The sequence below is a fragment of the Dipodomys merriami genome, unplaced genomic scaffold (assembly GCF_024711535.1).
Source record: "Dipodomys merriami isolate MVZ:Mamm:240054 unplaced genomic scaffold, mDipMer1.0.p SCAF_31, whole genome shotgun sequence".
Taxonomy (NCBI): Eukaryota; Metazoa; Chordata; class Mammalia; order Rodentia; family Heteromyidae; genus Dipodomys; species Dipodomys merriami.
Genome location: NW_027204604.1, coordinates 11,266,984 through 11,376,990, shown reverse-complemented (window position 1 = coordinate 11,376,990; position 110,007 = coordinate 11,266,984). Strand labels below are relative to the sequence as shown.

The window sequence follows — 110,007 nt, the reverse complement described above, 5'->3', positions numbered from 1 at the left end:
TGAAATTGCTCAGGGACAGCACCCAGGCCATGTTCAAGCCCCAGGACTGCCAAAAAAATTTTAAAAACAAAGAAAACCTTGCTATTTGCAACTTCATCATTAACCTGGAGTAAAATAAATCAAATGACAAAAGACAAATACTATATGTCTTATGTGGAATTCACAGAAGCAGAGAGCAGAATTGTTATTGCCAACCTGGCAGGTGATAAGGGAAATGAGAAATGATATTCAAAGAGTACATATCAGCCTTTGGCTATGAATGTTGGGGATTTAATTATTGTAAGACTATAGGTAACAGTATTGCATTGTATTTTATTTATTTTACTTATATATTTATTTTGCTAGTCCTGTGGCTTGAACTCAGGGCTTCTTTTGCTCAATGCTAACACTCTACCACTTGAGCCACAGCACCACCTCCAGTTTTTTCTGTTTATATGATACTGAGGAATTGTACCCAGGGCTTTATGTATGCTAGGTAAGTACTATACCATCTAAGCCACATTCCTAGCCATTGCATTGTATTTTATTTATTTATTTATTTTCGTGGGTTGTGGGGCTTGAACTCTGGGCTTGGGAGCTGTCTTTGCGCTCTTCAGCTCAAGGTGAGCGCTCCATTGCTTGAGCCACAGCGCCACTTCCAGTTTTCTAGTGGTTTTTATCGGAGATAAGAGTCTCACATATTTTCCTTGCCCAGGCTGGTTTTGAACTGCAATCCTGAGATCTCAGCCTTCTGAGTAGCTAGGATTACAGGTGTGAGCCACTGGCACCCGACTTTGCATTGTATTTTATAAGAGTGGCTCACGCCTGTCACTCTAGCTACTCGGGAGGCTGAGATCTGAAGATCATGGTTCAAAGCCAGCCCCAATTTTGTTTTCTTTTTTTCTTTCTTTCTTTTATTTTCATTTTTTTTCTAATTTTGGGGCTTGAATTCAGGGCCTGCGCACTGTTCCTGAGCTTCTTTTGCTCAAGGCTAGCACTTTGCCACTAGAGCCACAGTACTACTTCCAGCTTTTTCTGTTTGTGGTACTGAGGAATTGAACTCAGGGCTTCATGCATGCTAAGCAAGCACTCTACCACTCTACCACTCTGCCACTGAGCCATGTTCCCAAGTTCCTTATAAGACTCTTACTCAAAGTAACCATTCAAAAACCAGTAGTAGGGTTATGGCTCAAAGTGGTAGAGCACCAGCCCTGAGCAAAAGAGCTCAGGGACAGTGCCCAGGTCCTGAGTTCAAGCCCTATGACCCCCCCCCCCACACACACACAAAAGAGTGTAGCTCTTAGGTGTGATACGCACCTGCTCACACATACCTGTCTGTGTTAAAAGAATTAGTAAAATAAGCTTAAGAATTAGCAGCTCAAATGTACAATCTGGGAGGTTAGCCTGCTCTCTAGTGGCCAGATTGAGTTCAACAGTCTATGTCAAAGGACAAGTTTCAGAAAGCAATTCAGGAACAGCAAAAATACATTGTTTATTGAGAACCTCTTATTTCCACAGCAGAGAGGTTGGCACACAGTCAGGGCAGAAAGCAGTGAATCTGAATAGGGAGGGCTGGTATATTTAGAAGATATTACATAACGTAACCTGGCTGGAGTGCAGGGAGGTAGAGAAAAGGCTGAATTGTTAGTTTAGATCAGGCTAAAGAAAATTATTTCATCTCATGGGGAGATCTTAGAAGCTATGTGTCCATCTGTGTGTGTGTGTGTGTGTGTGTGTGTGTGTGTGTGTGTGTGTGTTAGTCCTGGGGTTGAACTAAGAGCTGGATGCTGTCCATTAGCTTTTTTGCTCAAGGCTGGCACTCTTACCATGAACCACAGCTCCACTTCTGGTTTTTTAGTGATTAATCAGAGATAATAATCTTATAAACTTTTCTGCCTGGGAGGGCTGGCTTTCTAATCTTGATCTTCAGATCCTAGCCTCTATTGAGTGGCTAAGATTACAGATTGAGCCACTGGTGCCTGGCAGTTTCCCTCTTTTTGTATGTGGAAACCCAAGCCTATTCAGCACCATTGGGTTTGGTGGTCATTGTTCTAAAATATCCGGACAATTGTAGGAAGAGAAAAATTCCTCCCATTGAGGCTGAGTTATTTTGTTGTTCATTGTGTTCAGTCGTTATCAGAAACAAAAACCGAATTCCCTTATCAGTCTTTGAAATGTCCTTCATTCTGTGTTGTTACACGCCCTGTGAGTCAGGGTTGATGAACTGGTTTTAGAAAAAGTAGATTGATCTGCAGACTTTCCTTAATACTCCATGTTCCACTCCTTGTGGGAATAAGAGGAATTACAATGGAAAGGAATTCTTTGGTGAGCTTGTGTTAAAAAAAAATGGTAACTTACTTGTGTTTTCCTGACAGGAGGAGACAAAAACCAAAATTTAAAGTCGAAATTCCTACAGTGTAAATTCAGACCCGCCTTTCCACACACTCCTATTTGCCTACCATGTGAGTCCCTCCGTTCAGAAATCAAATGCCTTTCCTTCTTCCTCTGGTGAAGGGAAGTGTTCTTTTCCTTAAAGAGGTGCTGTTGGTGGAAATAATGCTCTCCTGGGAAGGGATTGAAGAGAAAAAGTGTAACAAAAAAAGATGGTTGCAGCCCTGCCTTTGAAGTCTCAGTGTTCTTTCTGCCCATTTTTGTGTAATTTACTGTTAGTAATTTCACTTCAGAGAATTTAGTAGATATTGGTAATTTCTGCAACAAGAAAAGTCAGGCCATTTCAGAAAATGTATGCAGGAAGTAAGTGGAATTTTTAAAAGTTAAAGAAATATGGCTTTATTTGTTAAGAGGGTAGTTTAAATCTGGCCTAAAAACAGGATTTAGCAAAAACAACCAGTCATTATTTATATCAAGTAAACAAAAGCGAGACTTCGGAATAGAGAGCCCGGATAGCTCAGTCGGTAGAGCATCAGACTTTTAATCTGAGGGTCCAGGGTTCAAGTCCCTGTTCGGGCGTGTCTCCTTTTTTTTTTTTTTTTTTTCCAAATTCTGTCTATCCCCCACCTGGGATTCAGGATTAGAGTGGTTTCGGGGATTACGTCTAAAAACAGACTTCGGTTCACGAGTAATTGACTTCTGAGGACGCTGCGCGTTCTTTTAAAGGGGAAGAAAAGGTTATTATTAAACAACGACGTCTTCCCTGGCGAGCACCGAGGTTCCGTACGCATGGTGCGCCTAACAAGGAGGAAATTAAGAAATTGCTTCTTCGGATTGCTGATTGAGTTTTCGCAGACAAAAACCTTGGGGGCGAAGCGGGGGGGGGGTTGAGGGAGGAGGGGGAGATCGGAAGTGCCCGCATTCTCCCCGCACTCTCATCCCCTTCCCCCTACATAAAGCTCTTACGAGGGAATAGCACGTGTTTACATTAAGAAGAAACGCAGACGTTAGTATTTAACTAGAAATGTGTAAAAATGTTGGTTGTTGGAAGACAAAAAGAGGACGCCCGAACAGGGACTTGAACCCTGGACCCTCAGATTAAAAGTCTGATGCTCTACCGACTGAGCTATCCGGGCTCTTGTAGGAAACCCACTGCTCTAAACACCTTTATGTAGGAGGAAGCCTTGCGCACTTGGCTCCGCCCCACGCGGAGGATTCGTGCGCGGAACCAGCGCCTTTCCCTAGTTCACGCTAAACTACGAAATAACGTTACACGCACTTGCCTCGTCCTCGGCTAGGCGTCTTTGATTTGTAATCTAAACGGGTCTAGGCTTTGCAGCAATGACTGGGCCCCATTTTACCGTTGATCGCCTTGGATATCCACCTTGTAAATCCTACCAACAGGAAAAAATAAAAATGTCTAAGAGAAAGTACTAATATTCCGTTCCGCAGCCATTGGGCAGCTAGAGGGTCGTGTAGGTCATCCGAAGGCATTCAAGTCATTTTCTGCGGCCTAAACCCTGGGCTGGCAGTGGGGGCAGAGACCCTGAGAAGCCCAGGAGGCCTGGACCAGCCTCGAGATCGATCTGATGGATCCACCGTCTGGACATCCGAGGCCCTTGCCTTCTGCAGCTGTCAGGAGTGTGCACACAGGCCTCTGCCCAAGAGGTGGATGGAGAGTTACCCACCACAGGGCTTACGATTTCCCTAACAATTTAATCGGAAAGGACACGGTGCTATATAAATGAAGGCTAGGACAGCCTTCATATCAACTTGTTAGGCTGCCATTAATATCATTACAGAATAAGAAAATCTTCAACATATTAATATTCAAAGAATGATATTAATATTCTTTCTTTTCTTTTTTTCAAGGAAAACCAATCAGTGGCTCAAGTAGTAAAGCACTAGTCTTGAGCAAGAAAGCTCAGAAAGCCCAGGCTGTATGTTCGAGCCCCAGGATTGGCACACACACATACTCAAAAACAAACAAGGAAACAAAAAACATGTGGGAAACATTGAAAGGATAAATAGTCTAACAAAGCTTGGGTCCTGACAGCAGGTGCCCTAGATGAATCCTGTTTACCCATATGTAATCACCCAGGCATGTGATAATCAGAACCGTGTCTCATACATAATAAGTGTATGTGAGTCCTGAGAATACATTTCGGCAAAGACTTAACATAATTGATTGGCATGGAGAGAGATAAAGAGAATTGTGAAAGCTGACAAAATTAGCTTAATCTCAGGCAAGAGGAAGAATTTTACCCACTACTAAATATTTGACCCATTCCAATTTCCCACTCAAAAGAGCATACATTACATTTGTTCCATTCAAAACAACAGTAAGGGTTACCACAAGTAAGCGTTCTGTACAAGAATTGTTCCCAGAAAAATTCTATCCAGGGATAATGTAAAATTATTTCTAAAACTGGCTGTGTGTAGGTGGGATGCTGAGAAATAAAGAATGTTATTTGATGGCCTTTTCTTTGTTCAGAACCCTTTGATTCTTTCCTGCTATGTATTGAATAACACTTGGAAATTTTTTATTGCAGCGTTTAAAATAAGCTTTGAATACATACACACTCAGAATCCTCCAAAATCTTACCCTACTCTTGTTTGACTAGCATTCCACATAGCTAGCACCATCCAATAGAAATAGAACTCAAGCCATGTATATAATTAGATATTTTCTAGTAATCACATTTCAGAAGGGAAAAAGAAACAGTTGAAATTAATTTTTTTATTCAACCTAGTATATCCAAGTATCTTTTAACCAGCAACCAATATAAAATGTTATGAGATATTTTACATTCTTTTCAACTTATAAAGCCTTTGAAATATGATGCGTATTTTATATTCAAAGCACATGTCAGTTTGGACAAACCACATTTCAAGCCACATAGCATAGCTACTACACTCGTGTGGTTCAACATTCTATCTCAGACCTACATTAGTTTGCACACAGCAACCAATGCTTCAATGTGAAATCTTTGTTCTGACTCATCATCATTCTTTTCCCCCATACCATTCCTTCAATCCCCTTTTCCTATTCAGCCTCTTTTTTTTTTTTCTTTCCATCCGTGGGTCTTGAACTCTGGGACGGGGTGCTGTCCCTGAGCTCTTTAGCTCAAGGTGAGCACTCAAACCACTTGAGCCACAGCACCACTTCCAGTTTTTTTTGTGGTTAATTGGAGATAAGAGTCTTACTGACTTTCCTGTCTGGGCTGGCTTTGAACTTCAATCCTCATATCTCAGCCTCCTGAGTGGCTAGGACTACAGGTGTGAGCCACTGGCGCCCGGCTCCTATTCATTTTTTTTTTAAGGCTTTACTCCAATTATACTTCTTTTATGAAGACTTCAATGATTATGTTAAATAGGAAATCAAGTTTAATTCAAGAGCTATAGACCAAAGTCCAGCACTGGTGCTGTTCAAAGGCAGCAAGAGCAGAAAAGTTCCAATGAGATTCTTATCTCCAATTAGCCACCCAAAAACTGGAAATGGTGTTGTGGCTCAAAATGGTAGAGTGCTAGCCTTGAGTGAAAAAGTATAGGGACATTCAGTGCTTAGGCCCTGAGTTCAAGCCCCAAGACTGCCTCTCCTCTCCCCAAAATAGATTCAGTGATAGGACCATAACATTGTTGGAACTGAAAAAACTGATTGCTGTGTTACAACATGAACAAAAGTCAATTATAAACATTTAAATGGCCTAAATGTGAAAAGCAAATCTTTGGAGCTTTTAGAGGACATGAGAGCATCCTTATGACCCAAAGACAGAAAAGAATCTTTTAGTAAAATATATTAAAAGCAGCGGGCTGGTGGCTCATGCCTGTGATCCCAAGCTACTCAAGAGGCTGTGATATGAGGACTGTTGTTCAAAGCCAGCCTGGTCAGGAAAGTATGTGAGACTCTTATCTCTAGTGAACCACCAAAATGCCAGAATTGGAGCTGTGGCTTGGTAAAGCACCAGCTTTGAGAGAAATAGCTAAGGGCTTGGGCGCTATTCCTGAGCCTTCTTGCTCAAGGCTGGTGCACCACCATTTCCAGCTTTCCGTAGTTAATTCTGGATGAGTGTCTCACAGGACTTCCCAGGTTGGCTTTGAACAATGATCCTCAGATCTCAGCCTCCTGAGTTAGCTAGTACCTGGCTGTTCATCCATTTTAAAATGCACAAATGAAGGGGATATTATCTTGACCTTCCAGTGGAAGCTAAGAGAAGCTCATCAATTGTTGCACTTACAATATTCCCTTCACTTAGACAGTCTGACTTTTCTACTAGCCAGATTCCAGGTCTTATTTTGGAAGCCTCTAGCTTGGTGCTTGGCATACAGTTGTTCAGCAAACACTTGTAAACCCTAAACAAACTGAATTACACGGGATCATCAAAATGTAAGACTCCAGGAGACAGAGAAAGGTACATAAGATAACCAGATACTATTAAAAAGGTACAAATTCCTGCTTGATTATTAAGTAAATAGTTGATAATGGTTTACCTAAAGCCCTCTGCCCATTGTTTTTGAGGAACGGTTGTAGATGGTAAAGTAGCTGTGAGCAACACAAAAGGAAAAGATTTTTGTATGTGGTGGTACTAGGGATTGAACTCAGGGTCTTACACACTTGTCTAGCTTTTTCCCTCAAGGGAACTTGAAACACAGCTCCATTTCTGGGCTGTAAATTGGCGATTAAGAGTCTCCAGATTTGTCTGTGCAGGCTGGCTTCTGAGATCTCAGCCTCTTGAGTAGCTAAGATTATTACAAGATGTGTGAGCCACTAGCACCTGGTCAGGACTGATTTCTGTGGCTCTTTTACAGAACTCTGAATCTATAGTGAGAGATTCTGCTAGAAGCAGAACAAGATGCAGTGTGCAAGTGAAGGTAGATATTGCCCCATTTTCTTTACTATGGCTATGAATCTATGTCTGGGAAGCACATTTTTAAACAGAACAGTGACTGTCTGGAAGATAGTAACCAGGGTGGAAAGTGGACTCTTTTCTCACACACACTTAAAACACTTAAGGGGTTTTGGCCTGCAGAGAAAGAGAGGGTTGGGGAGGGACAAGAGATGTTTGTCTTCAAATGACAGTATTGTAAATAATGATGCTCTGTTCTCCCAAGTCCAGACCTAAACCAGTCTATAAGGCAAAGGCAAAATGTTTCAGCTCAGGTAGTCCTCAAATTTAGAATTATCCTGCAATCAATGAAACGAAGTATTGGGGGGTGGGGGGCAGTCCCGTTCCGTACAGCATGGGGAAGACAGGCGGGCAGAGAGGGTCGCCCAAGGAGCACTTAGAGATAAATGTATCAGGAGATGAGATCTGGCTGGGAGATGCAGGTGACATCTGACTCTGCTGTTTGCAACTTTTTCGCTTTTTTACCACGTATCTCGTAATTGTTTGCGAGCTCAGAGGTCTTCTCTCCAGAGAGCGAGGCCCTGGGGGCCCCGCGCCCCCTCTCCAGCCAGCCCTGGGGAGAAGGAAGCATAAGGAAGCAGAGGCAGCTGCCAAGAAGCAATGCTTTGGAGGAGAACCAAAGGCGGTGTGTGGCCATGCTTGGTCCCTCCTGCGGCTTTCTGGCCGCCTATGACGCCTCCGTGGACATCACAAGGCCCCAAGAGTCCCCCTAGACTTCCCGCTCCCGTCTCCCCAGTCCGGCCCACTTCTCTCTCTCCCACCACGAAGGTCCACTCTATGGTAGGCCTCTGAGCCCTTCTAGCTCTCCAGTCCTCCAGCTTCGCTCTCTCGATGGTTTCCGGAAGTCTCACCGGAAGCCCTTGGCGTAAGAGCGTGCGGGGGTGTGAGGAGACCGGAAATTGCGTCCTCATTGCTCGCCGTTTCAAAATGCTGCTGAGGCCTTAGGCCCTGCGACTGACACCCTTTCCCTCCACCCTCCGGGGCTCGGAGGGGGCGCGACCCATGGAGAGGCCGTAAGGTGTGGCTGTGGGGTTGGTCCGCGGGGTGCCCGGAGGCCGGGGGGCGCGGGCGGGGGCGGAGGAGCAGGCCGCGGAGCCGCCGACCGGGAGGCCGGGCGGGCCCGGGAGCGGGCGGCGGGCGGGCGGGGCTTGCGGCGTGGGCGGCGGCGTCCGCGGGGCGGGAGGAGGCCGGTGGGGGAAGGGAGCTGGCTGGCGGCGCGGGAGGCACTGATGGAGTGGGGTTGCGGGAGGCTGGCAGTGGGCTGGCGCCCACCCCGGGGAGCGGGTCGGGGCGGGGTGGTGGAGGAGGGAATACCGGTGCACTCTGCCGGGGAGAGGAAGACCTTGTCGGGACTTAACGTCGAATCACGTTTCGAGCTGCTTGTAGGTTTCGTTTGGGGTTATATTCAGACCTCCCGAAAGTGAGTCTCCTGAGTTTGCCTTCCTTTTTTTTTTTTTTTTTCTTCTGTGCTGCTCCCCAAGATCTGGGCTCTGTGTCAGCCTTTTGCCGAAGGCTGGTGCTCTACCCCTTGAGCCACAGCTCCAATTGGTCTTTTTGGTGGTCAGCTGGAGAGGAGTCTTACAGACTTTACTGCCCCGACTGGGTTCGAACCGCGATCCTCACATCTCAGCCTCTTGAGTAGCTAGGAATACAGGTGTGAGCCACCCAGCACCCACCATGTATTTTAATCACACTTACCAGTGATTCTTAACACCCTAAAGTTTGAAAGCTACTGTATTAAGACGACACCGAGAGCGGATACTGCTACTCTTTTAACATGTTCAGGAAAAGATCTTTCTTAGTGAGGCAGTGCCCGGAAACTTATGGATGTGGGTCTGTGGAACAAGTATCTGTCAAATTTGGAATCTTTTGTTCCTGTTAATTTTAAGTCTGACTTCGAGTTTAGTCCCTGCCCTCCTCACCTATTACTGATAGGAAAAGGTGTGGCTTGAACTCTGGGCCTGGGTGCTATTCCTGAGCTTCTCAGCTCAAGCCTAGCACTCTACCATTTGAGATACAGCCCCACTTCCAGCTTTTTCTGTTTATGTGGTACTGAGGACTTGAACCCAAGGCTTCATGCATGCTAGGCAAGCACTCTACCACTAAGCCACATTCCCAGCCCTTGAAAATAAATTTTGTATTACCGGTTACATAACAATTTTTTTTTTCAAGAGAATGGAAGTGCCTCTTTATAGTAATCAGGGAAGAACTCAATATTGTGGTGGTTGGATTTCAGTTCTCAGAAGGAAGGTGTGCCCAGTATCTATAATACAGGCAGAAGAAAGGGTTGGTGAAGCAGCTTGAAATTCAGGTCACTGGCTGAAGATGTATTAGGGCACCACTGGTCATCTTAACATTTTTGGCTTTTTCTTTTCTTTTGGTTTTGCCAGTCCTAGGGCTTGAACTGAGAGCCTGGGCACTGTCCCTCAGCTCTTCAGCTCAAGGCTAGCACTCTACCACTTGAGCCACAGCACCACTTCCAGCTTTTTCTGTTTATGAGGTACTGAGGAATCAAACCCAGGATGTCATGTATGCTAGGCAAACACTGTGACAAGGCACATTCTCAGCCCACTCCCATTTTCTACCTTTCACAGTATAAGCCATGTATATTATGTTTTCCCCCTTTCCTATCTCCTGCTACAATAATTGACAGTATGAGCTGTTAACCAGAACATGCCCCAGTGTCTGCACACAGAAAACTTACATGAACAGATGAGTAACAATGAAAAATATAGACCAGCTTGGCAAAGGTGTTTTTTTTTTTTTTTCTCTTTTCAAAGTATAAAATTTTCCACTAGACGCAGGTAAGGTAATCCACTGGATATACAACACAAGAAGGGCAGCCTTTTAAATGAGTTGGTTTACTTTCAAGATGATACAGAATGCAAGAGTAGAACAAAGAGCAGACTCTGGCAGGAACCTAGGCTGGGTTTACTTGAAATTTACAGCTGAGGTAGCAATGGCTGACACAATGGCTGACAAACTAGAGACTGAGCCACTGTAGGATTTTTTTTTTTTAAAGGTTGTTCTTAATGTTCAGAGTCCTAGACAAAACTTCATTCTACCTATAGGTGGCAGAAATGTTACGACAGGAAATCCAGATGTTGAATGGGAATGGAATCAAGGGTCACCATCATATCAGGGACAAGGAACAGCTTACTTTTTGCCAGATTTCTTAATTCCACCTGTGGTGAGGGGCCCCTTCCCCGCGGCTTTCGCTTTCAGCTCCTCGAGTTTCTTCTGCTCCTCTTTCTGTTTCTGCTTGAAGGCCTTGTCTTCCTCATCCATCTCCTTGGCCTGCTTCTTGGGCTGCTTCAGGGGCTTCTTCTTGCACCTTCGCGGCCGGACATGATGCCAGCCACGCCTTCGCCCAGACCCTGACCCGAAGCCCAACAATTTTTATTTTATTAGTGTGACCTGTTTTATACAGGGTGTTTTCTAGCTGGGCGCCAGTGGCTCAGTCCTGTAATCCTACCTATTGAGGTTGAGATCTTTGATTGTGCTTCAAAGCCAGCCCAGACAGAAAAAGTCCATGAGACTCTTATTTTTGGTGGATCGTGGGGCTTGAACTCTGGGCTTGGGCACTATCCTGCACTCTTTAGCTCAAGGCGAGCGCTCTGCCACTTGAGCCACAGCACCACTTCCGGTTTTCTAGTGGTTTATTGGAAATAAGAGTCTCAGGGCCTTTCCTGCCTGGGCTGGCTTTGAACTGCAATCCTCAGATCTCAGCCTCCTGAGTAGCTAGGATTATAGGCCTGAGCCCCCGATGCCCGGTTCCATGAGACTCTTAGCACCAATTAAGCACCAAAAATCTGGAAGTGGAGCTGTTGCCCAAGTGGTAGCGTGCTAACCTTGAGCAAAACAAGCTCAGAGACAGGGCCCAATTGAGTTCAAGCCCCAGGACTGGCACACACACACACAAAAAAAAGATTTCTGGCTTCTGTAGCCAGAGTGCTGAACTCTATGATTTGAGAGTAGGTTATCTTTTCCAGTTCCCTCTTCTGAAAACAAGTTTGGATCTTTGTAAAGCACATTGAGTACTGTATGCAGTGTAATTTAAAAAATGCCTTGGGCTAGGAAGGTGGCTCAGTGGTAGAGTGCTTGCCTTGCATGCATGAGGCCCTGGGTTCCATTCCTCAGCACCACATAAATAGAAAAAGCTGGAAGTAGTGCTGTGGCTCAAGTGATAGAGCTCTAGCCTTGAGCTGAAGAGCTCAGGGACAGCACCCAGGCCCAGAGTTCAAGCCCCACAACTGACAAAGAAAAAAAAAGTGCCTGACACAGAGATGCTTAGTTATAAAAGCATTGGCTATTCTTGTATGCAACAGAAACAGGCTCCACAGTATAAAAGTTGACTGTATAATGCACTATTTTGTTTTCTATTCCATTTATTTGGGAAGGAGTATAGGCCAGTTGGGGCACAAAGTGCATCTTGAAAACAATCCTAAAAAATGGTGAAAGGGAAGTAGTAGAGGAGCCAGGCAGGTTCAAGAAACTATATTCATCGTTGGGCTTGGGAATGTTTGGTAGAGTGGAGACTTGGAGAACAGCAAGATGAAATGGACAGCAAGCTGGAGATGAATCACAAAAGCTTATACACCCATACCTAGTAAGTGTCCAGAAATGGGGGTGTCTACTGGAGTCTCTACATTTTTTGGACACATTGGCTGTGGTACAAGGTAAATTGTTAGACGATATTAACAGGGAAAAAAAACTCCTCAATTATGTACATATGCACAGATGTCTCCCAAAATAGAACTCCTAAGATCTTATGATTGAGCCTCCTGTAGGAAAAGACATTGGGGATTAGGGCTTCATGGGGTTGTGACACAAGTTATGGGACTGTGAGGGGAGCAGTTTCATGGTGAATAAAGGTTTTGTTAAGCATATAAAATCTCAGGAAATAAAAATTGTCTCATGAGGCCTTTTTCTGGTAACAATACTTTTGCAGATTTCTTTCTTGTCAGTCCTGGGGCTTGAACTCAGGGCCTGGGTGCTGTCCCTAAGCTTCTTTTGCTCAAGGCTAGCACTGTACCACTTGAGCCACAGTGCCACTTCTGGCCTTTTCTGTTTATGTGATACTGAGGAATCAAACCTGCGGCTTCAGGCAGGCTAGGCAAGCACTCTACCACTGAGCCACATTCTCAGCCCCCTTGCAGATTTATTTTCTGATGATTTGTTTGTTTAAAGATAGCTACAGCTTGGGTACTGGTGGCTCACACCTGTAATCCTAGCTACTCAAGAGGCTGAGATCTGAGCATCACAGTTCAAAGCCAGCGAGGACAAGAAAGTCTTCGAGACTCTTATCTCCAATAATCCACTAGAAAACCAGAAGTGGTGCTGTGGCTCAAGTGGTAAGAGTGCTAGCCTTAAGCTGAAGAGCTGAGGGACAGCACCCAGGCCCAGTCTAAGCCCCATGACCTACCAAAAAAAGCCTACAGTTTCTCAGGATAACCAGTTCAAAAAATTTCCAGAGAAATCCAGAGTGTTCCCACTTTCCCACCTACTCCAGAGGCTAAGGCAGGACAGTTGCTGAAGTTCAGGAGTTCAAGGCTAACCTGGGCCATTCAGATCATAAATACAAATAAATGAAAATATTAAAAAAATTGTCAGACATATTTTAGATTGGCAATTCTTTCTCCTAATAGACATTTTAGTATATTTAGAGGCCATGTGTCCTGAGCTCAGTCATAACTAGCCGGCTGTCCAGGCATGTAGCATGGTCCTATATTTTTCAAGTGTGGTGAAAAGCCAGGGTACTTGGACTGGCTTAGATGTTCCTCATTCTGTTATATTGTGGAATAAGGTGGGTCAGGTTATCTGCCTGCTCCCTATATTCTACAGCCTCACCCCACCAACTTTTTTTTTTTTTTTTTTGGTCGGTCGCGGGGCTTGAACTCTGGGCCTGGGCGCTGTCCCTGAGCTCTTCAGCTCAAGGCGAGCGCTCTACCGCTTGAGCTACAGTGCCACTTCTAGTTTTCTAGTTGTTTATTGGAGATAAGAGTCTCACGGACTTTCCAGCCCGGTCTGGCTTTGAACCCCGATCCTCAGATCTCAGCCCCCTGAGTAGCTGGGATTGCAGGTGTGAGCCACCGGTGCCAGGCATCCCACCAACTTTTTACGTTATTTTCCCTTTATTGAACACTGTTGAGATGACAGAAGATGATTGAGGATGAGTCAGCTTTGTATAGAACTTACAGTGCCCCAAATGAAGGGGCAGTGTGTACTGAAGACCTGAAGGGGCCGGACGCTGGTGGCTCACACCTGTAATCCTAGCTACTCAGGATGCTGAGATCTGAGGATCACAGTTCAAAGCCTGCCCAGGCAGGAAAGTCTGTGAGACTCTTATCTCCAGTAAACCACCAGAAAACTGGAAGTGGCGCTGTGGCTTAGGTCGCCTTGAGCTGAAGAGCTGAGGGACAGTGCCCAGGCCCAGAGTTCAAGCCCCACGACTGAATGCCCCCCCCCCAAAAAAAAACAAAAATCAACAAGACCTGAAGGGGAAGCAAATACAATTTAAGAAACTAAAAGATCAGTATGCTAAGGTACCATGAACAAGGAGGGGAAAGCACAATTTAAAGCATAGGTACCTCAGTGAAAATCCTTAAGATGGATGAAGCAAAATTGCTAAAACTGTCACTAGAGACAAACGGCATATTCTTGGTCTTGCTGAAGAATTCAGAGGTGAGACATTACAGAAGTTGTAGCAGAGCAAAATTTTATTAGAGCAGAACTAAATGTGAAAGCAGAAATCAGAGGAAACAGCAGCTTGACAAAGCAGTCAAGCTTCCTTTTGGGTCTGACACTTGTATGGGTGGTGGATATAATGAGTAAAATAACGTTAGGCTTAGGCACTAGGAATATATGTCTTGTATATAAAATGCTAGTGGGCTGGGAAGGTGGCTCAGTGGTATCTCCAGTAAACCACCAGAAAACTGGAAGTGGCGCTGTGGCTCAGGTCGCCTTGAGCTGAAGAGCTGTAGGACAGTGTCCAGGCCCAGAGTTCAGGCTCCTTGACCAGACCCCCCCCCCAAAATAAAATAAAATAAAATGCTAGCAATAGGGTTGGGAAGTTGGCTTAGTGGTAGAGTGCTTGCCTCACATGCATGAGGCCCTGGGTTCAATTCCTCAGCACCACATAAGCAGAAAAAGGTCGGAAGTGGTGCCGTGGCTCAAGTGGTAGGGTGCTAACCTTGAGCTGAAGAGCTGAGGGACAGGCCCAGAGTTCAGGCCCCACGACTGACAAAAAAAAATGCTAATAATACTGGGCATATATTGGTGAACTATCAGTTCATCCAGTTTGAGCTTCTACATAATGATTAAGATGAATAGTGTACTGGTTGGTAATACGGATGGTGGGAATGAGTTGGAAAAACTTTTGGTTGGAAGTGGCTGTGGAAGATGTCATACATATTGACCCTTGACCAAAGAATGATAGAGTGGAAGCTAGAAAACCTAAAGGAAAGGAACAGATACATCATTTTGTATGCTAATTAGTTGAGCTTTAGTGCTGACTGCCAGGGTATGGGACTCAAAATACCGGTGCAGAATTAGTGTTTGTACTTTTAACTCCACCCTGTAGAGTCTGAGGAGAGGGAAGAAGGGCTGAAAGTTAAATGGATCCCCAGTGGCCAGAGATGCCTATGTGTAGTACCAATCATGTGTATGCAATGAAGCCTCTGGCAAAGCCCAGTGGGAAGCTGAGGTTCCTGGAGAGTAGTTCATTGAGTAATGGTATGGAATCTTTGTACCTCCTCCTATCTCCATTGGTATCCTTTATAATATGCTTTATAATAAGCTGATAGGCCCCTATACATGGGTTTCCCAGTTTCTGAACCACTTTACCAAGTTAATTGCTTATAGGGGGGGGGGTTGGAATTCATACTTAATAGAAATTCACTCAGAAGCATGGGTAACACCAGGGGCGCTCTCAAGTGGGAGACAATCTTGGGAGACAGAGCTCTAAACCTATTGGATCTGATGTTATTTCCAGGTAGAATATCAGCAGACACGTAGAATTGTTTGCTGGTGGGGATAAATCACCACATTTCTTTTTCTTTTCTCTCTCTCTTTTTTTTTTTTTTTGGTCGGTCATGGGACTTGAACACTGGGCGTGGGCACTGTTCCTCAGCTCTTCAGCTCAAGGCTAGAGTTCTACCACTTGAGCTATGGTGCCACTTCCAGTTTTCTGAGTGGTTTATTGGCGATAAGAGTCTCACGGACTTTCCTGCCTAGGCTGGCTTTGAACAGTGATCCTCAGCCTCCTGTGTACTAGAATTACAGGTGTGAGCCACAGGTGCCCGGCTAAATCACCATATTTTTTGTTACCAAAGTTCATAGAAGGTTTCTATGTTGAGAGTACAGTATGTAAGCATTGTGCCCACCCTTGGTCCTCAGCTCCACCCAGGCCTGTTGGCCCCTCCCTTTCTCCACCCAGACACACCTGCACTCCCATTTATTTCACTTCCTACACCAGAGACCCTGCTGCTGCCTTGATAGTGGAGGCCACCATGTGCTCTCTCTCCAGGGCAAATGTGGCTCCTCTAATAAACCTTGTAATAATCTTTCTCCTGTGCCTGCCTGCCTCATCATGGTCCCCTGGCATGGATGTGGCGGATCCTTTCATGGATCCTTTCACAGTATGAAACAGGGTAGATAAAGAGATTGGGAAATTAAAGTGAGTGAATATTGAAAGGGTCAGGAAGTAATTGAAAACAAACACAAAACCCAGATAGAGCCGTTAGCTCTCTTTCAACACATAATTTTAGTTAAGTTGTATGAGTAGGAGACTTAAAGTTAGTATCTGAGTCTGCTTTGTTCTCTGAGACAAATTGTAAAATTTCCCCTAGTGGACAGACACATTCTAGTGTTTTAGGTGGGCCTAGATCATTTATGTTTTAGAATAATCAACAGCACTTACCCAACTTACAGTAAAAATGGGCAGTGTTTCAACAAATATAAACATTTCACTTTGTCACTTCAATTGAGCACATGAACTTTTTAACTTGATCTTAGGGCACCATTTCCCCCTTCCCCCCCTTTTTTTTGGTACCAGTACTAGGGTTTGAACTCAGGGCCTGGGTGTTGTGCCTGAGCTTTTTCACTCAAGGCTAGTGCTCTACCATTTGAGCCACAGCTCTACTTCTAGCTTTTTGCTAGTTCATTGGAGTTGAGTCTTAATGGACTTTCCTACCCTGGATGGCTTTGAACCATGATCCTCAGATCTCAGCCTCCTGAGTAGCTAGATTTACAGGTGTAAGCTACCAGCACCTGGCTTCCATTTTCTTTTTGACAGGCATGTCCTCTCAAAATTAAGGGTAGGGAAACAGCAAATTCTAACGATTTTAGCGCAAGTGATCATAATGTGGGAGTGATTGAGCGCTCCACATCAGCTGAGATATGTGATATGACCTGGGAATTAAAAATACTTGTTTTTTTCCTTGGTATTTTCTGACTGCACTTGGGTCAAAGATCTAATGAATCTGTGAGTAGAGTGGGCTTAAGTTTGTTTTCTGAGGAGACATTCAATGAAAAAGTAGGTGAAGACGGTAGAGTAGTAATGTAGTAAGAAGTGGTAGATTTTGGTTACACTCCAAAGAGTTTAGCTTTGGCTAAACACATTTATTGATGGTTTTTCTTGGCTCTTTTCACTCGTTTATGTGGCTTGTTGAGGTCATACCTTTCACTAATTGTCATATATTTATTAGAAAAAGCCTGAAGGCAAACTCAAACAAACTTACTTAAAAATACAGAGTGAAGAAATTTAAACCTTATGTGCTTCAATTTGTGTTCCTCCCCCTCTTCCCTATCAATGTCTATACTGCAGGTATATAGTTGCCAAGTTCTTTTTAGGTTTGGCACACTTAAAAGCTGTTTTAACTGCGACTGAAAATGTTGAGTCACTTTTCTGTGGTCTCTTGTCTAGACTTGTTACAACATGTTGTTGCCTAGGTTTTCCCTGAAGGTCTTGGGAATCTTAGTAATTTCCAGCTCTTCAACTGTCTTCTTAGAGGGTGCTGTTGAGCACCACCTACAAGAAGAGATAATGTACCACCTGGTATCCAGTAAGGAAAGTTTGTAAATTTGACTTTCAGCTGGACCGATTTACTCATTAACATCAGCATGGAGGGTGGAACAAGCCCCAACTTGTTTTCTTTCATTCTTCACCTGAGGGAAGCATAGATGGTTTGTAGTTTTAAGTGCTTAAGGAATATATACCTAAATTAAAAACAAAATTGTTTTGAAACATTTTCTTGCTGGATCCGTCTAGAAGGCAACCAAAGAAAGGTATGGGAAACCTCAGCATGGGTAGATTGCATTTGTATAAAGTTCTCTGTGAATTATACATATCTTTAATACTTCGTGACATGCTGACTGCTTTTTAAAATGCTAAAGACAATTTTTTTTGCTGGTACTGGGTCTGGAACTTAGTGCCTGGATGCTGTTCCTTAGCTTTTTCCACTCAAGGTCGGCACTCTATTGCTTGAGCCACATGTTTATTTTTGGCTTTGCTGGTTAATTGAAAATAGAGTCTCATGGACTTTCTGGCCCTGGCTGGCTTTGAACTGCTATCCTCAGATTTCATCCTCCTAAGTAGCTAGGATTACAAGTGTGAGCCACAAAGGCCTGGATTAAAGCAGAATTTTTAAAGTTTAGAATAGATTATATGTATGTAAAGGTATATATATTTCTTTTAGTTACCAGCAGATTTCAATATTCACTGCCAAAATGACATCACATTCCACCTCTGCCCAGTGTTCAACATCCAACAGTGCCTGCAGGATCTCTCCTGAACAAATAAATCAGGTAAGTAATTTTTGGTGTTTCTGTTTTTTTTTCCACATTTTTAAGAAATTAAATTAGGTTATATAATTGTTATTTCACAGAGTAGAAATGCTTGTATTTTAAAGTGTTACGGATGTGGGTAAACAGCATTTTTCACCAATTTTAATTTACTATTGAGTAAATATCTGAAAGCCACAGATAACTTGGAATACATTTTGAAAGAATGGTGTGTTCTTAGTTTAGGGGTGGCTATTAGAGAATTTGGAATCAGGTTATGTGTGTTTTCTTTCACTTTATTGTAATTAGTTTTTCTTTTCTTTTCTTTTTTTTTTTTTTTTTTTTGTCAGTTGCCGGGCGCTGTCCCTCAGCTCTTCAGCTCAAGGATAGCGCTCACCACTTGAGCCACAGCTCCACTACTGGCTTTTTCTGCTTATGTGGTGGTGAGGAATCAAACCTAGGGCCTCATGCATGCAAGGCAAGCACTCTACCACTGAGCCACCTTCCCAGCCCCTAATTAGTTTTTCTTAAAAAAAATCAATTTAAATTATTAAGTATATTCTAACAAAGAAATCCAAACTTTAGGTATTTATAGTAAAATCTCTTGACCATTTTCAGTCTTCCTTCGATAAAATCTTTCTCTGAAGCCAAGCCCTGTTGGCTCAGGCCTATAATAACTATTCTGGAGCCTGAGATCTGAGGATCGTGATATGAAGCCAGCTCGGGCAAGAGTCATTGAGACTATTATCTCCAACTGACCTCAGAAAACTGGAAGTAATGCTGTGGCTCTAAGTAGTAGAGCAGTAGCTTTGAGTGACAAAAGCTCAGGGATGGTGCCCAGACTTTGAGTTCAAGCCCCATGACTGACAAAAAAAAAGGTCTTTCCCTGAGATTTGGTGTGTCCTGTCATACCTTTTTCTTTAAAATTTTATCAAATAGCATACTTTGTTAATGTCCTGTACCCTAATATATGAAGAAGGTAGGATTTGGATTTGGTGAGGAAAAAATGTGGCATATACTAGTGTTTTTGTGAAAATTGGCTATGAATTCAATCCTGGTACCAGTGCTCGCTTGCACTCTCTCCTCCTCTCTCCACTCTCTCTTTCTCCCACTCTCTCCCTTCTTCCCCTTTTATCCTTCTCCCCTCAGTCCCCACAAAAGACATTATAGAATTAGGAGGTTATATAGCATGAAATAAGCCATGTGTGATTAACGGAACTTCAGCTCATCTATGTGAATACTGTCTGAGAGGTGAAGGGTCATAGGCTGTGGTACTTTTGCTTTCCTCAGCTATAACAGATGAGAGAGAATTTGAAAGGTCTCCAAAACTGAAAGGCAATATGTATGCAGATAATTTTTACTTTAGGAATAGTTGAGTCTGATTTTTTAAGTCTGTTAGAAATTTCCTGATGTATTTATGTTGCTGGAATTTCAGAATGCTTCCCTTAGAAGATATGTGGGTCCATCCTGATAAGCATCAGATACAATCACACAAGATTGTATCTTAAAAAAAAAATGTATCTGAGACCCACCAGCCTGCTTTGTTTTTTGTGTATGGCTGGCTGATTGCATTCTGTAAGTTTTCTTTTTAGATACTAAAACCTTCCCAGTTAGAATCTTTTTTTATTTTTTATTTTGGTGACAGTCCTGGGACTTAAACTCAGGGCCTGGGCACTGTTCCTATGTTCCTGAACTTCCTTTGTTCAAGGCTAGCTCTCTACCACTTGACCCACAGTGCCACTACCAGCTGCCTTTTTTTTTTTTTTGCCAGTCCTGGGGTTTGAACTAAGGGCCTGGGCCCCTGCCTGAGCTTCTTTTGCTCAGGCTAGCACTCTACCACTTGAGCCACAGTGTCACTTCTGGCCTTACATCTTTTTGGTATTTTATTGGAGATGAAGTCTCACAGACTTTCCTGGCTGGCTTTGAACCTTGATCTTCAGATCTCACTCCTGAGTGTAGCTAAGATTACAGATGTGAGCTACTACTCAGAAGAATTTTCATTGCTCAGATATATAGGATTGTGGGCTGGGAAGGTGGCTCAGTGGTAGAGCGTTTGCCTTACATGCATGAGGCCCTGGGTTCAATTCCTCAGCACCACATAAGCAAAAAGAAAAAAAAGCCGGAAGTGGCTCTGTGGCTCAAGTGGTAGAGTGCTAGCCTTGAGCTGAAGAGCTGAGGGACAGTGCCTAGACCCAGAGTTCAGGCCCCACGACCGGACCCCAAAAAAAAAGAGAAGATATATAGGATTGTTGCTCTAGAACTTTCTTTTTTTTCTGGCATTTTTTTTTTTTTAATTGTGAAAATACTGTACAGAGGGGTTACAATTACACGGGCAAGATCATGAGTACATTTCTTATCAAGCATTGTAGCCTCCTCCTTTGTTTCCCCTTCCCATCCCTTTCCATTTTTCCCACCCAATTAGAACTTTCTTATCTACTGATAATTACAGTTGTGTTTGTTAGGTTTTTAAAAAGAGTTAGCTGAGTAAGAACTGCACCACACAGGTGGTATTCAGGTAAGGGGTAGGTTTATTCATCATTCAGGCTGGCACCAGGCCATCTTGGTCCTCAACGTGGTGGGGAAAGGCCTGGGAAAGAGAGAGCTGGGAAAGAGAGAGAGATGGGGAAAAGAGCTAAGAGAGAGCTAGAAAAGAGAGAAAATAGCTAGAAAAGAGAAGAGCTAGAGAAGAGCTAGAAAAGAGCAGAGAGAGGGCGTCTTGGCCTGGGCTAGGCCTTATCTAGGGTATGGGTGGAGAAAGGTGTGGCCACATCAAATTCAGATGTGACCTCAGCGGATGCAGATGTGACTTCATCCAGGTGTCCCAGTTGCCTAGGTAACACAGGTATAGGTGGAGACTTTGCTGCGAGGAGGGTGGAGTCTGCTAGCCATCCAGGAGTGGACCTTACAGTGTTTAGGTTTATACTCAGGATGTTTTCAGAGGTGTGAAGTATGTACTTGTTGCTGAATAGTAATAGCTGCCTTCTTGTTCATTGTTCCTACTAGCTTATTGTTGAAGCTGTCAGTTCTTTGCCTTATTCAACTCTCCCAGAAGCTATCTGGGAATGGTATTTTGTATATACTTTGATACGTAGTTTGCTTTTGTCTGCTTTTTGTTTAATCCTCAATAGAAAGTAAAAGATGTCTGTGTGTGTATTTGTGTTTGTGTGCCAGTCTTAAAGCTTGAACTCAGGACCAAGATTTTTCCTGGTTAATTAGAGATAAGAATCTCATGGACTATGCTGCCTGGGCTGACTTTGCACTGTGATCCTCAGATCTCATACTTTTTTTTGTCCACCATGGGACTTGAACTCTAGGCCTGTGCACTATCCCTGAGCTCTTCAGCTCAAGGCAAACACTCTACCACGTGAGCCAGAGCACCACTTCCAGTTTTCTGGTGGTTAATTGGAGATAAGAGTCTCAGACTTTTCTTGCCCTGGCTGGCTTTGAACTGTGATTCTCAGATCTCAGCCTCCTGAGTAGCTAGGATTACAGGCGTGAGCCACCAGTGCCAGGCTCAGATCTCATACTTCTAGCTAGCTAGGTTAATAGGCATGAGACACTGGCACCTGGCTAGATTTTTAAAAAATCTGTATGTATGTATTTATTTGTTTATTTAATACTGGATGCTGGTCTTGGGGCTTTAACTCAGTGTTGTTGTTTTTTTTTAACTGATTGAAGACTCTAGGGGATTTATCTGCCCTCAGTGGCCATGAACTCCTCCTGAGTAGTTAGGACTACAGGTGTGAGCCATCTGCACTCAGCTACAAATCTTACTTGAAAGATAAATAGCAGATTTATTTTATGTTTGCATCAGGTACGACCAAAACCTCCACTTTTGAAGATATTGCAAGCAGCAGGCGCACAAGGTGAAATGTTCACTGTAAAAGAGGTAAGCCATCAAAGGAAAATTTCTCAGTTTTAAGAGCATTTGAGATAAGCTAGCAAACATTAAGCTCTGAAATCAGTTCTGAGAAAGGAGTTCCTACTTCTGAGGGATTGGAGGAACAGCTTTTTAAAGACTGTCACTTTAAGCTAATTTCTTTCTTTTAAGGTTCCTTTGGAAGTATGTAAGATTAACCTGAATTCTTTGATCTGAGAGTTCAAATGTAAAATGTACAGATTAAGAAATGACATCAGCTTTTACAAGTTATGCTGCTAGGCAGGAATTTGATGCAGTTTTTCATTATAAATGTGTCAGATAATTTTACCAGCACTACGAGTTAATATAAACACTTTTGCATTTAGATAACTTAATTTAGCATCCAAGTTTCTTTCTTTCTTTTTTTTTTTTTATAAAGGCAAATTGAATTTCTTTTTTTTTTTTTTTTTTTGTCGGTCATGGGGCTTGAACTCTGGGCCTGGGCGCTGTCCCTCAGCTCTTCAGCTCAAGGCGAGCGCTCTACCACTTGAGCTACAGCGCCACTTCCGGTTTTCTGGTGGTTTATTGGAGATAGGAGTCTCATGGTCTCTCCTGCCCGGGCTGGCTTTGAACCGCGATCCTCAGATCTCAGCCTCCTGAGTAGCTAGGATTACAGGCGTGAGCCACCAGCGCCCGGCCAAATTGAATTTCTTAAGTGGAAAAGACTTAGTATGAAAAAGTTGATCTACTGGAATTGTTTGTATTAGTAGAATAGATACCTAATGCTTTCTAAATAGGGTAAATAAGATTTTCAAGGGTGTGTGTGAATGTGAGTGTGTGTGTGTTGGTGTGTTGGTTTTGGGGCTTGAACTCAAGGCCTGGGTGCTGTCCTTCAGGTTTTTTCTCAAGGGATAGTGCTGTACCACTGGAGCCACAGTTCTACTTCTGGCTTTCTGGTGGTTAATTGGCGAGAAGAGTCTCTTGTCCTTTCCTGCCTGGGCTGGTTGTGAACCATGATCCTGATTTCAGCCTCCTGAGTTGCTAGGACTACAAGTGTGAGCTGCCAGCACCTGACCAGATGCTATTTTTTTTTTTTTTTTTTTTTTTTTTCTGGTCCTGGGGCCTGAACTCTGGGCCTGGGCACTATCCCTCAGCTCTTCAGCTCAAGGCTAACGCTCTACCACTTGAGCCACAGTGCCACTTCTGGCTTTTTTCTTTTTGCTTATGTGGTGCTGAGGAATTGAACCCAGGGCCTCAGGCATGCAAGGCAAGCACTCTCTACCACTGAGCCACCTTCCCAGCCCAAAAATTGTCTTCTTTTTTTTTTTTTTGGTCAGTTGTGGGGCTTGAACTCTGGGCTTGGGCGCTGTCCCTCAGCTTTTCAGCTCAAGGTGAGCACTCTACTGCTTGAGCTACAGCGCCACTTCTGGTTTTCTAGTGGTTTATTGGATATAAGAGTCTCACGGACTTTCTTGCCAGGCCTGGCTTTGAACTGTGGTCCTCAGATTTCAGCCTCCTAAGTAGCTAGATTACCTGTGTGAGCCACCGGTGTCCAGCTGCTAATTTTTATTTGTAATCTGTAATTTTTAGTGTGTGCAGAGGCAGTATGATGTAATAGAACTAGTAGTATACACAATTAGTGTTCTAGAGGGTCCTATTTTATATTTTTGTAGTTTATTAATTTATTTCCTGGAAGTTTAATGGGCTTTTCTACTTTTCTACTAGGTGATTTTCTTTTAAGTTGAGTTGATCAGCTGTGAGAGCTGAGCTAATCCCATGAATTCTGGACATGTAGGAGGGCTGACTAGAAACATCATTGCTGGGGCTGGGAAGGTGGCTCAGTGGTAGAGCGCTTGCCTTGCATTCATGAGACCCTGGGTTCAATTCCTCAGCACCACATAAGCAAAAAGAAAAAAAGCCGGAAGTGGCGCTGTGGCTCAAGTGGTAGAGCTCTAGCCTTAAGCTGAAGAGCTGAAGGACAGCGCCCAGGCCCAGAGTTCAGGCCCCACAACCGGACCCCCCCCCAAAAAAAAAAAAAAAAAAAAAAGAAAAGTCATTGCTCCAGTATAATGGGAAATAGTGTTAGAAAATTCTGGATTGATGTTTAAGAATTTCTAAAAGGTTAGGCTTTAAAGATAAGTACAGCTGCATTAGTCTGTGGTCTCTAACAAGAACTTAGTTATTAAATTAAATTTTTTTTTTTTTTTTTTTGTCGGTCATGGGGCTTGAACTCTGGGCCTGGGTGCTGTCCCTCAGCTCTTCAGCTCAAGGCGAGCGCTCTACCACTTGAGCTACAGCACCACTTCCGGTTTTCTAGTGGTTTATTGGAGATAGCAGTCTCACGGTCTTTCCTGCCCGGGCTGGCTTTGAACTGCGATTCTCAGATCTCAGCCTCCTGAGTAGCTAGGATTACAGGCGTGAGCCACCGGTGCCCGGCTTAAATTAAAATTTTTTTAACAATAGATTATCATTGGCACCAGGCTTATGCCTGTATAATCTAGCAGCTTTGGAGGATGAGATCAAGAGGATTGTAGCTTGCGGCTAATCTGGGCAAAAAGTGTAGAGACTAATCTCAGCCAATAAAGAGCTGAGGATGGTGGTTGTAAGGTCGGCTCCTGGATGGCGAACAGACTCCACCCTCCTCCCAGCAAAGTCTCCACCCAGTACCTGCGTTATCTAGGCAACTGGCACACCTGTAAGAGGTCACATCTGCATCTGCTGAGGTCACATCTGTATTTGATGTGGCCACACCTTTCTCTGCTTATACCCTAGATAAGGCCTAGACCAGGCCCAGATGCTCTTTTTTTTCTAGCTCTCTTCTCTTTCCCAGCTCTCTCTTTTCCAGCTCTCTCTCTTTCCCAGGCCTTTCCCAGTTGCATGGAGGGCCAACATGGCCTGGTGCCAGCCAGAACAATGAATACTGCTACCCCTTACCTGAATACCACGTGCATGGTGCTGTTCTTACTTCACAACCTCTTTTTAAAAAAACCTAACAGTGGTATGTGCCTGTCATCTTAGCTACATGGGAATCATAAATAGGAGAATCATGGTCCATGGGATCATTGACATGATCTCATGTTAATGAGGTCCTTTTTGAAAAATGATGAAACCAAGAGGACTGGAAGCGCGTGGTTCAAGTGGTTTGAGCCCCTGCCTAAGAAATGCAGAGCCCTGAGTTCAAACCTCAGTATTGTGTCCCCTATCTTGCAAATAGATAATTGTACATTTGCCAGAAAAAAGTAAATGAACATAAATCAAAATCACTGGGTATGTGCCCTTGGATTTGGGAAACATTTTCATGGCCAGCAGTCAAGTGTGTTCTACCTAGTACAGAAGCAGTGGTAATAAAGAACATACACTTTCATTTTGACTGGTAAGAAAAACTCATTACCTTGTCTCCTTATCAGATAAGTATGATTTGTTAATAAAAGTGTGTATCTTGTAAATGACCAGAAAGATAATGGATGAATTAGTAGTTTGAAGTTACTGTCCTTTTGTAGGACCCTTGGATGCTGTCAGTGTACACGCCTGGACAGTTTCCTTATCTTTTCTCTGGAAACTGCTTTACTAATAATTATTTTGGGAGCATTTGGACAGATTGTTTCATGTTGTTTTATTCCCATGCAGGTAATGCACTATCTAGGCCAGTATATAATGGTGAAGCAGCTTTATGATCAACAAGAGCAGCATATGGTATATTGTGGTGGTGATCTTTTGGGAGAACTACTAGGACGTGAAAGTTTTTCTGTGAAAGATCCAAGGTAAAAAGAGTGAAGGAGTGTGTGTGTGTGTGTGTGTGTGTGTGTGTGTGTGTGTGTGTGTGTGTGTGTGTGTGTGTGTGTGTGTGTGTGTGTGTGTGTGTGTGTGTGTCAGTGTGTGTGTGTGTGTGTGTGTGTGTGTGTGTGTGTGTGTGTGTGTGTGTATGTGTCAGTTGTAGGGCTTGAACTCCGGGCCTGGGCACTGTCCCTTAGCTCTTCAGCTCAAGACAATCACTCTACCACTTGAGCTAAAGCGCCTCTTCCGGCTTTCTAGTGGTTTATTGGAGATAGGAGTCTCACAGTCTTTCCTGCCCTGGCTGGCTTTGAACTGCAATCCTCAGACCTCAGCCTCCTGAGTAGCTAGGATTACAGGCGTGAGCCACCAGCGCCCAGCTTGAGTACTTTTTCTTAATCGTAGATCTCCATACATTATTAGTGGTTATTTCTTCTTTCAGTCAACAAGTATTTTAAGGGCCTGCATATATTATATAGCCAGTAGTACATCAGTGAGCAATACTAGAAGTCTGACTGGATGGAGCTTAGAGAGTAGTGAGGTGCTCTTCCACACTCAGTCAAATAATCATACCCATGCTTGGTAGAATTACACCACAATTAAGTGATATAAAAAAGAGGAGCATGAATCAAGAGCATGTAAGATTTCAAGTGCTAATGGTTCCTCAGGAAGTGAAATTTGAGCTGAGTTGAAGAGCACTGTTGGTTAGATAGGATTGGTTGAAGGATAGCTTCATTTTGAAGATGATGTGTAAAGGCCTGGGTAGGAGCTTAATGTAGCTAGGTCTGGACCTTAAGTAATAGAGAGGGGAAAAATGAGCTGATGAGAAAGATGTAGAATTGCTGGGTGGTTTGAGGCTGATGATGAGTCTAGTAAATATTGTAGTAGAGTTAATCTGCCCAGTATCTCCAGTTTTGTGAGACTATAGTCATTTTTTTGTCCCGTTCAGCTAGTTAGTAATTGACTCACAACTGCTTCTTTGTGTGTTCATATGTATGTGTGTGTTTGTGTGTGTGTGTGTGTATGCATACATGCCAGTACTGGGGCATGAACTCTGGGCCTGGACACTTTCCTTGAGCTTGTGCTCTCAAGGCTAGAGCTCTACCACTTGAGCCACAGCTCCAATTCCTGACTCTTTTAACTGGAGATAGATCTTACTGCCTGGGCTGGCTTCAAACTTCGATCCTCAGATCTCAGCCTCCTGAGTAGCTAGGATTACCAGCATGAACCATCAGTGTCTGACTATAACTCTTTTCTTTTTTTTTTTCTTTCTTTTTTTTGGGTCCGGTTGTGGGGCCTGAATTCTGGGCCTGGGCGCTGTCCCTCAGCTCTTCAGCTCAAGGCTAGCGCTCTACCACGTGAGCCACAGCGCCACTTCTGGCTTTTTTTCTTTTTGCTTATGTGGTGCTGAGGAATCGAACCCAGGGCCTCATGCATGCAAGGCAAGCACTCTACCACTGAACCACCTTCCCAGCCCCAGCCCCTTCATAACTCTTCTGGTTTTTTTTTGTATCTTATTATTCATAAGACTCTCCTCTCTACTCTCTCCCAATATAAATGTAAAATTTGACTGTTACAAGGAAGGAAAAACTTCCAAAGGAAATCTGTCCCCTGAATTATTGTTAGTGAAATAAAATGTAAATTGATCAGTTTTATCAGTTTTTTTGTCGGTCATGGGGCCTGAACTCTGGGTCTGGGCACTGTCTGTTAGTCTTCAGCTAAGGCTAGTGCTCTACCACTTCACCCACAGTGCCACAGCACCACTTCTGGCTTTTTTTTGCTTATGTGGTGCTGAGGAATCGAACCCAGGGCCTCATGCATGCAAAGCAAGCACGGTACCACTGAGCCACCTTCCCAGCCCTTCATCAGTTTTTTTTTTTTTTTTAATTGTGAAAATACCATATAGAGGGGTTACAATTACATGGGCAAGATAATGAGTACATTTCTTATCAAACATTGTTGCCTCCTCCTTTGTTTCCCCGCCCTCATCCCTTCCAACTCCCCCCCCCCCCCCCCCCCAATCATCAGTCTTTTAATTGGGACAAAGTAGCAAAAAGACCTGAACTTTTTTGTTTTTTTGGTCAGTCATAGGGCTTGCACTCTGGGCCTGGGCACTGTCCCTCAGCTCTTTAGCTCAAGGCAAGCACTCCACCACTTGAGCCATAGCTCCACTTCTGGTTTTCTGAGTGGTTTATTGGAGATAAGAGTCTCATGGACTTCCCTGCCTGGGCTGGCTTTGAACTGAGATCCTCAGATCTCAGCCTCCTGAGTATCTAGGATTATAGGTGTCTGCCACCAGCACCCAGCTAAGCATTTTTAATATTTAAATAATTTAAACAAATTCTGGGAAAAGATTCTGCCAATACTTAATAGAGAAAGTTGAGAGATAACATCAGAAATACATTTATTATTCAATGGAAAATCAAAGTATCACTACTGTCTTTTTTTTTGCAGGTCCTGGGGCTTGAACAAAGGGTCTGGGTGCTGTCCCTGTCCCTGAACCTCTTTGTGCTCAAGATTAGCACTCTACCACTTGAGCCACAGTGCCACTTCTGGCTTTTTTTTTTTTTTTTTGAGTAGTTTATTGGAGTCTCATGGGGACTTTTCTGCCTGGGCTGGCTTTGAACTGTGATCCTCAGACTCTCAGCCACCCAAGTAGCTAGGATTACAGGGGTGACCCACCAATGTCTGGCTTCACTGATGTCTTTAGAATGGTATTTGGGGTTGTTAATTTTCTTTTTTTAATTCCTTTAACAGCCCTCTCTATGATATGCTAAGAAAGAATCTTGTCATGTTACCTACCGCTACCACAGGTATGTCACATATTTCTTTGGTTGGTTATTACAGCTTTGAGTTTAAGGGGCAAATGATGGGAAAGCAAGGATGATTGAAATGAAAATGGAATGCTATCTTCTTTATGACTAGGAGGGATATAATCTGTCATACCAAATGTTACTATGTTAAATCTTTCACTGTGAAAGCATACTGAGAATAGAGGTGCCTACCTCCCAAGACTTAGTAATTATAAACACTTGACCATATTTGCTTTATATTACTAAAAAAAATCTCACAAATCAGAAATCTTTTCCTTCAAACAGAACTACACACCATTATTGCGTTCAGTAATAACAAAATTAATAAATATTCCATAATTCTATTTAATAAGTCTCCCCTCAGTTACCTCAATAATACCTTTTATTTTTGGATTGTTCAAGTCAGGAGCCAAAGTTTACACATCATACTTGGCTGATAATATGTGTTTTCAGTCTACAAAACTTAACTATCTTTTTTGTGTGTGTTTTGATTTGGTTTTAATTAACACTTTTATTCAATAATAAAACTTTGTCTTTAAAAAATGACATATAATAGGTATACATATTTGTGGAATACTACCTATTTCATCACATTTATTGAATGTATGTGCAATAATTGAATTAGGCATATCTGTCACCATCAAGTATCATTTTTTTGTGTGTCAGAATTATTAAAAATCGTCACTTGTAGCTATTTGAATATTCAGTAAGTTAACTATAGTAACCCAGTTGTCATGTGGAAACTCCCTTTTTTTTCATTGTCCCTTATTGTTTGAGAAATGATGAGTCATTTATCTGGTAGAATTTCACACATTTATTGTATCCTTGTGATTGTTTAACTTGTTTCTTTGTCCTCCCTAGTTTTGGTAAACTAATAATGCTTGAATAGATTCAAGTTTACATTTCTTTGCCAAGAGATCTTCATAGATGGTTCTTAGTACTTCCATTTCATCACATCAGTCATGTAAGATCTGTTTGTCCTCCTTTCTTTCAGTCATGTTAAAATTCTGTGGGCTCCAGTAGTGTCAGTCTGATCCATGTATTATAAAAGTTCCCTAGGACCTGTTTCCATAATGATGTACATGTATATACATATATGATGCATATATGTGTATACACATACACATACGTTTTATGATACAGAAATTTGAAGTGAGGGCCTCACAATTGGTAGGCAGGTACTCTACTGATGAGCCACATCTCCAACCTTCACCTAATGATTTTAATAATCTGTTCTCTAAATGTTAATTTGTCTATCCTTTTGATTCCAGACCTTTTAAATACTACCCTTTAAATTTAGTTTACTAACTGCAGGAAACTGCTGCTTTGGAGTCTTAATAGTTTCAAAATTGGTAGTGTGGTAGAGATAGGTGAATAAAGTAGTTTCAACTAGAATCTAACCCATTTCTCACTCATGTCCAAGTAGTGAAATTTTACCTCTACAGTCCTACATGAAGCCCTTTTGTCAGCTTCATGAGTTTAGGTAACATGGCCCTTGGAAGAAAGTCTAAGTTATGGAATCTCTTTAGATTGATTATGTTTACTGAATAAATATGTTGAAAATAATTCTTTCACACTAAAGATCTCATATCAGAAAAACAAATTTAGCTTATACTGAAGCATGATTTTGGAACTTACATTGCTTTCTTTTGACTGTATTTTAGTTTCCATTGAGGTTTGGACTCAGGGTCTTGAGCTTTTCCTTGGCTTTTTCCCTCATGGCTGGTGGTTCTGCTGCTTGAGCCATACCTCTACGTACGCATATGTACTAGTTAATTGGAGATGACTTTTGAAGATTTTCTGCCCAGGCTAGCTTCAAATGTGATTCTCAGAGCTCAGCCTCCTGTAGCTAGGATTGTAGGTGGGATTCACTGGTGCCTAGTTTACACTAAGAGAGTGTGTGTGTGCGCGTGCGTGCGTGCGTGCGTGCGTGCGTGCGTGCGTGCGTGCGTGCGTGTGTGTGTGTGTGTGTGTGTGTGTGTGTGTGTGTGTGTGTGTATGTGTATGTGTATGCTAATATGCTAATCCCGGGCTTGAACTCAGGACCTGAGCGCTGTACTTACGTTTTTGTGCTCAAGGCTGGCATTCTACCATTTGAACCACAGTTCTACTTCCAGATTATATGGGTAATTAATTGGAGATAAGAGTCTCATGGGCTTTTCTGCCTGGGCTGGTTTTGAACTGCAGTCCTCCGACCACAGGCTCCCGAGACCACAGGCTCCCAAGTAGCTAGCATTACAGGTGTGAGCCATTGACACCTTGCTACATTGATTTTTTTTTTTTTTTTGTCGGTTGTGGGGCTTGAATTCTGGACCTGGGCGCTGTCCCTCAGCTCTTCAGCTCAAGGCCAGCGTTCTACCACTTGAGCCACAGCACCACTTCTAGTTTTCTGGTGGTTTATTGGAGATGAGAGTCTCATGGAGTTTCCTGCCCAGGCTGGCTTTGAACCAAGATCTTCAGATCTCAGCCTCCTGAGTAGCTAGGATGACAGGGGTAAGCCACCAGTGCCCAGCTTGCATTGACTTTTGAGGTCTTTTTTTCATTAAGACATTTGTAGCCATGGATTTCTATTTGAAAGAGAAAGCCTTGTAAGTGATGCCTAAGTTTTATTGGAATTTAGTCATTTATGAAATAATATGCATTCTTGGGATAGTCATGCTTAAGATACATGGATAGTTTCATAATTTTTTTTTTTTTTTTGTCGGTCATGGGCTTGAACTCTGGGCCTGAGCGCTGTCCATCAGCTCTTCAGCTCAAGGCGAGCGCTCTACCACTTGAGCTACAGCGCCACTTCCGGTTTTCTGGTGGTTTATTGGAGATAGGAGTTTCACGGTCTCTCCTGCCCGGGCTGGCTTTGAACTGCGATCCTCAGATCTCAGCCTCCTGAGTAGCTAGGATTACAGGCGTGAGCCACCAGCGCCCGGCTCAGTTTCATAATTTTTATATTGCTGATCTACTTTTCTAGACGAATTTGTTTTCTGACTGGTTTGTTCTCTGAATATCTGGAGTGGATGTAATTCTCATTTTTCCCTTGTTTTCTTTCTTGTATTTTCTCTGTACAATTTAACATGTCATATATTGTATAGAACTTTTCTCTTTTTTCTTTTTTGGTAGTGATGCCAGGTATCCAACCCAGGGCCTTGTACATGGGAGGTAAGGGAGGCAAGTAATTTACCACTGAGCTACATTATATAGTTCTGTAAAAATAGTTCAGTTCATCTTTTTTTTTTTTTTTTGTCGGTCATGGGGCTTGAACTTTGGGCTTGGGCTCTGTCCCTGTGCTCTTCAGCTCAAGGCGAGTGCTCTACTGCTTGAGCCACAGCATCACTTCTGGTTTTCTAGTGGTTTATTTGAGATAAGAGTCTCACTGACTTTCCTGCCCGGGCTGGCTTTGAACCCCTATCCTCATATCTTAGCCTCCTGAGTAGCTAGGATTATAGGTGTGAGCCACTGGCGCCTGGCTTAGTTCAGTTCATCTTTACAACTACCCTGTAAGGTATTTAGGCTGGAGATAAAAAACAGGATTTTTAAATGGAATGAGTGATTTGCCCAATATGAGAGCCACTGGTAAGTGGTAGAACAGAGATTTCCAACTGAACAATCCTTGGTCTGCCCATTATGCCATACATTGATGTCTCCTTAATCTTTGCTTATAATCGAATTTTCCCTTCCCAATTTGTTTGGACATACTTCTTCCCTGTGCATATCTTCATTTAATTTTTCATTTTGAAAAATTTCAGACTTGAGTTGTAAAAGGCTAGAATGGTGATATGTACATGTAAATCTCACTATTTTTGAGGCCAAGGCAGATGGATGATGGGTTCAAGGCCCATCAGGGCTACATAGCAAGATTTTATCTACAAAAACAAACCAATAACATAAAATAAAAAATATTACATAGAATTTCCATGTATTGATTACCTAGATTCTCCAAATGGCAGCATCTGAATGCCATAGTTCAGTGGGTATTTCAAAATGTTTTCAGAACCAGGAAATTTTGATTGGTTATCAGCTCTAAGTTAACTTTGTATTGGTTCTTGTGGTTAGCCATCTTTGTTGATTCTCATAAATTGGATTACATGTATTTTATTTGAAAGGAAAATTGAGAAAAGTTTTTTTTATTTTAATTTTTTTCCCCATCACACCCATTAATGTAGTATGAGTTGCCAGTTATTTTGGTAAATTGTTAACATAAATATTATACCCTTTGTCTTTTGTTGTTGTTGTTGTTGGTTGTGGAGCTTGAACTCTGGACCTGGGTGCTGTCCTTCATCTAAAGGCTAGTATTCTATCAGTTGAGCCACAGTGCCACTTCCAGTTTTCTGGTGGTTAACTGGAGCTAAGAGTCTCGTGGTCTTTCCTGCTGGGGCTGGCTTTGTTTGTTTGTTTTTTTTGGGTCCAGTTGTGGGGCCTGAACTCTGGGCTTGGGCGCTGTCCCTCAGCTCTTCAGCTCAAGGCTAGCGCTCTACCACTTGAGCCACAGTGCCACTTCCGGCTTTTGGGCTGGCTTTGAACCTGATCCTCAGATCTCAGCCTCTTGAGTATCCAGGATTACAGGTGTGAGGTACTGGTGCCTGCCTATACCCTTAGTCTTATAGTCTCAAGACCTTGGATTCTGCCTAAGCTCCTCTCTGTCTCAAAGTCATCCCTTTTCTCTGTCCTTCTAAGCCTATGTTCCAATACTGTTGTGTTGGAAATCTAGCAACAGTTTTAGAGAATGACCTGGCTTTGGTGTTTTCTGATCCTCACAGTGGAGCTAACCTTTGTGGCTCTTCTGCTCTGTATTGTCTACCATATGGGCTTATAAGACTACTTAGGTACAATTTTTTATGTCAAGTAACCTTTTAGGAAATATAAAATTAAGCCTACTGCAATGCTGCTGAGAAACTAACCTTTATAGAAGACCTGGAGAGTTTTGAATAGCTAGTTAATGTGTTTAAATGTCCAACATGTATCTAAGTAGAACATAGAAAAGTGCTTTTTGGGGCTGGGAAGGTGGCTCAAGTGGTAGAGCACTTGCCTTGCATGCATGAGGCCCTGGGTTTGATTCCTCAGCACCACATAAGCAAAAAGAAAAAAGCCAGAAGTGGTGCTGTGGCTCAAGTGGTAGAGCACTAGCCTTGAGCTGAAGAGCTGAGGGACAGCGCCCAGGCCGAGTTCAGGCCCCACGACTGGATTCCCCCCCCCCCAAAAAAAAAAGTGCTTTTCATGTAACTTTACACCTTTGCAAATAGGTTAGACCTTTATTTTGATGACTGAAAAAAAAATGTCATTATTTAAAGGGAAAGTGAGGCAGCAAGGTTTTGGTAATATGTGACAATAATAGAATTGCTTTACTAAGGAACTGATAACATTGATCTAACATTGTATGTTAGTCAAATGATGAAGATTATTGTGATCAGAAAATTCTCTCTGAACTTATTAATATTCTTACTTGGCCATAACAATACTTTAAAAAATAATATTCCTTATTAAAATTTTGAAAAAGTTTGCTTTGAGCTAAACAACTGAATTATCAGAGTTTTAAAAATTTTTTTATTTTTTTGCATTTTTTTGTGTGTATGTGTGTGCTGATACTGATCTTTGACTGAGGGCCAAGGTGTTCTACCTTAGCTTTTTTACTCAACAGTGGTGCTCTATCACTTGAGCTACATCATCACTTTTGACTTTTTATCTGGCTAATTGGAAATAAGAGTCTCACAGACTTTTCTGTCCAGGCTGGCTTTGAGCCTTAGCCCTCATATCTCAACCCTAAGCTACTCAGATCCTGGATTATAGGCATGAGCCACTGGTGTCTAGAATGGTCAGACCAGTGTAGAATCTGTATTCTTTTTCTGATAATCCATTTTGGATGAAGATGATATTTCCTGTAAATGTCATCTCTGGAACTGGTAATAGCTGATGGACCTGATCCAAAACAGATTTATTCAAGTGTGTTTTGCTTCCATTTAGCTTCATATAAAGAATGGTTCAAGTTCTTAAATTCTTTACAGCCTAGTTCTTTTCTGAAGCTGGGTTTTTATCTTTTGTTCTGCTGAAAAATTTCCAAGTACTTGAATATATTTGTCTCTTCAGCTAATACAGTATCTAAGTACTTCTGTAAGCTAGGTTATATTTATTTTTTTGGCCTTGAGATAAACTTTTATCTGGTTCTTCTTCCTTCTTAAAAAATATATTAAGTGGGAGAAATGAGGCTTTGTGAAAAAAATTCCAATCTACATTCAGGTGGTGGGACACTTAGAATGCAAGTTTACTTAGGAGCTATTTCTAATTATGAAACATACGGGAAAAATTCCAAGTTTTTATATCTTAAATCGGAACACTTAAGAATACAAATTAAATTTAAAAGGCCAAATATTTTTGTTGTTTGTAAGTGAACAAATCTGGTCCTGCTTGGAATCACTTTTCTTTTCTTTTTTTTTTTTGTTGGTTGTGGGGCTTGAATTCTGGGCCTGGGCACTGTTCTTCAGCTCAAAGCTAGTGCTCTACCACTTGAGCCACAGCACCACTTCTGGTTTTCTGGTAGTTTGTTGGAGATAAGAGTCTCACTGACTTGCTTTGAAACGTGATCCTCAGATCTCAGTCTCCTTAGTAGCTAGGATTACAGGTGTGAGGCATCAACACCTAGCATTTGGAGTTACTTTTTGCATAAAAACTTGAAAGCTTGCTATGAAGAACATTTTTTTTTGTCATTTTTCACTTTCTTCCAGATTATAATTTGGAATTATTTTGAACGTAGCCTGTCTTGGTCGTCTTCTTCTTCTTTTTTTTTTTTTAAATCAGTTTTGGTTTTTACCTTCTTGCACTTGAGAGCCTTTTCTAGCCAACATATAGAAGTATATCTGTAGGTCTGTAGGGACCAAACCGGCGTCAGGGTTGTTTGCTGTGGTCCTGTTTGTGTGGAAAGAATGGTTATTACCAGGGAAGGTTTTCCTTTTGTTTTACTTGCTATCCAGATGCTGCTCAGACTCTGGCTCTCGCACAGGATCACAGTATGGATATTCCAAGTCAAGACCAACTGAAGGTAAAATCACCACACGGTGACTTCTTTTGTTGTACAGAGTGGCCCCTTCTCTGTACCTGTGGATCTTGGACTCCCAAGGCCTTTCCCTGAATGTAATAAGAATTTAATGAGAAAGGTTCTTGGGAGTTCACAGACCAGGGACAGAGTGAACCTTCTCTGTTCTGCCCATAACAGAGTTCCAGTCTCTGAATCTTTCTTTGGGATGTAGCACTTCTGATCTTTAGTTCTTCCAGTGCACTTTCTTTGGTTTGTGTTTGCCTGCGTGGATGTGTGTATATTTCAGATTGTGTATTTACATAAATGTTTAGGAAAACTACTTTATTAGATTTTACCAGACTGTTGTAGTTAAGTTTATGTCAGGCCATTTTATAAAGTCCCCTCAAGAACTTGGGGAAATAATCTTGGTATGTGGTGAGAATTTCACATGTTTTCTTGATTATGCTATTTTGTAGTAGGCAAGTGGTTTTATATAGATAATCTGTTTTAAAAAGAAGATTTTGGCCTTTGTGCAGTTTATTTTCCCCATGTGTGGGATTCTCTTAGTGTTCTGTTCATAGAGATTGAGAAGATGTGTTGACTTTACTTGATGACTGGTTGTGAACTCCAGAGTTCTCTCTCAAGTGCATAACCCATTGTGTTGCACACTCACTGGTGAGCCAGAATGGAACTGCTACATCCCCTGGTCTCAGTCATTTCTACTGAACTGATAGACATCTCTCTCCCTTCTTTCAGCAAAGTGTGGAGGTAAAGCCCAGTTCCAGGAAAAGAACTGAAGAAGGTGATATTTCCACACTACCTATCTCACAGCATAAACGCAGAAATTCTAGAGGAGGTAATTTTGGATTAAGGCTATGCAGACTTTTCTTTTTATAGTTTTCTTTAGTTTTCCCCCCTCCCTCTCTCCCCCTCTTCCCTTCTCCCATTCTCTCCCTCTCTCCACCCTGAATAGCTAGGATTAGAGAAATGAGCATTCAGTGCCTGGCTGGTTAGAATGTTTTGTCTTGACCTTTTGAAGTAAAGACTAATTTTATAGATGTATGTATTTATTTATTTGTTTATTTGATTGTGGGGCTTGAACTCTGGGCCTGGGTGCTGTCCCTGAGCTCTTCAGCTCAAGGCTAGTGTTCTACCACTTGAGCCACAGTGCCACTTCTGGTTTTCTGATGATTTATTGGAGATAAGAGTCTCACAGACTTTCCTGCCTAGGCTGAACCAAGATCCTCAAATCTCAGCCTCCTGAGTAGCTAGGATTACAGGCATGAGCCATCAGTGCCTGGCTAATTTTATAGGTTTTGAAGTTTGTAAACATGGTAAAATACACATACTTACTTTCTAGTAGTTAAGTCTAGTAGTCACCAGATCTTTGCCAGCTAGTTAGGTGTGGTTAGGTTGTTGGAAGTTGTTCTAAAGGTTTTTTTTTTTCTTTTTTTCTTTTTTTTTTCTGGGTCCAGTCATGGGCCTGGGTGCTGTCCCTCAGCTCTTCAGCTCAAGGCTAGCACTCTACCACTTGAGCCACAGTGCCACTTCCGGCTTTTTTCTTTTTGCTTATGTGGTGCTGAGGATTCGAACCCAGGGACTCATGCATGCAAGGCATACCACTTAGTCACCTTCCCAGCCCTGTTCTAAAGGTTTAAATTAAATTTGAATCAGTTATGCTGCATTGTTTTCTACAAATTACATTTAAACATAAAATTAATTTTGGACTATTTATTTTTCTTTGAACTTTTTAGTCTGTATAATATTAAAATTATAGTTTTAAAATTTAGATGCAAGTCTTTATTTTCTATTCAATATGATGCTTAAAAGTATACGAACAAGCTGGGCACTGATGGCTCACACTTGTAATCCTAGCTACTCAGGAGGCTGAGATCTGAGGATCATGGTTGGAAGTCAACCTGGGCAGGAAAGTCTGAGATTCTTGTCAATTAACCACCAAAAAGTTGGAATTGGAGCTATGGCTCAAGTGATAGAGTGTTAGCTTTGAGTACACAAGCTCAGGGACAGTACTCAGGCCCTGTGTTCAAGCCCCAGAACTGGCAAAAAAAAAAAGCGCCAAAAACAAACAAAAAAAACCCCAATTCCCCCAAAAAAATCCAAAGTGTAAGAACAGTTATATAAAAAAATGTTTGGGGCTGGGAAGGTAGCTCAGTGGTTAGAGCGCTTGCCTTACATAGATGAGGCCTTGGGTTCGATTCCTCAGCACCACATAAGCAAAAAGAAAAAACTGGAAGTGGTGCTGTGGCTCAAGTGGTAGAGCGCTAGCCTTGAGCTGAAGATCTGAGGGACAGTGCCCAGGCCCAGAGTTCAGGCCCCAGGACTGGATCAAAAAAAAAAAAAAAAAAAGAATCTTTGTACTGTTTGTATGGAAATTTGGTAGTAAACAGTTTTAGAATGTTCAGTAAAATCTATAGGTAGAAAATACAGAATATTTATTTGTGGAAAGAATATATTATAGAATTTAAATGTAGATGCAGATAACTTTAATACAGTGCCATCTCAGAATCATTTTAGCAATGAATAAGTACAAAGATAGTTGATATACTTATAGTGATGGGATTGACATAAAGTAGCCAAGTTAATCTTATGTTCTGGCAGGGACCTTTTTATTACAGAAATTCTTTTAACAACTTTGAGTACATTTCAGCATCTGTGATGGTTACTGGGAGGCCTAGTGTACTAGAGAGATAGAAGGCAGTAAGAAAGCAGGAAAAGGCTACAACAAAAAGTACTGAAGAGCTGGGCTCCAGTAGCTCATGCCTGTAATCCTAGCTACTCAGGAGGCTGAGATCCTAGGATCACAGTTCAAAGCCAGCCCGGGCAGGAAAGTCCATGAAACTCTTTTTTTATTTTTTTATTTTTATTTTTTCCAGTAGTGGGCCTGAACTCTCGGCCTAGGCACTGTCCCTCAGCTCTTCAGCTCAAGGCTAGCACTCTACCACTTGAGTCACAGTGCCACTTCTGGCTTTTTTTCTTTTTGCTTATGTGGTGCTGGGGAATCGAACCCAGGGCTTCAGGCATGCAAGGCAAGTGCTCTACCACTGAGCCACCTTCCCAGCCCTATGTTAGTGTTCTGAGTGTGGTTTAGACATGAATACAAGGTATTCAAATATGTGTGTCCTTTAATGTTGGCGATGTTGCCACCTAACCCCAAAAGAGTTCATTGGTCTAGAAGGAGCACATGTATATATTTGACAATCTAAAGTTCAGTTTATAATAGTTATAATACCTATGAAAACATGAATTACTGAGAAATATCCCAACAAGCTTTACTGAACAACCTTATTGCCAATTATGGTCAATATTGTAATTAATTTTTTGTTATTAATTTTTGCTGGTCCTGGGGCTTGAATTAATGGCCTAAGCTATGTCCCTGAGCCTCTGTGCTCAAGGCTAGTGCTCTACCATTTGAGCCACAGTGCCACTTCTGGCTTTTTCTGTTTATGTGGTAGTGAGGAATCGAACCCAGGGCTTCATGCATGCTAGGCCAATACTCTACCAGGCACATTCCCAACCATGCCTGCTTTGATCACTAAGGTTAGGCAACGCTGCTGTTACCATTTGCAGTCCATTGGATCAAGTACTTACTCATATTAGAGCAAGTCATTATGATAGTGGTAGGAACATATAAAATGCCAGTAAATGATGACTTAGAAATCCTTTCACAGCATTGCCATTCTTGAGAGGTTTTTATAGTTTAGAGCATACACTCCTACTATTGCTAATGGAGCCTAAACGGGAGATTCTGAGTTCTGATGCTTAAGACAAATCTTTTTGAGTTCTGGTTCTTACTTACTGAAAGTATGAATTTCTTTTACCTGTCATATAATGTGATTATAAATATTCTGATGAGAGTATGAGTTCTTTTTTAAAAGCTATTTTTATTGTTACTATAAAGGTGTTGAACAGAGTGGTTAGAGTTACATAAGTCGGGTAAAGAGTAAGTATTGGGTCTTAAATGTTAAGTATATATTATTATTTTCCTTTGGCTTCTGTAGATGAAGACTTGATAGGAAATTTAACTCAAGATGAAACATCTAGGCTGGAACTTGATTTTGAGGAGTGGGATGTAGCTGGCCTGCCTTGGTGGTTTTTAGGAAATTTGAGAAACAACTATACACCTAGAAGTAATGGATCAACTGATTTACAGACAAACCAGGTAAACTTCACATTTGAATGGGAACTGTGTCCTCCATTCCTTCTGCCTTTCTCCCTCACCCCTCTGCATTGGGGTTTGAACTCAGGGCCTCATGCTTGCTTGACTTGCTTGCTCAGGTGGCATTCTTACTACTTGAGCTATATCTCTGGTCAAGCTTTTTGCTGGCTATTTTGGAGATGGAGTCTAGCAGGATTGTCTGCATGGGATGGCCTTGAACCACCTATCCTTTAGATCTTAGCCTACTAAGTAGGATTATAGACTTGAGTCACTTGTGCCTTTTTTTTTTTTTTTTTGTCAGTTGTGGGGCTTGAACTCTGGACCTGGGCACTGTCCCTCAGCTCTTCAGCTCATGGCAAGTGCTCTACCACTTGAGCCACAGTGCCACTTCCAGTTTTCTTGTGGTTTATTGGAGATAAGAGTCTCATGGACTTTCCTTCCCTGGGCAGGCTTTGAACTGTGATCCTCAGATCTCACTTCAGCCATACCCCTTTAATATAAAGTCTTGATTTAATAAAAAAAAATAAAACTTGGCTTTACTAAACATTCTGTCCCTAGCTTTCCCATAAATTAGCCAGTTATTTCAACCAAACATCACGGTGATCCTGCTAGCTTGCTTTGACATAAACCACATCGAGTTATAAAAGAAATGAGCTTTTTATTCTTGGCTTTCCTGAGCTACTTAGTGTGAATGATTCAAAAGCAAAAGCAAAAATGTTTGGAAACTGTCAAGGTTTGGGGTACTATTAGTATTTCTAATTTTAATTTTTTACCATCAGTAATTTTTAAATGGATTTTTTTTTTTTTTTGGGTCAGTTGTACGGCTTGAACATGGCCTGGGCACTGTCCCTCGGCTCTACCACTTGAGCCACAGCACCACTTCTGGTTTTCTAGTGGTTTATTGGAGATAAGAGTCTCTTGGCCTTTCCTGCCCTGGCTGGCTTTGAATCATGATCCTCAGATCTCAGCCTCCTGAGTAGCTAGGATTATAGGCATCAGCCAGCTTAAATATTTTATCACTGCATGTTTACAGTTAATTTTTCAATGACTTTAAAATATGAGTGGAATAAAATTTAGAGTCCTTTAGACATAGTTTGCCTCTCCTCCTATCATTCTTTGTTGTTTACTGCATGCATTCTAGACACCACACTTGTGACCAAAATTCTTTCCTATCTCAGGCAACTTAAATTTATTCTTTACTTTCTGAGAAAGAACAAATATCCTTTTCCAAGTCCTCTTATTTCCTTTTCTTGATTTCAGACTTGTCTGAAATGTAATTTCTTTTGGGTCCAGTCATGGGGCCTGAACTCTGGGCCTGGGCGCTGTCCCTCAGCTCTTCAGCTCAAGGCTAGCGCTCTACCACTTGAGCCACAGCACCACGTCCAGCTTTTTTTCTTTTTGCTTATGTGGTACTGAGGAATCGAACCCAGGGCATCATGCATGCAAGGCAAGCGCTCTACCACTGAGCCACCTTTCCAGCCCCTGAAATGTAATTTCTTTAGAGAGGTTATTCCTAGCTACCAAGGATGTCATACTCTATAGTTCCAGTGGGGTCCATTCACATTTGTAGCTGGATTTTTACAAGAAATGGCCCCGCAAAACCTCCTAATTCACATAGCCTCCTCCTAAACCTCTCTACTCCTTTATCTTAATTTGTATTCTTCATTTCACTTGTCATTTTGTAAAATCATCATTATATAATTGAGTTTTTTTGTTGTTGTCGGTCATGGGGCCTGAACTCTGGGCCTGGACGCTGGCCCTCAGCTCTTCAGCTCAAGGCTAACGCTCTACCACTGAGCTGCCTTCCCAGCCCTAAAAGTTAGTTTTTATTAGGATGTATTAGTTGTGCATAGGTGGAAGAGGGGTTGTTAAAACATATACATACATACTGTGAACTCCAAACTCATTCCTCTTCACACCTTCTTAAAACAGTTTTGCTGGGCACTGGTGGCTCACACCTGTAATCCTAGATAGTCAGGAAGCTGAGATCTGAGGATTGCAGTTCAAAGCCAGTCCAGGCAGAAAAATCCATGGGACTTTTAATTAACTAGCAAAAAGCCAGAAGTGGAGGTGTGGCTTAATTGTAGAGCACCAGCCTGAGTTCATGCCATGAGTAGTTGCATGCACGGGCACAGATGCTCACAGGCACACACATACGCACTCAACCCCCTGCCCCCTCAACATTTTCAATAGGTTTCATTGTTCTATTTTCATATACATTGGCTACATTTATTCTCCTTTTACTTTCTGTGTTGACTTCCTTCTAGTACCTCCAACATAGCTCATTTTGTTTTCGTGTGTGTGTGTGTGTGTGTGTGTGTGTGTGTGTGTGTGTGTGTGTGTGTGTGTGTGTGTATCTTCAGCTCTCAACCTCGTGAGTAGCTAGGATTACAGGCATGAGCCACCAGCACCAAGCCTGAGGTTCTTTTTTAATGTATATTAATTGTACAAAAGGGTTTCATCATGAGAATTCACATATGCATATATTTTAATTTAGATTAACTCATCTATTGCTGTCTTTCTCAGTCTCCCCACCTCCTTATTACTCATTAGCTTTCAGTGAGAGTTATCTTATGCCATCTTCCTAGACAGATATCATGGTTTGTCCTCCATCATTTTCTTTCCCTTTTAATGATTGTATTTTGTATATGTATTTATTGTCTATTTACCCATAGATGAATGAAAAAAATAAGTTTCCACACACTTAAATTTGTTCAACGGTTCACATGTGGTTGAGTGTGGTTGTGTAAACTTGTAACTTTTTTTTGTTTTTTGTTTTGTTTTGTTTTGTTTTTTTGAGTCTGGTCATGGGGCCTGAACTCTGGGCCTGGGCACTGTTCCTCAGCTCTTCAGCTCAAGGCTAGCGCTCTATCACTTGAGCCACAGTGCCACTTCCGGCTTTTTTCTTTTTGCTTATGTGGTGCTGAGGAATTGAACCCACGGCCTCATGCATGCAAGGCAAGCTCTCTACCACTGAGCCACCTTCCCAGCCCTAAATTTGTAATCTTAATATGTGGAAGGTTAAGGAAGATTATGAGTTCATGGTCCACCTGGGCGCCATAGCAAAACACTTCAGGAAGTGGCAGGGAAAAAGTTTCCATTACTGTCTATTTCTTCAGAAAGCAGTCATCGATGATTAAAAGAAAGAATAATGTAATATTTTCTAGATTCTTGTGGAGAGGAATATTGAGGAATATTTCTAGTTAAGCCACTGTGAGTTCTTTCAAACTCATCAGCATGTGTCTTGGAAGTTATACCTCATTTTCTGTTAAAATAGGAAATTGTCAAGTACTCTTAAATCCAGCCATTGGTTTAACCATAGTACTTGCCAAGTAGAATGAATGCTTACATATCTGTTGAGGAAAGATGAGATGTTCTTTGGAGATAAGAGTGTCAGCAATTTAAGTTTTGAGTTCATTTGTGTTTGCTGAATAGTAGTGAGGAGCCACCGACTATTCATGTTCATTTTTCTCTGTTAGGATATAGGTACTGCCATTGTTTCAGACACTACAGATGATTTGTGGTTTCTAAATGAGTCAGTATCAGAACAATTAGGTGTTGAAATAAAAGTTGGAGCTGCTGATTCTGAACCAGAAGTAGGGAAAGTGAATGACAAAAAGGTACGTTCTAGAAAAACTTTGTTGATTGTATTTATGTATTTATGGTGTAATATGCTTAGGTTTCTGTATCTCTTTGAACAATAAGTTGCTCACATAATTTTCTTCTTTTGCTTTTTTTTTGGTGCTGGTCCTGGGACTTGAACTCAAGGCTGGCACTTGTACCACTTGAGACACAACTCCACTTCTGACTTTTTGGTGGTTAATTGGAGATAAGGCCAGGTACAGGTGGCTTATGCCTATAATCCTAGGTACTCAGGAGGTTGAGATCTAAGGGTCATAGTTCAAAGTCAGCTCAGGCAGGAAAGTCTATGAGACTTTTCTCTCTTTTATTGTATCTATTTGGACTCAAAATAAACTATTCAGAAAAACCTGGAAGTGGTGCTATGGCTCACTTTGGTAGAGTGCTAGCCTTGAGCAAAAGGAGCTCAGGGACCAGAGTTCAAGCCCCTGGACTGGCCAAAAAAATAAAAATAAAAAGAGTGGCTAGAAAGGTGGCTTAGTGATAGAGTGCTTGCCTCACATGCATGAGGCCCTGGATTTGATTCCTCAGCACTACAGCCGAAAATGCTGGAAGTAGCACTGTGGCTCTAGTGCTGAGGGACAGTGCCCAGGCCAAGAGTTCAGGCCCCATGACTGACCAAAACAAAAGAGAGAAAGAGAAAGAGTCTCACAGACTTTCCTGCCCAGGCTGGCTTTGAACCTTAATGGTTAGCCCCTGAGCAACTAGTATTATAAGCGTGAATCACCAGGGTCTGGCTACCTTTTAGGTTTTTTATTGTTGTTGTTTGTTTTGTGCTAGTCCTGGGTCTTGAACTCAGGGCCTGGGCAGTGTCCTTGAGATTTTGTGCTTAAGGCTAGCTTGCTACCACTGAGCCACAGCGTCACTCCTGGATTTTTGGTGTTTTATTGGAGATAAGAGTCTCATAGGCTTTCTTTCCTGGGCTGGCTGTGAGCTGTGATCCTCAGATTTTAGCCTCCTGAGTAGCTAGGATTATATAGGTGTGAGTTTTAAATTGAAGCTGATTTGTCTTTTTTGCTTTCAGGTAATAGTCACATCTAAAACAGGTACACCTTACTAATGAGATGTCTTTACCTTCACAGGTGATTGAAGTGGTAAAAAATGATGATTTTGAGGACTCTAAGTCCTTAAATAGTGATACTGATGTAGAAGTTACCTCTGAGGTATGACTGTCCAGTTAAAGTTCTTTTGAATTGATCACATGTTTAGATGATGTAGTCCTAGTAGCTTCTTTGTGTTGAAGAATGCCATTTTCCCCATTTCTAACCACTTTTCATAGTTGCAAAAAGGTTGTTGGATTATTCAGATCTTGTTAGAGGTTTTTATTGGAATTTTGGAGGAAAGGGGATAATTTGATCCATTCTTTCCTTACTTGGGGAAGGATGATCCAAAATGCCTCTGTGTCCCTGCCATCAAACTTTTTGGACATAACACAGTAGAGACACAGAGTTACTCAAAGTGGTCTTATGTTTCCCCACTAAGTACCTGTATCCCAAGGATCGATAGAGCTGGAGTCTATCTAAAATTCTTGTGTCAATTAAAAAATAATTTCTTCAATATTTTCTTAAAAAGAGCCAAGTAAAGGTTAGTTTCCACACAGATTAATATTCATGGAGACTATTAAAGATTTGTCGATAAGCTCTTAGGCAATAAGTGTTACCAATTGATAGTTGAAAGTCTAGATCAAAATTTATAGTTTGCTTTTCTCCTCTTATGCTATTTCCTTCCATCTTTCTTCTTTTTTTTCCCCTCTCTCTCTCTTTCTCTCTTTTCTTTTTCTTTTTGGTTGGTCATGGTGCTTTTGAACTTTGGGCCTGGTCACTATCCTTGAGATCTTCAGCTCAAGGCTAGTGCTCTAGCACTTTGAGCCACAGTGCCACTTCCAGTTTTCTGGTGGTTAATTGACAATAAGAGTCTCACAGACTTTCCTGCCTAGGATCTCGGCGTCCTGAGTAGATAAGATTACAGGTGTGAGACAGCTGTGCCTGGCTCCTTCCACTTTTCTTTCTTGTTTTCTTTTTTTTTTTTGGCTTGAACACTGGGCCTGGGCGCTGTCCCTCAGCTCTTCAGCTCAAGGCTAGTGCCCTACCACTTGAGCCACAGCACCACTTCCAGCTTTTTCCTGCTTATGTGGTACTAAGGAATTGAACCCAGGGCCTCATGCATGCAAGGCAAACGCTCTACCACTGAGCCAACTTCCTAGCCCTGTTCCTGAACTCTTGAACTGAACACAAGTACTTTATCACTTGAACCACAGCACCACTTCCTGTTTTGTGTTGGTTAATTGAAGTGCGATCCTCAGATCTCAGCCTCCTGAGTAAGATTATAGGGGTGAACCACTGGCACCCGGCTCCACTTTTTCTTTTATTGCTTCCTTCAGTTAGGTAACTGGGAGAAAAGTGGTAGGGAATTGGGTAGGAAGGAGTTCTATGTTTTGCTGCTTGGGGGGGAGAGGCATTTTTAGGTTCTCTGGTGTTAATTCCTCCCACTCTGTATTGCTGTTGACCATTGTGATAATTTATTGCAAATTACTTACCTGCCTATTCATAGCTAAGTAATAAAATGGAACATAATAGGTCCAGTAAGTGTTCTTAACCATAATGCAAATAGCTGAGATACATGTTCCCATCTTAATCAGACTTCTATGGCTATTTGGGTAAAGAATAGCTATTATGCCAATAGATTGTATTTCATCGAATCAGGATGTTATGGAGGTTAGTAAGCCGTGTTATTTTATGTTTTGTTAAAAAAATGCCAGTTAAATAGTTGTATACTGTCATACCTCAAACTTTCTTTTGTGGCTCATTGGAAAGCATTTTAGTTAAACAAATAACCATATCCCAGCCTCTCAGTATAGGCAGTTGAGTTGTGACTTCTAAACTTGAAGTGCTTGGCCTTCATTGAGAAAGAAATCAAGTCTGCATGTGTCAGATCATTGATCCAAAGGCAGGCAATTAGCCACATTAAGCATGCATGACATGTTCTAAGTAGCTACCTTAAAATCAAGCACAGCATTTGAAATTCATTGAATATAGAGAAGTAGGAGGGAATTATTTGGCATTCAAAGGCAAAGACATTGGATTTTTAGAGGGTGTGATTTTGCTATACAGTTAGCTACATATGGTCCCAGAAGTAGTGAGAGAACATGAGTAAAACTAAATTTTTAAACCTCATGTTAGTTTTAGCTTCCTCTTCATTAAGTTTTTAAGATTTTATTAATTTTTAGGGGAGAAAGAATACTACCTATTTTTTATTTGTTTAGTCTTTGCTGGGCAAAGGAATAAATTATGCTTAGAAAACAAGTGTAAAACTTCCACATAGTTGTAGGATTTGTTCACATCCTGGCTGAACCACTGGTGTGTAATATCTAGGCCATCACTAGTTTGGTGAAATGATAGCCTGCTGTCTCTTTTTCAGCTTACCGTGAAGTGAATATTAATTGGCTGTACTTACCTCTTTGTAGGATGAGTGGCAGTGTACTGAGTGTAAGAAATTCAACTCTCCAAGCAAGAGGTACTGTTTTCGTTGCTGGGCCTTGAGGAAGGATTGGTATTCTGATTGTTCTAAGTTAACTCATTCTTTCTCCACGTCTGATATCACTGCCATACCTGAAAAGAAGGAAAATGAAGGAATTGATGTCCCTGATTGCCGAAGAACCATTTCAGCTCCAGTTGTTAGACCTAAAGAGGGATATGTAAAAGAAGAAAATTCCAAACTTTTTAATCCCTGTAACTCAGTGGAATTCTTGGATTTGGCTCACAGTTCTGAAAGCCAAGAGACTATTTCAAGCCTGGGAAAACTATCAGATAACCTTTCTGAGCACAGAACAGATATGGAAAGTATGGAGGATTGCCAGAATATTTTGAAGCCTTGTAGCTTATGTGAGAAAAGACCGCGAGATGGGAACATTATCCATGGGAAGACAAGCCATCTTACCACTTGTTTTCCATGTGCTAGAAGACTAAAGAAGACTGGAGCTTCATGCCCTATTTGCAACAAAGAGATTCAATTGGTTATTAAGGTTTTTATAGCATAGTTGAATCAGTTGTAGAGAAATATTGGGAGGATTAGGTCATTCATCAAAACATCAGTATTCTTGTGAGGCAGAGGCAGGAAGATTACAGGTTTTAAGTCATCTTGGTCTACATAGTGAGACTGTCTCCAAAGAAAAGTAAAGCAATCAGTATTGCGCATCTACTCCATGTGGCCTACTGTACGTGTTCATTTGCTCATGTGAACATCTGTTTTGAGTCATTTTTTGCCTCTAATCTTATATGAAATGTGAGAATATTTTAGAACTAGATATCAATCTGGGGACTATATGAACATGGTAAAATATGTAAGGCATTTCATTGTCCCTCCAAAGATGACAATTTGGGAGGAAACTTATCAGTACAAACCAAAATGCATTCATTTATTCACTTACCAGATTGTTTGAAGACTTAGCTCTTTAATTGTTCTCTACCCTACTTTACATTCTTCTGTTGTCAGAATCCAAGGTAGTTATTTAAAAAATGCTAAGGGGCTGGAAAGTTGGCTCAGTGGTAGAGCACTTGCCTTGCATGCCTGAGGCCCTGGGTTCGATTCCTCAGCACCACATAGGCAAAAAAAAAAGCCGGAAGTGGCGCTGTGGCTCAAGTGGTAGAGCGCTAGCCTTGAGCTGAAGAGCTGAGGGACAGCGCCCAGGCCCAGAGTTCAGGCCCCATGACCGGACCCAAAAAAATAAAATAAAATAAAAAGTGCTAGGCTAACACTGAGAAAACCCTCCTGATTAAATTATGAGTGCTTTTCTAATCACTGTTGAAATGAGACCACCTGGTTCAGAGAAAGTGGAACACAGGTTTGTTTGTTTATTTTAAGTGTTATTTCTTGGTGTGTTTTGTTATGCTAGAGATCAAACCCAGGGCCTCCAACCTGTGCTGTGCCACTGTGTCACTCTTAGTGTTTCAGCCTTGTGTTGCTTAGATGGGCCTCTAACTCTTGATGTTCCTGCTTCAGCCTCCCAAGTAGCTGGGATTACAGGTGTGGGTCACCATCTCCTACTGAAGAAAAAGCTTTGAAATACAAGGATTTCTTCTTCACATGCCTAAGTACAATAGTTTACAAACATTTTTGCTAACTTACTCCTTAAATATTTTTGAGACAATTGTCTGTAATCTTTTGCACATTTAAAAACTGTAGATAGGCTTAACATGTGGTGTGGAGTGTTTCCTTGGAGGATTAAGCACTGCAAACTTTATAGAACATTCCTGTCACCCCAGTGTTCACCTTACTCCTTTTGAGCCACCTTTCAACCATAACGTGGTTCTCACCATAGATTAGCTTTCCATATGCACATTTTAAATTTGACATTAATTTTTTTTTCTGGCAGGGTGGGGGGTTTGAGTTCATGGCTAGGGTACCAGCTTAAGGCTAGTGCTCTACCACTTGAGCCACAGCTCCACTTATGTTTTTTTGGTGGTTAATTGGAGATAAAAGTCTCACAGACTTTCCTGCTTGGGCTGGCTTTGAACCATGGTCTTCAGAACTGAGCCTTCTGAGTAGCTAGGATATAGGCCTTTGATACCTGGCCTTTCACATCTAAGTTTTTAAAAGTTTAAGTACTTACAAAGGATAAACCAATATATTTTGTTTGTTTAAAATATTTTTTATTAAAGCCTTGGAGCTATAGATTTAGATGATTTTTAGAAAAAATCCTGTTGTATAAGCTGGCAAAGCCTTTTCTGATTTACAAACAGATCAGCCAAATCAGACTACACTTAAGTCAGAAAATATACTCATTTTAGTTCAGTTTAATACATGAGAAGAAATAACAGAAATACACCTCTGGCACAGCTTGTTCAGTGATCAGCTTTAAAAAGAGAAGGTACAGAATTCTGAACCAAGCTCTCCTTGCCTTGCCTTCTTGGTCCTCGTGGTCTTTTGGGAGTTCTCCAGGTTTTTTGGTCTCTCTCTGTCTCTGGAGTTGTTCACATCGCAAGGCAGTGGTCTACACAGTAAGATTTGGATAGGGACTAAGGTTACTATGAAAAGGGAAGTAAAGAGAAATCTTCTTTAGTTATCTTTGGCTATATCAGTTTTAGGACAAATACAGAAACTGTAGGCTTTCAAATGGAGTTCTTTATAGCTATCCCAGTCTGCTAAACTCACAGGAACATCTTGTCATAGACCCAGGGATACACGGAGGAAAATCTTCATGTGTTGTCAGGGATGTGAGTGTATAATTTTGAAGACCCGGGCTTTTCCTAGGGCTTTTGAACTTAGCAGTGTAGTCATAAGAATCACCTAGGTGGGGCTGGGAAGGTGGCTCAGTGGTAGAGCGCTTGCCTTGCATGCTCAAGGCCCTGGGTTCGATTCCTCAGCACCACATAAGCAAAAAGAAAAAGCCGGAAGTGGCACTGTGGCTCAAGTGGTAGAGCGCTAGCCTTGAGCTGAAGAGCTGAGGGACAGCGCCCAGGCCCAGAGTTCAGGCCCCACGACCGGACCCAAAAAAAAAAAAAAAAAAAAGAAAAAAAAGAATCACCTAGGTTTCTGGTTCAAAGTGCTCCAATCCCCTGAATACATGTTCCTGAAAGTTCTGATGCAAGTGTTGTATAGAGTATGCATTTGGAAGCCCTGTTCTAAAGGAAAGATTTTTTTTCTTCCTGTTTTTGTAGGTACTAAAATAGCAAAATCTTTTCATTACCGCAGTTAGTTTCCAGAAACAAAGTTTTCTTAAAATTACTGAGTTTCAAAAACTATAATGCACTCACATATTTAGTCCCTTTGCATAAGAAGTGAAATGAGAGGTGATGGAAGAGTTGGAACTAGGAGCAGTCTGCTGGCTAGTAAATGTTCAAGAAGTACTTGTTAACCTTCTCATACTTTGTTAGTACTTTAAAGGTGGTCCATGTGGAATTTGGGATGGCTGAAATCTTATAATATGTGATTTATAGCCAAAATGAGACTTTAGAGAAATACTTTGAACACTTTATCCCATGAGAAGGTCTTGTGTTTCCAGTCTTGGCCAATCAGATATTACCTCTTGCTCTCTGAGAACAAGCAAAAGTTCACAGAGGAACCTGAACCATTTTCTCCATTGTTGCTGCTTTCTGGAGAATGAAACATCCCTAAGGATGAGTTATTTTTTCCTAGGAAGCAAAACTAGCCTCTGGAGGAGAATGTCTGCTAGACTATGGTGAGTGCTGTGAAACTTTCTAAAGTTAATTTCCTCCCAGTTTCTCCACCATCAGTACTCTTTATAATACTTTAATAGCTTTCTTTTTTCTTTTGCTAGTCAAGTGTTCTTGTAAATTATAGACTGGATTGGAAATCTGCAGTTGTATCTTATTGATTGATCCCTTAAAGTCTTTTTTTAAAAAAACTTAATAATTGAATATTTTATTTACATTTTGTATATATGAAATGCTAATTTTGGTTCATCCTTAGCCCTATGGGCTACTCAGCCTTCCTCCTTTTCTGGCTTGTTCAGCTGCATTTTCACTGCGCTCCTTTAGCACTAAGTACTTTTTGTAGAAGACTAGAAGGTATGCTTTTGGTTTTTATTTTGTAGTGTTAGGTATATGTGTTTGAGTTGAATCCATTTTTACCTGATTTATTTCAAACCTTCTTCTGTTTTTTCATTTTGTTCTTTTTTTAATTGCCTCCAGATTGTTTTTTTCTCTCTGTCCCTAAAGCAAGGCACAGTTTGTGAAGTCTTCAGAGCTTAGTAGTATAAGATAATCACCATTCATTGGTTTATTTATTTTTATTTTTCATTTTTTGTTGGTTGTAGGGCTTGAATTGTGGGCCTGGGCACTCATTGGTTTGTTTTAATTGCAGAAACATGAGCTCTGATTTTCTGGAGGCAGTGTCAGTTTGTCCTACTTTTCAGCATGCTATCTGAGTTCAGTGTTTTCTGCAACATTATGCCATAGACTAATGAAATCTTACCACATTAGCATTGTGTTTCTTAGTTGTCCTTTAGATGAATACTTTTACAAATGATTTCTTGGACAAAAGTTCAGAGCAGAGGGGCTAGGAAGGTGGCTCAGTGGTACAGTGCTTGCCTTTCATGCCTGAGGCCCTGGGTTCGATTCCTCAGCACCACATAAGCAAAAAGAAAAAAGCGAGAAGTGGCGCTGTGACTCAAGTGGTAGAGCGCTAGTCTTGAGCTGAAGAGCTGAGGGACAGCGCCCAGGCCCAGAGTTCAGGCCCCACGACCAGACCCAAAACAAAACAAAACAAAACAAAAAAAGTTCAGAGCAGAGATGATTAATTCTTAAGGAGAAAAAACTCTAGATCACAACAAAAAATATTTCCTATCTCATTATTAACTCATTTCCTTTCCAGTGTACTCAACAGTAATTAACATGCCTTTGTATTTAGTACTTACATCAAACTATAAATTTAGACTAAACCTTTAAACTGGTATGGTCATATTCACAGTCCATCTAGGGATAGCATAGGTTTCCAGTTGTAGGCTGGAACAGTGAATAGGGTTCTAGCTAGACCAGCTTCTAAACTGCCAGTCTTCACTGCCAAGCTTAATAGAAGGTGAGTTTTAGATACAATTTATGTATGTCTAGATGTATGTTACACTGTGTGGCATGCTACTTGGCTTGAAAGAATTTATAGTTTTAAAGGTCAGCATCATTTGTAATTGTTTATGTCAATTCAGTGCAATGTTGGTTGGTTTGAAAAACATTAATAAGAATTAGGTGTTCTTGAGCTCTACTGTCCTATTGTAATTAATGTTACCTTCTTGGTTTACTTTTAAAAGGAAACTTGTTAACCGGCAATGTAATCTCTTCCCCCTTCCTCCAGTTATGTGAAAGTACATGGCTTTAGATACTGTGAACCTCTTCAATTTAGCTCATTATATGTTTAAGTTATTCAGATCTATATCCTAGAGAAGAATTCAATTTGATGGTTCCTCTCTTTCATGGGTGTGTGTGTTTGTGCACACACTGTCAAGACTGATGCTCCCTTTGCTAAAGATGGCTGTAGCTTCCTAACTTACTGTGTTTAGAACCTGCACTTCAAAGATAAAGAAACTGCAAGCTCTCCCCTGTGCCAAAAGTAAAATGTATGGTGTTTACAGATGTCTGTAAATTTTGCACACTGACATAGGGAGAGGTGAGGTTACTTTGCTGGAATTTCTCAGATTTGTGACTAGGTGAGCTGCAGTTTAGCATAGGAGGGGATGAGGCCCTATGGCTAAGCTAGAAATGTATCTCATATGTAGTTCAAGTGGCTCCCTAGACTTAGTTGGGGGAGTTTTTCTTGGTTGTTTTGAGGTATTCTCTCTGTTGACAGAGTGTTCCTTAATTGTCTGCCAGTGCTATCTGCTGCTTCTGTAGAAGCCACCAACCTTTTTTCTCCTGTGGGAGGATGTCCCGTAAGCCTGAGCTCTTTCTATGTAATGAACGTGCAATCGCAAGTAATACCACTATTGGCGAGCGTGTTAAATGATAGTAAACTCTCATGAACCTCCAGTGGTACCCATTTGAATGACTGCAGTGTTACAGAGGTACATCTGCAGAAGGAAGTGGCAGGTGCTTCTTGGTAGTATGTCTGAAGTCCATGATGCCGCTTCCCTTGCAGGTTGGTTCCCTTCATGGAGGGTTCTTGTGTGCTCTGGGAGCACAGCACCACTAATAGAATTCCTCATTTCTTAGGGTGGAGAGGTCAAAGATAAAAGGACCAAGGGCTTATCAGAGCATTCTCTTTCTCAGTGTGGTTGCTGTAATTTTATAAATGCTTTATTGAAAATTGACAGCTGTCATGACAGTTCAGAGCATTTAATTTCTTTTTCTTTTTTTTTTTTTTTTGGGTCTGGTCGTGGGGCCTGAACTCTGGGCCTGGGTGCTGTCCCTCAGCTCTTCAGCTCAAGGCTAGTGCTCTACCACTTGAGCCACAGCGCCACTTCCGGCTTTTTTCTTTTTGCTTATGTGGTGCTGAGAAATTGAACCCAGGGCCTCTGGCATGCAAGGCAAGCGCTCTACCACTGAGCCACCTTCCCAGCCCAGAGCATTTAATTTCTTACCTAAAGTTTTTTTTTTTTTTGTTGGTCATGAGACTTGGAACTCTGGGCCTGGGCACTGTCCCTCAGCTCTTCAGCCCAAGGCTAGTGCTCTACCACTTGAGCTACAGCCCCACTTCCGATTTTCTAGTAGTTATTGGAGATAAGAGTCTCAAGGACATTCTTGCCTGGGCTGGCTTTGAACTGCGATCCTCAGATTTCAGCCTCCTGAGTAGCTAGGATTACAGGCATGAGCCATCGAAGACCGGCAAGTTTGTTTGTTTGTTTGTTTGTTTGTTTATTTAATACAAGAAGTACTTGGATGTCAACAGATATTTACACTTTCTTCACTGTTTCTTTACTGTTTCTTCTTAAACCTCTTAGTTCAAAGTTACTATTTCTGATATGGCTTTTATACCAGAGGCCTTCTGTGTCACCCTAGGGATGGTTATAACTACAGTGCTTTTAGGTAGGACCCTTTTCCAGGGCTTCCTGAGGAATATTTGTTTCAGAGTGAGGCGGGGGTTCCAGCAGTAAGGAAGGAAGCTATAATGTCAGAGCTGCTATTCAGTGTAATTAAGGGCTTTGTGTGATGGACAGGGTGAGGAGCTTTCCTTTTGTCTAAGCACTAAGAAATTGAAGTCAGCCTTCCTCTTTATACAGAAAGGGTATTTGTTTTCTCTGTAGTTTTTGACTTGTTTTGACTTTGTTTTTTAGTAAGAATCAAGATGTCTTTTCTGATCTTTTTCATTCCCTGCCCCTTTTTTTAAACCAATAGAAAGTGAAATGTTCTTTAGTCTCCCAAGCACTTGGCACAGAAGGTGCAATCAATCAGTGTCTAAACAGACTGTTTTGTCTATGCTACGCATGCACTAATTAGTGCCTTTTGGATAGGGAGATTATCCCATTTGCTTGAGTTCCAAGCCTTGAAGTTTTTAAGGCTCAGTTTTCTCATCTGTAAAATGAGCATATACACTCACCCTCATAGTTTTCTACCTCATGGTTTGTTGTGGGATTAAGAATGGGGGAACAACTTTAAAACTTATGGTTGTCTTGAGGAAGATAAAAAGAAGCTATTATGATCTTGGTAGATCAAGCTCTGGGGTGTATGTCCATAATCCCTCATGTCCTGGAAGCTGAGCATACATTGATTCATTCTTCTTATACCTACGTACAGCATCTGTGTTGCTTACTGTAAGCCCTCTACTATATATCTAGCTCCAGTCCTTTCCTTGTCCTGAGGCACTTGATTAGAAGAGTTCTGTCACCAAGTATTCTGAGAGAAGTGTGTGTAGATTTGGATGGCAGACTCTGCCTTGCTGTGATCTTTGTGTGTATACTCTTAGAGAAGTGTCGTTGAAATACATTGCCAGTAATCAGAAAACATGCAACTTTCCAAATATTTCTAATCAAGTAGTCATGGGCAATGGGAGTAGCAAATGAGGCCTCATACACTGGGACGAAAGGCAATTTATAATAATTGAGTAGAGGCCAGCTTACTAAATGAGGACAGAGGGAGACATTTTCTCAAATTCTTGCCTAGTTTTATCATAAGTTCCGCTGAGTTCATAGCTCTGTATCCTTTTGCTGTTTGCACTATGTAATGCTTTTGATGCCTTTTGATTTTACTGTTTTTGTGCATTAAATATTTTTCATTTTTATTGTGTGTTGTCATTATTGGGGAAATACATAATTTTGTATACAGCGAAATCTCATTTTCTGTATTTTTTTACCTTATTTGGGAAATTTATTGCACTTGAAATGAACAGCAGCTTTCTGTCAAATTACTACTTTATTTTATTTTCATGTTCCTTGTCCTCACCTTTTGCTGAGTATTTTTTTTTTTTTTGCCAGACTTGGGGCTTGAACCCTTGGCCTGGGCACTGTCCTTGAGCTTCTTTTGTTCAGGCCTAGCACTGTATCACTTGAACCACAGCTCCACTTCCAGCTTTTTCTGTGTATGTGGTACTGAGGAATCAAGCCCATGGCTTCATGCATGCTAGGCAAGTACTCTACCACTAAGCCACATTCCCAGCCCATTGTTGAGTTTTTCTTTCTTTCTTTTCCTTCCTTCCTTCCTTCCTTCCTTCCTCCCTCCCTCCCTCCCTCTCTCCCTCCCTCTCTCTCTCTCTCTCTCTCTCTCTCTTTCTTTCTTTCTTTCTTTCTTTCTTTCTTTCTTTCTTTCTTTCTTTCTTTCATTTTCTTTCTTGCGCCACTTCCGGTTTTCTGGTGGTTAATTGGAGATAGGAGTCTCAGGCATTTTCCTGCCCAGGCTGGCTTTGAACTGTGATCCTCAGATCTCAGCCCCCTGAGTAGCTAGGATTACAGGCAAGAATCACTGATACCTGGCTTTGCTGAGTACTTTTGTAAAATTGAGTTTACTGGGTGTTTAAATTAGGGTTAGTATGCACTATTGAGGGTCTCTGGGAGTGTAGCTCTTGGAAAGCTAACAAGTCTGATGAAACCTAACTAACTCCTGTACATCACCTCCATAGCAATAAAAATATTTTAAAAAATGAGACCTCTTCAACATAACATTTTACATTAAATTTTAGGCCCTTCCTTGAAGTTAGTGGTCTGTGGCCCTCAGGTTCTGCTCTTGGAGTGATATCAAAGAATAGTCTACAGAGAGCTTGCTAGTACATATGCCCTTTTTTGGCGGGGGGGTTATGGGGGCTTGAGCTCTGGGCTTGGGTGATGTCCCTCAGCTCTTCAGCTCATGGTGAGCGCTCTACTACTTAGCTATAGCACCACTTCGGATTTTCTAGAAATTATTGGAGATAAGAGTCTCACAGAGTTTCCTGCCTGGGCTGGCTTCGAACCTTGATCCTCAGATCTCAGCCTCCTAAGTAGCTAGAATTACAGGCGTGAGCCACCAATGTCTGGCTTACGTATGCCTTTAAAAAGGCAATACATACCTTCTTTTCCTAAAAAGTTTGGGCTAAGCCAGGCACCAGTAATTCATATCTGGAATCCTAGCTACTCGGGAGGCTGTCTGTCTAAGGATGATGATTTGAAGCCAACTTGGGCAGGAAAGTGCCAACTTGGGCAGGAAAGTGCGTGAGACTCATCCCCAATTAACCAGCAAGGAGCCAGAAATGGAGTAGTAGAGTGATAGAGTGCCAGCCTTAAGCACCAAAGCTCAGGGACAGTGCCTAGGCTCTGAGTTTAAGTCCCAGTATCAGAACAAAAGGAGGGGGGCTGGGAAGGTGGCTCAGTGGTAGAGCGCTTGCTTTGCATGCCCGAGGACCTGGGTTTGATTCCTCAGCACCACATAAGCAAAAAGAAAAAAGCCGGAAGTGGCGTTGTGGCTCAAATGGTAGAGTGCTAGCCTTGAGCAAAAATATCTCAGTGCTGGGGCTGGGAAGGTGGCTCAGTGGTAGAGCACTTGCCTTGAATGCTCGAGGCCCTGGGTTCGATTCCTCAGCACCACATAAGAAAAAAGCCGGAAGTGGCACTGTGGCTCAAGTGGTAGAGCGTTAGCCTTGAGCTGAAGAGCTGAGGGACAGCCCCCAGGCCCAGAGTTCAGGCCCCACTACTGGACCCCCCCCCCCAAAAAAAAAATGCTGACTTAAAAATCTCAATGCTCAGGCCCTGAGTTCAAGCTTCATAGCTGGCAAACAAAACGGCAAAACCCCAAAACAACAACAAAACCAAAATTGTGTAAAAAGGTTATAGGTTTGAGAATATGGGGATAATCTTGCTAATAATTTTTTCTGGGCAGGAAAGTCTATGAGACTGTCAGTTTTGGGGCTTGAACTCGGGGCCTGGGTGCTGTTCTTGAGCTCTTTTGTTTAAGGCTCGTGCTCTACCAGTTTGAGTCAGTTTTCTGCTGGTTAATTGGAGATAAGAGTCTCATGAGGACTTTTCTGCTTGGGCTGGCTTCAAACTGCAATCCTTAGATCTCAACCTCCTGAGTAGCTAGGATTACAGCTGTGAACCACTAGTGCCTGGCCCTGGAGACCCTTATCTCCAATTAACCACCAGAAAAACGAAGTGGAGCTGTGGCTCAAAGTAGTAGAGTGCTAACTTTGAGTTCAAGTCCCATGACCTAAGGGGACAGGGGGGGAAGATTGGCTGGGTGGGTGGTTTCCACAAGGGCCAAGGAAGCAGCAGCTGAAAGAACTGAAGGTAAGAGAAGAACTTGCTTGGGAAACTCGCTGCACGGGACCTGAGCAGGCTTTGAGCAAAGGTGTGACTACATAAGGTGAGGCAGGGTTGGGGTGGGAAGTGAGTGAAGCTAGTAAGTGAATCTTACTCTTCCATGAGAGGGTTTTAAGGAGAGTGACATCATTTCGCTAATGAAGGCTGGATCTGGCTGCCTTATTCAGAGAACTGGAGTACCATAGAGCAGAGACAGGGACAGCGGGTGCTGCAAAATTCCACAGGAAGTGACCAGTGGGCCTGGGAAGAATGCTTGCTGATCACTTCCTAGGCACTGACTAGAACTCTGTTAATCCATGAGGTGTGGTTTAAGTTGTAGAGATGTTTAATTGTCCAAGGTGACCAAGAGTCAGTCAGTGATTTAATATTGTGTATTTAAGGCATGCAGCATGATTTGAGAGAAATCAAGGTGAAGAATATGACAATGAACAAATGGATAAATGTGGTATGACAGAGACAGGAAGACAACTCGGGCAACCTATGTGTGTGGGCAATTAATCAGGATTAAGAACTTGGGTATAAAGCAAATATAATGATGCCTACCTGTAATTCCAGCACTAGGGAAGTGGAGGCAATGATCCCAAGTTTGAGGCCAGTTTGGGTTATGCAGCAAGAATCTGTCTTAAAAAGAATGATTAGCTGGGCGCTGGTTGCTCATGCCTGTAATCCTAGCTACTAAGGAGGCTGAGATCTGAGGATCGTGGTTCAAAGACAGCCAGGGGAGGAAAGTCCATGAGACATCACTAATAAACCACCAGAAAACCAGAAGTGGCGATGTGGCTCAAGTGGTAGAGCACTAGCCTTGAGCTGAAGAGCTGAGGGAAAGTGCCCAGACCCAGAGTTCAAGGCCCATGACCAAAATAAATAAATAAATAATGTTTATGTGTGTTGGTGTCATGGATATAGCATCTTAATGGAAATAATGCTTAGGAGAGATCTGGGCTATAAATAATTAGATATCTGTTATATATTGTGTATTTTCTAGATAGTGAGGGTGAAGATGAAGAACATGGCCCCTGCTCTTCTGGCTTAGGGAAACTAGTCATACATGCAAATATGAATGCAGTGAATTTTGTATGAATGTTACCATAGAGTAGTAGTTCCTAATTTGTGTAGGGTCAAAAGGTAATTGCTCCAAATCTCCAGAAAAGGTCTATGTACATTGCAAACTTGTATTTGCAAATTCAAGAAGCCTTTAGATTCTCTAGAATCATCTGTGGGTCCTGGCCTAAGAACCTTGTGCATTGTTTCTGATGCTTGTAACAGGTGCCAGATATTGGGCATCAGGAGGCTTGAGGAAAGAAGGGCGGGGTGGGGCGGGGCCCATTTAGCCATGTCTTAAGTTCCAGGTGATACTGGTGATGCTGCTATAGGAAGCACTTCTGAGAACCACTGTTGGAGTCCAGGGCTGAGAAGGGGGTCAGGAACAGTGGGAAGTGGTTAGGAACAAGTAAAAACATCAAGGTGGTAAGAAAAATGTTTTGTTTGGGACTAACAGATGATGGTGGTGGTGATGATTGTAACACTGGGGGCTCATGCTTACACTTTAGCCACACCCCCAGGCATTTTTGCTTTAGTTATTATTGTTATTTTTTTTTTTGTGCTGGTCCTAGGGCTCGAACTTGGGGCCTGGGCACTGTCTCTGAGCTTCTTTGGCTCAAGGCTAGCTTTCTATCACTTGAAGTACAGCTCCACTCTGCTTTTTTTGGTGCTTAATTGGAGATAAGAGTTTCATGGATTTTCCTGCCCAGGCTGACTTCAAATCATGATCCTCAGATCTCAGCCTCCTGAGTAGCCGGGATTATAAATTTAAACGATTGTGTCTGATGCAAGGGACTCACAGATTTCCACATACAGAGAAACCTTTGAGAAGTGGAGAAAAGGGAGAGTGAACACTCATTTGAAGTTTATGGTATGACATGTAAAAATTATCTTTAGGATCACATAGCCTTAAAAGCAGTGTCTTGGTCACTTTAAAAAAAGACAAGAATTCTATAGCAAAATTGCATGGCCTATTAGCATATATTTGACCTGGGCACTCTCAGTCTGGAGCTCTTTCCCCTCATCACTAGCCTTGGTAGGAATCAAACCATGTGTTCAAATTGAGGTAAAGGGATAATTTGATGTTAAGGAAATGAACCCTAACATATGTATTCAAATTTTTTTTTTCTTTCATGCGATTGTTTCTAACACATAAGATTATTTCTTTGTTGCTTTGTATGTCCCTCCCCCACGGTATAAACCCTGTTTTCACTGTATTTGATGTTGTTATAATTTGTGGAGGGGAAGGGAAAAAACAAACCGTTTAAATAGGGATACAGGTGGACCCATGTCAAAAACGAACTTTACAACTTTGGTGTAGGGGGGAGGAAGATGGGATGGGAAGGGGAAACAAAGGAGGAGGCTACAATGCTTGATAAGAAATGTACTCATTATCTTGCCCATGTAATTGTAACCCCTCTGTACAGTATTTTCACAAAAAAAAAAAAAAAAAAAAAAAAGCCGGGTGCTGGTGGCTCACACCTGTAATCCTAGCTACTCAGGAGGCTGAGATCTGAGGATCAGGTTCAAAGCCAGCCCGGGCAGTAAAGACTGAGACTCCTATCTCCAATAAATCACCAGAAAACCGGAAGTGGCGCTGTAGCTCAAGTGGTAGAGTGCTCGCCTTGAGCTGAAGAGCTGAGGGACAGCGCCCAGGCCCAGAGTTCAGGCCCCACGACCGACCAAAAAAAAAAAAAAAGAGAGAGAATTGAAACTTCCAGTGCTATAAATTGGAAATCTTGAAACTCCAGGAATTTCCCTGCTCAGAGAGAGTAAAGGAATCGTTACAGGGCCATGCTTCTTTCCTTCTTGTGTGTTTGGATGTGTGAGCATGCATGAGAGTATGCACGTATGCCTATGTTTCAAACACTGACCATTGGAGCTGCTTGCTTAGTGACCAGAGTGATTCACAATGTCTTAATGCATTGGCTTCTTGGTTGTAAAACAACTGCGCTGAACAAATAAGCACTGAACACAAGGAGCTTAGCACCTTATATTTCCTCTTCCTGTTGTTGGTCTATAACAGTTGGTGCTAGGGGAAGGGGGCAGGTCACAGATTCCTCAAACTAAATATCTCTGACATATAACTAGTGAATGTATCCTTTGTTTTCCACCAGAGGGCACCAGTAATCCATAAAGCTGAGGAAGGCCCCGCTGCCTTTAAAACAATATACTCGACTCTAAAATAACTCCTTAGTTCTAAGTCTTTATTCAAATATTCTTATTCCTGATGCTGTAAGATTTCTTTAAATCCATCACTGAGATCTTTAGTGATGCCACACCAACCACCAAGAGTTCTATCTCCATTTTTAATTTTGTGCATTTTTTACTATCTGTTTTCTATCTCCTTAAGGCTGTCTGTAACCTAGTTACAAATTATTCTCTCAGTAATAACCCACTGCCGTTCCTTTCTTCCTGGTTTATGCAAATGACTGTTCTGCTGTTTCTCACCTTTGATGGACATGCCTAAGCCAGGGCCAGCCTTCTTTCCTGCAGGCAGCAGGGGCCAGGATCTATTTCTAAGCCTCAGAGGCTGTTTTCTGAATTCCTTTGTGGTGAGAGCCACTGCTCTAGAACAGGGCTCTTCACCTAGAGCCACAGGTGATGTTAGGGAGTCCCAACCCCTTCAGACTGTATCTTGGGGAGAGAACTTTTTCCCTCTGAGGAATGGGGACCATAAAGGGAACTGGATTGCCACAGTCTCTTTGAAAACATCAGACTTCAGGGGGGGATGTGTGACAGCATATCTGTCCTGTATGTCTGATTAATTCTACACCCATATTTGTTCTTTAATCTGATGGGGAAGGAAATGCAGTCCCAGGTCCGCTTTCAGTACTCTACTGAAAAGCATGAAAGAAAGTCAGAAGGATGTGATGTGCCTCTTCCACAGAACGGCAGACTATTTGCGATGAATGGGACTCCAGAAATCTAGTACCAACCCTCATTATTTAAAGAGGAGAAGCAACATGACCAGGGGCACATAGATAGTAAGCAGATTCATTATTTTAGCAGAATCAGAATTCAGGTCCATGGGCAGACATATTTTTGTTGTACAATTCCATTTTCTACATTGATCACCATTGCTTACATTTATTGTGTGCTTCACAAATGTCAACTGTCTTGCTTTAGTATTATCCCATTATGTCAATAAAATACATCATTTGTATTTTACACAGGCAACGAGCAGTTACTAATAAATGATACAGGATAAAATTAGTATTCCATTTACACAAGTATTTCTCCTTAAGGGGAAGTGCATTTTGAATGAGTCTTTTTTTTTTTTTTTTCTGGTACAGGGTTTGAATTCAGAGCCTCTTACCTGTTTGGCTTTGCTTACTCAGTTGGTGCTCTATCACTTGGGCCACACCTTCAGCTCTACTTTTTGTTGATTATTTTGCTGGTTATTTTGGCTTGGTGGGTTTACAAAATATTTTTAAATAAATATTTTAATAAATCTCTTTCTTTCTTTGCCAGTCCTGGTACTTGAGCTCAGAGCCTGGGCACTATCCCTAAGCCTGTGCTCAAGGCTTGTACTCTACCACTTGAGCCACAGTGCAACTTCCGGCTTTTTCTGAGTAGTTCATTGGAGATAAAAGTCTCATGGACTTTTGTGCCCAGGCTGGCTTCAAACTGTGATCCTCAGAACTCAGTCTCCTGAGTAGCTAGGATTACAGGCATGAGCCACTGGCGCCTGGCTTTGTTTGTTTGTTTTTATTAGCTTACTTTAGTCATAAAAAAGGGGATTAATTCCACACTTAAAAAAATGGGACTACCCCTTACATATCAAGATATTTAGTATCTCTGGATCCCAAGCCTTTGTTCCTTAGGATGATAACATCAAAAATTTCTAAATAACTTGTCATGGTTTCAATATGCAAAATGTTCTTCACAGACTCATATGTCAAATGCTTGGTCTCCAGCTGATGGTGCTTTTTTGGCAGGTGGTGGAAACTCTAGGAGTTGGGACCTACCTGCAGAGATGTCCCTAGGGTGGGGGGGGAGCAGGTGCCTTTGAAGGTTATTCCTGGATCTTTGAAGGCATCTTCTAGTTTCTTCTGTTTCCTGTGCACCAGGAGGTGAAGAATTAGAATTACTTTAGTGGCACTAGAATTCATGTGTATTGGCAGATACATGCCCTGCTGCCAAGATGTTCTACCAAGGCACACAAGGCCAAGCAACCACGCACAGAACCCTTTGAAATCATGAACCCAAATAAATCCTTCCTCCTTTTAAGTTATGTTGGGCATTTTGTCACAATGACACAAAAGTAACTAATGCGGAAAGTAGATACCAGAGAAATGGCATCATGCTGTGGCTGAACTGGATCACATAGTTTGTAAGCCTTTGGAACTGGTTTGTGGGAGGCATTTGGAGAAGTGGCCTAGAGAAAGCCTAGGAGGATGTCAGCAAAAATTAATTTGGGTGAGTCTGGAGTGTGATCAGACCACCAAAATGCAGATAGAAATGCACACAGAAAAGGCTGTGCTCGGGGCTGGGAAGGTGGCTCAGTGGTAGAGCACTTGCCTTGCATGCATGAGGCCCTGGGTTCGATTCCTCAGCACCACATAAGCAAAAAAAGAAAAAAGCCAGAAGTGGCGCTGTGGCTCAAGTGGTAGAGCGCTAGCCTTGAGCTGAAGAGCTGAGGGACAGCGCCCAGGCCCAGAGTTCAGGCCCCACGACCGGACCCAAAGAAAAACAAAAAAAAAAGGCTGTGCTCATGAGATTCCACATGGGAACATAAACTGGGAATTGGACTAGAAGCCATTCATGGTATATTCTAGCAAAGAACTTGTCTACATTTTGTCTGGGTCTTGAGACTTTGTGGGAGACCAAGTTTAAGGTGACAGACTAACCTGCAGGAAATTTCAAGGTGGGCCAACAACTGGCTGTGGCATGGTTTTTGCTAGTTGCCTTTACCTAGGTTTGCAGTGAGAATTAGAACCAAGGGATTGGGAGTGCGGATTGTTTGGTAGAGGACTAGCTAATGAGCAAAAGCATCAGCTACTGATTTTTGAATCCCAGTCTTAGACCAAGAAATTTTTTTTTAAAAAAAGGATAGAACCAAGAAGCAGACAGGCTAGAAAAATATATAGATTGGTAGGAAATGGAGGTGTGGCTCAAGTGGTAGAGCACCAGCCTTCAGGGAAAAAGCCAAGGGAAAGTGCAAATCCCTGACTTCGAGTACTATTAATAATGGCACAAAAAAAGAAAAGGAAAATCTAGCATCACATGTGAAATAAAGAAGGCATGGTTTGCAGGATGGCTCACTCCTGCAATCCTAGCTACTCAGGAGGCTGAAGATCGTGGTTCAAAGCCAACCTGGACAAGAAAGTCCATGGGACTCTTATTTCCAATGAACCACCAGAAAACCGGAAGTGGAATTGTGGCTTAAAGTGGTAGAGCACTCAACTTGAGCTGAAGAGCTCAGGGACAGTACCCTGGTGCAGAGTTCAAGCCTCACGACCACCCTCCCCGCCCCCCAAAGCCAAATAATTTACTTTGGGACAATGGGAGTACTGCCTTGAGAGAGAGCACCTCAAGCATTGGCCAGGTTAGTTCTTACAGGCTAGTTCTTACAGGCTCCATTTTTACAGGCTAGTTCTTTTTTTTGGGGGGGGGGGTTCCGGTCATGGGGCCTGAACTCTGAGCCTGGGCGCTGTCCCTCAGCTCTTCAGCTCAAAGCTAGCGCTCTACCACTTGAGCCACAGCGCCACTTCTGGCTTTTTTCTTTTTGCTTATGTGGTGCTGAGGAATCGAACTCAGGGCCTCATGCATACAAGGCAAGCACTCTACCACTGAGCCACCTTCCCAGCCACTACAGGCTAGTTCTTACAGGCTCCATTCTTACAGGCTCCGTGTTGCATTTGAAAGACTTTCCCTTGAGGAGAAAGTGCCTCTGCTGATACAGGACTGCTGGGAAAGTTGTTTCCACAGGATTCATTTCACAGTGCTCAGTTGTCCAGGCATTCGAGGCCAATGTAGCTACGATCTTAGGAGGCCCAGCCGGTGGTCCACTCAAGCTGGTGGCAGATCTCGGAGCTGTCCATTAGATGCTGGCTTTTCAGGCATGCACGAGGCAAAAGTTCCAGGGTTGTGGGAGCTACCACCCAGATTTCAAAGGAACGCCTGAGTGGGCAGATGTTTGACAAGGTTGCAGCCTTGAGAAGGTGATGTATGAAGCGGTGAGAATAAAGTTTAAGGTGCACTGGAGACCTCAGAATGTGACCTCAGGATGTTGGAGATGCCTTGAGCATGGAACAGACATTCCTGCTGGGAAAAGCTCCAGGCAATGAGCGGGAACTACCCAAGAGAGCGGTCACACGGGCTGGAGAGGGCGAGGTTGTAGCCGAAGGGCTGCATAAGCTCCCCGGAGCTCACATCATGCTACCCAGGTGCCAGATAAGGACTTAGTGTTTTCTGGGCTGAATTTTGGTCTTGTTCTGGTCCCATCGTTCCCTTCTATTCTCGTTTTCTTCCTTTTAGGATGGAGATGTTTATTATCCCATGTCACTGTGTCTCGGGAATAGGTAACTTGTTCTTTATTTTATAGGGGCTCACAGCTAAGACTATATATGCCTTGAGTCTCAGGGGAGACTTTGAACTTGGCCATTTTTTTAAAAAAAGAATTTATTGTATACTCAGTAGACACTCTGTTGAAAGTAAAGTATACAACAGGAGGGAAAAACTGAAAGCAAGGGAAGGGTGACATTGTCATTACCTGACTTAATGTAACTGTAATTCCTCTGCGCATCACCTTTAGAATAACAATAAAAAATTAAAAAAGAATTCATTGTATGTTTTATGTTTATTATTCACAAGAATTCATGAGGTTTTTTTGTTTGGCCAGTCATGGGCCTAAACTTTGGGCCTGGGCGCTGTCCCTCAGCTTTTCAGCTCAAGGCTAGCACTCTACCACTTGAGCCACAGCACCACTTCCAGCTTTTTCTGCTTATGTGGTGCCGAGGAATCAATCCCAGGCCTCATTCATACAAAGCAAGCACTCTACCACTGAGCCACCTTCCCAGCCCAAGAATTCATGAGTCACAGTCACTACCTACCAAATGCTAACCACAGAGTTCAAGTATTAAGTATATAGTCTTTGGTTTGCTTGTTTTTGTGCTAGTCCTGGGACTTGAACTCAGGGTCTAGGCACCGTCCTTGAGTCTTTTTGCTCAAGGTTAATGCTCTACCACTTGAACTGTAGCTCCACTTCCAGCTTGTTTTGGTAGTTAATTGGAGATAAGAGTCTCATGGGCTTTCCTTCCCAGGCTGACTTGGAACCACAATCCTCAGAGCTCAATCTCTGGAGTAGCTAGTATTACAGGCACAAAGCCACTGATGCCTGGCTGTGGTGCTGTAGTCTTTTTATATAAACATTAAAATATAAATGTACACCCAAAACTTAGTTGGATAAGGCTTCATGATATATACCAATTCTAAGCTAGAACAAATGGTCCAAGTGTAGAATGCAGGAGTTTGGACTTTTGATCAGTGTTGGAATAGTGTGGGGCATTGGGGCTCACAGAGATGAACTGAATGCTGGATGTGTTATGAGATGACCATGAGCCTTGAGGGACAGAGACAGGATATCATAGCTTGAATATGAACTATCCTGCCACAGCCTCATGTGTTGAACTCTATGTCCCCAGTTATGGTGCTAGTTAGACTGGTAGGGGAAACAGGAAGAAAGGCCTAGTTGGAAGAAGCTGAGGTAGGGAGGGGGTGGCGAGGCGGGAGGGAAGGGCGTGTGAACTTAAGGATGATAACTGATCTCTGACCCTTTCCCTTCTGCTTCCTATGTACCATGAGGTGAACGGCCTTCTCTTCCACAGCTCCCACCACCATAGTGTTCCACGTCACCACGAAACATGAAGACACCATGGAGGAAACCCTCTGAAACGTGAGCCAACACAAACACTTCCTCCTTTCAAGTTCTTTTTTTTTTTCTGTCAGTTGTGGGGGCTTGATCTCTGGGCCTGGGTGCTGTCCCTGAGCTCTTCAATTCAAGGTGAGTGCTCTACCACTTGAGCCACAGCACCACTTCTGGTTTTCTGGTGGTTAACTAGAGGTAAGAGTCTCATGGACTTTCGTGGCCTGGCTGGCTTTGAAGCCACCTGAGTAGCCAGGTGTGAGCTACCAGCACCTGGCTGCCTCCTTTCAAGTTCTTTAGGTCAGGCATACTTTCAAATCAATAAAAACTAACAAATACAGCTAGAGAAGTGGGCAGAAGTGATGTAACTGCTGGTTCAGGACCTCTGACTTAGGTACCTGGGCACAGAGAAGAGTAGTATACAAATGTATTTTGTCTTCTTTCTATAATGAAGGCCATAAAATGGATAGTGGAAGAAAGTCCTTACAGGGAGAGCCTGGCTTTTTCCTTCCAGAGCCTGGTTCATGGACATTGGTGACATCGGAACATGGACTTAACTCATACCTGCAGAGTCTAGTAGGATCTCATAGAAAGGAAATCATCTGAGCTGGGGGCAATAGGGAGTGCTGAGGATTTGGGTAAGCTAGGGAGCTATGTTCACATCAAGGCTGTAGTTACGATCCATCTCCAACCAGGTGTTTCCAGGTGGCAATGTGGCGGCGTTTTTGTAGCCTGTGTTTCTTATATATAAAGAGAATCTGCAATGTCAGCTTTTTCTAGGAAACCTTTTGTGTGTGTGTGTGCCTGTGCCTGTGTGTGTGCCTTTATAGGGACTTGAACTCAGGGCCTTGTACTATACTCTTGCTTGCCCTCTCCTCTCCTCTCCTCGAGATTACAGGCGTGAGCCACAGGTGCCCAGAGGATTTGGTTTCTTTTGATAGGGAGTGTTGGAGATTGAACCCAGGGTTCTTGTGCACACTAAGCACACACTCCACCAATGAGCCACACCCCTATTCCCTTTGGGGCAGTTCACACAGTACACACCAGCATACTGGTCTCCTTGCTGGCCAGAGGAATACTGGGTATTCCCTGGGGGCCCTGGGCTCTATTGAAGTAGAGATTCCTGACCAGTCCTCCAGTCCCTTCTGGAGTGGAGATTACAGAATTCCAGCACTGTAACCAGAAAGACAAAAACTCCAGATCCCTGTTGAGGGCTGTAGCGCTAACTGCCTCCTGGCAATTGTTCTTCAGCTTAGAAGTCACTTGAGTCCCTGTTCCCAAGCTGCTTGTATTCTTTCTCACCAGTGTGTTCCTGCCCCAAACCGCAGAGCTAAACAACAGTTTTCCAACCCAGCTGTTCAGCTACACTATGAGTTAAGTTTAAATACACTCTTAAAAAAAAAAAACAACCACCAGGAGCCATTTCCCTTCTCATTTGCTTTCTCTTATTAGGCCAGCAGGAAGCAGGTAGTGCAAGATGGTGCTGCTTATGCTGGCGCCCACGCCCTCCACTGGACTCAATCCACTTTCCCCTCTAGGGTCAGAATGGGATCCTGGACACCTTTACAATGAAACCTGAGATCCCAGTGCCCTGTTCTCCCAGTTCTCTCGTGGACAGGCCTGCTGGGACTTCTCAGTCTCTGCTCTGGCAGTCTTGTGCCATTGAGAACAGTGCCTTTGTCTTGGACCAGTTCTGACTTTTATCAGCAGGGTAGTCAAATGTGTAGGAGACAGGAGGGCTTGGTAACTGAACTGCTATATGGAGAAGTTGAAAAGCCAGGCTGCAAATGCTATTATCTAACATACTTAGAAATCACAGCTCCACTTCACCAGATTCTAAATCAGTTTTTTCTGAAGCCTTGTAATCCTTCTTGTCTTCTGCAGTCCATCTTGTCTGTTGTTCCTGGATCTGTTTACATCCCAGGAAAGGAGATGGTCTCTGTTGCCTGTTTTTCTTAGCCTGGAGGCTAGTGTAGGTCAGTTGTTTTTAAATATCAGCTTACATTAGTTATACAGAGGGTGAGTTTATTATTAAAGAACATCTTTTTTTTTTTCAGTATTGGGGTTTGAACTCAGGACCTCGTGCTTATAAGGCAAGGTGTTCTACCACTTGAGTCCTCTAGCCTCTGTAGGAAGGTTTTACTGAGCCTCAGAAGCAGAGTGGACCATGTAGGTAAAGGCTCTTCTTCTAAGAACAGAATGTACTATTCATCGTTCCAGAGGCTGGGAAAGCCACAGGCAGGTGCTGAGTGCCCATTCCTCATAGAGGCCACCTGCTATGTGTCTTCATGTGACAGAGAAGCAAGCAGCCTTCTTCACACTTCCTGAGAATGTTGAGGAGGGAGATTCCTGCTTTTGGTATTACTGGGGTGTGAACTCTGGGCTTTATGCTGACAGGCTGGCACTCTATCACTAGAACCAAACCTCCAGCCTTAGCTTCCAAGCTGCCGCTGCCGCTTTTCTTCTTCTTCTTCTTCTTCTTCTTCTTCTTCTTCTTCTTCTTCTTCTTCTTCTTCTTCTTCTTCTTCTTCTTCTTCTCCTTCTCCTTCTCCTTCTCCTTCTCCTTCTCCTTCTCCTTCTCCTTCTCCTTCTCCTTCCTTCTTCTTCTTCTTCTTCTTCTTCTTCTTCTTCTTCTTCTTCTTCTTCTTCTTCTTCTTCTTCTTCTTCTTCTTCTTCTTCTTCTTCTCCTTCTTCTTCTCCTCCTTCTTCTCCTCCTTCTTCTCCTCCTTCTTCTCCTCCTTCTTCTCCTCCTTCTTCTTTCTTCTCCTTCTTCTTCTCCTTCTTCTTCTCCTTCTTCTTCTCCTTCTTCTTCTCCTTCTTCTTCTCCTTCTTCTTCTCTTTCCTCTTCTCCTTCCTCCTCCTCCTCCTCCTCCTCCTCCTCCTCCTCCTCCTCCTCCTCCTCCTCCTCCTCCTCCTCCTCTTCTTCTTCTTCTTCTTTCTTCTTCTTCTTCCTTCTTCTTCTTCCTTCTTCTTCTTCTTCTTCTTCTTCTTCTTCTTCTTCTTCTTCTTCTTCTTCTTCTTCTTCTTCTTCTTCTTCTTCTTCTTCTTCTTCCTCCTCCTCCTCCTCCTCCTCCTCCTCCTCCTCCTCCTCCTCCTCCTCCTCCTCCTCCTCCTCCTCCTCCTCCTCCTCCTCCTCCTCCTCCTCCTCCTCCTCCTCCTCCTCCTCCTCCTCCTCCTCCTCCTCCTCCTCCTCCTCCTCCTCCTCCTCCTCCGTCGTCGTCGTCGTCGTCGTCGTCGTCGTCGTCGTCGCCTGGGCACTGTCCATGAGCTCTTCAGCTCAAGGTGAGTGCTCTATCACTTGAGCCACAGTGCCACTTCCGGTTTCCTGGTGGGCTTATTGGAGATAAGAGTCTCATGGACTTTCCTGCCTGGGCTGGCTTTGAACTGTGATCCTTAGATCTCAGTCTCCTGAGTAGCTAGGATTACAGGCATGAGCCACCAGTGCACAGCTCCGAGCTTCTTTTATAAAGATACTGATCATATTCAGAATAGTGGAACCCTTATGGATTTAGAGCCCACCTCTTAATCCTATCACATTGAGGATTAAGTCCTACTGAATAAAGGCACACAGTTATTCAGACAATAGGCAGAGCCATGCCGTCCAACACACAGAGTGAATGTGTGGGGCAGCCCCAGGGAGGGTGATTTTTCTAGCTTTTCTCCACCTTCCCTTCCCTCTGGCATAGCCTCGAATCCATTCATAGTTCCTAATTTCCTAGTCCCTTCCATATTCCACCTGAATATATGGGTGCCAGTCTAGATAATTCTAGAATGTAAAGGGGAATGTAAAGTCTGATGCACTCAGGAACTTTACCCCAACCAATTTACCTACACACAACATTTTAGAATTGGCAGTAGAATGCTTCCAGATGCTTGTCTGTCACAGATTAATCTAATTAAAAACAATAAAGCACAACAATAACTACAATATATGGTTTTAAATATTGAGACTTACATAAGATTGATAGCCTTTCTTTCATCAAATAAGAACATTTTAGAAACAGCAATTACTATTGTATAGAATAACCACTGTTTCATAAAGAAAAGGGTACTTTTAAATTTTACTTTATTGTTATTATAAAGGTGATGTACAGAGGGGTTACAGTTACATAAGACAGGTAATGAGTACATTTCCTTTTACACAGTGTAATCCCTTCACTCACTCTCTTCCAGACCCAGAAAAGAATTTTTTTTTTTGCCAGTCCCTAGGGCTTGAACTCTGGGCCTGGGCACTGTCCCTGAGCTTCTTTTGCTCAAGGCTATCGCTCTATACTTGAGCCACAGTGCCAGTTCCGACTTTTCTGTGTATGTGGTGCTAAGGAATTGAACCCAGGGCTTCATGCATGCTAGGTGAACACTCTACCACTAAGCCACATTCCCAGCCCAAAAGGATTTATTTATTTATTTATTTTTGGGTTCAGTTGTGGGGCCTGAACTCGGCCTGGGTGCTGTCTCTCAGCTCTTTAGCTCAAGGCTAGCACTCTACCACTTGAGCCACAGTGCCACTTCCGGGGTGCTGTCCCTGAGCCTCTTTGTGCTCCACTTCCAGCTTTTTCTGAATAGTTTATTGGAGATAAGAGTCTTGACTTGGGGCTGGGAAGGTGGCTCAGTGGTAGAGCGCTTGCCTTGCATGCCTGAGGCCCTGGGTTCAATTCCTCAGCACCACATAAGCAAAAAGAAACAAGCCAGAAGTGGCGCTGTGGCTCAAGTGGTAGAGCACTAGCCTTGAGCTGAAGAGCTGAGGGACAGCACCCAGGCCCAGAGTTCAGGCCCCACGACTGGACCCCCCCAAAAAAAATACTGATAAAAATACAAATTATCTTGTTTGTAGAAATGCAAATTGCATCTAGTGGAGGTACAATTTATTATTTCCCTGTGGATAGATATTGATTGGGTTTTCATCTATTAAGTAAATTAATTTAAACATATCTAATAATGTATATTTCTACTTTTTGGATTCTCTTTTGAGCAGTTGACTTAAATTCTGTCATTTGGCATATGCTAATGTTGTATTTGTACAGGGCCTACTTTTAATTAATTAATTAATTTGATTTTTGGTGCTAGTCCTGAATTTAGGGCCTGGGTTCTGTCCCTGAGTTTTTTTTTTTTTTTTTTTTTTTTTTCTTTTGTGGGTCCGGTGGTAGGGCCTGACCTCTGGGCCTGGGCACTGTCCCTCAGCTCTTCAGCTCAAGGCTAGTGCTCTACCACTTGAGCCACAGCGCCACTTCTGGCTTTTTTCTTTTTGCTTATGTGGTGCTGAGGAATCGAACCCAGGGCCTCATGCATATAAGGCAAGCGCTCTACCACTGAGCCACCTTCACAGCCCATGTCCCTGAGTTTTTGTACTCAAGGCTAGCATTCTACCACTTGAGCCACAGTTCCATTTCTCGCTCTTTGGTGGTTAATTGGAAATAAGAGTCTCACAGACTTTCCTGCCTGGGCTGACTTTGAACATGATCCTCAGATCTCAGGCTCCTGAGTAGTTAGGATTGCAGGCATGAGCTACCAGGGCCCAGCTTAAAGGTAGATTTTTTTTGGGGGTGGGGGGTCTGGTCGTGGGCCGCTGTCCCTCAGCATTTCAGCTCAAGGCTAGCACTCTACCACTTGAGCCACAGCGCCACTTCCAGCTTTTTTTTTCTGCTTATGTGGTGCTGAGACATCGAACCCAGGGCCTCACGCATGCAAAGCAAGCGCTCTACCACTGAGCCACTTTCCCAGGTCCTTTTTTTTTTTTTTTTTTTTTTTTTTTTGCTGTTGTGGGGCTTGAACTCTGGGTGCTGTCCCTGCGCTCTTCAGCTCAAGGCCAGTGCTCTACCGCTTGAACCACAGTGCCACTTCCAGTTTTCTGGTGGCTTATTGGAGATAAGAGTCTCATGGACTGGGGCTGGGAAGGTGGCTCAGTGGTAGAGTGCTTGCCTTGCATGCTTGAGGCCCTGGGTTCGATTCCTCAGCACCACATAAGCAAAAAGAAAAAAGCCGGAAGTGGCACTGTGGCTCAAGTGGTAGAGCACTAGCCTTGAGCTGAAGAGCTGAGGGACAGCGCCCAGGCCCAGAGTTCAGGCCCCACGACCGGACCCAAAAAACAAAAACAAACCCAAAAAACAAAGAGTCTCATGGACTTTTCTGCCCTGGCTGGCTTTGAACCGTAATCCTCAGATCTCAGCCTCCTGAGTAGCTAGAATTACAGGCGTGAGCCACCAACACCTGGCTAGAATTTTTCAAAGGTAGAATAGAGTCATAGATAAGAGTAAGTCTAGCCTCTGGGCCCAGGTATTTTTTCTATACATGTTATATGTTGGTTTCTGTACTCCAGGGTGCTCTAGATTCTTCTTTGATGGTACTAAGGATTGAGCCCAGGGCCTCTAGCTTGCTCAACTCACTTTGCTTGCTTGGCTAGTGCTCTACCACTTAAGTCATACCTCCCTCCCTGCCTTTTGCTATTTATTTTGGAGTGAGAGACTTGTTGCCTTTTCTGTTCTGGGCAGCCTTGAATCACAATCCTCTGGATCTCAACCTCTTGAGTGGCTAGAATTACATAAATCACTGTGTCTGGCAAACATGCTTTACATTACAGTGTTGATTTCATTCACAAGGGTTTTCACATTTAAAAGAGAATCCTAGGTTATAGGATAGAATGACTAGTCATCCTATCATGACTATACTTGATAGAAACCCACAGGATTGCAGATTTGGGGTCCAGCTGCCTTGAAAATAACCTTTACCTGTACCCCCTCCACAATGCTTGAAGGACAGCCTTACCATGCCTAGAAGAAAACATTTACTTATGAAATCCTCTCCTCAGATCTGTGAGGTGGGTATGTTTATCTCTGTCATTGACAAGGAACTAGGACAGTTCAAATGGTATGTGCAAGACAGCTTGGACACTATTGTGCCTGGGTTTAATCCCATGGTCTGAATCCAGAACTTATAGTCTGTAATTAGAGTCATACAATAGCCTTCCCAGTCAAGAGCTTTATTCTTTCTCCAAAGCCATTACCAGCACTGAAATCCCCTGCCAAGTCTTGCACCTGGTAAGACATTGTTCCCTATAAACCTGGCGGTGACCTAGAAGGCATAGCACAGTTGCTATGAAAATAATGTCAGAAAAACAAAGGAGGGGGTAACAATGCTTGATAGGAAGTATACTCATTACCTTACTCGTGTAACTGTAACCCCTCTGTACAGTATCTTTACAATAAAAATATATATTAAAAAAAGAAAATAATGTCAGAAATAAATAGATCTGAGCCTGGCAATAGGTTTGGTTTTACTTTTGTTTGTTTTTGGTGTTGGTACTAGTACTAGGGCTGGAACTCTGGGCGACATGCTCTTGCTTGGCTTTTTTTTTTTCTTGACTGGCTCTCTACCACTTGAGACATACCTCCACTTCTGGCTTTCTTCTGGTTAATTTGGAGATAAGAGTCTCATGGGCTTTTCTGCCTGGGCTAGCTTTGAACCACAATCCTCAAATCTTAGCTAGGATTACAGGCTTGAGCCACCAGCACCAGCCTTGGCAACAGGTTTTGATCTAAGAATTACAACACAGCCCAGATTGGCCCAAAAGGTAAGAAGAGTGTACTATCCAGTGGGGACCTCTGTGTTTAATAGAGATTGAGGGATGCAGATAGATTTCCAGGAGAGGGAAGAAGCTGGAGGAGGATCGCATAGGTAAGTTAGTGGCAGAACAATAAGAATCTCTGCCCTCTTTTCTTCTTGGACCCTGATAGCTAGAGGATGAGACAGAGCTTAGCAAGAGGAATTTGCTGGTCTTAGAAATGGAGGTATCTCAAATCCAGTACATAGCATCCTAAAAGTTAACGGAGCTGAAGCCACACCCTCCAGGACTGGCCCAGGCCCTGGCAGGGAAGCTCAGGGGGGCAAGATCAAGGACAGAGAGCAAGGTCAGGGCAGTATCTACACCAAACTGGGAAAACAGGAGACCAAGGTCCCTGGATTCTAGGTAAATGGTGTCATCAGGATAGATGGGAGTTCCCTGGCAAGGGTGACCTTTCCCTCTGCCTCCTCCAGATGGACAGACCCAGTGTCTCCAGGTCCCTTGTCATCCACTGATTGCTCTGTGATTAATGCACAAGTCTTATTTCTATCTCCTGTCTTTGCTCCAGCTCCCCCAGCTCCTCTGGTGGGCCTTTCTGCCCTGAAGTGATTCATAGAGAAATGATTTTTCCTTGAATCTCTCAGTGTACTGTGTACACAGATAATAACCAGGTTCTACATGTGATTTCCCTGAAGAATTCTAACCATGGACAGGTAGGCAAATCATGGCCCCTATGGAGAGATTTAATATCTGCAGTGAATAAGCCCAGGCACAGCTGAGGGCAGACTGTCATACAGAAATTACCCCTTCTTCCTGCCCTCTTTTAGTCTCAGCCAAAGAACAATGAGGTCCCATGTGGTAACCATTCGCTGGAGCGGCCTGTGGGCTCCTGACATAGTTCCACATAGAAGGGCCACTCCCACCCCCCGCCCAACTCTGGTTTACCTGGGGCCAGAGAACAACAGTTGGTAGGAATTGAGGCAAAGAGACAAGTCTCAAATCCCCTCTAGCAAGCCACTTCCAAATACAGAAAGCCACTACTCACAGATGAACATTCTTCTGAATAAATATTTCTTTACCTTGGCCTGGGGTCCTCAAACAAAGACAGCATATGAATTCAATTTGATGCTGATTTAACTACATGGACTTTATCATTTATCAGAGCAAGAAAGACAGGATCACATGCTATTAACAGCTATTCATTCAGCAAATATTTGTGGAGTGCCAGACAGGAGAGATTATTGTGTCTATTTGAAGGATAGAGCGTCACATGCATACAACTTTAGGCTTGATTCTTTCATACTGTGGCAGTACTGCCCTGATCTGCCCGATTCCCTTCCCCATCCACCCCTGCCTCCCTACCTTCCCCATAGTTGCGGAGGATAATGTTTTTGCAGAATCTGAGAAATCATTTTCAGTCGAGGATGTTAAGGAAGGGGAGGCTCTATCTGCAAAGTCAAGCGAGGGTTATGACTTATTGAGAGCTAGAGAGCCAAAGATATGATAGTGTGAAGAATGTGAATTCCTTCACTAGATCTTAAGGGAGCTTCAAAGAGGAATTAATCTTGTTGTCATTTAACGCTTCTTAGGAGGAGTCCAGCTGCTGTGATGATAGGAAACTCGCATTCAGGGTCCTGGAGGTCCCTCCTGTAATACTCAGGGAGCAGCAGCGGTCATGGCCCATCTGGCTGGCTGAGGAACGCACGGGAGGAGCCCTTGCCAGCCGCACCAGAGGCTGTGGCTACAGCAGTGATTTTGGCCTGTGCTTCCATGCTGCACTCTTCCAATCAGGTATTTGTGGGCATTAGCTCATTAACCACGACTCCATAGTGAGTTACTGCTATTGCCCAATTGGACAGGTAAAGTGTGAAGTTGAATGACTTGCCTGAGGTCACACAGCTAGCAAGCGCTAACAATCCAAGCTGTTTGCCTCTAATTCTACATATGTAACAACAATCTACCCTGCCTTCCCATGCAAACTTTCTCTTAAGTCAGACTTTGTTGTTGTTGGTCATGGGGCTTGAACTCTGGGCCTGGGTGCTGTCCCTGAGCTCTTCAGTGAGTACTCTACCACTTGAGCCACAGGGCCACTTCCAGTTTGCTGGTGGTTAATTGGAGATAGAAGTCTCATGGACGTTCCTGCCTGGGCTGGCTTTGAACCTCAATCCTGAGATCTCAGCCTCCTGAGTAGCTAGGATTACAGGCATGTGCCACCAGGCACCCAGCTTTTGAAGGTGTTTTCAGTGAGGATTAATTAAGAATGGAGAGATAGTCCCTGAATGTGGTGACAACATTTCATGGGTTCAGGATCTGGCATTGTCTGTCTATCTGTCTGTTTCCTAGATAGAGATGTCAGCTGCTCTGCTCTTCTATTACTCTGCTCCATCATGGGCTGAACCCTTGAAAATCCTGAGCCCAAATAAGTAATGCCTCCCTTTATTATTTTTTCAAGTGTTACAGAAAACAGGAAATTAACTAACAAAGAATATGGTGCCAGGAGAGGGGCCATTGTTGTGACTATCTGATGGTGCGGTTCAGAAGCTTTGGAACTAGTTTTCAGGAGGGTCTTTTTAAAGATCTTGAGAAGCACACTCGAAAAAGCAATTCTACTGGGAGCTCAGAAGACCAGATGCCAACAGGAATGTGAACAGTAAAGATTGTATTCATAACATTTCACCTGAGTAGGAGGAGTCTATGAGGAATTGAACTAGGGGCCATTTGTGTTAAATTCTGGCAGAGCGTTTGTGCACATGTTGGCCAGGTTCTGAGATTTTTGATATGGGGACATTTAAACATTGCCCCAAGTTCAGCCATCCAGACACTGAGGCCACTGTAGCTGTGGCCCAAGGGAGCCTGGCTCCCATTTGAGCTGGCAGCAGAACTTGGCACCTTCCACAGGATGCTGGCTTTACAGGCAGGCAGAACACAAGAGTTATGGGATCATGGAGTCTTCCACCCAGATATCAATGCCTGCAGGCGTCCCCTGCGGGCGCTGCGCATGAAGCTGTGAGGGCGAGGCCAAAGACACAGTAGAGAACCCTGGAAGTCAGAGAGATGCCAGGTTGTAGAAGGTATGCCAAGGAAAGCCAATGAGAGGTGTAGACAGGCTGAGGGAGAGGCCATATGGCCTGCGAGTCGGGCAGGGCTGCCCAAACCTGTGGGTGCTCACCTCACCTTCCACGTGCTCAAGATGCCAGGTATGCGGCTACAGGATTTAGCTTTTGCGCTGCTGGCTTTTGGTCCTGCTTTGATCTAATCCTTCCTTGCTGTTCGATTTCTCCCTTTTAAAATGGTAACATGTGGCTGAGTGGTAGAGTACTTGCCTAGCATGCATGAATCCCTGGATTCGATTCCTCAGTACCACATACACAGAAAAAGCCGGAAGTAGTGCTGTGGCTCTAGTGGTAGAGTGCTAGCCTTGAGAAAAAGAAGCTCAGGGATAATGCCCAGGCCCTGAGTTCAAGCCCCAGGATTGGCAAAAAAAAAAAAAAAAAAAAAAAAGGAAACATGTACTCTGTGTCATTTTATCTTGGAAGCACTGTTTCTTTTTGTTTTTGTTTTGTAAACCAAGGCTCACAACTAGGAGTTTGCAGTGGCTCTCAGAGAATAGTGTTATAATGGTTGACATGTTGAAGGACTCTTGGAGATGTCTGAATATGTTTTGCTTGATGAAATTGTCAAAAGTCTGGGGTCTAGAGGTGGTTCAAGGAAAGGTGTTTGGATATTGAATTGACCTGGACTTGGGATGGATGATTTTGACTGTCAACTTGATTGGATTAAGAAACTTATCTCTGGGAGAGGGGTGTCTGGCAGGATTAACTAAGGGAAGAAGACCCCCCCCCCCCACTTAGAATGTTGTTGGTACCATTCCATAGGCTGAGGGCCCGGAGGGAAGAAAAGGAGAAGTAGAGCACTGCCATTCATTCTCTCTCTCTCTGTCTCTCTGTCTCTGTCTTTCTGTCTCTCTGTGTCTGTCCGTCTGTCTGTCTTTCTCTCCTGGCCGCCATAATGTGAGTTGCTCTGCTTTGCCACACCCTCCCTACCAACTATGATGGACTAAAATCTCCAAAACTCCGAGCAAAAGAGATCTTTCTTTTCTCTTGATTGTTTACATCAGGCGTTCTGGCACAAGGACAAGAACGCTGACTAATACACAGTGGCAGAAGGGGGATGGCTGGGGCCACAAACTGAACTAGAGATGCACAAGGCAGCGAGAGTACAGCCTCTTCCCCTGCTCCTCCCCTCTCCACGTCCCAGCCAGCTGCTGTGCTGACACCTGGGGCTGGACAGACAGGTCAGTGTGGGAGCAGGAGGCTAGAGGAGGGGGCAGTGAAGGGAACAGGAAGGCCTTAGGCGCTCTCCCCTGATATTCCTGGGATTCCTAGGAAGTCTGGGTAGAAGGGACCTCAGAGATGCTAGGACCACTGCTGAATTCTGCAGGGCAGGATGGGGAGGCCTAAAGGGGGAAAAGGGCATCCTGAGCGTCTCAAAGCTTATACATTGCAGAGCAGAGAACGAGGTCTGTTCCCTAAGAGTTTGGGACATTTTAGAGCATCTCTTGGAAATGTCCTCCCAGATGACGCTTGATTTAGGTAGTGTAGCTCTTGCTATGACTCCTGATCCCTGAGCACCAGCCTGTAGAAGACAGATCTCTCTGTAGCAGAGGAAGGAGTAGACTTGGTATGGGCTCTACCATTAGCTCTCCGTGCAACCTGGGCCACATCCACTCTTCCTAGTCTGATTTCCTCTTCTAGGGTAACTGTACCTGTCTCTGTGTCACAAGCAATGAGAGGCTCAAACAGGACCATTCTCTGTGTCTGTCTGTCTGTCTGACTGACTCTTTCTTTCTACATATTAATTAATTATAGACAGGTGAGAGATGCTTAAATGAATACATGAAACTGAGGAGGTGTGCATTTTGCTAACCCACTTCGTTTCTCTGGGCTGCCAGGCAGGCTCCGAAGTCCAGAATCAGGATGAGTAACGCACCCATGTGGCCCAAAGCACAGCCACCCCGGCTTCGCAGCGTTTCAGTTTTGTGGATCCTAGAGGTAAACAGAGCTTACATGATTGCAGATGCTCCAGTTCTCCATGTGGGTTCTTTCATGTAAGAGTCACTGTCTCACCGGTGACAGTTGTCCTCAATCTATACTCAGAAACTGGGGCTTGGATAAAGTAAATATGTCAGGTCATGCTGTGGGAAGGTGGCTGAACCAGGGCTCAAGCCCAGGCTTAGTGGGCTCCACAGCCAGTGCCTGGGACCCTGGTCCCACAGCTTCAGCCGCCTGGAGGTTGCTCAGTGAAAGTGACCCTCTGTGGTGTGGTGGTGCTGATAGAAGCAGCTGGGGCAGGATAGGGGTAAATTCTCTTCTGCAGTCCAAGAACTGAGGAGAACAGATTGAAGGGGACTGGGCTGGGAGGGCTGGGCCCTGCCACGGGGCGGGGGCGGGGGGGTGCGGTCCCTGACTGAGTTGCCACAGCTGCCGTCAGCTCTTTTATAGGACACCTTTATGTCCATGTATTGCTGTTATTGCCATTGTAGGTAATAAAATTATACAGGGTTTTTCCTTCTTTCCCCTGTAAAGTCCCCAAGGATAGAGACTATCACATATCGCCCAAGGCATTTGGTAGAGCCTTGCAAAGATTAGTGGGTAACTAATGAAACTGCAGAATGAACTATTAAATAATAATCATGCCAAAGACTATAAAAAGTGATTCATATACAGTATAGTATTTACTCATGCACTCAAATCCACATGTGTTTACAGAGTCTTCAATAAGACACTTTAACTAGGGATGTACCTCAAGTGGTAGAGCCTGGGGTATGGGTTCAATGCCTGCACTGCAAATAAATAAATAAATAAAAAATAAGAAGCCTAGACTTCACTAGATTCTGGGTGGAGAACACAGAGGAAAACAGAAGCTGCAAACAGAGGATTGCGTATGTGAAGGAAGCCAGAGGTCAACCTCGGCTGCTAATGAGGCCTCGGGAGGGCTAATGACTTCCGGAAGAAAAGAGAGAGGAAGGGCTTGTGGGCCAGGAGAAGTTAAGTCCAGTAGTAAAGGGTGGATCGTGGGTGGCAGCGCTGGTAGCGGGGCACTTGGGAACCCCCGGGAAGATTCTGCTTGGTAATTCCAGCCCCCTGGTATGTGGCGGGGAATTCTGAGACAGGAGGCAGGAAGAGGGATGAGTGACATGACACCTTTTATTTGATCACTGGGTGCTTTGTATTTCTCAAAGTACTTTCACATCGATTATCTCAAATTAGCCTGAAAACAGCAGTGGCAGTAGCAATGAGTGCTCACCCATCATTCCTTCGGCAGTTACCTGTGGTATCTAGAATTCTCTCTGCTAGCCTACGGGGCATCTCCTGAGTAGCTAGGATTACAGGCATGAGCCACTGGCGCTCAGCCCAGGGGCTTCCACTCCTTGACTGGAAACCCATGCAGGCAGATGCCCTTTCTACTTCTGTTCACAATGTCTGCCACATAAATCTGGACTGTCCTTAATTCCAACATCAAGATTCTTTTTTAATATTAAATATTCCTAATTATAAAAATAATATATTCCTTGTGGAAAAATTAGAATTTTTTTTTACCTGTCCATGGGCTTGAACTCAGGGCCTGGGCACTGTCCCTGAACCTCTTTCTACTCAAGGCTAGTTCTCCACCACCTGGGCCACAGTGCCACTTCTAGCTTTTTCTGAATAGATTATTGGAGATAAGAGTCTCATGAGCTTTTCTGCCTGGGCTGGCTTTGAACCGTGATCCTTAGAGCTCAGACTCCTGAGTACAGGATTACAGGCATGAGCTACTGTATCCAGGAAGAAAATTTTATTTTTAAAATAAGTTAAAAACTAGCTATAATTCTACTTAGATATAGTCATGGTTAATATGTGTGTGTGTGTGTGTGTGTGTGTGTGTGTGTGTGTGTGTGTGTGTGTGTGTGTGTGTGTGTGTGTGTGTGTGTGTGTGTGTGTGTGTGTGGACATTGGGGACTGAACTCAGGACCCAACACTGTGCCCAGCTATTGATTGAAATGAGAATCTCATACATTTTTTTTGACCCAGGCTGACCTCAAACTGCAGTCCTCTTGATCTTAGCCTTCTGAAAAGCCAGGATTATAAGTGTGAATCACCATGCCTGGCTTAATGTTTTGATATATTTCTCTGCAGCCTTTTTTCTTGTGCTTTATACATATTTCAAAATTTTTATATTTTGTTTTTTAGTTAATATAATGAGTATTTTGCTATGTTATTAAATTATCTTCACAAGCATGGTTTTAGGCACTCCATATATTATTTTGTGCTATGAATATATCATAATTTATGTGATGGTTGGCTATTTTAAGTTGTTTCCATTTTTCACCATTATAAATAAAGCTGCAATGAACCTCTTTTGCCATAAATCTTAGTGTTTATCTCTGACTTAAGATTTCCTACCAAGAATAATTTCTACAAAGTAAATTACAGATGTAGGGGTGAAGGTGTCAAGGCCTCTGATATATAGCTTGTTAAGTGATTCTTCAGAAAACTTGCACTAATTGCCTGGCTCCCTCTTGCTCTGTAGGGTAGAGCACTCTCAGCAGCACAGTACTACCACTTAAAATAGACTCTTTGGTAAATGGAGAATTGAGACACGACAACACTCCTGCCTTACACTCACATGGTACGTTACGTCACAGCATGGATCATGGATCACAGTGTCCTTGGCATTCTTGACATGTTGGACAGAATGATTCTTAGATGTGGAGCTGTGCATTGTGGGATGCTTGCCACAATGGCTACTTACTCAATGCCAGTGGCACCCTCTCCCACCAGTGAAGATAACCAAAAGTATCTCCAGACATGTTCTCCAGAGAACAGAACCACCATTAGTTGAGGACAATTGAGTTATATGACATTAATTCTTTCTTTGTTTCAGGTGACAGACGTTAACTCTAAGCAAAAATAGGAACCTTACTAAAAGATTTTTTTTTTTTTTTGGTCAATCATAGGGCTTGAACTCAGGGCCTGGGCACTATCCCTGAGCTCTTTTGCTCCAAGGCTGGCTATCTACTACTTTGAGGCACAGTGCCACTTCTGTTTTCCTGATGGTTAATTGGAGATAAGAATCTCATAGACTTTCCTACCCAAGCTGTCTTTGAACCATGATCCTCAGATCACATCTTCTTGAGTCGCTAGGATTACAGGTGTGAGTCACCAGATCCCGGCTTTAAAAAAAAAAAATCTTGAGAGTATCATGGAACGCAAGGACATGGATGTAGCTGGCTTCTTTTTGGAAAGTTGGACTCATTCTTTTCTCTTGCTGCAGACTAAATTTCTCTGATTGCATGAAGGAGAAGGCCACCACTAACACATCTGAAGCTTATATCCATTTTGTTGATGACAAAGTCATACTGCACTAGAATCTCTTGTCTCCAAATACAAATTCTCAGGAAAGGACTCTGATTGGCCTAAATTAGGTGGGCTGCCCAATCAGTGTGGCTGTCAGGAGAGAAGACCCACCTTTGGTCATCTTGCGGTGATTATCTGGCAGATGTAGATTCCAGGAAAGGGGTTGCTAGATAGCCGATCCTCTAGGGATCCTCTAAACACCTGAACAAACAAAGGAAGTTAATAAGTGCACACATGCATAACTGAACAGAGATCCGAACTGGACACAGGCAGGACAGAATAGTCCATCTCAACTGCTGTTCCCTTCTCAGCTCAGCATTCCAGGCTTGGCAATGATGTCAGCTATGCTTGTAATGGACACAAACATGAAGGGGTTTAAGGGCCTTTTTAGTGTGTGTGTGTGTGTGTGTGTGTGTAGTCACTTCCTCAGTAACTGACTGGCATAGCTTTCCCAGGCAGGTCCAAGCTAGAGAGCCAATGTTAGAGTTTGGCATTTGCAAGTCCATAAAGATGTTTTATGTGGGAAACAACTGCAGTCCTCCTTCATAAATCTAGCTTTGGAGTTGCAGTCACTGAGGCAGAGGAGCCCTGCGCTGTTGCTGCCCTACTTGGAGTGCTGGGAATTCCCACCTCCAAGAGGGAAGGAGGTGGATACCTGTCAGCATCACTTTGAGACCTGGTCACGGGGACAGAGACCTCGCTGTCCATGGTCCTGATGGGACATGGCAAAGGGCAGGGGGCTTCCTCAAACTCATATGAAAGGCAAGATTGTGTGTGTGTGTGTGTGTGTGTGTGTGTGTGTGTGTGTGTGTGTGTGTGTGTGTGTGTGCGCGCGTGCACGTGCACACACACTGGTCCTGAGGCTTGAACTCAGGACCTGGGTACTGTCCTTGAGCCTCTTTGGCTCAAGGCTAATGCTCTACCACTTGAGCCCCAGAACTACTTCTGGCCTTTTTGGAGTAGTTTATTGGAGATAAGAGTCTCATGGCCTTTCCTGTTCAGGCAGGCTTTGAACCATGATCCTCAGATCTCTCCCTCCCATCTTCCTCCTCCTACCTCCCCTCCCTGCCTCTTTCTTTCTTTCTTTCTTTCTTTCTTTCTTTCTTTCTTTCTTTCTTTCTCCCTCTTACCCTCTCCCTCCCTCCCTCCCTCCCTCCCTCCCTCCCTCCCTCCCTTCCTTCCTTCCTTCCTTCCTGTTTATTATTTATTTAGGCAGTACTGAAGTTTGAATTCAGTAACTCGAACTTGCTAGGCAGGCACTCTATTACTTGAACTATGCCGCCAGCCTCCTTCCCCCTTTTCTTTCTTCCTTTTTAAAAAAATCTCCCCTCTTTCCTTGAGATAGAATCTCCACACATAGTTCTGGTTGGCCTTAAACTCATAATTCTCAGTCTCCGGAGGCTTGGCGGTGCTGGGATTATAGTTATGAATGACTGTACCTTGCCAGGATCTCTCCTATTTGAAATCTTACATGATCTTGGATGAGTCGTTTTTCTCAGAGCCTCAGTTTTTTCATTAGAAACGGTATGATACATGCCTTCCCTTCTATATAGTATCTAAAAAGACATTTAATAGACATTTAGCAGGATGTTGCAAGCCAGACATGGTGGCACATGTATATAATCCCAGCATTTAGGAGGATGGGACAGGATTCCTAATCACTCCCATCTAAAAAACAACCACAACCCCCATGATGCAAAAGTCGTGTGCATCTTATCACACTAAAGCCTTTATGATCCTATTTCACCCCCAGGGAGATTCTAAGTTCTTGGGGCCAGGCAGAGCGAGGTGGTGCTGCTTCTGAGCTGTCCTAGTTGGCTGAGAGCTGGCCCCCGGTTTTTGCACTAGATGGGTGTTTGGGGGACATTTCCTCTAGAAAGTAGGAGTCTGAGAATGAATGTCTCTATTATCCATGGGCCCATGAGCATGTTAATTAACCTCTCTGTCTTCAGCCTTAGCATCTGTAAAATGGGTGTAATGTGTCCATTGCACGGGGCACTCATTCATACATTCATGCAGGGCTCCCTCAGTGTTTGCACCGTGTCTCACAGTACAATGTGCTAGGCACTATGATAAGTGCTAGGCACCTGGAGAATGGGACCAGCCCTTAGGATATTTAGTGGCTGGTCAAAGGCATCTTGTAAAGCAATGTGGTAAAAGAAGAGCTAGATCACTACCTGCTGCCCTGGGGCTGGCGCCCTGAGACACTACACTAGGCTGTGGGAGAGACTCTGGAAGAAAGGATACGCCCACCATCCCACATTCTGCACAAGGCATGGATTTAATCACCTGCTGGATTGCCTTGTCTGGGTGTTCCACAGGAGTCCCAACTCCATATGTCTAAGGTAGAAATGACCTCTTCCGCTTCCTAGGCCTCCAGCAGATCCTCAGTGCGGTGCTAGAGTCGGGGGCTGGAGCAGATGGGATCCCTTGTCATGCTCCTACCCCACTCCTCTGCAGATATCACACTCGTAACTTGTCTCTTTCTCTCTTCATTGCTGCTGCATAGATGGGATTTTTTTGGATGGACTTTAGTTATTTATATTTTATTTTATCTTTTTTTTTGTCAGTCATGGGACTTGAACTCTGGGCCTGGGCACTATCCCTCAGCTCTTCAGCTCAAGGCTAGCACTCTACCACTTAAACCACAGCACCACTTCCAGTTTTCTGGTGGTTAATTGGAGATAACAGTCTTATGGACTTTCCTGCCCAGGTTGGCTTTGAACTGTGATCCTCAGATCTCAGCCTTCTGAGTAGCTAGGATTACAGGCATGACCCACTGGTGCCTGGCTATTTTCTTTTCTTTGACTGGTCCTGGGGCTTGCACTGAGCCTGGGAACTGTCCCTGAACTTCTTTTGTTCAAGGCTAGAGCTCTACCTTGAGTCACAGTGCTACCTCTGGCTTTTTCTGAGTAGTTTATTAGACATATGAATCTCATAGACTTCCCTGTCAGGACTGCTTCAAACCACGATCCTCAGATCTCAGTAGCTAGGATTACAGGCGTGAGCCACTGGCACCCAGCAGAATATTATTTATCCATCTACCTTATGAAGAAATACTTTGGCTTCTTCCAAGATTTGGCATCTATGAATGGAATATTTACAATAGTAAATATTTATTTATATTTGTTTATGTGCAGGTATTGTTGCTTGGACTGGAATTTTCAGTTTGTTGGATAAATATCAGGATTGTAAATGCTAGATCATATGTATGGTGGAAGTGTGTTCAGTTTTGTGAAAAATTACAAAACTGTTTTCTGAAGTGGCTGTACCATTTTACATTCCCACAGCAATGAATGAGCGTTCCTGTTGCTCCACATCTTTTCTGACACTTGGTAACCTCAATGTCTGCTATTCTCAGGGATGTGCCATGTTTTATAAATGGCACTTTATAAATGGCACTTTAACTTGGATTTCCCAAATAACATATTGGGAGCATCTTTTAATGGGTGTACCTGAAATCTTCATTGGTGATATGTCTGTTAAGGTCTGTGCTTCACTTTTTCCTTTTATTCATTATTATAACTATTATTGCTAGGACCAGGTCTTGAACTCAAAGCCTTCAGCTTGCTCACTGACCCAGCTTGCTCATGGCTGGTGTTCTACCACTTGACCTGCGCCCACCTTTTTTGCTGCAGAAGGAGTGGCTTTTCTGCTCAAGCTGGCCTTGAACTGTGATCCTCAGATCTCTGCCTTCTGAGTAGGACTATAGAAAGAGCCATCTCTATCCGGTATGGGCACACGTTAGATAAATGGTTGAGATTAAGTGTTCTCTGTATATTTTGAATAGCAGTCTTTTATCAAGCAAATGTTTTGGAAATATTTTCTTCCACTGTGTGGCTTTGTCTCCTCATATTTTTTTTTCTTTTTTCGGAGTAGACGTTGCTAGTAGTACCGAAGTTAGTTCTTTTCTCATGAACAGCGACTTTGTAGGATCATACTGATGGCCTTCCAACCCCTGACTCCCTGGCATTGCTTCCTCTCCTGCCCTCCCTGCTGTTCTCTGGAGAATGTCTGGCTTGGGGGTTTTAGAGGCCAGGTCCCTCCCACCCCAGGACACATCTGTTGGGCTGTCTCACCAGCTGTTCATGCCTTGGCCCTGTGGAATTGAACTCAGCGTCGGAACTCAGCCGCCTCAGTGCTGCCTGGGAGCTCTTTTCCCTCTTGTCTCCCCCAGCTCTATACTGCGACTTCCTCTGCTTACCCCAGTCTTCAGGGGCCGTGTGCCTGCACATGTACGTTTGTGAGCCTGGCGCTGATGGCTCACACCTTTAATCCTGGCTACTCTGAAGTCTGAGGTCTGAGGATCTGCAGCTCAAAGCCAGCCTGGGCAAGAAAATCTCTGATATTCTTATGTCCAATTAACCACCAGAAAGCCTGAAGTAGAGCTGTGGTTCAAGTAGTAGAGCACTAGCCTTGAGCAAAACAGCTCATGGACAGTATCCAGGCCCTGACTTCAAGTCCCAGGACTGGCACACACAAAAAAGACTAGATCAAAGCACAGCTCAAATGATAGAGCACCAGCCAAGAATGAAAACATTGTGTGAGAGTTTAAGGCCCCGAGTTCAAGCTCAGTTGCATGTGGGCATACATGTGCACAAGTGTGTGTGTGTGTGTGCGCGCGCGCACACACATACACACACACACAATTTAAATTCCTTGAGGGCAGATAAAACTATTTTTGGAGTTTGGCACTGTGATTGGTACCTAGTGAAACTTATTAATATAAGAGTAGAAATTATTTACAGGGCTTAGAATGGCTGAAGTGGTAGGGTGATAGCCTAGCAAGAAAAGGGCTCTAGCTTCAACCCCTAGCACAAATAAAACATCTGTAGCACGGTGTGCTAGGATGTCTGCTATGTTGGTTTTATTTAACCGTCTACTCAGACTGTATGAGTGAGCACTTGACTATTGCCGGTTCACAAAGTATCTGAGGTCCAGTCTTTCCAAGATTCCCAGAACTCAGAGGAGGGTAATCTGGGAATCAAAGCTGATGATCTGGATTCAGTGTCAGAGCTCTTTATACTGAGTTGCTTCTCAAGTGCTGTCTTTGTTGAAAGACTGGCTGCATGAGATACAGAGGCAGAGACCTACAGAGATAATTAAGATAATAATACAGGGCTGGGAAGGTGGCTCAGTGGTAGAGTGCTTGCCTTGCATGCCTGAGGCCCTGGGTTCAATTCCTCAGCACCACATAAGCAAAAAGAAAAAAGCCAGAAGTGGTGCTGTGGCTCAAGTGGTAGAGCACTAGCCTTGAGCTGAAGAGCTGAGGGACAGCGCCCAGGCCCCAGAGTTCAGGCCCCACGACCGGACCCCCCCCCCCAAAAAAAGATAATAATACAGGAGAGCAGATTCCTAAAGACCAGAGTAGATACAATCCCTATTTGCCTCTGAAGGACTCCTTACTGGTTGTTGACTGGCTATTGGATATACTTTAGAGCAAGGCCGCCCCTCTTGCCTTAGCCCCTCCTTTCTTTTGGGGAAGAGCGAATGCACAGTAGGACAGAGCTGCCCTTTCTAAGTCCTTGGAAGGACGCCACAGGGCACATTAGTGCGGAGCAGCCTGGGGGAAGGGACGGTCTGAGTTGCAGATAATTACTTCTGTAATGTCTAGGACATCAATTAGAAGTTCAGTTGCCTCTGGCAGCTCAGGCTTTTTAGGGGAACACACTGGAGTGTTCAGTATGCTGAGGTTCGTGAGGTCTTTGCCCCTCCCGTCCCCGGCCACACCAAGGTCTGCATGGCTGCCCTTGGAGATTGCCCATAGCTTTCCCCAGATACCCTGTGCCAGGAACTGGTATTCTCTAGTGATAACGTGTCGAAGTGGGTTTCCCGGATGGTGGAAATAGAATTGAGGAACGTTTTGTTCTCTTCCTTGGGGAACACCTGGCCATCTTACCCTTCATCAGCAGGGCTGGCTCCCTGGGCACATTCGGTGAGTCAAGGCATTTCTCCACTCTCACATAACAAACAAGGAAGTGTGAGGGAATTCCCAGAATGAGAACGTAGGCTTTGGCAGAGAGGCACGGTGCTGACTCACAGAGAAGCTGACGTGAAGCCAAGAGACCCTGGAAAAGATGGCGTCCACCTTAGAGGCTGCAAGCCTCTCGAATGCCTGAACCAAGATGGCACCCAGATCTTGGAGGAGGAGGGTGGGCCTTCCTCAAGCACTTCGGATTCTTCTTCCTGGAGACATGAGGAAGGTGTTACTAGGCAAGAGGCAAGCGCAGGACTGCCGGAAGCCTGGGAGGGTTCTGGAGGACTGGGAATGAGCTTTCTTACTGGGAAGGCTGGAGTAAGCCTCCTGAGGCCCAGCACAGTGGGAAGGGCCAAGTGTGCCCTTGAGCAGAGGTGCGGGGACAGGCTTCTGGAAGGTCAGGTGTCTCCCAGAATCAGAGTGTTGGGGGCCCAGTCCCACCAGGGCAAAAGAAGGGGAACTAGGGAGTTGGGAAGTCCAGTCAGCACCAACCAATCTAGGCTTTTCTGTAACTCAGCCAGAATGGAACCAGAAATGGATGATTAGAAGCTTTATTGATTAGAAATTTTAACTTCTTAGAAAATTAAAAAAAAATATTTGTGCCTGTACTGGACCTTGAACTCAGGGCCTCTTATTTTCCCTTAGTTTTTTTGCTACAGGCTGGTGCTCCACTATTTGAGCCACATCTCCATGTCTGGCCTTTTGCTAGTTAGAGATAAGAGTCTCTTGGATTTGTCTGCTTGAGGTAGCTTCAAACCTACATCTTCAGATCTCAACTTCCTGAGTTGTTAGGATTATAGGCATGAGCTACCAGTGCCTGGCCATGAAAATCTTTTGCAACTTAGTCTTATGATGTTAAGGGAAATAAAGCACTTAGGGTTTGGGAATGTAGCTCAGTGGTATGGTGCTTGCCTAGCATGGACAAAGCACTGAGATTGCTTCCCAAAACTGTAAAAAAGTCAAAATAAAAATAAGACATGTATATATTACTACGTTCATGTGAGTTCAAGAACTGGCCAAGTAATTGAAATCAGGACCGTGGTAGATCAAGTGGAAACTTTCAGGGTGATGGGAATATTCCATGTTCTGATTTTCATGTTGGTTACTGGGTATTGGGGTTTGTCTAGGCTTAGTGAACTTAAAATCTGTGCAATTGGGGCTGGGAAGGTGGCTCAGTGGTAGAGCGCTTGCCTTGCATGCATGAGGCCCTGGGTTCGATTCCCCAGCACCACATAAGCAAAAAGAAAAAAAGCTGGAAGTGGCGCTGTGGCTCAAGTGGTAGAGCGCTAGCCTTGAGCTGAAGAGCTGAGGGACAGCGCCTAGGCCCAGAGTTCAGGCCCCACGACCGGACCCAAAAAAAAAAAAATCTGTGCAATTTACTGAATGTAAATTATATCTCCAGTAAATACCCTAAATAGCCTTGTTCTGTTGTCTTTAATGGGAAAGAGATTTTCTCTCGTATCTTCACTGTAGAAAAGGAGGTTGGGGAAGCAGGTGAATGAAGGAAAAAATACCTTACTTTGGACTCAGTCTATTCTATTTATTTATTGCCAGTCATGGGGCTTGGATCCAGGGTCTCAGCACTGCCCATGACCTTTTTTGCTCAAGGTTAGTGCCCTACTACTTTGAGCCACAGCTTCACTTCTGGCTTTTCTGGTACTTAATTGGAGATAAGAGGCTCATGAACTTTCCTGTCCTGGCTGGCTATGACCTGCAATCTCAGATCTCGGCCTCTTGAATAGCAGTGCCTGCCTTCTTCCCCCAGCCCCGCCCCCCTCCCAGTATGAGGATTTGAACTCCGGGCTTTATGCTTATTCACTTGGCTGGTGCCCTACCATTTGAACCACAATGGCAACCCTATTTTTTTGCTGGTTATTTTAGAGAAAAAGTCTGGCAGACTTTTCTTTTTGTTGGTCATGGGGCTTGAACTCTGGGCTTGGGTGCTGTCCCTGAGCTCTTCAGCTCAAGGTAAGTGCTCTACCGCTTGAGCCACATTGCCACTTCTGGTTTTCTAGTGGTTTATTGGAGATAAGAGTCTCACGGAGTTTCCTGCGTGGGCTGGCTTTGAACCTTGATCCTCAGATCTCAGCCTCCTGAGTGAGTGGCTAGGATTACAGGCGTAAGCCACCAGCACCCAGCTTCTGGCAGACTTTTCTACCTAAGCTGGCTTTGATCCAGATCCAAAGCACTGAGCAGGTACCCATCTTGATTCTAATTTTATTTTGACCTTGGATGAGCTGATCTCTAATGCCTTAATTAAAAAAAAAGCTAACAAAAACAAACGGCAGTCAGATAGGACTGTTGTAGTAACCAAATGAACTTGAACTGCAAATTGACTGGCACAGATAGTTAATGCCTGCAGGAGGCCTTTCCTGACTTCTCCACACCTTATCAGGTACCTCCCTCATTTCTGTGTACTAGCCTTGGTCTACCTGTAATTCAGATCTGTGTCTTAACAAATGTTAACTCTGAGATTTTCAGAATCTTATGGTGTTCACTGAATTCTCAAACTGCTACTAGGGAATCTGAAAATACCAGGAGTCTGATATATCATAATATTTTGTCTTTCTGGTCCCTGTCCCCTCCTAGATGCTCAGATATTGCTTTTTACTCTCTCCTCAGCTTTCAGATATTGAGGGCCTCCTCAGCTTTCAGATATTGAGGGCCATGTGTAGGTCTACTAAGCACTGTTTCTCTCCATCTGCAAGAAACGCTCATTAAATGCTTGATCAGTGAGTAATAAGTAACAGTGCATAGATAAGTCATTGAACAAATGTATGAAAGAGTGTATAACCTAGTAAACATATGAATGAGTGGGTTAGTTCTTAAGTGGGTTAAGTTCTTAAGGGAACATGTGAATGGTAAACTGATAATGAGTAAGAATCAAATGAACCAAGGTGAAGGGAGCTGGGTGCCCATAGCTCATGCCTGTAATCCTTGCTCCCCAGGAGGATGAGATGCAAGGATTATGGTTCAAAGCCAGCTGATACAGGAAAGCCTGAGAGACTCTTAACACCCCCCCAACAAAACAGAAGTGGAGCTGTGGCTCAAGTGGTAGAGCACCAACCTTGAGCAAAAAGAAAGAGAGCTAAGGGATGGCACCCAGGCCTTGGATTCAAGCCCCAACACCAACACACATGCACACACACACACACACACACACACACACACACACACACACACACACACACACTCAAAAACACATGCACAAGGTGAAGAGAACAGTAGAACAGGAGAATGCTGGTTTCCTTCCTTCCAATAGGGCTCTGTGATGGTGACGATCCAAACAACCAATTCCAGAATTAGGTGTGAAGAAGAGTCCAGCTCCTAGAGTTCTTTACATATACTCCTTTCCTGCCCTCCCCCTTCCCTCTTTCCTTCCTCTCTTCCTCCCTCCCTCTCTCCGTCCTTCCTCCCTTTCTCCTTCCCTCTTTTCTCCCTCCCTCCCTGCCTTCTCTCCCTTCTCCTTCCTTCCTTCCTTCCTTCCTTCCTTCCTTCCTTCCCTCCTTCCCTCCTTCCTTCCTTCTTTCCCTATCACCCTCCTTCTCCCTTTTTCTTCCCACCATACACAGGTCTTCCAAGGCGATCTAGTGCCAAGGGATTAAAGCAGGACGTAAGAAATGTCCCCTCTGGGGACAGGGAACGAAGTTAAGGCTGTCCTCTCTCCTCCAATCTCCCTGCCACAGGCCATAAGGATTCGCCATCTCCCCTGACACCATGTCCCCGAGCAGATGTCTCCCTTGTCTTGTCAGCCACAGAGAGGCTGTCAGGAGTTTGCATTATTTATCTGCTGTGTAACGTTTACTGGGATTTAGTGTTTAATAACTGTCACTCCAATATATCTTTTCTTAATCCCTTCAGATCTGCTGCTGTAGCAATTTTAAATATTTATCAACGCTGTACGTGTACTTGGTTGGTTGGGTTGCAATTTTCTTGTAATTAAAGATTTACAAGACATGGCTGGAGATTTACTCAGGATTGGTAGAGATCAAGGGGGAAGGGAGGAGAGACCTGGGCTGGGAATCCGAAGGTGAAGTCGGCTCTCTTGGAAAGGTGGCCCTTATTCCCTGTTTCCCAGGAGCCCTGTCCTTGTCCTCCTCCCCCACCTTCCAGAGTAGGACCAGAGCAGGCCACGGTGCAGGGCTGCTTTCCTCTGAGATCCATTACTGCATGGCAGGTAGGAGCAAGGTGCTGAGGATAGTAGAGATGGAGACTGAAAAGGTCCCTGGTTCCACTGAGTGGTAGAAACGGACAATAAGTGAAAACTTGTTGTTGTTTTTTTGGTCGGTTGTGGGGCTTGAACTCGGCCTGGGCGCTGTCCTTCAGCTCTTCAGCTCTTCAGCTCAAGGCAAGTGCCACAGTGCCACTTCTGGCTTTTCCTGTTTTTATGTGGTGCTAAGGCATCAAACCCAGGACACTCTACCACTGAGCCACCTTCCCAGCCCTATGGAAGCAAATTAAAAAAAAAAAAATCACTGAGAGCTTCAGAAATTTAAGCCAGGCACCAGTGTCTCAAGCCCATAAACCTTACCAGTTAAGAGGCTGAGATCTGAGGATCACAGTTCAGTCTGTACTTAACCAGCAAAAATCTAGAAGTTTAGGTGTGGTTCAAGTGGTAGAGCATCAGCATGAACCCAAAACTCAGTGCCCAGGTTCTCAGTTCAAGCCCCAATGCGAGCACACACACACACACACACACACACACACACACACACACACACACACACACACACACACACACAAACACACACACACACATTCTATAAAGGGAATAAACAGATAATGACTGAGGATAGGACACCAAATGTAGGGTTCTTTATGACAAGCAATAGAAACTGGTTCTGGAAAACTTCAGCAAAAAGAAATTTCTAGAAGGGTAAGGGGAGTTCATAGGAACAACAGAAACAAGACAAAAGGAATAAAACCAGGTCGAGGAGCCAGCGTCACGGCAGACACTGTCTCTTCAGGATACATGTTTGAGCTTCGCTCAGGATTCACAGTACAGAGACAAGAGTTCCTCAAGCTGTCTGACAGTTTCAAGACTACCCACTAGGGTAGGAGTGTCCATCAGAAACAAGATGTAGCATGGGCTGTGGGTGGTGGTCGTGCTAAAGCTGTATATATACATTAGATCTAGGCCTTTCTGAGCATATCTGAGCCCAACTCAAAACCACGAGAGGATGGTAGGCCCCACTGGCTCACCCCTGTAATCCTAGCTACTTACAAGGCAGAGATTGGGAGAATCATGTTTTGGGGCCAGCCTGGGCAGAAAAGTTCCTGAGCTTCCATCTCAACAGAAAGACGCTGGACATGCAGGCACACCTGTCATCCCAGCTATGATGGGAAGACTAAAACAGGGGCGCTGAGGTCCAGGTGTGCCTGGATGGGTGAGATACTAGCTGAAAAATGACCAGGGCAAAAGGGGACTGGAGGTGTGGCCAGAGGTAGAGAACCTACCCCGCAAATATGAGGCCCTGAGTTCAACTCTCCCCCCAACCATTAAAAAACAATAAGGAATTCCCTCCCCCAAAGCTGAAGGAACAACACGTGCAAATCTCTGTGGTAGGAAAGGGCCAGTGGGTCAGGGTAGTTGGGTTTTACCTTCCCTCATGACCTGAACTTGAGAGACGGGCTCAACTCCAGATTTCAGTCTCCAAGGGCAACATCAGGGGCCAGAATTTTTATTCCAAATGGAATAGAGAAGCAGACTCGGGGCCAGAGGGCAACCTCCCAGCTCCTATGACTAGGAACCGGTCCGGGAGAACCCTGATCACGCCGTATTTCTGGAGGTCAGTAGTGGGCCAGGAGGTAGGCTAGGTTCTGGAGAGTCAGGATGGAGGAGATGTGTGGACAGTCCTTGGAGCGCTGACTCTGTTGGGGTCTGGTGGGGCAGGGATAGAAGTTTGTTGGGACACTGAGTTGAAACTTCCTTTTGTAACACAGGTGGTTAGTGCTATTAATTCCCCTGCATACACTAGGGATATCTGACAATTTCTCCTTACGAGTTGTGTCCATTTTTGCTTCCTGTGCTTTAAAAACGTTTCCTCATTGTTATTGTAAAGTTGCTGTACAGAGGGATTACAGCTACAAATGTCAGATAAAGAGTACATTTCTTTTTGGACAATGTCACCTCTTCCCTCGCTCTCTCCCAGTTTCCCCCTCCCACAAGTTGTATTGTTCATTTTCAACATAGTGTCTAGTGAGTACCACCGCTGCATTTGATCACCCTTTGTCCCACCATTTCTGTAGCCTCCCTTGCCCTCCCAAAGACAGATAAATGAACAAGCAAGACAAAAAGAAAACAGAAACAGCAATGAAGAAACAGAAACAAAAACAGAAAGACCCTCATTTCCATTTCCTGGAATTTCTTTCTATAAATATTATTTTATACGATCAGATGCACATAGCTACTATGCCCTTGCTTGGTTATAAAGTGCATATATGTTTAGAATAGTTGTATAATAACTATTTAGCCTAACATGTCAATTATGAAAGCTAAAAATCTATGATCTTAGGGCCATTACCAACTTCTGAGGCAAGGCTGTTTTGCGTATGTGGGTGGGGGCAGACGGGATCTCACTATGTAGCCCTTGAACTTGTGATACTTCGACCTCAGCCTCCAGGTGCTTCCCACATACCTGGAATGACCAATACTAAGGCCCAGTGGTGTACAGCACCCAGCATTTTTTCCTTCCATCATTTCGCCTCACATAGACTCTTCACATGCATTTTCTGATCAGTACTCAGTTGAGTACTTCAGGCAGGGTTCTCTTTATTTCTTTAGTGGCTGGCCTCCAACCATGGACTTGAGAAATGGACTATGATTTCCTCCTCCAAAGTAGCTGAAATTCCAGGTGTGAATTACTGTACCTGCCAATGGAGGCGGTTTCTCTTAGATCTCTCCATAACTTTCCCTCTGTGCAGTGCTTTTCTCTCCAGCTGTTTTCTATGAATTCCACCCGCCTTTCTCTCTCAGCATTGTCACAACTGAGGTGACAGAGTCACCTTAGGAGTCTCTCCGGTACTGCCTGTGTCCCCTTCCCATCCCCATGGCCTGTGAGCTCTTCTAAAACAAGAAGGCAGAGCATGCATAGGGATGACCTTATTTATTTCCTATCTCAGGGAATCACTGCCATTATCTGGTATGTGTATTGTAAATGTTCTTTCCTATATTTTGTCTGGGCCTTGGTTGTTTTGGTGGGAGAGTCATTCCTGCCTCTTACTCCACGTTGGTTGAGAGCCAGTCTCTAGAGCTTGGGCAGACCAATGGTGAGATGTTGAACCTCTGACAAATGCAATAGGAGAACCACAGGGACGGTCCTGAGGTGTTGGAGTGTCTCATCAGGTCTCTATTCTCCTTTTGAGTGTAATAATGTTGGCCTGTAGCTGGCCCTGGTAGACTAAACCTCTAACCACTGTTAGCCCATGAGCACACCACCAAAGCTGCTCATTGTGGCCAACCTATTCATAAATGTAGGCCTGCCCAGGGGTGCTCTACAATGAAATGCAAGTGCTAGAAGAGAGCCTGGCCACACAGACACTGAGGGCTCTTGTAAATGTATGAGCAGGTTGCTATAGTTTTGAGCATGCTCACTCCAGCATTGTCACCTCTTCCTCAGTCTCCACCTATGGCTGCATGGTGAATCAACCATGGAGGACAGCAGCCAACACAGTGTCCTACATATCTCCATGACATGCTAGCACCTGCCCACTCAAAGGAAATACCTCTAGCATTATACATCCATTCAGGAATTCCCCTTAAATAGAGCATGGAAGTCTTCCAGGGGTCAGTAGGTAGGATGGTGCCATTTGTGGATTACTTCGCTTGCAAAGAGAGGTAGTGTGAGGTGAGGCTTTCACTAATTCATGTGCTGCTAATGTTTTGGTCTGATGATTAAAAAAAAAACACAAAAACAAAACTTGGAAGGGGTAAGATTCCAGGACTGGTAAGAAAGAAGTTTAGGAAAGGAGTTTAGAAAAGACAGAGAATAGGACAATATTTAGTGTTTCATCTGGATATTGACCAAGTTCTGACTGGGAATCAGGTAGACCAGATGACCCACTTTGTGGACACTTTCCTAGTAACTCAGGGTTTGCACAGTTAGCTTAGGAACAGAGTGCCCCTGGTGGCCCCAGTAAGGGCTTGACATGAGTTAACTGCATTGACTTACCATGGCTGACCTGGTTTCTGCCATTATGGAGTGATATTCCAAAGCAGAAACTAATCTGAATTCCTGATTTAAGATCACCCAAGGGGACCAGCCAACTGCTCCATACCAGGTTGATCTTTTTCATATCCAATCCGTGGAAGGGTTACAGTTTGTCTTCCTACATATTCTTACTGGAATGAGGATCTCCTACAACCAGTCCTTTTTTGTGTGTGTGCCGGTCCTAGAGCTGGAACTCAGGGCCTGGGTGCTGTCCTTGAGCTTTTTCTGATCAAGGCTAGTGTTCTACCACTTGAGCCACATTCCTACTTCTGGCTTTTTGTTGGTTAATTGGATATAAGAGTCTCACAGACTTTTCTGCCTGGGCTGGTTTTGAACCACAATCCTTAGATCTTAGTCTCCTGGGTAGCTAGAATTACAGGTATGAGCCACTGGCTCACCCTCTCATTTTTATAATGGTGTATGTGTATATATGAGAGGGGCTCCTGAAGACCTTTTTTGTGTTTACTTACTTGTTTCTTTGCCTGAGGAATAGATTCCTGGTGAAGTGAGCTATGGCAAAGATATCTTGCTGCTATGGATAGATCAAAAGGTTTCAGAGACATCCTGCAGGCAGTGTGGGAGCCAGAGGTAGCTCTATGAATGAATGAATAGCCAAGTCTTAACATATTTATGCTTTGTGCAGGCTTTGGTGTTTGTCATGCTGATAAGGTTTGGCAGTGGTGTGTGTGTGTGTGTGTGTGTGTGTGTGTGTGAGAGAGAGAGAGAGAGAGAGAGAGAGAGAGAGAGAGAGAGAGAGAGAGAGAGAGAGAGAGAGAGAGAGAGAGAGAGAGAGAGAGAATGTAAGTGTGATAAATGCTAACAGCTCATCTTTCTGATCAGCTGGGGATGGTTTGGAGGCCAGGAATTATTCCAGAGGTCTCAGAGGGGAGAGAAGAGGAATATGGGGAGAAAAAAGGGAGAGGGCAGCCTCTTGTCCCTTGTCTCTTCAGGGTCTAGTGTGGTTTCTGTCATTGAATAGTTTTGTATGTTGAATGAGTAAAAAGGAAAAGGAATGAATGAGTTCCTATATCCGCTGCCCTGGAAGGGACTTCAGTGACTGGTCCAGCCTCATCCTCAGCCACCCTCGATCAGGATGGCAGCCACCTGGCTCTGTTTGTTCTTCTTTTCTTTTTCTTTTTTTTTTTTGATTGGTTGTGGGGCTTGAACTCTGGGCCTGGGTGCTGTCCTTCAGCTCTTTAGCTCAAGGCTAAGCGCTCTATCACTCAAGCCACAGTGCCACTTCTGGCTTTTTCTGTTTATGCGGTGCTGAGGAATCGAACCCAGGGCCTCATGCATGTGAAGCAAGCCCTCTAGCACTGAGCCACCTTCCCAGCCCCTCTGTGTGTTCTTATTCATCATAACAATTCCAGCTAAAATTTGTCAGGTGCTTGCTATTATAAGACACTCTACTTTCTGTGCATTAACCCAAGATGCCATCTTATTATATATACATTCCAATGAAAAAAGTGACTTTTAAATAACTTCCTTAAAGTCACACAATTAGTGAATGACAGACAGAGCCAGGAATGGAAGCCAGACGAATCTAGATTCGTAGCTGAAGCTCTTCAGCATGAGTCTGCACTGTGTGAATATATATTATGACAAAGCCCTCTGTGCTCCTGTTAGCCAGCTCTGGAGGTTAGAAAATGTTCTCAGACACTAGGATCCCACAGGCAGGAGTCTGGGTGTCCTCTCTGAAATGCCTGGGAACTGCATCTGGAGATGGCTGGCGTAGGCCACAGTGCAGCAAGGTCCCAGCTAGCTCCCCAGGCCCAGTGACCTCCTTGAGAGAGCTCACGTTACCGCTGTCTTCCTATGACGGCTGTAGGCTGAGTGTAGTTTCAGGATCATTACCTCCCGTCTAGACACCTCACGGATATTAATGCCATTTCACCTCCCATTAGCTTTTTTGGCAAGAGAAATTCCTCCGCCGTCCTGGCCTGCTTGGCTGAATTACTGTGGCGCTTTGTTCAAAGCAGGAAAGAATATGAGGGGGCAAGGTGAGCAGCTCTCCTGGGTCTGGTCTGAGTCATATGTGGTCCGGAATCTGAAGCTAAATGTGGGGGCAGGAAGGGGCCAGAGGGCTGTGCCTGGCTGGAGGCGTGCTGGGCAAAAATGTTTCTTCTCCAGTAGAGCCTGTGAGCTCGGTGTACTTGCATTTGCGCGCGCGCACGCGTGTGTGTGTGTGTGTGTGTGTGTGTGTGTGTGTGTGCACACGTGTACACATGTGGGCTGTGGGATGCAGCAGGCTGGTCTGGAATAGTTGCTGGCCTGATTCTCCTGCTGCCTTTCCATTCTCACTTGGGGATGGGATGCCATGCGGGCCTCTGCCCTGCACTCCCTCCTCCCCCTGTTAGCAGGGAGCCTCTGTACTAGCCTCCCTTTTCCTCCTAATTAAGATTTGCTGTATTATTATTTAAGATTTGCTATATTATTGTCATCGTCGTCGTCGTCGTCTTCTTCATCTTCTTCTTCTTTGTCTTCTTCTCCTCCTCCTCCTCCTCCTCTTCCTCTTCCTGCTCCTGCTCCTCCTCCTCCTCTCCTCCTCCTGTGTGTGTGTGTGTGTGTGTGCATGTGTGCATGTGTGTATGCCAGTACTGGGGCTTGAACTCAAGGCCTAGACACTGTCCCTTAGTGTTTATTTTGTTTTTGTCTTTGTCTGAAGGCTAATGCTCTACCAGTTGAGCCATATCTCCATTTCTGGCTTTTTGGTGGTAAAATGAAGATAAGAGTCTCTTGGACTTTTCTGCCCAAGCTGACTTCAAACTGTAATCCTCAGATCTCAGTCTCCTGACTAGCTAGTATGAAAGGCATGAGCCTATGTTTTTAAGATGAAAAAAATCTTGCTATGGAGCCCAGGTCAGCCTTGAACTCACGACCCATCTGGGATTACACACACACACACACACACACACACAACCATCATGCTTAGTTCTTGCTGTGAGTCTAGAACTGTTCTAAATGCATAAAATCCCCCCCCAAATAAAAATGATGGCATTATGAACCTAATGTTGAGTAATAATAGTTATTAAAAACTTGGACTTATATTGCTTTAGATAAAAAAACCCACCAAGGATTGTTGGAATGGTTACAGATAAGTGGCACAAACACCTGTCTCACAGAGGCTTAATAAATAATGGTGTGGTGCTTGTGACGAACTGAGCGTCCACCTCTCAGGAATAGCACTGGGGAGGGGAGCGAATGGGTATGGAAGTTCTTTGGGTTCTGCTGGTGTCTTGAGGTGAGAGTGATGAGGACAATAGTATTCACATTAAATTCCCTAATACTTTCCCCAGAACACGCACGCTCCAGGAGCCCTGGGCTAGCGCTGCCACTCCTGGATGGATTCCTGCCTTCCTTCCTCTCCCTGCCATCATTGCTATTCTGTTTTGAAATGCTTCTGTTTATCAACTGTGGGAAAGGATTCTGGGGGCTATAGGGGAGATTTTTGTCTTGCTAAATCTCCACACTCCTTGGCGAATGGCCAATTAGAGTCTGGCTTGGAGAAATACATCACTGTCACACCTAGCTGCTTGGGCCTTGGTGCCGGGCTAGCTCCCAGGGTGGCTGCATAGATCACAGCCATCTCCCAGCAAGAGGAGGAGATAGTAGAGGAGAGGCTGCAGAGGGCAGGGCATGGCCATTGGTCAGAAGCTGGGAAGTCAAGGAGGGGCTTGAAGAAACCATAAACTCTTCACTGCTCGGTGTTTCAGGGCAGGAGGAAGACAGATCCACTAAAATATACTCAAAGATCTGTCTGGCTTGCCTGCCTGCCTGCCTGCCTGCCTTCCTTCCTTCTCCCAACCTCTTCTCTCTCTCTCTCTCTCTCTCTCTCTCTCTCTGTCAGTCATAGGGCCTGAACTCTGGGCCTGGCCACTGTCCCTCAGCTTTTCACCTCAAGGCTAGTGTTCTACCATTTGAGCCATACCACCACTTCCCGCTTTTTCTGTTTATGTGGTGCTGAGGAATCACCCAGGGCCTCATGCATGCAAAGCGAGCATTCTATCACTGAGCCACCTTCCCAGCCCACCCCCTCTCTTTGTTGACAATGCTATGATTTGAATTCAGGGCTTCATATTTGCAGGCAGCCACTACGACTGAGCCACACCTCTAGCCCTTTTTGCTTTAGGTTATTTTTCAGGTAAAGTCTTCCAGGGCAAAAATGATTCACCAACCGATGTCTCTGGAGTATCTGGGATTATAGACATAAGCCACCATGCCCTGCTCTGTTTTAGAGCAGTGACACATTAGAGTGCTTTGTGCTTTGGAGGATGAGAGGGAGGACAGAAGTCTGAGAGCTCCCACTCTTCGTGGGTCTCACCAACCTCTCAGTCACCCCTCATAATCACTACTCAGAGGATAGGAAGTTAACACCGATTCCCCTCCAGGGCGGGTTCCCACTGCTAGGAATGAATGTGGCCAAGACCCTGCTGTTCTCAAGGAACCTAGCATTTTAGGACATGAATGGGAACACACCCAGTGTCTGTGGTAGGGATGAAGTGATCCCGACTCAGGCAGGAGGAAGTCAAGGAAGGCTTCCTGGAGGAAGTGACATCTAGGCTGAAGCCCCCAAGGATAAGCAGCACTAGCTAGAAGAAGAGTTGTGCAAGAGAGTGGTGTGGATGAGAATGTTCCAAGCTGAGAACATGGTATAGGAAGGCCCAAGAGAGACATGGTCTAAGAAGAAGAGAATGGAATGTTCCAGCAACTGGAACACACTGGATTGTAGCTCAGAGCAGAGGGTGATCATGGAGAAGTGTTCAGGGCCCAGGGCATGGAGGATGGAACTGGGGCCTGGAGGGCAGGATGGAGCCTCTCAACTGTGAGGCAGGGCAGGGCAGGGATGGCGTGGCTGGACCGGATTCTGGTTTTGCAGTGTGGATTTCCTGGATGCCTGAGCCCCGAGGCTGGGCTGGGGACCATCATAGTGGCAGGTGGGCTTTCAGCCCACTCCCCACTCACCAGCCCAGCCTCTCCTCTTCACCGCTTGTCCTGGGCCTTGGACTCCATGCCAGCAGAGGAGAGGACCGGGAGCCCCCACCCTCCTCCCAAACCTGCCTCAGCGCTGAGCTCGGCGCAGCAGGCAGGAAGCCCGGGAGGGCGGTGCTGGTTTCACTTGTTACCTCTGAGGCTCTTCCTTCCTTTGTTCCTCCCGGGCCTGCTGGAGGGCATGGCTCCTGGGGGGGGGGGGGGAGTAACGTCAAGAGATTTCTCCAGAAATGGAAATGGAGTCTTTGAAGAGAAGACCCGAAGGAGCCAGACTACAGCTAGTCAAACCCAACTGGGGAACCTGGATTCTGATCTCAAGTCCAGAGGCCTGCAGAGCCCCTCGCTCTCTTAAAAAAATGACTCTTTAAAAGCCAAGCAGGACGGAGCAATGGGAACCCCATGCACTGCTGGCCGGAATATAAAACAGGAAGGCTGCTCTTCAAAAATGGAAAACTTAGATGGGTGCCCATGGCTCATGCCTGTAATCCTAGCTACTCAGCAGGCTGAGATCTGAGGATCGTGGTTTGAACCCAGCTTGGGCAGAAAAGGCAGAGAGACTCTTATTGTCAATGAACCACCAAAAAGCTGGAAGTGGAACTGTGGTTCAAGCAATAGAGCTCTAGTCATGCATAGAACAACTCAAGGACAGCACCCAGGCCCAGAGTACAAGCTCCAGGACTGGTACAAAAGCAAAAAAACAAAATACAACAAAACGTAAAACTGAGAATAGGGGCTGGGAAGGTGGCTCAGTGGTAGAGCGCTTGCCTTGCATGCATGAGGCCCTGGGTTTGATTCCTCAGCACCACATAAGCAAAAAGAAAAAAGCCGGAAGTGGTGCTGTGGCTCAAGTGGTAGAGCGCTAGCCTTGAGCTGAAGAGCTGAGGGACAGCGCCCAGGCCCAGAGTTCAGGCCCCATGACCGGAATCCCCCCCCCCAAAATAACAACAACAACAACAACAACTGAGAATAGCCTTAGCATGTACACTGAAAGTGGAATCTTGAGGAGAGAAGGTGCATCTATGTTCATAGCCGCACTGTTCACAGTAGCCAAGGAGCAGAGGCTGGACGGGCGGATGGACAAGCAAGCTGTGGATAGTCACATGATGAAATGCTGCCCAGCCTTCCAAAGGAAGGAAAGCCTGACCCATGCTACCACATGGTTGACCTCGAGGGCACTGTGTTATATGGAACAATCTGGTCCCAAAAGAACAAACACCATGTGACACCTCCTCCTTGAAGCAGGTGGGAAAGTCACAGTTACAGCAGCAGAAAGTAGAATGAGGAGGGTGCCCGGGTAGAGGGACACAAGCAGGGAATCTTTTCTTTTTTGGTCGGTTGTGCAGCTTGAACTCTGGGCCTGGGCGCTGTCCCTCAGCTCTTCAGTTCAAGGTGAGCCCTCTACCACTTGAGCCACGGCACCACTTCTGGTTTTCTGGTGGTTTATTGGAGATGAATCTCACGGATTTTCCTGAGAGGGCTGGCTTTGAACTATGATCCTCAGATCTCAGCCTCCTGAGTAGCTAGGATTACAGGCATGAGCCACCAGCACTCGACTGCAGGAGATCATTTCATGGACACAGAATTTCAGGCTTGCCAGCCATAAGGAATTCTGGAGGTTGGTTTACATCCCCATCAACATATTTAATCCTCCTGAGCACTTAGAAATAGTTTTGATGTAGATGGTAGCCCTGGTAGCTCAAACTTATACTCCTATCTACACGGAAGGCTGAGATCCAGGGGATTGTGGTTTGAAGCCAGCCTGGAGAGAAAAGTCTGAGACTCCAGCTCTAACCTAACCAGCAAAAGCTGAGCTGGAAGTGTGGCTCAAGTGGGGGAACACCAGCTGTGTGAGCTAACTGTTCGATTTGTACACGTTCCAAGAAATGTGTGCTTAAGGGACTGGGAAGGTGGCTCAGTGGTAGAGCGCTTGCCTTGCATGCCTGAGGCCCTGGGTTCGATTCCTCAGCACCACATAAGCAAAAAAAAGCCAGAAGTGGCACTGTGGCTCAAGTGGTAGAGCGCTCGCCTTGAGCTGAAGAGCTGAGGGACAGCGCCCAGGCCCAGAGTTCAGGCCTACGACTGCCCCCCCCCCTCCAAAAAAAAAGAAATGTGTGCTTAAAAAAAAGACCACAAGTAAAATTAAATGAAAATAAATTAGATAATAATAGCAATGATGGTAATAAGAGCAATTAATAGTAATAATAACAATAAATAAAGCAAGGCTGAGGTCAGGGCGGGAGAGAGAGTATCCTAGCTCTCCTGGGGACAGCAGGAATTAAGGGACAGTCACATGGGTTCAGACACCTGGGCTGCCCCAGGAAAGGGTGCTACCCCGGCGCGGGCTGCCCTGCACCCCTCCCCTCACAGGGATGGTGAGGACTCAGAAGGAGTCAAAGCTGGGTGTTGGGCTGGTGCACAGATGGCCGAGGATCACAGCTGCAGAGTCCGCTAACTGCCCTTCCCTTCACGCCTACCATCTCCTCTCTGTGCATGTACTTATCACTTACTTTCTCCTTGATGTTCATCTTGGCCTATTTCTTCTCTGTGAAAATAGCGGGGAGGCCATGATGCTGCTTTGGGCCCCACGTCCACCTAGGCCTTGCTGCCTCAGTCCTCTACCCACTCTGCCTCTCTGGGGGGCATCTGGAGGCAGGGGGGATGGGTGGGGAGTGCCGGGTGGGAGGACTTTTCCCCTTGCGGGGGAATGTCAGTGCAGAAGGGAAGGCTGGCAATTGCTCAGGGGAGACTTCCCTGTCTCCCCCTGGTGAAAGCAGACAGATCCTTCGGGAGCCATTGGCATGGACCTGCGGGCCGGACTGAGGCACCAAGGGGCCCTATTGGTTCCTCAGGCACAACCTCTTCTCTTGCCCCAGTGGTGTTATCCATTGCGTGCCTGAGTTCCTGAGACCCTGATCATCAACAATGCGATTTAATTCTCAGTGTGCTGGGCATGCTAGATGTATTGAGAGCATCCAGAAATGTTGGGGGCACATGTCTGTCTTTATATCCCTCCCTCCCTGACTCTCTTTCTGTCTCTGTCTGTCTGTCTCTGTCTCTGTCTCTGTCTGTCTGTCTGTCTGTCTGTCTCTGGTGCTCCCTTTCTCTCACTATAGTACTCAGAGCCTTGACCTTTAGTGATTTTTTCTTTTTGGATAAAGTCTTGCATTTTTCCTGGGCTGGCCTTGGATCATGGTCCTCCTACCCACAGCCTCCTGCTTATCAAACCACTGGGATTATTGGTTGATATGGGGGTCTCATTAACTTTTCCCGAGGCTGGTCTTGAACTTCGATCCTCCCAATGTTTGCCTTGGGTTTAAAGCTGGGATTACAGGTGTGATCCTCGAGCATGGCCTGTGGCATCTCTTGACTAGAGTATGGTGGGTAACAATAGAGGTGACAGATGATGGTAGCAATGGTGTGTGTCAGGAAGAGGCTTGGTCCATCCTCCTGGAAGAGCTTTCCCAACTATTCTGGTCTTAACTGGGTCTCCTTATTATTTATTTGTTTATTGACTGATTGCAGTATTGAACTCAGGGCCTTGAGCTCACTGAATAGATGATACATCACTTGGGCCATATTCCTAGTACTCTTTTTTCCATGCTCGGAACCTGTCCTTCCTCTTAACCTGTTTCTCATCACCATCTATATGATTGACATAATACAGAAGTTCTTTTCTTGGGTATAGATGAGGCTTCTTAGCCAATTAGTTGAGTTCTTAAATGTAACTATTTCTTCAAGAGAGTTCTTGTTTTGCATAAATACTGTAGTGTTCCATTTACCCAAAGATCCCTCAGGCTCCAAGTATTTATTTATTTCCAAGCTATTTACTTTTGAGGAAACTGCTGTGTTGTGGTCTCCTCCAGCTCCTTATTTTTTTCCAGTAGCTTTGTGGTGTGATTTAAGTGCTTGCTTCACACTGAACACATTGACCACATTAAAATCGATGCGTTGTGGAGCAAGCTATACCATTCTGCTTTGCAATTGGTTTATGCGGTTTGTTTTGGATGGTGGTAGTTACTTAACAATCCACAAACTGTGGGCTCCAGTGGAAGGGGCTGGATTATTCATGGGTGAATATTCTTTTGTTTTTGTTTTTTGTTTTTTTGGTCCAGTCATGTGGCCTGACCTCTGGGCGTGGGCACTGTCCCTCAGCTCTTCAGCCCAAGGCTAGTGCTCTACCACTTGAGCCACAGCACCACTTCTGGCTCTTTTTTCTTTTTGCTTATGTGGTGCTAGGAATCGAACCCAGGGCCTCATGTATGCAAGGCAAATGCTCTACCACTGAGCCACCTTTCATGGGTGAATATTCTTGAGTTGCATTGAGTCATTTCTCAGCGTAACCTGTGGTGCCTTTCTGACCCTGCATTGAGCCAGGAAGGAGCCCTGGATTTGCCCATTGCCTTCCCTCCCTATCTTACCCTGTCTGTTTAGTCACCTGCCAAATGATTGCACAGCTCTTACCTGACTCTGAGGCTGAAGGCTTCTCCCCTGGATAGGAGGAATTATTAAGCTGATGGCCAGTGAGCTTTCTGTGCCTTCGAATAGTAAAGGTCTGACAAGATGATGGGAAGATCATAAGAGAACTTCTGTGGGTGGGAGGTGGGATTGGAGTCTTCCAAATCTTAGTCTGTTATTCTACATCTTTCAAATAATAGTCTACTCTGAGGATGGGAGGGGGCTCTTCTCATCCCTGCCTGCCTCAAGGCACCTGTAGAGATGGGTGAGTGGAGGGCCATCTGATGGGTGGTTAAGCCGCTGGATGGAGGGACCAGCTCTTAACCCTGCATGTGTGACTCACACCAGCTGTAGACACCAGGCAAAGCTGAGCATGCCCTCAGCCTCCCCCCGCAGCAGGGGGGCAGAGTAGAAGATGGAATCCTGGACAAAGAAGAGAGGAGGAAGGACCCTGACGGCATATGTAAGTCACCTGGGAGCCTTTAAAAAATCATTTCTGTATCTCACCTCTAGAGCCTTTGAGAACTGATATGTGATGCTGGGCATCAGGATGATTTTACAGCTCCCCGATGATTCAATGTACAGTGAAGGTTGAACATCACTCTGTCACTGTGTGACAGGCTTTCCAGACATCTCCCCCATCCAGCCCTCGCAGTGAGCTCATGTGTAGTCACCAGCTCTCTCCACGTGGTCCCTGAACAGCCAGCCATACCCCTTGGGGGTATGCACAGGGGCTCTGTGAAGACCTCCTTCTGACTCAGATGCCCCTTCAAGTCAAAGAGCCTCATTGATGAGGGGAGGGATTTCATTGTCAGCTCTAGGGAGCAGAGCATGGAGAGTAAAGATCAGAGTGAGGATTTGAGTCAGGATCTATGCCTGGGTCTAGGCCTGAATTTCCTCCTTTTCCTCGTCGCTTCTCCTGATCAGCACAGAGGCAAATGGGCTGCCTGTGCGGAGGTCACTGGGGTCTCTGGCTAGCCCTCGGTGATTTCTTTTCCTCCTTTTTGCTGCATAGCAACATTTAACTCCATCTGGAGCCCAGTTGCTCTTGCCCTGGGGAGGCAAAGGGCAGATCACCCCAGGATCCATTCTAAAACAGTTTTATTAGGTGCTTAAAATAGCTTCTGGCAGATGGTGTGGAGAAGGGGGGACTGGAGCAGAGCTGCTATGACATTTAGGAAGTTGTGTGTTTGTGTAAGCACATGTATGTGCATGTGTGCACGGAGCCCATGCACCGCCCGTGGGGAAGGGGTTTAGAGAAGGGGGGTGGATTGAGGAAGGGCACCGTGGAGAAAGAGGATGGGTGATGGTAATTTCCTCAAATCTAAAGAGGAGAGGGGCTTTCAGGGTAGGTTTCCTGGGGACACTTGTGAGATCCTCTACTCTCCCTGGGCACCTGCTGGTCAGATGGGTGTTGGTGATTGGCAGAGCGAGCCCGAGTGCAGGTCTCGGGAATGGGGGACAGGTGGAGCCCATGTGGGGAAGAGCAGCCAAGTTCCAGCAAGCTTTGATGGGCTTCAAGCTTGAACCTTAGATGGAGAGTTAAAAGCCAATGGAGGAACCCTTGTTTTGCAAATGGAAACACCATGAATTCACTTCATTTTCCTCATTTTAAAGGAAACGTGAGCCTGTGTAGGTCTGAATGCTGTTTTGGTGCAGGCATGGTAGCTGTTCATCAATCCAATTCCCCACCTCCAACAGGCTGTCAACTTGTGGGTGGTTCTGTTACCCTTGGCAACTCAACCTCAAAACCTTTAGTTGTGAGTAAAACTCTCTGACCTTTTAATGCTGTAGTTCCTGACCTTTTTGGACACGTTTCAGAACCTTATTAAATCCAAAGTGCCCTCTCCCCAGAAAAATTTATATTTACATATATACCAGGAGTGTGTGTGTGTGTGTGTGTGTGTGTGTGTGTGTGTGTGTCCTGTGTCCTGGGGCTTGAACTCACAGCCTGAGCACTGTCCCTGAGCACTCCACCATCTGAGCCAAGGCTCCACTTCTAGCTTCTTTTGGTGCTTAATTGGAGATAAGAGTCTTACAGGCTTTTCTGCTCAGTCTGACTTTGAACTGTGATCCTTAGGCCTCTGCCTCCTGAGTAGCTAGGATTATAGGTGTGAGCCACCAGTGCCTGGCTGAGTTTTTTTTTTTTTTTTTAAAGCAACTCACAGAGATCTGTGGACTCTCTATCTTTCAACCACTGAATCCAATGGAGGGCTCCTGAGAAGAATGGTCTTCACTCATTCCTGAGAACCCAAAACCTGGGTTCTAGCTGTCCCCTGACTATAAATGAAAGGAGATGCTATCTAAGTTTAGAATGCAGGGGTCTGATCCAGCTGGCTGCGTGGGGGCCTCTCAATTGTAGACATTGGGGGGAGTAATGACCTCTGAGCTCTGGATGCGTGAAGCTTGTGTTCCTCAGCTGTGGATTCTTGGCTCTGGCCAGCTGCACCCTCATGTGTCCTGGTATTACTCAGTGGGTGTCCCTCCTGCCCATGGCGTAGACAGCGCCTGTAATCCTCATTAGTACAAGCTCCTTACCACCGTGCCCACTGGTCATTTTCTCCTAGCATCACACATTCTTGGGCAGAGTACCACAGACTGGATCTTTATGATGTGGACGGAATGCTAAATGAAAAGAATATGGGAATTTGGAATGAGAAGACTTGGGTTCAAATTCTAGCTCTGTTATTATTCATTGTGTCAACTTGGGTAAGTTACATAACTTTTCCAAGGCTCAGTCTCCTTTCCGTAAAATGGAAATGATAATAATATCTGTACTGCCTAACTCAATGAACTCTTATTAAGGGCAAATGAGAAGGCAGATATAATGAGCGAAGAGTCATATACCACAACAGACCACATTTTGTCTTGATCTTTTTTTCTTCTTCTTCTGTCAGTCATAAAGCTTGAACTCAGGACCTGTCACTGAGTTTTTGTGCTCAAGGCTAGTGCTCTACACCTTTGAGCCACAGCGCCACTTCCAGTTTTCTGGTGGTTAATTAGAGATAGGAGTCCCATGACCTTTCTTGCCAGGGCTGGCTTCGAACTACAATCCTCAGATCTCAGCCTCCTGAGCTAGGATTATAGGCATGAGCCTCTACGATTAATATCAAAAGCAAGAACAACCAGGGCTCTTTTTGGGGTTTAACAGTGCTGCAGGGGGTGGGGTGGGAATGGTAATGATTGGAAATTCCTCAGCTCTTTGGCTGGGGATGGTAGAAAAGGGAGAGGAGAGGAGCATGGGTTTGGATGAACATGGGATCAGCAAGGAGCTGAGGCAGAGCCTGCTGAGAGCGAAGGGGAGGGGCTCAGGAGGGAGCTGAGGAACAGGAGTGATACAGGGCTGCAAGAAAGCCATGTGGACGTCATTTTTCAATGGATGCCACAAAGAGATGTGGAAGCCAAATGAAGCACTGAAGTGGAGCATGTAGCAAGTAGACGTGCAGGGGCATGACCTGGCTCAGGGACCTGCTTCTCACATCTGATCTCAGAACTAAAGGAAGCCCCTGGGCAGTGTTGTTCGGGGCTTGATTCTGACCAGAAAAAAAAAAATCTCTTCCTGGTGAGGGAGTGATCAGAAGCTTCAGCAGATGAGATTTTTAGAATTGGGAGAATGCAGGGAATGAGAAGGTGAGAGTTCAGGTCTCGGAACTTCAGAGGAAAGAAGCATCGCTGTGATTCTCAAGATAATACCACTCAAGAGGTTAGAAAAACTGAAGCCCTCACCATAAAGTCACAAATTATCCTGTGTTTTTTTTTTTTCTTTTCTTTTTTGAGAGGACAGTATCTAAAAATATAAGTGACTGCCCAGGGAGCTCTCTGAGGCATACAGATTTCAGAAGTTCTCATGTTCTTGAAAAGAAAAACGCAAATTTTTGATATACTTTTAAAGCATTAGAGCTGGGTGGTAAAGACAGAGCTTTTAGAATCAGACAGTATTTAAATCTTGGCCCAAACACCTACTGGCTGCAGGACCGTGGAGACATCATTTAACCTTTCTGACTGCTAACATCTACATGCATAAGATGA

At 44.0% G+C, this 110,007-nt stretch overlaps 1 protein-coding gene, 2 non-coding genes and 1 pseudogene across 7 annotated transcripts; 2 read left to right on the top strand and 2 right to left on the bottom strand.

Moving 5' to 3' along the window:
• Positions 1-2,876: 2,876 nt before the first annotated feature.
• Positions 2,877-2,949, top strand: Trnak-uuu (transfer RNA lysine (anticodon UUU)). Its single transcript has one exon. It is a non-coding gene; the product is annotated as a tRNA-Lys (tRNA).
• Positions 2,950-3,433: 484 nt separating this feature from the next.
• Positions 3,434-3,506, bottom strand: Trnak-uuu (transfer RNA lysine (anticodon UUU)). The gene has a single exon. It is a non-coding gene; the product is annotated as a tRNA-Lys (tRNA).
• Positions 3,507-8,032: 4,526 nt separating this feature from the next.
• On the top strand, positions 8,033-54,982 carry Mdm4 (MDM4 regulator of p53). 5 transcript variants are annotated; one of them, XM_070041722.1, is made up of 11 exons: positions 8,033-8,295; positions 17,975-18,083; positions 21,874-21,948; positions 25,546-25,679; positions 28,447-28,502; positions 35,459-35,526; positions 36,259-36,358; positions 39,522-39,682; positions 43,159-43,299; positions 44,401-44,481; positions 46,782-54,982. In XM_070041722.1, exons 2-11 carry the CDS (start codon positions 18,006-18,008, stop codon positions 47,352-47,354), a joined length of 1,467 nt encoding a protein of 488 aa, XP_069897823.1. In that variant the 5' UTR covers positions 8,033-8,295; positions 17,975-18,005; the 3' UTR covers positions 47,355-54,982. The 5 variants fall into 5 exon arrangements, 4 of the variants coding, with proteins under 4 accessions (XP_069897823.1, XP_069897824.1, XP_069897825.1 ...); XM_070041723.1 differs by lacking the exon at positions 43,159-43,299; XM_070041724.1 differs by lacking the exons at positions 35,459-35,526; positions 36,259-36,358.
• LOC138841021 (translation machinery-associated protein 7-like) lies at positions 9,903-10,627 on the bottom strand (annotated as a pseudogene).
• Positions 54,983-110,007: the final 55,025 nt, after the last annotated feature.

Bases quoted from the DNA above. Each gene is read 5' to 3' on its own strand.
- Mdm4 (XM_070041722.1), top strand. From the start codon at position 18,006: ATGACATCACATTCCACCTCTGCCCAGTGTTCAACATCCAACAGTGCC. The intron at 21,949-25,545 runs GTAAGCCATCAA...ATTCCCATGCAG, and splicing joins AAATGTTCACTGTAAAAGAG to GTAATGCACTATCTAGGCCA. The intron at 28,503-35,458 runs GTATGTCACATA...CTTGCTATCCAG, and splicing joins GTTACCTACCGCTACCACAG to ATGCTGCTCAGACTCTGGCT.